The 144,179-nt window shown below is 37.4% G+C and overlaps 10 protein-coding genes, 1 long non-coding RNA gene, 1 other non-coding gene and 2 pseudogenes across 17 annotated transcripts in view; 9 read left to right on the top strand and 5 right to left on the bottom strand.

Annotated features, from left to right (window-relative positions):
- LOC130713267 (uncharacterized) overlaps positions 1-1,106 on the top strand; it is a 1,702-nt gene extending 596 nt beyond the window's left edge. The window contains exons 3-5 of the mRNA XM_057563049.1: positions 1-30; positions 359-520; positions 1,073-1,106. The exon at positions 1-30 is cut by the window's left edge and continues 404 nt beyond it. Of these exons, the coding sequence (XP_057419032.1) occupies positions 1-30; positions 359-520; positions 1,073-1,106 (226 nt within the window). The remainder of the gene's footprint in view (positions 31-358; positions 521-1,072) is intronic.
- Positions 1,107-1,143: 37 nt separating this feature from the next.
- LOC130714502 (uncharacterized) lies at positions 1,144-2,338 on the top strand. Its single transcript, XR_009011298.1, has 3 exons — positions 1,144-1,222; positions 1,782-1,937; positions 2,045-2,338. It is a non-coding gene; the product is annotated as an uncharacterized LOC130714502 (long non-coding RNA).
- A 27,130-nt stretch (positions 2,339-29,468) lies between these two features.
- LOC130713949 (B3 domain-containing protein Os01g0234100-like) lies at positions 29,469-32,812 on the top strand. Of its 2 annotated transcripts, none has more exons than XM_057563776.1 (6): positions 29,469-29,675; positions 29,754-29,779; positions 29,869-30,040; positions 31,012-31,218; positions 31,346-31,457; positions 31,871-32,812. In XM_057563776.1, the coding sequence occupies exons 1-6, from the start codon at positions 29,622-29,624 to the stop codon at positions 32,539-32,541; spliced, it is 1,242 nt and encodes a 413-aa protein (XP_057419759.1). In that variant the 5' UTR covers positions 29,469-29,621; the 3' UTR covers positions 32,542-32,812. The 2 variants fall into 2 exon arrangements, with proteins under 2 accessions (XP_057419759.1, XP_057419758.1); XM_057563775.1 differs by having other exon boundaries at positions 31,850-32,812.
- Positions 32,813-35,929: 3,117 nt separating this feature from the next.
- On the top strand, positions 35,930-37,000 carry LOC130713266 (uncharacterized). Its single transcript, XM_057563048.1, has 3 exons — positions 35,930-36,426; positions 36,598-36,667; positions 36,785-37,000. Exons 1-3 carry the CDS (start codon positions 35,930-35,932, stop codon positions 36,998-37,000), a joined length of 783 nt encoding a protein of 260 aa, XP_057419031.1.
- A 1,230-nt stretch (positions 37,001-38,230) lies between these two features.
- On the top strand, positions 38,231-40,770 carry LOC130711190 (B3 domain-containing protein Os01g0234100-like). Of its 2 annotated transcripts, none has more exons than XM_057560700.1 (6): positions 38,231-38,380; positions 38,501-38,526; positions 38,629-38,770; positions 39,142-39,348; positions 39,496-39,601; positions 39,947-40,770. In XM_057560700.1, exons 3-6 carry the CDS (start codon positions 38,735-38,737, stop codon positions 40,591-40,593), a joined length of 996 nt encoding a protein of 331 aa, XP_057416683.1. In that variant the 5' UTR covers positions 38,231-38,380; positions 38,501-38,526; positions 38,629-38,734; the 3' UTR covers positions 40,594-40,770. The 2 variants fall into 2 exon arrangements, with proteins under 2 accessions (XP_057416683.1, XP_057416682.1); XM_057560699.1 differs by having other exon boundaries at positions 38,231-38,384.
- A 436-nt stretch (positions 40,771-41,206) lies between these two features.
- Positions 41,207-42,072, bottom strand: LOC130711191 (uncharacterized). Its single transcript, XM_057560701.1, has one exon. It carries the CDS (start codon positions 42,070-42,072, stop codon positions 41,446-41,448), a length of 627 nt encoding a protein of 208 aa, XP_057416684.1. The 3' UTR covers positions 41,207-41,445.
- On the bottom strand, positions 41,207-46,481 carry LOC130711192 (uncharacterized). 4 transcript variants are annotated; one of them, XR_009010601.1, is made up of 5 exons: positions 46,188-46,481; positions 44,866-45,018; positions 44,484-44,649; positions 44,154-44,294; positions 41,207-43,212 (listed from the first exon to the last, which is right to left on the bottom strand). XR_009010601.1 is itself a non-coding variant. In XM_057560702.1 (5 exons), exons 1-4 carry the CDS (start codon positions 46,317-46,319, stop codon positions 44,192-44,194), a joined length of 564 nt encoding a protein of 187 aa, XP_057416685.1. In that variant the 5' UTR covers positions 46,320-46,481; the 3' UTR covers positions 41,207-43,212; positions 44,154-44,191. The 4 variants fall into 4 exon arrangements, 2 of the variants coding, with proteins under 2 accessions (XP_057416685.1, XP_057416686.1); XR_009010600.1 differs by having other exon boundaries at positions 41,207-43,203; XM_057560702.1 differs by having other exon boundaries at positions 44,484-44,659.
- Positions 46,482-63,835: 17,354 nt separating this feature from the next.
- On the bottom strand, positions 63,836-65,042 carry LOC130715347 (uncharacterized). Its single transcript, XM_057565433.1, has one exon. The coding sequence runs from the start codon at positions 65,009-65,011 to the stop codon at positions 64,052-64,054; it is 960 nt and encodes a 319-aa protein (XP_057421416.1). The 5' UTR covers positions 65,012-65,042; the 3' UTR covers positions 63,836-64,051.
- Positions 65,043-73,418: 8,376 nt separating this feature from the next.
- LOC130713825 (protein OXIDATIVE STRESS 3 LIKE 2-like) lies at positions 73,419-76,327 on the bottom strand. Its single transcript, XM_057563638.1, has 2 exons — positions 75,922-76,327; positions 73,419-74,083 (listed from the first exon to the last, which is right to left on the bottom strand). The coding sequence occupies exons 1-2, from the start codon at positions 76,170-76,172 to the stop codon at positions 73,612-73,614; spliced, it is 723 nt and encodes a 240-aa protein (XP_057419621.1). The 5' UTR covers positions 76,173-76,327; the 3' UTR covers positions 73,419-73,611.
- A 3,134-nt stretch (positions 76,328-79,461) lies between these two features.
- Positions 79,462-83,493, top strand: LOC130710073 (pentatricopeptide repeat-containing protein At2g06000). The gene is made up of 2 exons (XM_057559226.1): positions 79,462-81,502; positions 82,991-83,493. The coding sequence occupies exon 1, from the start codon at positions 79,705-79,707 to the stop codon at positions 81,355-81,357; it is 1,653 nt and encodes a 550-aa protein (XP_057415209.1). The 5' UTR covers positions 79,462-79,704; the 3' UTR covers positions 81,358-81,502; positions 82,991-83,493.
- An 880-nt stretch (positions 83,494-84,373) lies between these two features.
- LOC130710074 (pro-cathepsin H-like) lies at positions 84,374-87,271 on the bottom strand. Its single transcript, XM_057559227.1, has 7 exons — positions 86,900-87,271; positions 86,699-86,814; positions 85,796-85,869; positions 85,445-85,709; positions 85,158-85,289; positions 84,792-84,927; positions 84,374-84,663 (listed from the first exon to the last, which is right to left on the bottom strand). Exons 1-7 carry the CDS (start codon positions 87,195-87,197, stop codon positions 84,626-84,628), a joined length of 1,059 nt encoding a protein of 352 aa, XP_057415210.1. The 5' UTR covers positions 87,198-87,271; the 3' UTR covers positions 84,374-84,625.
- Positions 87,272-89,165: 1,894 nt separating this feature from the next.
- Positions 89,166-90,477, top strand: LOC130713265 (cationic amino acid transporter 8, vacuolar-like; annotated as a pseudogene).
- A 1,176-nt stretch (positions 90,478-91,653) lies between these two features.
- Positions 91,654-92,721, top strand: LOC130713264 (cationic amino acid transporter 8, vacuolar-like; annotated as a pseudogene).
- An 8,203-nt stretch (positions 92,722-100,924) lies between these two features.
- On the top strand, positions 100,925-101,031 carry LOC130716343 (small nucleolar RNA R71). The gene has a single exon (XR_009011961.1). It is a non-coding gene; the product is annotated as a small nucleolar RNA R71 (small nucleolar RNA).
- The last annotated feature ends 43,148 nt before the right edge of the window (positions 101,032-144,179 follow it).

Genomic DNA, 144,179 nt, shown 5'->3' with positions numbered 1-144,179 from the left:
CATGAAGGAGCTTGTGTTAAAGAACTGTATGTAAGTACTACTTGACCAGTCTGACTCTTGCCTTGTATCTGCTTTAGAAGTGATGCTTCCAATGAAGTATTTTTTCGGAGAATTCCTATTTAGGATACCTCAGTGAAGAACTTTCCAATCAGGGGATAAATCAACCAAAGATGATATTGATGGTTAATGCAATTAGAGTTTTGTTGACTGATAATCACTCTTTGAGCATGGATTAACCATTGGTTCTAACTTTGGTCAATTCTTCCTTACTTGGAATTTTGTTTGCTAGGACACAATTATTTTCCTTACTAAACTATTTTTAAATTTAGCTTATTGGTTCATATTTCTCAATGAACAGAAATTTGACTAATGCCTCAGTGCAAGCCATTGCTGAACAATGTCCCGGGTTGCAGGCACTTGATCTTACGAACTTGTGCAAGTTGACAGATTTATCTATAGAATATCTTACAAATAATTGTCAAGAACTGCGTATATTGAAGCTATGCCGCAATCCATTCAGGTGTTTTCTTGTTTTCTGTTACTTTATCTTTGTTTCGTTGTACTGCATATATTGCTTTTGCTAGATGCTTGTCTTCAATTACTCTGCTCTTTGCAAGAGATGATGACATATTTATGGGAGTTTCTAGGTTTTTTAACCGGATGGTTATAATATTTGCTTCTGTGATAATATATATTCTCTGTAGGTTGGTTTATGATTAATTGTTAATCCTCCTTGAGCTGTTTTATGATGGCTTCAAAGTTCCAATTAGATTTCTGTTCTCCATCTTCCTTAAGATGCATCCGATTCTGTACTGTAACCCTAACTAGAGATAGGGGATCACATTGAGCATAACTTACTGGTGTTATTAGTTGTGCGGAATGGCATTGACTTTCTAGCATTTGGATTGTCTGTAGTAACTTTCTTTTTCATTTTCATATGGATCTGATTGGGATTCCTTTCTTCGAGTCTTGGGGCTGCAAGTGCAAACAATCAAATAGAACATCTTTCCATTTATCTCATTACCAAGTGCATTTATGCATATGTTTGACATGTCCTTTGATGGTGTTTCAGAGTGCTTACTGCTTATGATCTTGATGTATTCTGAATTCTAATTGATTAACCAATTAACTTTTTCTCCATTACAGCGACGAAGCAATTGCTTCATTTTTGGAGATCATTGGAAGGTCTTTGGAAGAACTTTCACTCAATAGCATCAGGAAGGTACATCACTACATTGTTATTAGTTATACTGTCTTGCTGACTCTCTCAACTGACACACAGTTTTATGGCTGTAACTGGTAACTGCAGACACATTTCAAAGTGTAAAAACATGAGCACTTAGATCATTGGACAAACTGGAAAGGTTTCTCTGTGTTCATAAAAGGATTAAATTAATACATTTTCAACATAGCCTTAAAAAAAAATTATGTGCTCAAAAGTCAACTGCTTCTCTAATAATACTACCTATTCTCTGTTTGGTCATAATTTTACTCGAGCAGAAACTCCTACATGTCCTGTATCCTGCAATCTATTTTCATTGTTATCTAAAACTTGAAATCATAGTTGACATGTATGTAAATGTATGTTAGGGGATGCTAGTATGTTATTTGTATGGTTCTTCTATGGAATTTCATGAAACAAAGCTCTGAACTGACCCTAAATTATAAACCTTTGACCGTTGTTAATCTTTCTTCTGCTATCTGTCTTTTACTTGGAGTTTTAGGCATTTAGCTGTGGTGCCTTGCTAAATCTTAGTTATATTGCATTTGATTTAATGCAGGTTGGCCAACACACAGCCTTATCACTTGCAAGGAATGCCAGAAATTTGCATACTCTAGATCTTTCATGGTGTCGAAATGTGAGTGATGAAGAGTTAGGTTTAATAGTAGACAGCTGCTTCTCTCTCAAGTTACTTAAACTTTTTGGATGCTCACAGGTATTTCATTTAACCCACTTGAAAGGCATTTCTGGTGATGAATTTTTTGTGGTCATAGAAAAATATATAAAAACGTCAAAGATTTTAAATGTTACCTATTTTTGTAGGTAACAAGCATTTTTTTGGATGGGTACTCAAACCCAAGGATCCAAATCATTGGGTTGAAGCTCACTCCTTTATTGCAACGTATCGAAGTGTTTGAACATCCTCAAGGTGCTTTGCGTTATTCATCAGTCTCATTCAATGATTAAAAACAGAATCAGAAATGAAATATATAGATGGGGACAATTGGCATAACTAGTGATATTTCTACTAGTGACATAGTGTTTTTTGATTTAGTCTAATTGTAAGTGAAGACTGGAGAGTACATTTTTCCCTGTTGAAACATTCAGTGTCAAACATACAGAATTACATACTAGTCAATGATAGCAGAGTATTTTTTCTATTCCAGCTCTGGTCAATTTATTTATTTTGTCTGCAAAAGTAATTACTGGAGCGATAAAAAAGAATCATTAAATGATAGTTCAAGTGGTAAGAGCTATGAGACATGTGGGTTGGGTGGGGGAGGTCCAGGGTTCAATCCCTGACGGGTTTAATTTATCTTTCCGATATACCAAAAAAAAAAAAAGGATCATTAAATTTGTGTTCATTCTCTATAAAGATTTTCATTTCATTTTATATTTTTAATAAAAAAATTATTTTGTATCTTATTTTGAAGTGTTTTTCATTTTCAATAGTTTATACTACTTTGAAAATTGACAAAAGACATTTTTAAAATTATTAATATATTAGGAATACAATAATCAAATTATTGATGTACCCAACCAACGAACTTAAGCTTTTAGGATAATAAGTTCGTATCATTGTACAAAATGTTGTGCTTTACCGTTCGGTCTTTGTTGCTTAAATATTTTAATAAAAAATTGAATTTCAACACATAATAAGTGGTATGTGCATTGTTCACGCTTTGAGCTAAGCGGATTCTTGTGTTAATATGGACTAATTTCACAATTAACCCTAAAAGTAAAATGAGTTTACAAATAGACTTGAATTTGTGAAAAAAAAACTGTGATTAGCCTTTGAAGTTTGTTTTTTGAAAGGCTTGAAAGTTGAATCTTAGTGTACCAATGATTACAAAATTCTTAATTTCAAAAAAAGATGATTATAAAATTTTTACTTCTGTTTTTATAAGTGTTATATTAAAAAAGTTTCTCTTTTTAAGCCGCCCTTAATCCTTCTGAAACTTATATTAATTATTATTTTATTCTTATTTTATATAATTAATTAGTAATAGAGAATTATTCAGAGATAATATATTTAAAAAATATGATATCAATCAATATATATATTAGAAAAGAAGAACTCTCATCAGGCTAATTTGATGAGGTGTTGCTCCCAGATTAAGTGTTAGTGACGTGGCAGCACCAGGTTAATTCTCATAAAAAAATTTCACGTGTCATTCTCATAAAAAAAATTCCACGTGTCATTCTTAGGTTAATTCTCATAAAAAAATACATTTTTAAATTTTAGATTTGATTAGGATTTATGTTGTTTATTTCTTGATTTTATCTTAATTTATTTTTGATTTATTTTTACAGGATTAGTTAATTTTTATTGAATTTTTGGATTTTTAATTAATTTAAGATTTTATGAGTTTTTATTGTGATTTGCTAGATTTTGATAGTTTTTATCTATATTTATTTAGTACCTTTTTAAATTTTAGATTTGATTAGGATTTAGGTTGTTTATTTCATGATTTTATCTTAATTTATCTTATTATTCATTTTTAGAGTATTAATTAATTTTTATAGTGTTTTATTGGATTTTCGGATTTTTAATTAATTCAGGATTTATGAGTTTTTATTGTGATTTGCTAGATTTCTGTAGTTTTTATCTATCTTTGTTTATTTAATCCTGAAATAAATAAAAATATGAAAATATTAGCACATTTTTAAATTTTAGATTTGATTAGCATTTAAATTGTTTATTTCTTGATTTTATCTGTCGGTCTTTTATTTCATTTTTATTTATTTTTAGAGTATTAATTAATTTTTATTGAATTTTTGGATTTTTATTTAATTTTCAGATTTTTATTTAATTTAGGATTTTATGAGTTTTTATTGTGATTTGCTAGATTTTGGTAGTTTTTATCTATCTTTAATTATTGCCTTTTTAAATTTTAGATTTGATTAAGATTTAGGTTGTTTATTTCTTTATTTTTTCTTGGGTCTTTTATTTTATTTTAGATTTATTTTGACAGTATTAATTAATTTTTATGGTATTTTTATTGAATTTTCAGATTTTTATTTAATTCACGATTTTATAATTTTTATTGTGAATTGCTAGATTTTGGTAGTTTTTACTTTTTATCCATCTTTAATTAGTACCTTTTTTAATTTTAGATTTGAGTCGGATTTTAGATTTGTTAGAAAGTTTCTCTTTTGTTTTGTTGACACATGCCCCCTGATTTCTCCTTACCCGATTTTTCCTTACAGCTAAACCTAAGACAAAGCTCATCTCTTCCTCCTCCTCTTTCAATTGCGCGACTCCTCTCGGCTCTTTTCATTGAAAACCCTGCGCCACCAGAAGCCTTCTCCTCGCAGCCTAGCCACTGTGATTGCTCATCGATTTAGGACTCCTCCGGGCGGCTCTTGCATCTCTATGATCAGGTAGGTTTTCAATTCAATATCTCAACCTCAACCTTCATTTTTTCCTCGACCTTCTACCATATTTGCGTATTTTGGGCCTTTGCATATTTGTTTTTGGGTTCAAAAGATTAGTTGTTTTAGAGTCAGAGTTTTTTCCTTTGCTTTTTTGTGATGTTCAAGGAATATAACTATGAAGCTGATGTTCAAGCAAATCTGGGCATAAATCTCCAAGGTAAAACCCCAATGATTTCTCTATACAGTTACCTTCTTTGTTTCTCTAATAATGAGAATCCATTTAGTAAGATGATTTGCATCTAAGGTTGCGCTGAAACCTAAAAGCTGCTATTGTTTGTATTTGGGTATAATTTTCAATTGATATGTTTTAATTTTAAACTATAATAATACTACCTTTTATGCTTATTAAAAAGTACAGGAAGAAAATAGTGTAAGTGAACAACCTCTTAGCTTCCCATAGGTTTTAATTTCATATATACTTTTGGATGGATAAAATAAATTTAATGAAGATTGATGGGATTGCAGACTCAGTGGAGTATGCTCAGGTGAGGGACCTCTTTTCTCAACATGGTAGGCTTAAAAATGTGTTCATCCAGCGCAAGAGGAGGAAGGGGAGGAAATTTCGGTTTGGGTTCGTTCGTTACGCAAACAAAGAAGACGTCGTTAAAGCTTTGGAGTTTTTGGATGGGGTTCGTCTGGGTGGATCCTATCTTTCGGTGAAACCAGAAATCTCTGCGGGAAAGGTAGGTAGTTTTCGGCGTAGATGCTATGCTCCAGTGGAGGCTCTTGCATCGGCGAAGGGTTCTCTCGCTCAGGGGCGGCAGTGTGCTACGAACGGCCCTCCTCCGGCGGCTCATTCCTGGAGCGACGTGGTTAAGGGAGGTTCTGTGCAGAGGCAGGCAAAGCGTCTAGTGTTGGACGCTGAAGCTATGGTCGCCGGGGTGGGTGGTTGCTGGTTATGGCCACAGCGGGTCCCTGACGAGGTGCTGTTTCCAGAGCAGGGTTCAACGGGAAGGTTTGAGGTAGGCAGTGTGTTGCGGGAAACCGATGAGGTGTTGTTTCCTGAGTTGGCTAACTGGTTTGGTCATGCTACGGCGCTGCCAGAGGTTGCAGGTGACGTCATCCTTGCTGAAGGGGAAGGGTCGCAGTCGGTGGAAGGAGAGGAGTCGTTTAGCATTTAATGATGTTCACTCTTCAAGGCTATATTTCAGCGGCTGTGTGGTTTCCATTAATATGGAGAATTTGAATTTGAATTTTTCTTTAATTGCTCCCCTTGGAAGTAGGAGGAATTCTTGGCCTTGGATTAATGATCATTTGCTTCACCTTTCTGGTTTTTTTTCAAATTTTTTTAAGGAAAGCACTTCGGTTGGCTTGGCAGCTGGGGGATTATTGGTGGATATGGCGGTTGTTGGGGATCCGATTTCCACGGCGTGTGATGTTAGTTCCCTGAGCTTTGATGGGCACGACACTTTTCGCCCATCGATTTCTTGCTTTGAGGTTGGCGCATGTTCTGGTTCGGAAGCTTCTTCAGTCTTTGCGAGGGAGGATGATCTTGAGGTGGAGGCCGATGCTTGTCTTGATGATCCCGCTATCGAGTTTTCCCCTCCGAGGCCTCGTCCTCGTGGTAGGCCAAGGAAAACGCCGGGGGTGAGGCGCGAGAGCTTTCGGCGGCCTAGGGGTCGTCCCCGTAGATCTGAGAGTGTGGATCTCGCTTTTGAGACGACATCACCTAGCCCTCCGTCTCCTTCGGGTCCCTATTTTACCCGAGCAATGAAGGCTTGGTGTCTTGCTAAGTCCGTAGGCATGTCTTTCCCTGGTAGTGATGAAGATGTCGTTCGAGGGTTGGTTGAAGTTATTAAAGAGAATTTTCCTTCTAAGTGCTAGGAAGGTTGTTTCCTCCTTTGGGTTGTTGTTTTGGATTTTCTAGGGTGGTTTGTTACTTTTTATTTTCCCCATCTTGTGGGATTGTATCCATCTTTTTTTATCAATGAATAACTCTTTTGCTCTCAAAAAAAAAAAATATTTGTAATTGGATCTTAAACTTTTGCAGCTGGTCAAGTTAAAGAAGATCGTGAGATTCCTTAATGCATGACTGGTAGTGTCAAACATTATCAGTTTTCTTTTTCTTTCAGGTATTGGAAATTCGGATGCTGTAACAAAGAAGCCAGTTAAATTTCTAACTAAATATGTTTTATGTGACTCTATTTTGTGTGTTGCGATGCAGAGGACTCAAGTAGTATGTCTCCTCTCCCAAACCTATTGATCATAAAATGCTTCAATCTCCTTTTTTTTCATTTGATTTCAAGTTAAATCATGGAACCTATGGACATCATTGCAAATCAAAGGAAGATGATTCGCTTCCTAAAGATTATTTTTTTTATGCTGAATTTGATTGACTAATTAGTGAGCAGTATATTTGGTAGTGTTGGTTCAATTTGAATTTTCTCTTAATTTGTTCATCGTTCCCTATTTTGTGATTATTTTGTTTAATTTCATATATGCTTTAGTATTTGTTGGTGGTTTATGTGATACTTCCATGTCTCTTAAATAAACTAATGTTGTGATGCTTCCTCTTATGCCTTTACTCTGAATGTATTTAATCGGCCAATTGATAGCAGACTTACATGCTTTTATCCTTCACATTGCAAGTTTATTTAATTGCATCATTGTCTTCCAGTTTTGGCTGCTAAAACTTCATCTACAATGTCAGCATCATGAAGGCAGAGAAACTGTTTCAGAAGAAGGGACGTCCAACAATTTTGACCCAAGATCCCAGTTAAAGAAATGAGATTTAGGTAAGATACTTATTCATACGATTGCTTTCAATTTCAGATTTGGCTATTTTTATTATTAATCAATAGCTTTTTTTTGTGATCAATTGTAAATTGGTTTTAGACATAGCTATAGTCTCTTTTATTTTGCTTTACTATCTCAATAGTGGATGCTTTTTTTTAATTAGTGCATGGGTTAAAATTATAAATTTGCTTAACTAAAGGTCCGATTCTATTTAATTTTCAGGTAGTTTCCTATTTGGCTCAAGAATTGATGACTCGAGATTTAAGGTTATTTTCCTAGTTTATTTGCATACATTTTAATATATTTTTTAGGATATTTCAGTCATTTTATGACACTTTAGGATTATTTCATGCATTTTATTATTTTTGTTTGGTTTTAGTATTTTTCCACTTTTTATATTATTTTCTAATTATTATTATGATTTACTTACTTTAATTTAGGATTAGATAAGTTATTTTAAGGTGTTATCTTATTTTTATATCTCATCTATTTTTATATGCTTTATTTTAGGAGAAGATATGGAGAAAAAAGAAGATATAATGAAAAAAAGGAAATATTAATGAATTTTGGACGCTGGAATCCTGCGTAGTGCAGGTGCACGAACTTACCATGCACCTGCTCTGAGATCGCGACACGTGTCAGGGGCTGGAAGAAGCTGCACGAGATCCATGAAGCTCCGCTACGGTGTGTCGCGGTACACCGCTTATCATGCACAAGACAGGCCAAATTTGCCATATTCGCATCCAACGTTCCAGGCTTGCGAGGGTGCACAGCTTTAGCATGAACCTGACTGCACATGATCATTTTCTGCGCCAGAAAAGACAAAATAGGCCCAGATTACGAAAATCACTATAAAATCAGTTTTAAACCTATTTTTTGGGGATCCTTTTCATCTTTCTTTTCTCCTAAACCAAATAAAAAACCTTTGGGAGACTTGGAGGCAATTTCTTGGTGGGGAGGAAGGCTAGGCCCTTGAGGGCCGGTGTCAGGGCCATGGAGGAGGTGACAGCTTCTCCGGATGTCCATGGCTCCGTTCTATTTTGGGTTTTGCTTTTCTCTTTACCTATTTTATTGTTTTGACTCTCTTTTGGTATTTGGAATGACTTATTTGATTTTCTTTCTTGTTCAATATACTTTTATGCAATTATAATTATGAGTTTTCATTATTTGGTGTTTCTCTTTATGTTTAATGCTTCAATTGGTTAATTGGTAATTTAAAGAGTTTATATTAATTCATAAATAGATTGAGAAATTGATATGAGTTAATGTAGCTTAGTTCATAGAAAGGGGAAAAGTTCCTATGTCTTAGGTTATTGATTCTCTTTGCGCGTTCATGTCTCTTTTACCAATATGATGTTTTTTAGGATTTGCATGACAATTGAGAAGTTGATGTGAATTTAGTTTATGAGAGGAACCACTCTTGCATCAGTCATCTTAAGAAAGACATGTCTTAGGTAGGGTTGAGGTTTTCTAGGTGACAATAGGAGACATTAACTCTTAGGTATGAATATCATGAGTTGGAAAAGAGGTCTGTACCGAGTGACAAGTCGGGATACTCACCTCTCTAGGATATGATTATCTAGTAGGAACTATTAGGATTTCTTGAGTGACAGTCAGAGATTCTATCCACTAGGACATGAACTTCTTGGGTTAGGAACAGAGCTTGAGAATGTCTTATCGAGTAGGTATGTGCTATAATGCTCCTTTTATGATCACTAGGGCTTAAGAGATTAAGGCTAGGTTCTTAATGGGTAGATTCGCTTAGCTAAGAAATTAGTGGGTGAATAGCTCTTATCGACATCTTAAATGTCAATTTCATCTTATAAGAATATATTGGTTGAGAATAAGTTGTAAATCAAATGAACTCATTTTCCAAGTACATTTTCTTCTTTGTTTGCCTCCGTGAAACTTCTTTTATCGCTTTAATTATAGTTTTTCCTTTATTTAAATAAACTCACATTTTACATTTTAAGCCATTCATCCAACATCTAGCTAGTAAGATTAATACGTAGTAACACAATCCCTGTGGAGACGACAAAACCCGATACTATACTACGATTGAGTCTTGAAAGGATATTTAATGAAGAGGTTTTCCTCCACTAACTACTATCAAATCTCTTTCAAGACTCAATCGTAGTATAGTATCGGGTTTTGTCGTCTCCACATGGATTGTGTTACTACGTATTAATCTTACTAGCTAGATGTTGGATGAATGACTTAAAATGTAAAATGTGGGTTTATTTAAATTAAGAAAAAACTATAATTAAAGCGATAAAAGAAGTTTCACGGAGGCAAACAAAGAATAAAATGTACTTAGAAAATGAGTTCATTTGATTTACAACTTATTCTCACCCAATATACTCTTATAAGATGAAATTGACATTTAAGATGTCGATAAGAGCTATTCACCCACTAATTTCTTAGCTAAGCGAATCTACCCATTAAGAACCTAGCCTTAATCTCTTAAGCCCTAGTGATCATAAAAGGAGCATTATAGCACATACCTACTCGATAAGACATTCCCAAGCTCTGTTCATAACCCAAGAAGTTCATGTCCTAGTGGATAGAATCTCTGACTGTCACTCAAGAAATCCTAATAGTTCCTACTAGATAATCATATCCTAGAGAGGTGAGTATCCCGACTTGTCACTCGGTACAGACCTCTTTTCCAACTCATGATATTCATACCTAAGAGTTAATGTCTCCTATTGTCACCTAGAAAACCTCAACCCTACCTAAGACATGTCTTTCTTAAGATGACTGATGCAAGAGTGGTTCATCTCATAAACTAAATTCACATCAACTTCTCAATTGTCATGCAAATCCTAAAAAGCATCATATTGGCAAAAGATACATGAACGCGCAAAGAGAATCAATAACCTAAGACATAGAAATTTTTTCCCTTTCTATGAACTAAGCTACATTAACTCATATCAATTTCTCAATCTATTTATGAATTAATATAAACTCTTTAAATTACCAATTAACCAATTGAAGCATTAAACATAGAGAGAAACACCAAATAATGAAAACTCATAATTATAATTGCATAAAAGTATATTGAACAAGAAAGAAAATCAAATAAGTCATTCCAAATACCAAAAGAGAGTCTGTAAGGCCCAAGTTTTTAAGCTTATGCTAAGTGAATAAACTTCCTATTCACGATTAGGGTTGATGTAATGTGAAGAGAAACCTGAACGAAAGTTTATTAAATGAAATATATTTATGAAGGAGAAAGTTCAGGAAAAGTTCAAGGATTGCATTATGATCGATAAAAGTTATAGCACGATCGTTTTACGCTTAAACCTAGGTCAGAAACCCTAGTATATAGCTAATTTTCACTTTTAGGCACGACGAAAGTTAATTCCAAAAATCTTCAGAGAAATGTTAGAACTTCTCTTTTTCCATATATCAAAATCGTTTCGAGGCGAAACTCTAGGATCTACGAACGTCCGATTCCAATCATCGGAAGTTTGCCGAAACCGAATCCCTGGTTTTTCAAAACCCTAGAATTTCTCGACAATGAAGACTTTTTCTATTCAGAGCTTCAAATGAATATTCCACACGCGTACACCCATTTCTCTTGATGATTTCAATCTTTCTTCAGAAGGAAGTTTTCTATTCCGACATTCGATGCAAAAAGCAACTTATCGGGTAAAATAGTTTTATACCGACTATGCATTAGTTGCCAAAAATACAAGGAGACCTCTTTATGGTTTTGGAATTCTTTTGCCAAAACATATCTATTAATTCACGGAGAATGACGCCGGAAAAATCAGATTCGCGAAACTTTCATTTTCCCGCGATTTGCCATCTTCTATATATAGCAAGCAAGTGAGAAGAAATCACAAAACTCCACCATTTTCTACCCACCAAGGCCGCGAGTTTGAGAGGAGAGGAGGAGGAGAAGATTTTCTTCATTTCTTGCTTGATCGTTGATCCGTTAGTTGCTGCTTCAAGGTTTCGAGGTATAGTCGCTAATCCTTACCTCTGATCGCTTTTTCCATAGCTTTTCTGTAGACTTTTCTGAGCTGATAGTTTATGGGTTTTTGCAAAACTATCCTGAATCTTTCATTTCTGATTCTAAACCTCTTCTATATGTGCCCAAGATCACTTCTGCCGGGTTAGATTTTCCGTTATGTCGCCGGAATTCCGCCGGAATCAATTTTAGCCTTAAATACCCATTTTTGGAGTTTTTGAGGTAAAGCTTCAACCTTTAGGCTGAAAACTATCGCCTTAGCTTAGTGCTAGTAGGATTAGTTGTCATAAACGTCGTTGGTGACGTCCCTGCAAAATTTATTTTTGGGATTTCAGTTTTGAAAATCCTAAGTTAAAAATCATGACCAAAATACCCCTGCGACAGTTTTTGATCCGATAATTTTTCCGAGTTCAGAATACCCTTAGTTACGGCTAATGATATCATAGGAACCAAGTTTGATCGAAGAAAAATCGAGTCTCCTATTTGTGAAAAGTGGCCGAACCTATTTAAGGGGGAGGAGGAAAATTTCCTTTTCCGAAAACTTGTCTTTCGCGCTAGATTATCGTACCTTAGAGTATAGATTACTTCGAGTAACCTTAGTAAGTATCGATAGCTTAGTTTTCGATAGATTCTAATAGTATTTCTGTGGTTTTGCTCTAAAAGGTGATTTTGAGGAATTCCCAGAGGAGCAAGGCTTTGATTGTGAACAAGTGTTAGGAGATCGTCCTGGAGAATCTACAGGTGAGGGCTTCTCACTGAATCTCTAGTTAATGCTTAGGGTCGATGTTTCGACATTGTTTACTGTTTATGCACTGGAATTGTGTGTGATTGGAAAATGTTTTCTGAGGCTTCGGCTGACAATGTAGATGATGCATCTACTGAATGTTTTTGATGAGTGAATGACATGCTAAGTGCTAATTGGGTAATTTAGGATGTGTGGTGCATGCCTTATATGCTAGGTGCTATGTGGTTATTGCTTAAGATATTGACATATGACCTGTTGATTGATTATGATGAGTTAATTCTGCTTTTGCACTATAATCTGAGTTTCTGAACGGTGAGAAAAGTGGGCAGGTCATGCCGATTTTATTTTGAGAGTTTTGAGAAAGCTTGAAAGGACGAATGAGATTCGGGCCTTGTTGTGGTGTTGTATGGATCGAGACATTCTCTGGAGTCATTTGGGGATTAGGAGATCCCGAGAACTTATAGGATTCGCGATAAGACTAAAAGGATAATTATTTTGTAAAGAAAACTCATAAGACATTAAACAACCTCTAAATCTTTAAGTAATGGTAATAATCTCGGAAGGAAGCTTTGGATGCAAATCATAGTTTTGGAAAACGAGAAGTGTCGTCGGATCCCAGCATTGAGAAAGTTGAGGGGCTTCGAGTATGTAGATGTTGTGGTGCTGCTGGAGCAGCGTTTGTTGTTGTGCTGTTGGAGCAGCTATTGTGGTTGTGATGTTGGAGCAGCTATGTTGTTGGGTGTATCTTCGACTTTGCGGCGCGAATCCGTATGTCCAAACCCGACGGGTTGGGCCGATTCGGCAATAATTGTTGACACGCGCGAATCCGTATATTCAATCCGATGGATTGGATCGATTCGGCGGTAGTCACTCAGGCACGCGTGAGTCCGTATGTTCAATCAGAGGGATTGGATCGATTCAGCGATTGCCATTTTACCTCGCGTGAATCCGTATGTTCAATCCGAGGGATTGGATCGATTCAGCGACAACTTTTCGACACGCGCGAATCCGTATATTCAATCCGATGGATTGGATCGATTCGGCGGTAGTCACTCAGGCACGCGTGAGTCCGTATGTTCAATCAGAGGGATTGGATCGATTCAGCGATTGCCATTTTACCTCGCGTGAATCCGTATGTTCAATCCGAGGGATTGGATCGATTCAGCGATAACCTTTCGACTCGCGCGGATCCCTATGTTCAATCCGATGGATTGGATCGATTCGGCGATAGTCATTGGACACGCGCAATGTCCGTATGTTCGACTCTTTTGAGTGAACCGACTTGGCGTTGTCATTTGTTGCGTGTGCGAGTCTGTATGTTCAACCCAAGGGGTTGGATCGACTCGACATGCCTAATTGTGGGAGTTGCGTGTGCGAGTCCGTATGTTCAACCCAAGGGGTTGGATCGACTTGACATGCCTAATTGTTGGGCTATCCTGGGGATAAGTCCGGGAAACCGGTAGTTTCCGAGTATGTGATACTCTTTGCTTGTTGAGCAGTTGTGACTATCAGATTGAGATGAGTCGGATGATCCGGAGATCATCATGAGTTACTATGTTGATGTGAAGAAGTGTCTTTTGTCGCAGAATCGACTTTACCTTAGGGTAAGCTTTTAGAGACTTTATTTTACCTAGAACACGTGGCGACGTGTCGAGTGAGAGTCGGAGACGTTGTTTGACTAATCATCCTGCATTCATGCATACTGATTTAGTTGTCGAGTGTGATTGATATTTGTTAATCCTATTTGGAACATGTTAATTGTTATTATTGCTGTTAAGTTCATTATGGAAAATGCAACCCTAGGATGTTATCCCTAGCTATAAGCCTAAGTGGCTATTCTCTTATCTATATCTATTGGTGCTATTATTTATGTAATTCTTTGGAGTTGACCCTCGCGTCTTCTGTGTGTGCTTTGGCGGACAAACGCCCTTTGTCAGATGTCTTTGGCGGACTGGTTCACGACGGTTCACCCTTCGGGGGAAACTAGAGTTGGGATGCTGGAACAGGAGCGCATCGCGATAGCGAGTGGAGGACGGATGGTGTACATAGACTAGGTCGTTCTGGATTTCGAATTCGGACGACGATCATGCCAGCATGTAGGATTGAGTGTTAGTGTGAGCTCCTCGAGATGGGATTAGTGTAGGAGTAGAGTCTTAGCTCTGAACATTATTTGTTTCATTCGGGACAGGGTAGTTTCCCACCTATAGCTTTTTGTGTGGTTTCTTTACGGGAATCACAGAGAGTTGGTTGGACTTAGGAGGTCTTGTTTCAGGCCGATGGACCAGCTTATTCTCAGTTTTGAGGGATAGTGTTGCGGACACTTACCTTTAGATTTGGTTTGTACATTTTGCCTTCGGGCGCTACACTTTTCTTTCCGTCACTGGAGGTTACTCGTGACGAGGTTGTTACTTACAGCGGGGGCTGTTTATATATTGTATATTAGCTCTATTACTTTTCGCTTTTGGGTTTTATTTAATTCAGTCTTGTCTTAGTTATTATCGAAAAAAAAAATATTTCACGTTTTTCCGCATTAAGTTTACTTTTGGTTACTAAAGTGACGCCACCGAAATCGGGGTGTTACAGAGTCAAAACAATAAAATAGGTAAAGAGAAAAGAAAAACCCAAAATAGAACGGAGCCATGGACATCCGGAGAAGCTGTCACCTCCTCCATGACCCTGACACCGGCCCTCAAGGGCCTAGCCTTCCTCTCCACCAAGAAATTGCCTCCAAGTCTCTCAAAGGTTTTTTATTTGGTTTAGGAGAAAAGAAAGATGAAAAGGATCCCCAAAAAATAGGTTTAAAACTGATTTTATAGTGATTTTCGTAATCTGGGCCTATTTTGTCTTTTCTGGCGCAGAAAATGATCATGTGCAGTCAGGTTCATGCTAAAGTTGTGCACCCTCGCGAGCCTGGAACGTTGGATGCGAATATGGCAAATTTGGCGTGTCTTGTGCATGATAAGCGGTGTACTGCGACACACCGTAGCGGAGCTTCATGGATCTCGTGCAGCTTTTTCCAGCCCCTGACACGTGTCGCGATCTCAGAGCAGGTGCATGGTAAGTTCGTGCACCTGCGCTACGCAGGATTCTAGCGTCCAAGAATGTTTGGGGTTATGAACAGTTCAGGGTTCGGATAGAGACTTTGCTAAGCTCTATGGACATCACTTCTCATCCCAAATCTCAGGTAAGGGAAGAAATTTATTATAGCCTTCACACATTCGATTGCTTAATATAAAAAGATTTTTAACTCTTATCTGGGTTTTATGGATTTGCCTGTCTGCTGCTCATTTTTTTTGGTAATTCAATTGTTTTCCACTACCTAAACACTATTTCATTGTTCCTCTCAATCTGTTTTGTCCACAATGTAAGCTCTTGCTTGGTTTGGAATTTGGTTTTAATTTGTAACTTTTTTTATAACAGATGCATCCTCTTGCACAGTTTAAGATCCTTCCAGATGGTGTAGAGTAAAAGAAAGACATTGAACTCCCAACTAACAAAGAAGCATGACGATGATTGATGATCTGTGATGGATTTGCAAGAAAAGGAGCATGAGTTCTACACCAATGATAGTATAAAAGGTGTTATTCTAGATACACTTGGTGGCTACTATACAGCTCTAAGGGACCGCACTTCTTGATAAATGGTGGTAAAAAAGAGCATGCAAAGATCTATGTTTGTTGTAATGATGTTTCAAGGTGTTGCCACCTATGTATAAGTAAATCCTTCTCCTATTTTGACACATGTTACACTGAAAATTTAAAATCTTCTTTTTAACTTTAGAGATTTTTTTATGCATATGTAACGTGAGATTTTGCTTTATATAAAAACTATCATTATATTTTTTTAAAACAATCATTATATTCTAAACTAATTGATTGATATTATATTAAATTACAAATAAAATCAAATGGGATACCAACCGAATGCATTAAGTTATAAATGGAGGAGAAATTTCTGCACCGAAAATTTATTACCAAAACAAATCTATGTTGGCTAATTTAAAAAATTTAAATCTGAGAAACTTTTTCATAAAATATTAAAATAAGTTGATGAACATCTGATGCAAAATTATTTTTGTCGGTTTAAGGTTCGTAAATTTTGTACAAAGTCTGATATATATCATAAATTTTGTAGGTACCCTGCAACATTGGCTCAAACTAGGATGACTTCAAATAAACAAAATGATGTCATACTTTATGATTTATCTTTCACAATCCTGATTTGTGCTACTATCACATTCTTTTTTTTTCCATGATTAATATGTGTTCTGAATGCTTTATTGGTGATTTCTTATATATATGCTTTGCGTTATTGACTTCATGTTCATGAAGAACGTGAAACGATTTTTTGTTGATCTGCATCAAGCTTAGTTTATTTTACTGTGTGAAAACGAACTTGCATAATCACGTTCATAAATAATCTTTGTTTTTTTTTACTTTAGATTAAATCACCTATTTTTTATTAGCAATCATTAAACCATTCCCTGATATGTTTTGCAGAATTTGAGATGTGGTTAAGCAATCTTTTTATTATTTATTCAATTGTACGAATTTTAATCTATTCTTTTTATACATCAGAATGATAAATTGCACATGTTAGGAATCAATCTTGGACCCTATCCAACTCATATGCCCCACAACTCCTATGCAACAAAGATTTCAATTTAAAACTTTTTGTCCACTTTGCTCATAATTTCAGACTCTTCAATTTCATTTGTTGTATATTATATTTTTAATAATCAAAGTATTAATTGATGTATCAAATACAATAGACATATTCCCCGTGCAACGTACGGATGAAAAACACTAGTATTAGAGAATTAAATAATTCAACATGTATTTTTTTGATGCTACAGAACAAAGAAACAAAGAAAACAACACAACAGAAAGCGAAATCCCCTACGGCCTAATCACCACATGGCCCATGGCATCTAGCAGCAGCAGCTCATCCTTCCCAGGGAGGGGGTCCTGGAGAATAGTGAGGTTTGAGTCCTGGCGCGCACCCGCTTTCGCCAAAAAATCAGCACACGAATTGCCCTCTCGCAAAACATGCTCAACCCGCGAGACCCAATCACGCCTCAACAACTTGACAATGTTGCCAATCAGAACTGCAAAAACATGGTGATGAGAAGGAGGAGAACGCACCAAAGCAACAGCTAACAAGGAGTCAGAAAAACACACGACTCGGCGATGCCCCAAGGACCAAGCAAGCGTGAGCCCATGAAACATGGCCAGTAACTCCATATGCAGGACTGAATCTTGACCTCGAAAACCCAGGAAGCCTGAGAGCCAAGTTCCACTAGAATCACGCAGGCAACCCCCAAAGCCAGAGCGCACCGGATCACCAAGGGAACTACCATCACAATTAATAGCAATCTCCAAAGGCCCCGGCGGTGTCCAAGACACCAATCTAGGATGGGAAACACACGGCGTGGACGACCAAGCTTGCAGCATCAACGCTTTATGATCAAGAATGGCACGCACAAGCTGAGCATCAGGAACAATAGACTGATCAAACAAAGCTTTATTCCTCGCTGTCCAGAGCGCCCAAATGGTAGCCATGGCCGTGACCGGCTCTTCACGGAGCACAAGCTTAAACCAATCCCAAGTCTCCACCACGCTGAAAGAAGCATGCCGAGGAGAGAGCCCAATTCTAAGCCAGATTCTACGAGCAAACCAACAGTCCCGGAGGCAATGCAGCACCGTCTCCGGATACAGGTTGCAACGCGAACACAACGGCGAAGCCGCCATTTGCCGATGGAAACGAAGGTGATTCACAGGCAACGCATTATGACAACCCAACCAGATAAGGAAGAGAATCTTAAAAGGCCCCTTAAGCCGCCAAATCCAACCCCAATCCGCCTTGGGAGGAAAGTGCAACGCGTCATGTCTCGCCTGGAGCAACCAGTGGTAACCAGAAGTAGCGGAATAAATCCCGGACGAATCTGAGTTCCAAACCATACAGTCAGGCACCCGCTCATTAAGCAAACAATCACGCTCATGAATCAAACCCACAATATTACTAGGAAGCCCAGTATACAACCTGGAAAAATTCCAAGTTCCCTCATGAACCACATGCCTCACAGTAAGCTGCAAGTCATGGATATCCACCACAGGGACCAGATCACAAAGTTTAAAATTTCCAAGCCACTCATCATACCACAAGGAAGAGCTGCCGCTGCCCAGCTTAAAGGAAAAACCATCCATGAGCACGTCTCTAGCTTTCAAGATAGCCTGCCACACCGTGGAGCCAAGCTTCCCTGGGGTAGTGAGAAAGTTCCCTTGCACACCATACTTTTCTCTCACCAAAGACACCCACGGCTTCCCCTCACCATTAATAATTTGCCAAACATTTTTACCAAGAAGGGCAATGTTGTGATCCCTCGCCTTACGAAGACCGAGCCCACCTTCTTTCCTAGGCTGCGCCACAGTATTCCAATTCACCAAATGAATGCCATGGTTCCTTGTACCCTTCCAAACAAACCTCCTGATAGTTGCATCAATGTCATTGCAGACACCAGAAGGAATCCAAACATGCTGCATACAGTAAGTAGAAATCGAAGATAACACAGACTGAGCAAGAGTAACTCTCCCTGCTTTATTGAGAAGATTGTGCTTCCAGGAAGCAACCCGAGAGCTAACTCTCTCCACCAAAAAATGAAAATCTCTGTTAGTAGCTCTTTTATTAAAAATAGGGAACCCCAAATATTTACCAATATTTGGCGAAAAATGAATCCCAGTGATGTCAAACAACTGGTTCTTCATTACTGGAGACAAATTCTTCTGACCCATGGCTTTAGACTTGGCCTCATTCACCCGAAGGCCAGAAGCCTCACAGAAGGAAGCTAGAATATTCTTAGCCAAAGTGACTTGCTCCACATTAGCACGAGTAAACAAAAGGAGGTCATCCGCAAAGAGGAGGTGAGAGAGCTTTAGAGTCGAGCCTCGCACCGTGACGGGTTTCCACCTCCCATCTTGAACCGCCGAAGAGAACTCAATCTCTCCATACACAACACAAATAGATAAGGGGAGAGAGGGTCTCCCTGACGAAGCCCACGCTTGGGATTAAAGCTAGGAAGCTGCTCGCCATTCCAAAGCACAGAAAGAGAAACCGATGTCATACAAAACAAGATGAGGCGAATGCACTTCTCCGGGAACCCAAACTCACGCAAAGTATTCTCCAAGAACCTCCAATCAAGCCTATCATAGGCCTTCTCAAGGTCCAGCTTAAAAATCACATCCCCCTCCTTCCGAGTAGTCTTCATCATAGAGTGAACCACCTCTTGGAGAACAATAGCATTATCAGTGGTACTCCTTCCAGGGATAAAGCTGCTTTGAAAGGGACTAATAAGCTCATTCAGGAACTGTCGAATCCTGTTCACCATGATTTTCGAGATAAGCTTATGAAGGACATTGCATAAACTGATTGGACGCAACTCCTTGAAGGATTTGGGATTATCCACCTTTGGAATCAAGACGATAAGAGTCTCAGCAATACTAGGATCAAAATGGCCAAGCTCAAAAGCATTATGGATGAAGGAGAACACTGCGTCACCCACTATGTCCCAATACTTCTTATAAAAGCAAGCTTGAAAACCATAAGGACCCGGAGCTTTAAAAGAACCCATCTGCTGAATAGCCTCAAACACCTCTCCCCTCGAGACCGGCTGCACAAGATCACGAATACCACCCGAGGGGAAGGAGGGCAAAAGGGGGGTAGAGATGCAAGAAGGATTAACCTGATCACACGTAGCAAAAAGGTTAGTATAAAAAGTAGAGGCCTCGGCCTTCAAACGCACCTCATCTGTACACCAACTGCCATCATCCAAGGTGAGCCCCTGAATATGATTACGCCTTCTCCGGATGACCGTCTGAGCATGGAAGAAGGCAGTGTTTCTATCCCCAAATTTGACCCATTTCTCCCGGGATTTTTGATACCACAACATTTCTTCCTGGGCCAAAATAGCTTCTTGCTCAGCTCTCAAATCACGGAGCTTTCGAAGAAGATAAGCGGAATCAACCTGCTCGAGCCTTGCCTGAACGTCCGCTATCTTGGCAGCAACCAGTCTCTTTCTCTTAAAAATGTTCCCAAAAACATCTCGGTTAAAGACTTTTGAGTCATCCTGCACATGCTTCAAGGACGCAACCAGCCACGGGGTTCCTTTCTCCCACGCATCTTTCACTACTTGCTGATACTGAGGATGCTCCATCCAAGCCGCCTCAAAGCGAAACGGCTTGTTGATAGGGGCCTCCCTCCTAGGACAACAACGAAGAAACAAAGGACTATGATCAGAATGATGACGAGCTAACACCTCAACAGAACCATGAGGAAACCCAAGCCTCCAACCCAAATTAGCGAGAGCTCTATCAAGTCTACGCTGAATGGGTGGGCTACCTTGAGCATGACGGTACCAGGTGAAGGAGAGACCAAACGACCCAAGATCCAAAAGGCCACAGCTCTCGAGATTATCCACAAAGGTCCGAGCTCTTGCCGGCGAGAAGTTACCACCGCGAGCCTCCGTTGAGCTTGCGACATCATTAAAATCTCCAATCAAAGCCCAGGGACCTTGCGCGAGATCAGCCACTCCACGAAGATGATCCCACAAACCTTGACGAAGAGAAGGTATGAGGCTAGCATAAACTCCAGTGCCAACCCAAGAAGCTAAAGCAGAACTAAACCGGAGGCTAACCGCTTGGGGGTGAGAAGCAATAGTTGTGACCTGCACATGAAGCGAAGTAATTCCTAGAGCCCAAACACCACCAGAGTGCCCATGAGCCTCTTCAATGGCAAGCGGCTTATAGCCCAACCGGAGCCAAAACGTTGCCAAACGAGCAAACTGGACATGGGGTTCAAAGATGAAGCAGATATCAGGCTTCAATCTACGCACAATCTCTTTCAAGTTCCTCTTGCAGGAGACATTAGCTGCCCCTCGAACATTCCATGAAAGAATAGAAACATTCGTTGTGTCTAACATAAAAAACAATACACAACAGGGGGGAAACTACTAATCATCAGAATGATTAGTTAGATATCAATTGCTGCCCAGAAGGCTCAAAAGGACCTTCTACATTTGAACCCAACTTCTTGACTTGAGAGGCTCCTGCCATTGTTTTAACCAACATCATCTTTGGCTGCATGGGAGCTTGAACTGAACGAGCAGTGAAGACCCCTTCAACTAGGCCAGTATTCTTGTGCATGAAATTACTGGGGCCCTCCATAATTTTCAACTGAGGAATCCCCATACCACGCGCAGGGGTAGGGCGCGTAGGCTCGTCCCCCTTCCTCCTTTTCTTCCCACTTTGGGAATTAATTGATGCGGGACCCACACTTAGGCCCCCCTCAGCAGCGTTATTCCCCTTCCCAGAAAAAGAAGCATCAGTGCGCGCACTCCGAGGCATCCTGGGACCTTGGAGCTTTGATTTTAAATTGATATTGTCAACCCCATGGAATTTGGGAACGAAATTATCTCCTGCCTTAATTGGCTGATTCTTCCTTTTGTGTTTCCTAGTAACTGTCATCCAGTCACCAGCCACCTCCAAGATAGTAGGGTCCACCTCAATGATTGTGGGAACCGTTTTCTCCTTATTCTCCGCACTTGCATTAACCTCTTGCCCCGATTTCTCCTGGCTTTGCGCACCTGCCAGACCTGGAGAGGGAATATGCTCAGCATGTAGGGTTTCTGGCGGTGGCACATTAGGGTCTGGTGGCGTCTCAACGACACCAAAGTATCAGTTGGCGGTTGCTCGGACTCAGACGCCGGCGGCTGCACTGACTCAGATGCTGGCGGTGGCACTGGCTTAGGTTCTGGCGGCTGGACCGGCGGTTCCATTGGCTGGGTGAATTCTCGTCCCCGGTGGCCATAACAACCACATTTGGGGCAAATGATATGGAGCCCCTCGTAGACAACCTTGTACCAGAATCCTTCAAACCAAAATTTCCCCACCACCGGCTTAGTAAGGTCAAGCTCAACGCATATCCTAGCGAACTTACCCCGCTCCACCTTCAGCGTGTTAATGTCCACTCGAACCGGAGTTCCCAGCAGCTTGGCCATCGACAGGAGGAAGCTTTCATCATAATAAGTAACATTCAACCCCGGAACACGAACCCAGGCCAACGTTCTAGTAATCTTAGCAGAAGGGCTAATGAAATCCTTGCTCCAAGGAGCAACTGCCAAATAATGATCAAAGATCATCCATGGTCCCCCATCCATAACCTTCTTCCGGTCTTCCTCACGATCAAACTTAACCATGAAGAAGCCATTGTCAATATCCAACAGATCGAACACCCCAGAGAGACTCCAGATGCTACTTAGTCTAGCCTTCATGGTACGAAAGCCTAGCTTCTTCCCCAACAAACCCACCACTAGAGCATTTTTCCATGGTGAGCACATATTTTCAATCACATACTTGTCAACATGTAGTCTCGGCAGTTGCCTATTGTCATTGACGTAGGTTACTCTCATCTTTCCAGTCTCCCAAAGATCCTCCACTACTTTAGGTTGAGTTTTTTGACCCTCCCCCATGAGCGTATCACAAAAAGAGGGTTGTGCGCCCCCTCCGTCGCCATCAGGTGGCCGTCCCTGAGCGTTACCAGCCGCACTCGCAGAGGAAGAGACTTTCTCCGTGTCAATCTCCATTTCGTTTCTCCTTCAACATGTATGAAAATAGTTGTTATTTATAGGGCATAGTGTTAGATGGGCCGGGAGTGTTGTCTATTTGGTGTTTGGACTCTGGAATTAGGCATCCGATTAGAGTTTGTAACAAAAGTAGACTCTTATTTTTTTTTTGAAACTGATAATAAAAGTAGCCTTTTAATTTTGACTTTTACGTTTTTTTTAAGGGAAAAACTTAGATCAAGTTCCTTAAATCCATTTCATCAAGTTTATCAATCATGTGATGACACATGTGCAACTATTTCTAAAAATAAATGTCATTTATTAAGAATTTATTGTCAAAATTTAAAAAATTACACATAAACTTGATGGAATGGAGGTAAGGAACTTGATCTAAGTTTTATCTTTTTTAAAACTAAATTTGACTTTTATGTTTGATTTCAAATAAATTGCTTAAATATGGTTGTAGTCCTGATATTTAAAGGGAAACCTAAATTGGTCCCATTAGTGTGATAAGTGTCATTTTTACCTAGTTTTGATGTGCAATTTAGGCCCTTATCTTTGGGATTAATGAGTTATATTTAACAACTTCACCCTCTTTTTATTAGAATTTCCTGATATGTGAAATTTAATTAGAATGTGCACAAGTATTGATTATAATCTCAAAAAATGTTGTAGGATTGAAGATTGAAGAAAATGCAAGCTTTGGTTAGGAATAACAAATTTGAAGTTCCTGTGTGTCGGGCACTCCTCAGAGGCTGCCGGGCGCTCCTGGAGGTCAAGGAAACTTCACCTTGAAGAATGCAGAGTGCCGGGCGCTCCTCAGAGGCTGCCGGGCGCTTCTGGCGGTCAAGGAAACTTCCCTATGAAGAATGCAGAGTGCTGGGCGCTCCTCAGAGGCTGCCCGGCACTCTGTCTGACAAATTTCCTATTTAAGCCCCCTCTTTAGAAATATGAAGAAAATTTTGGACCAAAACTGAAACCCATCACTTAGGGAAAGATAGAACTCGAAGGAGAGCATCAAGGGAGATATAGGAGACTAGAGAGAAGGCTTTGGAGCCGATTTCATCGCTGGGGAACCGTCACGTATTCGGTTTTTCATCGTTCTTCTTCTCTTTTATGATTGTAAAGCTATCCATGGAAATGGATAGCTAATTTCTCATTTGTTGGGATTAGAACTAGTTGCTTTGATGCTCATGTAATCTATTTGATTTCCTTTCATGCAAAATTCATGTTTCTATGCTAAAGAATCAATGGTTTTCTCTTTTGCTTCATGCTATATCTGAGGTTTGATCCCCTTGGGTATTTTGATTGATTCAAACTTGTGTAGGGAACTCGCACGTTCTTGAGTCCGAACTAGAGTTAATCTTATGTTTCTTTTCCATGATTCAATGATTTTTACCTTGTGCTTCATGCTTGTTTTGGATTGATCACCTAAAACATGAATTTAGATTTAATAGGACGGTGGGAACTAACTATTTAAATCTGAATTAGGTAAAATCATCTAATGATTCTAAGGTCTAGGGATAGGGTTAGATCATTAGTCTATTGAAACATCCATGTTTAATGCTACTCACTATTGTTAATCGTCAAGGGATTGAAGGTTAATATAGGGAGTTGATAATCTTCTACACCGGGGAACTGGGTAGTAAGATAAGAAATGGTGGGAGGAATCAATTGCATAGAACGATATTTGTATGCGAATCAATAGAATACATAGAGGTCGAACAACGAAACTCTAATCCCAGCAAAACTATCTACCTTGGTGAATCCAACTCTTTTTATCTTCTTGATTTATGTTTTTATGTTCTTAAACAAACAATCAATCTCTTTGTAAACCATTATTTGAGTTTGTTAACTATTGAACGGCATAAGTATTACACCTCCCTGTGGATACGACAAAACCCTTTACTATACTACAATTGAGTCTTGAGAGATTCAAACGTAGAGTGGTAAAAAATCTTTCCCATTAGTGTCAGCCTAGAATACTAGGTTAGGTTCATCTTTGTATGATCGCATTCTCTCACTTTCACTCTTTTGAGTAAGGTTTTTTTTATAGGCAATTAAAATTATATTGAAAAGAAGTACAAGGGGGGTACTTCAATCCAATACAAACAAAGAAAGAGAGAAATAAAGTTGTTTACACTAACATCTACAAAAGCAAGCAATACTTCTGCAACAATTAACCCACCCCCTCCTTGAAGCAAGACTCTAAAGAAAAGACCTCATTAAAACCTTACTAGGAAAAAACCCATTGGGAAAATCTAATGAAGGAAAAATGGTTTTGGCTCTAGTGAATTGGAACTCTTTTGAGTAAGTGATTTGTGATTTTGGGTTTGGTGATATGTTGTGCTGAAATTTATTGATGAGTCATTTGGTTTCTATAGATGCTTATAAAAATAAAATGGTTTCTATAGATGCGAGTTATTGTCTTGCTGTAAATTAAGAATAATATTTTGAGAAATGCTAGCAACACACTCTTAATAATGTTTGGTTGCTTGAGGGTGCCTAAGTTGGCGACTATCGTACTTGTTTAGCATTACTCCTATCATTGTTTGCTAAGCAGCTAGCATAGCAAAACGATGTAGCTGATATTGCTCTGTCGACATGGTACCCACCAGGTTGAAAAATCTCGAGTAACAAACAAATGACTTTAACTCATCATCTAATTTGCAATGTTAACTAACACTTGTGTCACCCTAAAATTGTGAGAGAAAACTATTTCATTAATTAGCGTATGCTTATCCAATGCTAAGGCTCATAACCTTGTGCCGACCCCAACGACCGACGCTATAGAAAAGACAATAGTGTCTCCCATCTTTCAAATGTTTATTGATCACTTAAGGGTGATTGTGGTTGTACAAACTTCAAACAAATTAACGTGAGTCTTGATGGTGATGCTAAGTCGATGCTAATTAAGCTTTAACGTCTGCCTTTTTCCGCGTGACGCTAATAAGTGTTACACTTATCTAAGATCATTAAAGGTTCATTTAATTTAGACACTGAGCAGTGAGGCTTAGTAAATTGTTGGCTTGGTGAGGGGTGCAATGTCATGGGGTTGGTTGGGTGAGGTTATATTAAGGGTGATTGTGGTTGTGTGGGTGGAGCGTGTGTAAGGGTGAAACGATTGCACTGACATCTTGACCAATCACGAGCGTGAAATAATTTCCATCCCTATGCGTGAAATTATTGTCACTTTATTACATTACCAGGATCCCATCACTATGAGTGAAATAATTTCTACTTTATTGACTTTTTTTTCCAGTCACATTTTTTTACTCAGTTGTTGTTCAAATTTTGAAAAAATATTTCTCTTTTAAGATTTAGCGTCATTAGCGTTACGCATGTAAATGTTAACATCCTTACAGGTTCATTTAATTCAGACACTGAGTGAGTGTGATTGGTAAATTGTTGGCTTTGTGATGGGTGAAGTGTTATATTAAGGGTGACAGTGGTTGTGTGGGTGTAGTGTGTGTAAGGGTGAAACAATTGCACTGACATCTTGGTCAATCACGAGCGTCCATACTTGAAAGAGTTACACACATAGTACAAGCATTATTCAATGCGCGCCAGATCCCTGCGCAACTTTGTCTGAAACTACTGCTACCTTATTGATTTTTTGGAACGAAGCTATTGTCACATTATTACTTTATCAAGATTCCATCACTTTGAGCAAAATAATTTCTACTTTATTAACCATTTTTCTCTAAAGTAGCTTTTACACTAAAGGTGTGGCCCCATCCGCAAGATTCAACTTTCTTGCCTTTTAATTTTTTTTTAAAATAAAGTTGCATAAAAGTATATCATACAAATTATCACTAAAATGGTTTTCTATCAATAAAATTAAATGAACTTTAAAATTCTCAAAATTTAAGTTTTGAATACATTTGTTATTTATGTTTTAATTCCATGAATAATAAAAAAAAATATATAATATAATATAACATGTATTTCTAAATATTATATTGCATTATAATATAATAATAGTTTTTGAGAATTCAATAAAATAAGTCAGTCCAAATCCAACTAGTTTAACGAAGAATTAAAGATATTTGGGGTTTCATCAAGCTTGTGAAATCATTGAACTAAAAATCAAAAAAGGTGTAACTGAAGCTAGAGCTGGGTAGGCGGGCTAAAGTCTGCGGGCTAACCCGCGTAACTCGCGATCTGCATGGCCAATAGCCTGGTGTATTGTGGTTCACTTAAATGCGGGCCTATCTGGACTGGCTCGTTTAGCTCGCGGTTTAAATGAGTTGAACCCGCGATTTTGCGGGCTGGTCCACGAGCCATATAATTACATAAAAATAATTATTTTCATAGTCCATGAACTACTTTACTTGATCTTGAATTCTTGATAGAGTGGCAAAAAAAAACCAACCCAAGAGAACCAAGTGAAGTGAGACACTCATCACTTACCAGACAAGTTACCTTACGTACCTACTTCTCTTCTCTTACTCTCTTTCTTTTCTGGTTTCCGTCTCTCTCAATTCTCCCACCGCCACCATGAAATCTTCTTGCTTTGGATTTGTGGAACATTTTAGAGTTTGATTATGTAATGTAGAATTTGGAGAATTGTTTTGGCAATCAGTTTTTTTCTCTATTTTTGAAGGTTTTTTTTACTTGTTTTTATTTTAAAATCTAATAGTGGCCCGCGGGCCAGTTCTTTTATCCGCCGTTTAAGCGGGACGGACGCGAGCTAACTTAAATACAAACTCATTTATTTGCGGGCCTACACGGGCAAGCTTGCTTAACGTGCGAGCCTATGCGGGGTGGGCTAGACCGCAAACCCAGCTCTAACTGAAGCTTGCAAACCAAAAACCAATATCTCTGAAATGCAATAAATAATGTAATATTCTTTCATTACCATGTATTATTCTATTTGATCTTATTTTATTTATCTACCAAAAGCTACCTAACACTGTATTTTATATCAAAATCTATTCGTCTATATTTATGTCGAACAAACACAGCTAAATTATATAAATCTAACCATTTATAAAACCAAATCAAGCTATTTTAATAGAACAATACCATTTAAAAAAAATAACCAAACCATACTATATTTTTATAAACTATGGTTTAGTTATTCCAATGCAATAAAAAAAACTATGGTTTAATGGGCCGCTTCTTATATATGGTTCAACCCACTCTATCCATATATAAAATCTAAAATAGTGATATCACTCGTTCTCTCATTTCATTCGCTCGAATCGCTCATACCCTTTACCTCTAGTTTTCGATTCGAGCCTCAAACCCTAGGTTTCATCTACAAATCCCTCTTTGAACTCAATCAATCCCTATGTGATATGGTAAAGCGACTGTCCTTGGTAGATCCTTCTCTATTTACAATAGTAATGTATCAATCTGTTCTTATCGCTATCGGTTTTTATGTTGTGTTCTTATGATTGTTTAGTGATTCCCCATCCATTACCTAATGATGAGTCTTCTGTTTTTCAATACCGATTTAGTTTTTGGTACTTTTACTTCAATTCTGCGCTGAATCTGTGTTCTTCATTTTCAGGCAGTGAATCTGTGTTGATCAATTAAGGATCTCTCCCATTCATAAAAGATCTTGTTCATAAAGGTTCATTTTATTTTCCCCTTATTTTTCCCCAAATGAAATAATCAGCTGAACTTGACACAACTTTTTAGTCCCACTATTTTTATATATGTTATGATGTTATTGATTAAAGGTGAGTTGTTAATAGCTTTGCATTACATAATATTTAGATCTATTTGTCCAACGTCACCCTTAGGATTCATGGGCTCAACATCCTCACCCATGGCACCTGTAATGGGCGTAACCTCTTGACTTTGATGCTACTCTGTGTAGTATAAGGAAATAAGGTTGCAGACCAACAAATATAGTTTTTGGTCAAGTGGTGGACGCTTGCTCCAATAAATGGTATCATTGTGAGTTCATGAGTTCAAATCCCCGGCTAACATTGGTGGGAGATTGTTGGATACATTTTTCCAGCGTCACCCTTTGAACCGATCCAGTTTTGAATCTTTTGAATCAGCCGAGTAAAAACTCAGTTGGTGGGTAACCCCTCATCAGAGAGATCCCATAATTCTCCTACTCAAGAGTGGGCCTAACCCCTCCTTAGGGAGATTTTCGGATATATTTTTCCAGCATCACCCTTTAAACCAGTCCAGCTCTGAACCCTTTGAATCAACCCAGTAAAAGCTCAGTTGGGGGTTATCCCTCCTCATGGAAATCCCATAATTCTCCTACTCGGCAGTGGACCTAACTCTCCTCTGAGAGATTGTTGGATACATTTTTCCAGCGTCACCCTTTGAACCGGTCCAGTTTTGAATCTTTTGAATCAGCCCAGTAAAAGCTCAGTTGGTGGGTAACCCCTCATCAGAGAGATCCCATAATTTTCCTACTCAGGAGTGGACCTAACCCATCCTTAGGGAGATTGTTGGATATATTTTTCCAGAGTCACCATTTGAAACAGTCCAATTCTGAACCCTTTGAATCAGCCTAGTAAAAGCTCAGTTGGTAGGTAACCCCTCTTTAGGGAGATCCCATAGTGGACCTAGGCCCTCCTTAGGGAGTAGATCTTTGCTAGTCTCTTTAGTATGCCACTAGATTCTTACCCGCTAATCTAAAAGTGTTTTCTCTCTATCCTAATTCTTTTTAATTCCTAAACCAAAAAATCTCATTGGTTTCATTCTTTTTTATATTTTTTTTTCATTTATCATATCTCTTGATTGACAAGGGGAGTGGGGAAGACACGAAATCTCTGAAACAGTGATTGGATTGAAAGAAGCCACAATATTTGAAATTTGGCTCCATTTCACAGAAATATACTCTACATTTTTTCTCCTCTGCCACTTCCAGGTACACACTCTCTACTCACTGTGAAGAACAAAGGAGACAACCATGGTAGAAGCTGTACTTCAGACACCCAGCGACAGGGGAAACCCTTCAACCATGGTTCTGTATTTTGCATTTAACATTGTAAATTTCTTGTCTTTTACCATCAAATGTCTCATTTGTTTGTGTGTTGAACAGGGTACCAGTCGCAATGCGCAAAAAAAGTAAGTCAAGTTTCTTCCTTTCTTATTTGATTTCATCATGAATAGTAGAAAACAGTGACTCACTCAATGTTTTTACTTTCAATGCATAGACGAAAGAGTGGGGGCGAAAGCAGTGTCTGTAGTAGAACCACCTTCAACAATGAAGCTCTGCTTGCTGCTGCTCTGGAACGTGCAAAAGAGCTTCAAGCTAGCTTATCTCCTGAATTCCCAAGCATTGTTAAGCACATGCTCCCATCTCATGTAACTGGAGGGTTTTGGCTTGTAAGATGATCTCACTTTGTTCATGCTTTTGCTTTTTAAGGGAAAACCACAGTGACCCAAAATCACGGTGGACAGAAGCAGTTTTTCTTAACTTAAAGTTTGTGTCTGTTGACTCTGATTTTAGCTTCATCATGATTTTGCATTGTGTATCTAAGTATGAGTATGCAGATATCTCACACTTTTCATGATTGATATGTATTGTAAGTGTTTGTTTGGTTTTCAATTTGAAAGTGCTTTAACCCAACAGAGGTCCAAAGCTCTTTCACATTTGAGGCATTGAAATGTGTGATCTTGAAAGCGGACTACCAAACTGAAAACTAATCACAACCTAGGTACTAAGCAAATTTGGTCATTTGGGTAACTTTTTAAAAAATGTATTTATGCTGTGCTTGTGCCGTGCTTGTGCTTTTACAATTAGTCTTTTAGCTCTTCCCTGTTGCTATTTGTTTTGGGGTGGGGTGGTTCTCTCTTTGTCTTTGTGTTTTCTCTTTGGTTTCTTGTACTGTCGGTTGTAACACCCCCTAAGTGTTACTCCCTCCGTTTCTAAATATAAGACCTATTCCAAAAAATTGCGCTTATTAAGGAAGCATTTAATGTGACTCATTATTGTATTGATTTTTTAAAAAAGCATACATTCTTCCTTATTTAACCTTTGTTATGCACTCACCATTGATATCCCAAAAGTCATATTTAGTTGGATTAGTAGTAATTAATGGTAGGTGGTAACTTTGGAATTGAAAACATATAATTAATGTGGAGGGTAAAAATGGAAGAGTACAAAACCTTTTGTTAGATTATTGTAACTAGGTCTTATATTTAGGAATTTCAAAATTTTGAAACTAGGTCTTATATTTAGGAACGGAGGGAGTACCATTCTTTTATTAATTTTGGCTTTCCAAAAAAAAAATTATCTTGCTAGCATTTTTATTGTTTATATTATTACTATTACTCACTATGTTTTCTAATGTCAGGGTTTTCCAAAAAAATTCTGTGACTTGTATTTGCCTAAGGTTGATACTCTCATTGCTTTGGAAGATGAAAGTAGGGAGATATACCAAACCAAATACCTTGCTGAAAAGATGGGCTTGAGTGGTGGATGGAGGGGTTTTTCCATAGCTCACAACTTACTTGAGCTGGATGTTCTTGTTTTCCATTTGATCCAACCTCACAAGTTTAAGGTAAATGTTTGATCTTTCAAAGTAAATGATATGTACTTTATTTTGTCTGATATATGATCTCCTAGTTCTGCAAATTTATAATAATAGTTTTGGAAGTTGCAATCTTCAATATCTTGGATCTCCACAGGTGTACATTGTAAGATCACAGAAGCCAGATGAGGTGGATGGTGCTCTTGGCCTGCTCAAGCTGGATAAGTGCAAAAAACCAAAGAATGAACTGGATATGGAAAGTATTGCTGGTAAGTGACGCATAACCCTTCTTGCTTATGTAACTTGTCTGTATTTTGAAGCAAATCAAGTAGGATAGCAATTGAGGCTCTTAAAAGAACAAATTATCTGTTTAAATTGATGGTGGGCTACACTTTCAACATATTTGAATCAGCTTCTCTTTATAATAAATTTTATGCCCAGAAGCTGCTGTTCTCTCCAAAATTGATTTGACTTGAGAATCATTAGTAGAAAGATTTCCAAACATATTTTATAGTTTTGCCTCATAAGTGATTGTGGTGCTTCCAATTGCAGAACCAAACACTAATAACGTGTTTGGTTTTCCATGCGGAATGCTGTAGAGTCAATTCTGGTTAACTTCTGACTAAATCGTGAAACCAAATATGCACTGAAAATTGTATAGATTTGCTATCTCATTTTTCAGGCGCTATTCAAGGAAGTGATCCAGAGAATAGGAGGGTGATGTTGGTTTCTAACTCAACTCAAACTGAGCTGCTTGAACAGAAAAGTGAAGAAATAAGCCTAGAAGAAGCTACTAATGGGATTAGATTAGCAGAATTTGATCTCAGGTTTGAAGAAGTGACTGGCATTGAGAATTTCAACATCATGATAAATCGCTGGGTTCTGGATTCAATGTTCACTGAACACCGTCGGGCCAAGTATTATGAGCTCTGTCGCAGCCAGAGATGTTTTCTTCATAAGAACCTTCTTCCGGGTCTTAACTTCGACATGGTGGCTGGAATGATTAAGAAGACTATTGACATTGCTGAGGCCATTGAAGTTAGCAAGATCACAATCCCTGTGGACCATTTAGTTACATGGAACAAAATATTGAAAGGCTTAGAGTTCTTGGGGATGAATGTGAGATTTTTGCGGACTAGGCTTGACAAGCTGATGAAACTAGCCTTGAAACTGAAGAGGTACAAAGATGCAAGGCTTGAACGTCTCCAAGCTAAGGAGGAGCTGGAAGCAATAGAAGAGATTGCTTCGGAAGTGAAAAAGACCATAAAGAAACTTGATGAAGAGATTGCAATGCAGGAGAGCCCTGAGAAGGTGGAGGCTATGTTTGAAGAACTGGCTAATGCTCCTTGGTGATGTTGTGTTGTGTCCTAGTACACTGCTGCTTCTCTTCTCAGCTTGGACATAAGTTTCAATATATGATATTATAGACAAAGAAAAAGAAATATTTTTGTATTTTGGATTGGGAACATAAAAGAGCTTTGAACTTCCTTTACAACTAGACAATCGTTCTGTTATTTTGTGAAGCTATGACTTCTAAGTATCTTTTTGTATATTTTGTTACATCTGTGTACTGATGTGGATTTCAGGATTTGGGATTGTGACTATTATTTATAAGTAGGGAAACTTTTCCTTCTTACATATTTTCAACTACATAAATATGTGGAACTCATTTCATTCGAAATTTGAGGTGTCTTCCACACATATCACCTGATATCAGTATCCCATATGGCCAAAACCATCCCATATGAGGAGTATTTTTATTTTTATATTGTTTTAAAAAACCACAATCCATTTTATTTATTTGGCATATGGGAAAGTGAAAATATGATATCAGACCATGAAATGTGTGAAGGATTAAATAATGTTAAAATTAATACTTTCTCTATTCTCATATACTCCTATTAAATGTGTGGAGTATGAGAGTATCTGTCTGAATTTGTTTCACATTTATTTGTCATACTTGCAATTTCAAACGGGTCGGTGTGGGATACTGGCTAGGCGGCGTGTGATAGTGTGCTTTGGAATAGCTCCGATTATTGGCTTCAAGGTTTATGCAGGCGTTTATATACCTCGAATCCTTTGTTGCGGAGCTCAAGGTCATTCGCACCGCGTTAGAGGTGGTTGTTAGAGGGTCGTTTCCTAAGGTAGCCACTGAGAGTGACTCGGCGGAGGCAATTGCGGTAGTTCATCGGCGCTTCAGGTCAATCCGTAATTGGAGATGATTGGGGCTATTCGTCGTGTTGTCCCGCCTGGAGTGGATATTCAGTTCCATCATGTCCTACGGGAGGTCAACTCTGTGGCGGATAGTTTTGCTAAGGCTGCTCATGTTTTTGGCTTTGAGGCTCATGTTATGTAACTTCTGTTAGCGGAATGTTTCCATTTTTTGTGCTAGGACGCGGATGAGGCTCTAGCTTCTCTTTACGCTCCTGTAGCTTAGCGTTGTTTCGCTTCCGGGACAATGCCCCTCCATATTACTAAAGAAAAATAGTATTCATTATACTTTATCAATTGTACCTTAACTAAATGGTGAAAGGAAACTTAAAGTCTCAAGCGTCAAAATTAATGAGAGAGATAAAATGGTATGATGGAAAGTTGAGTAATAGGAGTAATTTTAATAGAAATAAGAACATTAATACTATTCTTTAAAAAAATAAAATACATGTATCAAAACTTTAAAGTCATAGATAGGTAGCGTTTGGTGACGGAACGGAACAAGACAGAACGGAACAGAACGGGACAGAACAAGATGAAACAAGACAATAATGTTCTGTGTGTTGTGTTTGGTAACACCAAGTCAATAGAACAGAATCATGATTTTAATTACATATATAACCCTGCATGTTTAATATTTGATTGATGAAAATAAAATGAACTCAATTGAACATTTTGCAAAGAAACCGTTTGTTATTGCTTACTTCATGAAATAATCACTTATTTCTTTAAAATAATCACTTATATATTGTTTAAGTTGTTTCAGTATGCTATTGAAAAAATCCGAAACCTAATTATTTATTTAAGCTATTTTAAGTGTGTTTGTTTAGATTTTAAAATATTAATTTTTAACTATATATATTTTTTTAGAGATTTTGGGAAAAGCATAAATTGATTCGTGTTTGACTATTCTAATTAAAATCACTTTTTTTCATCTCCTCTCAACTATCATCATAAATTTTCATTATAAGTTAAAGTAACTGTTTCAAATAATCTGTTTTCAGCTTCAGCTGAAACAAACACAAAAAGTGATTTTTTGATTAAAAAGTGATTTTTTTAAAATAAGTTGAACAAACACACTCTAATTGACTCGTTTATCACAAAAACTGATTTTACTTTTGAAAAAATAATTGATTTTATTTTAATTAAGTTGATTCGTGTTTGACTACTCTAATTAAAACCATTTTTTTTCTCCTCTCATCTATCATCATAGATTTTCATGATAATCTAAAGTAACTGTTTCAAATAATCTGTTTTCAGCTTCAGTTGAAACAAACACAAAAAGTAAATTTTTTGATTTAAAAAGTGATTTTTTGATTAAAAAGTGATTTTTTCCAAAATAAGTTGAATCAAACCCACTCTAATTGGGTCGTTTATCATTGCTTACAAAAAGTGATTTTACTTTTGAAAAAATAATTGATTTCATTTTAAGTGATTTTTTTGAAAAAGTAGATTTTCATTAACTTTGTCTATAAATATAATAAGTGCATTCAAATTTAGAAGTGATTTAAAACTGTTTAGATACATAAAATTTCAAATATAAATTAGGGATAATTTTGAACTTGCAAAAGTTTTAAGAGAGTGTTTCGTTCCGTTCCGTTCCGTTCCGTTCCGTTCCGTTCCGTTCCGTTCCACCTTTTTCAGGGAACCAAAGTGTCCCGTTCCTGGAGCCTTTTGTCCCGTTCCGTTCCATCTTAAATACATGACAAACACAGAACGTAACTCATGTGTCCTGTTCCGTTCCCTTCCCACCTGTTTACCAAACGCTACCAAAGAAACATATGAAGTACTACCTTGTTGTTTATTATTATGGCAAAAAAAGTGAGAGAAAAATTATTAATATTATAATTAACTAAAATACTCTTGTTATAGTAAAAATAAATAATCAATATTACAGAAACAATGTATAAAAAAGAGTTGTGATTGATTAATATAAGTGGCGATAGTTGAGACAAAATTTTAAATAAAGGTATAAATGAAAAAAAAAGGGGAAAAATGTCTTGATTTTGTAAAATAGCATACATTCAAAAAAAATTTAAGAGAGGCTAAAGCAAACAAAACTTTGTAAAATGGAGGAGCATGACTAAATGATCCAAGGAAAAATTTGAATTAAGTCATTCTAGTCCTAGGTGGACCAATAATACTTAAGATAAGTGAAATTTCTAATTGACTTATCTTAAATATTATTGGTGAATCTAGGATTATGCTGATTTAATCTGAATTTTTTTAAAGTAATTTAGACGACTTAAAAAACAGTAATAAGTGAATGACTTTAAACCAATCTCACTTATTGGGTGTATGTATAAAGTTGTCTCTAAGGTGCTGGCAAATCGGTTGAAAAAGGTCTTACCTCAAGTGATTCATGAAATCAATTTGCTTTTTTTTTGGGAGGTTGCAGCATGTTGGAGAGTGTGGTTGTGGTGAATGAGACCATAAGTGCAGCAAAGAAGACAAAGAAGCCAACTTTGATTTTCAAAGTGACTATGAAAAAGCTTATGATTCCGTAAGCTGGGAGTTCTTGACTTACATGATGGGGCGAATGCAATTTAGTGCTAAATGGATTCATTGGATTCTAAGCTGTCTTCAGTCCGCTACGGTGTCTGTGTTGGTAAATGGAAGTCCCTGTGAGGAGTTTAAGATGGGGAAGGGTCTGAGGCAGGGTGATCCTCTTGCCCCATTCTTGTTTCTAATTGTGGCGGAAGGGTTGAATGCCTTGTTTAATAGGGCTGTAGCAGCGTGCAGATTTGAGGGGTTTAAATTTGGAGGGGATAGCGAACTGGAAGTATCTATGCTTCAATTTGTAGACGACACCATTTTCATTGGCATGGTATCTGGACAAAATGTAGCAACACTGAAATGTGTACTGAGATGCTTTGAGATGGTTTCAGGTCTCAAAGTTAATTTTCATAAGAGCAAGCTTGCAGGTATAGCAGTGGACAGGGGGAACATGCGAAGGTTTGCAGCTGTATTACACTGCAAATTAATGGGGGTTCCTTTTACATACTTGGGAATACCGGTAGGAGGGAGGTTAAACTCAGTGGCGATGTGGGATCCGGTAGTCAACAAGTTAAGAGGTAAATTGTCTTCTTGGAAGCAGAAGCACATTTTATTTGGGGGTCGAATATGCCTCATTCAAAGTGTGTTATCTGCAATACCTTTTTTTTCCTATCTTTTTTCAAAATCCCTGTTGGTGTGAAGCATTATGCGAAGGATCCTGTGGGGTGGTGCTGAGAATGAGAATAAAATTGCTTGGGTGAAGTGGGATAAGGTGTGCTTGCCAAAGGAGAATGAAGGGTTAGGGAGGGACTGGCGATTATTCAATATGGCATTGCTTGGTAAATGACAATGGAAATTTTTGAATGAACCTAATTGTCTATGATGTAAGGTGATAAAGACAAGGTGTGACGTGCAAGGAGGTTCTCCATGGTGGAATGATATTAAATCAGCGTGTGTAGTGGATGGGTGGGATTGGTTTGGAGATGCAGTTCAAAAGACAATGAGGGAGGGGAATGACACACTGTTTTGGACAGAACAGTGGATCGGGAATGGGTCATTGGCATCAAGGTACCATAGGCTGTTTAATTTATCAAAAGCAGCGTGAAGCATATGGGATATTGGAGTAATGGGGAGTGGAATTGAGATTTTAAATGGAGGAGGAACCTGCAAGGGAGGGAGCAGGGATGGTTAACGGACTTACTGATGGAATTAAGTTCTGTACGCTTGCTGGAGGACAGGCCGGATGAGTGGATATGGAGTCTTGAAGGGGTGTGCCTTAATTCGCTGTAATGGAGATTATGACAGAGGATATGCTAATTGACCTCAGTATATATGGGCTGGTTCTGCTGCAATTTGTCTATGGGAAACAAATGGTTGGGTATAGTATTATTGAAGGCAAGAACTCTTGTTGGAGATATACTATGGTTTAGGATTTGCTTGCGGTTTGTTCATACCCCTTGTTGGTAGCTTTTTGGCTTATTAAATATGTACTCTTTTTCGTTCTTAGGTTTTTCCCAAGGGGTTTTCCTATGAAGGTTTTAATGAGACATATCTTAACAAGTCTTGCATGGTTAAGTGGTCATTTGAGTTGTAATTGTTTTTTATTTTATTTTCTCCTCTTTAGCTTCTCTATCTTTTTCATGTATTGGGTTGAAGTACCCTTGTACTTCATTTCAATATATTTCTTGGCTTATAAAAAAAAGGGCTTAATACATCAGAAGACCCCTGAAATTGTAAAGGGAATCTGTTTCAGGGCCTGAAAAATTTTCGCATCAAATTGGGTTCCTAAGAAATTTTTTTTAATTCAATTAAGGCCAAATCTCAATTTTGTCCTAGTCATCAATTACACGTGGCTTTTATAATTTTTTTAATTAAAACAAAAAAATAAAAATTATTTTTTTAAAAAATTAAATTTGGCCTTAAAAAAAATTAAAAATATTTGCCCTAAAAAAATTAAAAAATTAGGCTTTTAATTCAATTAAAAATTTATTTGGCCTCAAAAATAATTTTTTTTAATGAGTTGGAATTAAAAATAATTTTTATTTTATTTTTTAGTTAATTTTTTTTTATAAAAACCACGTGGAATTGATGACTGGGATAAAATTGAAGCCTGGCACACTTTGGCTTTAATTGAATTAAAAAAATATTTCTAGGGACCCAATTTGATGCAAAAATTTTTCAAGCCCTGGATTTGATTCTCTTTACAATTACAGGGGTATTCTGATGTATTAAATAAAAAAAAAAACATAAAGATTAAATGATGACCAGCTGTCTTCAACTACTGTGAAAAATCCAGAAGAATTCCAAACTTAGCATACAAAGTGGACAGAGAATGCATTGAACCTAAGGAAGGCACGTGACAAAACGTTACTTACGAAGCAAATTTTAGACATAATGAACACTACTCATGCTCAATTGTGAAGAGCTGAAGAAAGAGTGAGCCTTGCCTTCTTCTTGGGGTCGGAGGACACAAGACAAGATTGATGTCGGTATAGACTTGTTATTCTACTATTATTAAGAAACATAGTTTGTTCATTTTACATTTAACATATAAATTTCTTGTACCATCATCATATGTCTCATTTGTTTGATGAATGTTGAACAGGCTATCAATCGTAATCCACCAAAAAAGTAAGTTAATTTTCTTCGCTTCTTATTTGGTCTCATAATGAATAGTAGAATACAATGACTCACTCAACATTTTACTTATCTGTGTTGTGCATGCATATATAGACGAAAGAGTAGTACTTTTAACTATGAAGCTCAATCTGCTGCTCTGCAACGTGCTAAAGAGATACAAGCTAAATTATCTCCTGAATTCCCAAGCCTTCTTAAGTGCATGCATCCATCTCATGTATCTGGAGCATTTTGGCTTGTAAGATCTCACCCTCTCGATCTTAGGGTTTTAAATTGCGGTTGCAGTTACCGTTGTATTGCGAAAGATCAAACACTGTTTGATTGATGTGGTTGGAATTGATGCTGTCATGCTAATCGGGGGAATTCCAAAGCCCATTATTTTGCGGCTGCAATTGTAGTTGTGAACCGCAATTTTAATACCCTAATTCTCCATGCTTTTGCCTTTTCAAGTTAATAGTGAGAAGAGAAGCACTGACTACACACTTTTCTTGAACACATTTTACTCACTTTTTACAAAAATGAATTTACTTCTTTTAGAGTGTGTTCAAAAGAGTGTAGTATTTCTATGATTTGTATTATTAATATTCACCATGTTATTTATTGCCACAGAGTCTTTCAACCAAGTTCTGTCAGATGCATTTGCCAAAGGCTGATACCATTATTACTCTGGAAGATGAAAGTGGGGAACTATATGAAACCAAATATATTGCTGATAAGGTGGCCTTGAGTGGTGGATGGATGAGGTTTTCCATAGCTCATAACTTACATGAGATGGATGTTCTCATATTTCACTTGGTCAAACCTTCCAAGTTTAAGGTAATTGTTTGATCTTTCACATTAAACATATATGTGTGTGTGTGTTTTGTCTCAACTCTCAATTCATTATATTATGATCTTCTTGCTAGTTTAAATACTTGTACTAGTTTTGGAAGTTGCAATCTTCAATATCTTAGATGTCCCTAGGTGTACATTGTAAGATCTCAGGGGTCAGATGAAGTGGATGGTGCTCTTGGCATGCTCAAGTTAGATAAGTGCAGAAAAACAAATGATGAAGTTAGTAGTGTTCTTGGTAAGTTTGTCATAGTTTTCCTTGCTTTTTGAAACTTGTATGCATCATGTTAATGTTAGATTTGAGATTTTTCACGTTTTAGCTATAATTACCTAGTTAGTCATGATAACCTAGCAGTAATAATGACTAAGTTGTTTTATGCATGTAAGTGTTAGCCTTTAGTCTTTAGTCTTTCAGTTAGTATACAAGTTAAATATCAATGAAATACTAGTAATTGTAAGAGTTCATACCATAGCTTGTAATTTTCCTCTTCATTTATAAGTTTGTTGTCTGCGTTTCATCTATATCCCTATCAGATGCAAAACAAGTAGAGAGCATAAAATTATATTTGCTGTCTCACTTCAGACACTACTCGAGGAAATGATCCAAGGATGATTTTTGGGGATAACTTATCTCAATCAGATCAGCTTGAAAATGAAAGTAAAGATTTATTCTCAGAAACTTCAGAATCTGTTATCAATAGTTTCGAACAAGTGACTGGTATTGAAAATTTCATCATCATGGTGAATGGTTTGGTTATCTATTCGGAGCTCTCTGAACGCCTTTGGGTGAAGTATTACGAGCTATGCCGCAGCCAAAGATGTTTTCTTCATGATAATCTTGTTAGCGGTCTTAACAGCAAACTGGTGGTTGGAATGATTACTGAGACCATTAACATTGCTGATGCCATTAAAGCCAGCAAGGTTACAACCTCTATGGATAATTTTGTTACATGGGACAAAACATTGAAAGCCTTTGAGGGCATGGGCATGAATGTGAGCTTTTTAATTACTCAGCTAGACCACCTCATGAAACTAGCCCTGAAACTAAAAAGGCACAAAGAGGCAAGACTTGAACGTCTCCATGCTAATGAGAAGTTGAAAGCTCTAGAAGCAAGAGTTTTGGAAGTGAAAAAGACCATAAGGGGACTTGATGAAGAGATTGCCATGGAGGACATGAACCCTGAGAGGGTGGAGACTATGTTTCAAGAACTGGTTAATGCTCCTTGGTGATGTAGCTGCTTCTTAGCTTTGACATAAGTTCTAGTATATAATATGATATAATAGACTTAGCAAAAGAAATAGTTTGAGCATTAGGAGGAACATGAAAGAGCCAAATAGTCTGAGAATTAGGAACATGAAAGAGCCTTGCTTGCTCTTGCTATTAGAACTTCACAGTTGTTCTGTTTCTTTTGTAGGACCTTAAGCATCTTGTTGTTGGATTCTGGATGTGACTCTTAATTACAAGTAGGAAAAGTTTTCCGTGTAACTTTATTATGAACTAAGCCCCAAAAAAGTAACTTATTGTACCACAAAGCACGAAGTTCAAACTAGCGTAATGTTATTTTAGCTTAAGTAGAGGTTTCGAGTTCGGGTATCTCCAACAGGATTGATTGCCTCAGCATGATTATAAACCCACATTGAGTCAAAACCATGGTGGATATAAGCAACTTTCTTTAGTTTTTCTGGATGTTCCTCGTGATTTAGGCGGCTTCACTGTATGCATACAAAGATGCTAAGTAACCTATTTTGAACTAAGTAAATTACTTTGGTTGGACTTGGCAGTCAAGTTTAATAGTGCTAGTGCTATCAGCATTAGGTAAAAAATTTAATGAAGAGAAATGACTGATGTTGAAACCATTATTCATTAACAAGATGAATTGAATTGGATGCTGCAAATCAATAGAAATTCAGGTTACTTCTATCTTGAATGCTAATTCAAATTTAATGGGCACAGTGACTGGAACAAACGACAACACCATTACCAACAAGTAACTAAAGAAAACACTGAAAGTCAAACATGCAAAAATCTGCACTGAGCAAGTACAAGGTAGAATGAAGACAGAACAAGATTGCCATGGTGCCTCATGGTTCAAAATCAGTCTTCACCCACTTCCCATATTTGCTATTCATCTTCTCATCAAACTCCTTATCCTTAACCTCAGCAATTTTGCTCGCATTAGCCATGGATTCCTCTTGCACTCTGGCAACCCTTCTACTCCTCTTCTTCGCTGAAGCCTCTTTCTCTGCTTCCAATCCTTCATAGTCTTTCACCAAACAGCTATGCACTGCACAGCTCAACACCAACACCACCATTTGCAACATGCACATGGCCATCAAAGCCCCACACTCAACCCTCACCAAGAGCTTCGCTTCCTTTGGATCCCGCGGTGACTTCAAAAGGGTCAGGCTCGCTTTCTCTTTGGTGAACAAGGCTAACATGGCAAGAACCTGTCCTGTCAAAGAGGCAAGTGTGAGGGAAATGTGGGTGAGGAAACAGAAGTGTGTAAGGTGGGAGTAGAAGCCTATGAAGGATGAGAGAAGTGAGATGCTAGAAACCATGAGGAATGCCATGCCAAGGGAAGTTGGGGGCATTTTGAGGAGAATGGTGGGTGCGAATGAGGCGGCGGAAAGGATGAAAAGAGTGAAATTTAGACAGCAGAGGAGGAGGGTGGTGAAGGAGCATGCCTTTCTGAGCTTGGAAGAAGCCATTTTTGGTGTTGGTTTCTTGAGAATATTGTCAAAATTTGATGGTTTGAAGAGGGTGAAGAATTTCAAATTTATAGGAATGTGAATTGGTGCCGTTATGTACTGGCTAACAACGGCTAGCATAGAGCAGGCCCCACTTTATTCATTCGAGAAAGTGCAATGCAATGCAATATTCCCACCGCAAGCATTCAAATCTTACAAGGGCCACATGATGATTAGGAATAATAATACTTGGAACTGTTTATAACAGTCAGTGAGAATGTGATGGTAACGTAAACATTTTGAATAGCAGGTGATGAGAATCATTATCATAAAAAATAACCACAGCATGTAACATAATTTCTACTTCAAACTATCAACATACACCAATCACATTCTCAAAAAAAATACTTCCTAGAATGAGTATTTACTGGAACCCCTTTATTAGTTTGCCATTCCATGAATTTCAAACTAGCATTACCAAAGAAAAGGGATTCATCATTCTTACAGTGTGTGGATTCACTTTTCACTGAGCCCATAATCAGTTCTTCATGAAACTACAATCAGTAGCTTTTGCCCTTGATTGTATAGAATATTGTATCTAGCTCACATCCAAACGTTCACTTATAGCACATTTGGACCAGCTTCACTGATCAATTTGAAATCCATAAGCTACTCGGAAATTACACCCCAAAATTGATTCTGACTTCAAAATTAAGTGTAGAAAAATTCCCAAACATGCACTTGGTGTCTCTGCCTCGTTGCAAGGCAGTTTATTGGGCAGGAGGCCATCTTCAATCTTCAGCTGGTTCTTTTGCAGATCGAGTTAGAAAGCAAACCATGATTGAAAATTGTCCTTTCTCTCTAGCCAAGAAGGATTATTTTGTGGAGTTAATAAGCAATTTGCAACATTTCAAATTTGGATTGGAAACAAAGACAAATTACAGCCACATGTACAAATATCACACTGGCGAAGCAAGTTAATAAGTTGACACTGCAATTATTTAAGCACAGAGCAAAAAAAAAAAGAATCCCTTTGACTACCCTGTCCTTGAGTGAGTAGTTTTCTTCCTATCAACTGGCACCCACTAAACTCCACTTTCAGGCTTGTAGGTCTTTCAAACAGGCAGTTACATTCTTCAAAATTTGCACAACCTGCAGAAACTATACTCGGATTAGAAAAGCTATCATTTCCAAGTATGAACAATAAGCCCATAATCAAGCTATCTAATTAGTAATTACTGTCACCTAAACCCACCACTGCAATTTTTTATTAAAAAAAAGTTTTATGAAAAGACCAGAGAAAAGAAAAAGAAATACAGTAACACCATAATCTACAGAGTGATTGAAAAAGTTGTGATAGCAGAAGCAGACCCCTAATTAGAAAGGGACTGAGTTAGGACAAGGGGGAATGGACCAGCACCTAGATTTTTAGACAGCAGTGACAATAGGCATTGATACCATCTTGGAGAAAAACTAGGCCCAACTCAACGCTAAATACAATCTCGTGAAGTGATGATTGCCAAGCTTTCCTTTGGCCATATCTCTAGTTGATGAGGAGGGATGAGCCTAGGTAGTGGCAAAATGGGGCGGTCACCTCCCCAAAAGAAAAAATTCTCAATAGAATAATAGTATTCAAATGTTGTTTGCAACCCCGCCCCCCCAAGACCTCTCAAACTGTTATGGAGAATTGTACTTCATCTTAGTCTGCTTCCATATTGGAACAGGAAATCATCTTTTCTTATTCAATAAACTCAATATTTTCTCTCAACTTCAGTACCAACTGTATCAGTTTTATTCTTAATAGTAATATGTATTTCTCATTTTATCAGTTACAGCTTTAGATTCAGTGGCTGCAGAATAAAATATAACATAAATTTAACTTACTAGAAAAACATACTTATCGACCAACTCCAATGCACATAATCATGGTTCTGGATATATCTCATCATAATACTGAATCTTGACAAATTAAAATAGTAACCAATCTGAAATAAGGAATGATATTTTCATCTTTCAGTATATATGTATTCCTGTTTCCTGTTTGCCGATATTATTTTCAATCACCACATGGAACTTCTTCCAAAGGGGAATAAGTGTTTTACCTGGCTTACATTCTCTTTTACTATCATCATTGCGAAAATCAATCAGCGTCACTGTGGGTTAAGATGGCCTCAACTCTATCAAGTGATGCTTGTAGTCGTCCCGATTGCATGTTGAACAATGGCTCATCAGTACCCAGAGCACTGTTAAGATTTAAAGCTTAACTCATCAGTAACTCACAAAATAATTGCATGACAGAAAATGAAAATAACATGGAATTAAATGAGAATGTGAAACAGAATTGTAAAAGAATAGCTCATCAATAAATCATTGATCATAGAGCATACTTCCCAATCATTGATAAATATATTGACAAAAATCACAAAACTTGCCCAGTAATTTCAGGAAGAACATAGTCTGCCCTCCATCCAAACCGTATATCAAAGCCAGGAAATAAACCAAGTGACGTCTTATTTCGGATCCTGGATACACCATCTCCCCCCAAACATGTGGTGAGCTTCCATTTCCAACCAGTAGCGTGCATTTGAAAATTGTGCCCTACACCAACCTGCACTGTTTATGCCTGAATAAATCGCTTCAAATGAAATTCTACAGAAAGCGGGAGATCAACTTAACGCATCAACAATAACACAGAGAGAACTAATACACACAAGCAAATAACAAAAACCACATTTAATACTATCTTAAAACATTAACATAAAAATTAACATAATAACCCTGTCATAAAAACAGAAGAACAGACATCATCAAAACCTGAAGATTCAGGAATTTGGTAACTGGGATCTTTTTTGAAAGAATGCGAACATCGTGATGGATGGGCTCATAAATTAACTTCCATTTCCATTCAGGTGTCAAAGGCTTCAATACAAGCTTTGCTTGATATTCATTGCTTGGGGCATTGTAGAACTGCACCAAAAAAATGATATCCTGAATATGTATTCATCACATGTAAAAAAATTGACCAGTAAACAAAAACACTGCAATTTGAACCAATTGACTGAAGAGGTCCAACTACATAAATAGCTAATTTTCAAAGAGTTTCACTCACACAGCCACATGTTTAGACTTCTCTCGGACATTTCTTGTATGCAAGGAACAAATGAGTTTAACCACATAGACAGGACCAAACACAATTTCCAACCATACAGTAACAGTGGAATTGAGGAACAAAGAATAACCAAGTTCCAGTACCGTGCATGATGAACTGATAAATTATTTATTCAAATATTAGCTTGGTGCTTTGGTGGATTCAAGCTACAACCATCAATCTGACTCTCACTACCACCACATCACAAACTTTCAAATCTTAAGCTGTCAAAGTGCAGGAATTGAAGTGTATTCTTCTAGTCCCTCTGAAAGATACTAATTCAGAACCTTGAAAGAAATATGTTAATTGACAGAAGTTCCCCTTAATGGTTTATCAATGGACCGCCAGCAAGTAAGAAGAATAAGAGAGTATAGATAGAGAAAATTAGCATAAATTTCATTCCTTCCAACTATTTACACCCTCTCATCTCTCCCTTTCTAACTAACTATTTCATAAAGAGTAAAGACTAGCACCTCTTTAATTGGGAATGTGCTGACAAGAGAAAGCCAACACTCTGTCGTCAAAAACTAGGAATATCGAATCCAAACCAATCTAAGAATCTAACAATGTCAATTAGGAAACACATTAGGACCCCCAACCTGATACCATGATAAAAAACTAATTGGTGCTTCAAAATCCAAAAGATATGGAAATGGAATCACACAATAAATGCAACAGAAGTATCAAAATAAAAACAAAATTCAGCTAGTCTCCCTGTGGTTTAAAACTAACATTTCCCTCTAAGCCTTGCTTTGTTAACACTTAGCACTGGGCATATAACCCCCCACATGTATGAAAATAACTTCACAGCATGACAATTCTTATGCATGCAATCCTTAACTCACATATGTAACAAACAACTCAACAAAGTGCAAATATTTGATAGAAAAACAAAAAGGGTCAAATTAAAACTGAACAAAATAATAAGCAAATTGTGAATGGATAAGAGAACAGAGAATTGGTATGAAATGGTGGAATCAAAAGAAACCTCCATATTGAGACCAACACGAATGCCCTGAACTTCTTTACGGAACTTGAGAAACAACTCGGAAGGCATCAAATTGATGTTGTATAGCTCATCCCATGAAGCGGGTTCCTCACCGTTCGACACCGGTTCCATGGTTGGACTGTGAAATTCACCTCAATGTAGTGTTGTTGTAGCTTGAATTATCGAAAAGCAGTGACCTTTATTCCTTAATCTCCAACACAGATGGAATTTGGGGAAGGATTTTCCAATGCTATGTCAATTTTCACCCTAATTGCTCCCACAATTTTGCACTCACTTTCCAAAGACTGAAATTTATTTCTGTTAATTAGTTTTTTTTTAATTATTTACTTACACTAGTTTTTGTTTATTTAATTAATAAATCATACTCTAAAAAGTAAAAACATAAAATTATTCCAGCAAGTAGTATTTCAGTGAAATAAATCGTTTTTAAAATATTTTTACATTAAAAATTTGATTTAATTTGAAAAAACTAATTTAATAATAACTTATATCTTGTATGACATTTGGACATTTAAAAAAATATATATTACGAGGAAATTTAAGTATTGCTTTCTTTGGTTGAATAAATTAGGGAAGTTTACGTTCAAAAAAAATAATAATTAAGGAAGTTTATTTTGTTTGAATAATTATTTTGAAATAAACTTAATTAATATAAAAAAATTGGATGAATAAAAGTTTGGGTGAGTTCAACTCCGATCACTATCACGGGGTAGAACAATGCCTACGGAAAAATATTTCGCTTAAAGAGATACTTCTAAATTGTCCATCAACACAGTCTTTACATCAATAGCAGAAATTAAATACATAATTTTCTGATGGAAGTAATCTATTGCGACTATTATCAAGTTGTGTCAGTAGTCATAATTTTTTTAAAAACTAGTCATAAAGTTATTGTTCAATCTTATAGTTGTTTTCAAAATAAATTTAAAATAGAAAAATTGTTAAACTAGTGTGAGAATGTTGAAAAGCTTAACTTTGGCTTCTAATCATGGGTAACTTTCCATTTTCTATAACAAAGTTGAATATGTATGTGTATAATTAATACTTTTCTATTGGATGGTGAATGAGGGAAATACTGACCATGAATTATTATTTTTTTTTGAAAAGATGAATATTCTTTTTTTTTAAATAGAAAAGATGAATATTCAATATTGACGTATAAGGAGGATAACTTAGTATCCTACGAGATGAGTAAATATTGGTCATGAAATCTATGAAAAAATAGAAATGATGATAATAGAGATAGGATGTGAAAAATTACAAATGTGAAAAATTACTAAATCACGATCACTCAACCGAATGTGAAAAATCAGCCTATCAAAAAAAAAAAAAAACCGAATGTGAAAAATCAGCCTGAACAACATTTCTGGGGTGGCCAAAATAAAAGTTGTACTAATCACAATATAATTAAAATGATAATAGAGATTAAATAGGATGCAATGGGAACTAGAATATCACCCCATCATCAAAACAGCATTTTGATGCTCAAATATACTGACTGGCACATGTTATCTATGAACACAGAAAAAAGCTTCTATCCCAGAAAATGTACAAATTGTTCAGTTGTGGTTGTTTACTGGGTTAAGAAGAATAGGAACCACTTACATAACTAAGTTTTGGGAATTGTTTTTGGAGATGCAGACTAGCATTTGTTTGCACTGCTAGACATTTAAGTAAACGAACAATTTTTTATTCATTGTTGCCCCTATTTCCTTTCTTGTTTTCTGGAGAAAATTTGTGAAAATAATCCATTGTAAAGCAGGGGAAGAAGTAGAGTGTAGTGAACAGAAAGAAAAAAAGCTTGTTGAAGTGAGGAACAAGCAAGCAAAGCGCAAGTGAGCAAGTAAGTGGTAGAAGCTTTTACAACTACAAATAAGATGAACAAAAATAAATGGGAAAGCAATGGTTGAGGTGAATGCAGATGAATGGTGCAAAAGCTAGAAGTGGTGGAGTCATGGAGTAGAAGACTCACATCGGTGAATAAAAATAAAGAATGAAATATGATTGAAAAGTTCAATTATTATCATGATGGTGTAGAAGACCCACATCGATAAAATTAAAACTCTTTTGGCTATAGATATGAAGCGTCCTTTATTGGTGCTTATTTCTTGTTTGTGTGGATTTTCATAATGTCATTGGGGAAGGAGAATGTGGTTCAAAACTTCTACTTGACGTTGGTGAGATTTTTTTTGAAAACTACAAATGAGTGAAGTAAACGAAAAAGAAAGGGGAAAGCAATGGTAGAAGCTAATGCGGATGAATGGTCAAAAGCTTGAAGTGTTGAGTCATGGAGTAGAAGACCCACATCAATAAAAATAAAGAGTGAAATAGGACTGAAAAGTTCCTTTATTATCGCAATGGTCTAGAAACCCACATCGGTAAAATTAAAACTCCTTTGGCTATAAATATAAAGCAACCTTTGTGGGTGGTTAGTTATTGTTTGCATGGATTTTCAGAATCCCATTGGGAAGGAGAATGTGGTTCTTCAAATGAGGTGAACGAATATGGAAGAAGAAAGCAATGGTTGAAGTGAATGCAGATGAACAGTGCAAAGCTTGAAGTGGTGGAATCATGGAGTAGAAGACCCACATCAGTGAATAAAAATAAAGAGTAAATTAGGATTGAAAAGTTAATTTATTATTGTGATGGTGTAGAAGGCCCACATCGGTAAAATTAGAACTCATTTGGCTATAGATATGAAGCATCCTTTGTCGGTGGTTTGTTCTTATTTGCGTGGTTTTAATAATGTCATTGGGAAGGAGAATGCGGTTCTACACTTCTACTTGGGGTTGGTGAGAGTTTTTCTGAAAGTTTTGAGTCATGCAGTAATAGGCCCACATCGGTAATAAAAAATAAAGAGTGAACTAGGATTGAAAAGTTCATTTATTATCGTGATGGTGTAGAAGACCTACATCGGTAAAATTAGAACTCATTTGGCTATAGATATGAAGCATCCTTCGTTGGTGGTTTGTTCTAGTTTGCATGGATTTTCAGAATGTCATTGGGAAGGAGCATGCAATTCTACACTTCTACTTGAGGTTAGTGAGAGTTTTTCTGAAAATTTTGGGGTGGCGGGATTATTGAGAGCTTTTCTGAAAATTTTGGAGTAATGGAGTAGAAGACCCACATCGGTGAATAAAAATAAAGAGTGAAGTATGTAGGATTGAAAAATTCTTATTATCATATTGATGTAGAAAGCACACATCGGTAAAATTAGACCTCATTTGTCTCTAGATTTGAATCGTCTTTTACCGAGGGTTAGTTCTTGTTTGTGTGGATTTTCATAATGTCATTAGGAAAGAGAATGATGATTCATTTTATTTTTCTTTTGCTTTTTTAGATTTTTATCTTTTTTTCTATTCTTTTGAATTTTAGTATATATAGGTTGGAAATTTTAATGAGCAGGCTCTACACTTCTACTTCGGTTTAGTGAGAGTTTTTCTAAAATTTTGGAGTCATGGATAGAAGACCCATATCGGTGAATAAAAATAAAGAGTAAAGTAGGATTGAAAAGTTCATTTATTATTGTGATGGTGTAGAAGGCCAACATCGGTAAAATTAAAACTCCTTTGGCTTTAGATATGAAGCATCCTTTGTTGGTGGTTAGTTCTTGTTTCACGGATTTTCAGAATCTCATTGGGGAACGAGAATGAGGTTCTACACTTCTACTTTGGGTTAGAGAGAGTTTTTCTGCAAACTACGAATAAGGTGCACAAAAATTGAAGGGGAAAGCAATTTTTGAAGCGAATGCAGATGAACATTGCAAAGCTTGAAATCGTGGAATCATGGTGTAGAAGATCCATATCGGTGAATAAAAATAAAAAGTGAAATATGATTGAAAAGTTTATTTTTTACCATGATGGCGAAGAAGGCCCACATCGGTAAAACTAGAACTCGTTTGGCTTTAGATTTGATGCATCCTTTACCGGTGAATGGTTTTTGTTTGCAAGGATTTTCATAATGTCATTGGGAATGAGAATATGGTTCTACATTTCTACTTGGGGTTAATGAGAATGTTTTTGAAAATTTTGAGTCATGCAGTAATAGGCTCACATCGGTGAATAAAAAATAAATAGTGAACTAGGATTGAAAAGTTCATTTATTATCGTGATGGTGTAAAAAGGCCTACATCAGTAAAATTAGAACTCATTTGCTTCTAGATATGAAGCATCCTTTATCGGTGGTTTGTTATTGTTTGCGTGGATTTTCAGAATGTCATTGGAAAGGAGCATGCAATTTTACACTTCTACTTGGGGCTAGTGAGAGCTTTCCTGAAAATTTTGGGGTGGCGGGGTTATTGAGAGCTTTTTTGAGAATTTTGGAGTCATGGAGTAGAAGACCCACATCAGTGAATAAAAATAAAGAGTGAAGTACGTAGGATTGAAAAAATATTATTGTCGTGATGGTGTAGAAAGCCCACATCGGTAAAATTAGAACTCATTTGTCTATTGATTTGCAGCGGTCTTTTACCTGCGGTTGGTTCTTGTTTGTGTGGATTTTCAGAATGTCATTGGGAAGGAGAATGATGATTCATTTAATTTTTCTTTTGCATTTTCACACTATTTATCTTTTTTTTTTTGTTCTTTTGAATTTTAGTATATATAGGTTGGAAATTGTAATGAGCAGGCTCTACACTTCTACTTGGGCTTAATGAGAGTTTTTCTAAAATTTGGTGTCATGGAGTAGAAGACCCACATCGGTGAATAAAAATAAAGAGTAAAGTAGGATTGAAAAGTTCATTTATTATTGTGATGGTGTAGAAGTCCCAATTAGGTAAAACTAGAAATAATACCCGTGCGTTGCACGGGTTGATTTATAATATTTTTAAAATTATATATAATTATTATAGTTTTAATAAATATAAAAATAAAATATGTTTAATTATAAAATATAATAAATTAAATAATAATAGAGGTGAGACATTTCATTGAATAGAATTATAGTTCTCTAGATCTAAATAATTAGAGTATTACTCAAATTAATAATTGATATTTAAAAAAAATATTGAAACGCAATAAAAATGAGAACAATATTCTCATTTAGATAATTACATTGGATCACAACAAACCCTATCTGTTGTTCTCTACCACACCCTTGATTTACCAAAAAGTTTGTCACAGTGTTTCCCTCGAGCAATACATGCACGACACCAACACACTGAATTACAAACATCAGATGCTCTATATGATTAAATACATTTTTTTAATTTTCATGACCTCCTATCTCCCCTAGACACTCACCCAACCACTAAGGAGGAATCACTCTCAACCACCACATTTGAAAATTTAAATTGCTGGAAAAATAACAAAGCATGTAACACTACTTGAACCTTCATCTAAAGCTCACAACATTCTAGTTCCTTTTGCAAAGTAACCTAACAACTCCTCCTTGATCCCACAAAACCCCGCTAATACCACTTACAATTGGGTTCCCTTTCGACGCCTCATCCACATTAAACTTCAAAATAGTGGCTGGCGGTTGCTCCCAATACACTGTTCGTGGCATCTTTTGTTTTCGTGGCCACTCGATACACTCAAAGTCTCTAGCAAACTGTTCCAAGTCATATGGACAATCATTCCACTTCACCTTGACCCACCAAACACACAAACTAAGCAATAGTCTCATATATGTTCAACACAAACAACTTTGTTATTAAATACGCATGCATTTCTCTGTAGTAATTGATATTAAATAATTAGCACTGAAGTAGACTTAAAATTTTATTCATTGAAAAAATATAGAAAATCATTATGTGAATTTGAAATATATGAAATCAAGTAATAAATTTTAATATCTTAAATAAGTTATAATGACATATTTTTTACACATTATATCCACAATAAATTAATTTTAACTTTTAAAATTATAATAAGAAATGATTTTATTAGTGTAAAGAATTATTTACTAAATTTAAACTTATTCAACTTTGGTCATAGTTATTTTACTCCGTTATTCTTTTTCAAGTAATTTCTACTAATATATAATAGATCAAATATTATATTTAAAGATTTTTTTCAACGAATACACACATATTATAGTTAATGGTAAATACCTATAGAGCACCACTTTTTTATTTAAAGACAACATTTTCTTAATTATTTTTTAATAAATATTATTTTATTATAATTAATTTTAATTCTCAATATTTTTTTGTGTATCAAGATATTACTTAGTTTTATTTTAACTTTCTCCCCTTCAATTTATGATTGATAATTTATATTCTAACATTTTTTAATTAATACTTATAAATATTTTTTTATAAGTAACTGAAATTTATAATTAATAGTTAATACAATTAATAAAAACTGGAGTTTTTTATTATTTAATATATTTATATTTTTACTATTTAATATATAGTACTGACATATGATTTAATGTAGTTTTTTTTATAGTTGATGATTTTTTCCTTGAAATAAAGAAATAATAAATGAGTAATGTAAAATAAAATTCAAAATTTAGTTTATAATTTTATTATTTAGTATAGTTAGCTAAATTAATCTTTATATTTAATTTATTTAATAAAAAATTATTACATAATTTAATTCAAAGGTTACATTATATTGGCATGTGTAAAGTCAAAAAATAAAAAGATTGACATGTTTCAAAAGTTACATTATTTTGAATGTTAAATAGAAATTTAATTTGTTTAACTTCATTGTTTAATGTATTTAATACTTATAGCTCAAGTGAGCTTTACATATATATATAGATTAGAACTCATTTGGCTATTGATATGAAGCATCCTTTGCCGGTGGTTTGTTCTTATTTGCGTGGACTTTCATAATGTCATTGGGAAGGAGAATGCGGTTCTAAACTTCTACTTGGGTTTGGTAAGAGTTTTTCTGAAAGTTTAGTGCCATGCAGTAATAGGCCCACATCGGTGAATAAAAAATAAATAGTGAACTAGTATTGAAAAGTTCATTTATTATCATGATGGCGTAGAAAACTCACATCGGTAAAATTAGAACTTATTTGGCTATAGACATGAAGCATCCTTTGTCGGTGGTTTGTTCTAGTTTGCGTGGATTTTCAGAATGCCATTAGGAAGGAGCATGCGATTCTACACTTCTACTTGAGGTTAGTGAGAGTTTTTCTGAAAATTTTGGGGTGGCGGGGTTATTGAGAGCTTTTCTTAAAATGTTGGAGTAATGGAGTAGAAGACCCACATCGGTGAATAAAAATAAAAAGTGAAGTACGTAGGATTGAAAAATTCTTATTATCGTATTGGTGTAGAAAGCACACATCGGTAAAATTAGAACTCATTTGTCTCTAGATTTAAAGCGTCTTTTACCGAGGGTTGGTTCTTGTTTGTGTGGATTTTCGTAATGTTATTAGGAAGGAGAATGATGATTCATTTGATTTTTCTTTTGCTTTTTAAGATTATTTATCTTTTTTTTTATTCTTTTGAATTTTAGTATATATAGGTTGGAAATTGTAATGAGTAGGCTCTCTACACTTCTACTTCGGTTTAGTGAGAGTTTTTCTAAAATTTTGGAGTCATGGATAAAAGACCCATATCGGTGATTAAAAATAAAGAGTAAAGTAGGATTGAAAAGTTCATTTATTATTGTGATGGTGTAGAAGGCCCACATGGGTAAAATTAAAACTCTTTTGGCAATAGATATGAAGCATCCTTTGTTGGTGGTTAGTCCTTGTTTCGTGGATTTTTAGAATCCCATTGGGGAACGAGAATGAGGTTCAACACTTCTACTTTGGGTTAGAGAGAGTTTTTCTGCACACAACGAATGAGGTGCACGAAAATTGAAGGGGAAAGCAATTGTTGAAGCGAATGCAAATGAACAGTACAAAGTTTGAACTCGTGGAATCATGGTGTAGAAGATCCACATCGGTGAATAAAAATAAAAAGTGAAATATGATTTGAAAAGTTCATTTTTTACCATGATGGCGTAGAAGGCCCACATCGGTAAAATTAGAACGCGTTTGGCTTTAGATTTGAAGCATCCTTTACTGGTGAATGGTTCTTGTTTGCATGGATTTTCATAATGTCATTGAGAAGGATAATATGGTTCTACACTTCTACTTAGAGTTAGTGAGAGATTTTCTGAAAGTTTTGAGTCATGCAGTAATAGGCCCACATCGGTAAATAAAAAATAAATAGTGAACTAGGATTGAAAAGTTCCTTTATTATCGTGATGGTGTAGAAGGCCCACATCGGTAAAATTAGAACTCATTTGGCTCTAGATAAGAAGCATCCTTTATCGGTGGTTTGTTCTTGTTTGCCTGGATTTTAAGAATGCCATTGGGAAGGAGCATGCAATTTTACACTTCTACTTGGGGTTAGTCAGAGCTTTCCTGAAAATTTTGGGGTGGCGGGGTTATTGAGAGCTTTTATGAAAATTTTGGAGTCATGGAGTAGAAGACTCACATCGGTGAATAAAAATAAAGAGTGAAGTACGTAGGGTGGAAAAAATCTTATTGTCGTGATGGTGTAGAAAGCCCACATCGGTAAAATTAGAACTCATTTTTCTATAGATTTGCAGCGGTCTTTTACCTGCGGTTGGTTCTTGTTTGTGTGGATTTTCAGAATGTCATTGGGAAGGAGAATGATGATTCATTTAATTTTTCTTTTGCTTTTTCACACTATTTATCTTTTTTTTCTATTCTTTTGAATTTTAGTATATATAGGTTGGAAATTGTAATGAGCAGGCTCTACACTTCTACTTGGGCTTAATGAGAGATTTTCTAAAATTTTGGAATCATGGAGTAGATGGCCAACATCAGTGAATAAAAATAAAGAGTAAAGTAGGATTGAAAAGTTCATTTATTACTGTGATGGTGTAGAAGGCCCAAATCGGTAAAATTAGAACTCATTTGGCTATAGATATGAAGCATCCTCTACCGGTGGTTTGTTCTTATTTGCGTGGATTTTCATAATGTCATTGGGAAGGAGAATGCGGTTCTACACTTCTACTTGGGGTTGGTGAGAGTTTTTCTGAAAGTTTTGAGTCATGCAGTAATAGGCCCACATCGGTGAATAAAACATAAATAGTGAACTAGTATTGAAAAGTTCATTTATTATCGTGATGGTGTAGAAAACCCACATTGGTAAAATTAGAACTTATTTGGCTATAGATATGAAGCATCCTTTGTCGGTGGTTTGTTCTAGTTTGCGTGGATTTTCAAAATGCCATTAGGAAGGAGCATGCGATTCTACACTTCTACTTGTGGTTAGTGAGAGTTTTTCTAAAAAATTTGGGGTGGCGGGGTCATTGAGAGCTTTTCTGAAAATTTTGGAGTAATGTAGTAGAAGACCCACATCGGTGAATAAAAATAAAGAGTGAAGTACGTAGGATGGAAAAATTATTATTATTGTATTGGTGTAGAAAGCCCACATAGGTAAAATTATAACTCATTTGTCTATAGATTTGAAGCTTCTTTTACCGAGGGTTGGTTCTTGTTTGTGTGGATTTTCATAATGTCATAAGGAAGGACAATGATGATTCATTTGATTTTTCTTTTGCTTTTTCAGATTATTTATCTTTTTTTTCTTTCTATTCTTTTGAATTTTAGTATATATAGGTTTGAAATTGTAATCAGCGGGTACTACACTTCTACTTGGGCTTAGTGAGTGTTTTTCTAAAATTTTTTAGTCATGGAGTAGAAGACCCACATCGGTGAATAAAAATCTATATATATATGTAAAGCTCACTTGAGCTTTTGCATTAAACTCATTAGCAAAATGTATTAAATGCATTAAACCATATAATTCTCAAATTAAAACTAAAAAAATTATTGTCAATATTAAAAATTAATTTTGTTAAAAAAAACTGAAATTTTCTTTAGTTTCGCATTTGACAAATATTGAAAATTAAAATTAGTTAATAATAAAATAATATTTTTAATAAATAATGTAGATAAATAGTTTTAAAATTAAAAAGCGCCGCTAAAATGAATTTAAAGTTAACTATAACATATATGTGCATTATTGAAAAATATCTAATAATAATTTGGTCTATGATATATTAGTAAAAATTACTTATCCATGAGAGGGTTGTTCTCATGAATCATTTGCTATTAATAATATTCATCTTTTGTTGTAAAAAAAAATTACTTAAGGAAGCATAATAGAGAAAAATAATAATGGTCAAAGTTGAATAAATGTTCGTTGTGATAGTTATATCCATTTAATGTGATCGTAGAACCTCGAGAGATTATAAGTCTCTTGGCTATCGGCTTTGAGAAAACATTCGGAAACCAAATAAGTTAAATAAATTTAAATTCGCTTGATAATATTTTAAGCTATTTATGTTATCACTTATCATAATTCTAAAATTTAAAATTAATTTTATTCTTCTTGATCTTGACAAGTCACAACAAATGACTTTCTTGGTAAAAATTAGTTGGATTGGGCGAGCCCCCCACACCCTAGAGGAACTTGCCCAGGGACGAACAAGACCTAAAAGAGAGGAACTCGCTAGGGGCGAGAGAAAGGACTTAGGAGATTAGGGACCCCCTTAGGGCAAGCGCCAGGGGCGGTTGATGTATGTAAGGGAGTTGGGCCGAGTGAGGTACGATCCAACACGCCCCATTAGTGGCAAAGTTAGGGTTTCATGTAACCTTTATAAAAGGGGACTTTATGATCATTGCAAAGGATCATTCGGCATTTATTCTAAAGGATTAGGCTATTACTAGACTCATGCTTTACTAGGGTTTGAGGCTTATACCATTCTTGAGTGTTCATTTCCAGAACAAAAGTATAAAAAATGATATTAAAATTTATTTCATGACACTAGCACTTAACATTCTTTTATGTAATTTAAATATTTCAAATTAACTTCATAATTTTTCATAAATTTTTTTATTTCTAAAAATCATTTCTATGCTAATAATTAAATATCAATAGTAAAATTTGAGTAATATTAATTATTTATACAAAAAAATCTAATAATATTTATTGAAATGTCTTAACACAGTTTATTTACAATTATAATTAAAAAAAAATTATTTATTTAAACTATAATAATTTATATATAATGTTAAAAAATATTGTAAGTAAACTCATGCAACGCACATGTATAATATCTAGTAAAGAGTAAAGCTGGATTAAAAAGTTCATTTATTATTGTGATGGTGTAGAAGGCCCACATCGGTAAAATTAAAACTCTTTTGGCAATAGATATGAAGCATCCTTTGTTGGTGGTTACTCCTTGTTTCGTGGATTTTTAGAATCCCATTGGGGAACGAGAATGAGGTTCTACACTTCTACTTTGGGTTAGAGAGAGTTTTTCTACACACAACGAATGAGGTGCACGAAAATTGAAAGGGAAAGCAATTGTTGAAGCGAATGCAAATGAACAGTACAAAGCTTGAACTCGTGGAATCATGGTGTAGAAGATCCACATCGGTGAATAAAAAGACAAAGTGAAATATGATTGAAAAGTTCATTTTTTACCATGATGGTGTAGAAGGCCCACATCGGTAAAATTAGAACTCATTTGGCTTTAGATTTGAAGCATCTTTTACAGGTGAATGGTTCTTGTTTGCATGGATTTTCATAATGTCATTGGGAAAGAGAATATGGTTCTACACTTCTACTTGGGGTTAGTGAGAGTTTTTCTGAAAGTTTTGAGTCATGCAGTAATAGGCCCACATCGGTGAATAAAAAATAAATAGTGAACTAGGATTGAAAAGTTCCTTTATTATCGTGATGGTGTACAAGGCCCACATCGGTAAAATTAGAGCTCATTTGACTATAGATATGAATCATCCTTTATTGGTGGTTTGTTCTTGTTTGCGTGGATTTTTGGAATGCCATTGGGAAGAAGCATTCAATTTTACACTTCTACTTGGAATTAGTGAGAGCTTCCCTGAAAATTTTGGAGTCATGGAGTAGAAGGCCCACATCGATGAAAAAAAAATAAAGAGTGAAGTAGGATTGAAAAGTTCCTTTATTATCGTGTTGGATTAGAAGGCCCACATCGATAAAATTAATACTCCTTTGGCTATAGATATGAAGCATCATTTATTGGTGGTTAGTTTTGTTTGTGTGGATTTTCAGAATACCAATGGGGAAGGAAAATATGGTTCCACACTCCTACTTGGAGATAGTGAGAGTTTTGCTGAAAACTATGAATGAGTTAAACCAAAAATGAAAAGGAAATGCAAAGGTTGAGTTGAATACAGATGAACAATGAAAAGCTTATAGTGGTGGAGTCATGGAGAAGGGTCACATCGGTGAATAAAAATAAATAGTGATATAGAATTGCAAATTTCGTTTATTATCGCGATGGTATAGAAGACCCACATCGGTAAGATTAAAACTCATTTAGCTATATATATGAAACATCCTTTGTTGGTGGTTAGTTCTTGTTTCGTGGATTTTAGTAATCCCTTTGGGGAGGGATAATGAGTGTCTACACTTCTACTTTGGGTTAGAGAGAGTTTTTCTGGAAATTTTGGGGTGGCAGGGTTATTTAGAGCTTTTCTGAAAATTTTAGAGTAATGGAGTATAAGACCCACATCGGTGAATAAAAATAAAGAGTGAAGTACGTAGGATTGAAAAACTATTATTGTCGTGATGGTGTATAAAGCACACATCGGTAAAATTAGAACTCATTTCTTTATAGATTTGCAGCGATTTTTTACCTCTGGTTGGTTCTTGTTTGTGTGGATTCCGATTTTCAGAATTGCGAAGGAGAATGATGATTCATTTAATTTTTCTTTTGCTTTTTCACACTATTTATATATTTTTTTTCTATTCTTTTGAATTTTAGTATGTATAGGTTGGAAATTGTAATGAGCAGGCTCTACACTTCGACTTGGGCTTAATGGGAGTTTTTCTATAATTTTGGAGTCATGGAGTAGAAGGCCCACATCGATAAATAAAAATAAAGAGTGGGGTAGGATTGAAAAGTTTATTTATTATTGTGATTGTGTAGAAGGCGCACATCGGTAAAATTAGAACTCATTTGGCTATAGATATGAAGCATCCTTTGCTGGTGGTTTGTTCTTATTTGCGTGGATTTTCATTATGTCATTGGGAAGGAGCATGAAATTTTACACTTCTACTTGGGGTTAGTGGGAGCTTTCCTGAAATTTTTGGAGTCATGGAGTAGAAAGCCCACATCGGTGAATAAAAATAAAGAGTGAAGTAGGATTGAAAAGTTCCTTTACGTTTGTTTAGAAGACCCACATCGATAAAATTAAAACTCCTTTGGCTATAGATATAAAGCATCCTTTATTGGTGGTTAGTTTTTGTTTGTGTGGATATTCAGAATACCATTGGGGAAGGAAAACGTGGTTCCACACTCCTACTTGGAGATAGTGAGAGTTTTGCTGAAAACTATGAATGATGTGAATGAAAAATGAAAGGGAAAAGCAAAGGTTGAGTTGAATACGGATGAACAGTGAAAATCTTGAAATGGTGGAGTCATGGAGTAGAAGGCTCACATCCGCGAATAAAAATAAATAGTGAAATAGGATTGAAAAGTCCCTTTATTATCGCGATGATGTAGAAGACCCACATCAGTAAGATTAAAACTCCTTTGGCTATAGATATGAAGCATCCTTTGTTTTGTGGTTAAATCTTGTTTCGTGGATTTTTATAATCTCATTTAGGAAGGAGAATGAAGTTCTACAATTCTACTTTGGGTTAGAGAGAGTTTTTCTACCAACTACGAATGAGGTGCACAAAAATGGAAGGGGAAAGCAATGGTTGATGCGATTGCAGATAAACAGTGCAAACCTTGAACTGGTTGAATCATGGAGTAGAAGACTCACATCGGTGAATAAAAATAAAAAGTGAAATAGGATTGAAAAGTTCCTTTATTACCATGATGGTGTAGAAGACCCACATCGGTAAAATTAGAACTCATTTGGTTATAGATATGAAGCATATGAAGCATCCTTTAACCGGTGAATGATTCTTGTTTGCATGGATTTTCATAATGTCATTGGGAAGGAGAATGCGGTTCTACACTTCTACTTTGGGTTGGTTAGATTTTTTCTGAAATTTTTGAGTCATGCGGTCGGCCCATATCAGTGAATAAAAAATAATTAGTGTACTAGGATTGAAAAGTTCCTTTATTATTGTGATGGTGTAGAAGGACCACATCGGTAAAATCATAACTCATTTTGCTATAGATATGAGTATCTTTTGTCGTGGTTTGTTCTTGTTTGCGTGGATTTTCAGAATGCCATTGGGAAGGAGCATACGATTCTACACTTCTACTTGGGGTTAGTGAGAGTTTTTATGAAAATTTTGGGGTGGGGGGGTTATTGAGAGATTTTCTTAAAATTTGGGAGTCATGGAGTATAAGACCCACATCGGTGAATAAAAATAAAGAGTGAAATATGTAGGATTGAAAAATTCTTATTATCGTAATGGTGTAGAAAGCCCACATCGGTAAAATTAGAACTCATTTGTCTATAGATTTGAAGCTTCCTTTACCGGTGCTTGGTTCTTGTTTGCGTGGATTTTCAAAATGTCATTGGGAAGGAGAATGATGATTCATTTGATTTTGCTTTTGCTTTTTCACATTATTTATCTTTTTTTCTTTTTCTATTCTTCTGAATTTTAGAATATATAGTTTGGAAATTGTAACTAGCCAACTCTACACTTCTACTTGGGCTTAGTGAGAGTTTTTCTAAAATTTTGGAGTCATGGAGTAGAAGACCCACCTCGGCGAATAAAAATAAAGAGTAAAGTAGGGTTGAAAAGTTCATTTATTATTGTGATGGTGTAGAAGGCCCACATCAGTAAAATTAGAACTCATTTGGCTATAGATATATAACATCCTTTGCCGGAAGTTTGTTCTTATTTGCGTGGATTTTCAGAATGTCATTGTGAAGGAGCATGCAATTTTACACTTCTATTTGTGGTTAGTGAGAGCTTTTCTGAAAAAATTTGAGTCATGAAGTAGAAGGCTCACATCGGTGAAAAAAAATAAAGAGTGAAGTAGGATTGAGAAGTTCATTTATTATCGTGTTTTTTTAGAAGGACCACATCGATAAAATTAAAACTCATTTGGCTACAGATATGAAGCATCCTTTATTGGTGGTTAGTTTTTTTTTATTTTTTGTGGATTTTGAGAATACCATTGGGAAGGAAAATGTGGTTCCACACTCCTACTTGGAGATAGTGAGAGTTTTGCTGAAAACTATGAATGAGGTGAACGAAAAATGAAAGGGAAAAGCAAAGGTTGAGTTGAATACGGATGAACAGTGAAAAGCTTGAAGTTATGGAGTCATGGAGCAGAAGGCTCATATTGGTGAATAAAAGTAAATAGTGAAATATGATTGAAAAGTTCATTTATTATCGCGATGGTGTAGAAGACCCACATCGGTAAGATTAAAACTCCTTTGGCTATAGATATGAAGCATCCTTTGTTGGTGGTTAGTTCTCGTGTCGTGGATTTTCAGAATCCCATTGGAGAAGGAGAATGAGGTTCTACACTTCTACTTTGGGTTAGAGAGAGTTTTTGTGCAAACTACGAATGAGGTGCACGAAAATGGAAGGGGAAAGCAATGGTTGAAGCGAATGCAGATGAACAGTGCAAAGCTTGAACTGGTTGAAACGTGGAGTAGAAGACCCACATCGGTGAATAAAAATAAAATGTGAAATAGGATTGAAAAGTTCCTTTATTACCTTGATGGTGTAGAAGGCCCACATCTCTAAAATTTGAACGCATCTGACTATAGATTTGAAGCATCATTTACCGGTGAATGGTTCTTGTTTGCATGGATTTTCATAATGTCTTTGGGTATGAGAAAGCGGTTCTACACTTCTACTTGGGTGGTGAGAGTTTTTCTGAAAGTTGTGTCATGCAGTAATAGGCCCACATCGGTGAATAAAAAATAAATAGTGAACTAGGATTGAAAAGTTAATTTATTATCGTGATGGTGTAGAAGGACCACATCGGTAAAATTATAACTCATTAGGCTATACATATGAAGCATCCTTTGTCGGTGGTTTGTTCTTGTTTGCGTGGATTTTCAGAATGCCATTGGGATGGAGCATGCGATTCTACACTTCTACTTGGGGTTAGTGAAAGTTTTTATGAAATTTTTGGGGTGGCGGGGTTATTGAGAGTTTTTCTGAAAATTTTGGAGTCATGGAGTAGAAGACCCACATCGGTGAATAAAAATAAAGAGTGAAGTACGTAGGATTGAAAGATTTTTATTATCGTGATGGTGTAGAAAACCCACATCGGTAAAATTAGAACTCATTTGTCTATAGATTTGAAGCGTCTTTTACCGGTGGTTGGTTCTTGTTTGCGTGGATTTTCAGAATGTCATTGGGAAGGAGAATGATGATTCATTTAATTTTTTTTCTTTTGCTTTTTCACATTATTTATCTTTTTTTATATTCTTTTGAATTTTAGTATATATAGGTTTGAAATTGTAATGAGCAGGCTCTACACTTCTACTTGGGCTTAGTGAGAGTTTTTCTAAAATTTTGGAGTCATGAAGTAGAAGATCCACATCGGTGAATAAAAATAAAGTGTAAAGTAGGATTGAAAAGTTCATTTATTATTGTGATGGTGTAGAAGGCATACATCGGTAAAATTAGAATTTATTTGGCTATAGATATGAAGCATCCTTTGCCGGCGGTTTGTTCTTATTTGCGTGGATTTTCAGAATGTCTTTGAAAATGAGTATGCAATTCTACACTTCTACTTGTGGTTAGTGAGAGCTTTTCTGAAAATTTTGGGGTCATGGAGTAGAAGTCCCACATCGGTGAATAAAAGTAAAGAGTGAAGTAGGATTGAAAAAGTTCATTTATTATCGTGTTGGTTTAGAAGGCCCACATCGATAAAATTAGAATTCATTTGGCTATAGATATGAAGCACCCTTTGTCAATAGCTAGTTCTTGTTTGCGTGGATTTTCTGAATGCCATTGGGGAAGGAGAATGTGGTTCTACACTTAGCTTCTACTTGGGACTATAGTTACAGTTTTTCTGAAAATATTTGGGTGGTGGGGGCTCCCAGAGATCTTAAAGTTTACAGCGATGTTGTATAGGGCGAAAAAAAAAATTGGCGAAACTCTTGAAAACATTACTTAACAAGCATAGCACCTATTCTTTGAAGAAAAATATGGGGTGGTTATCAGTATAATTAGTGTATTCGAAAGTTTCGTATCCGTAACCTTAAGCATTTGTCTAAATTTTATTTGATCCACCTAGAATGAGGTTAAATTATCCTTGTGGATAGTTTAAACAACCCAACAAAAAATGATCACATTGGACATATTAAAAAGAAAACCATTTCGAAACAAAGAAAGATAATATTATAAGGTGAACCATATTAAAAAAAAAAGATAATTTGTATAACTTACGCATTGAATATATTATATATATTATAAGTTATAAGGTGAACCATTTTAAAAATAATCACCTTAAAAGAAAAAAAAAATGATCGATGACTCATCCGATGAAACTATCCACCCAATAAGAATACTATCATATTGTGTGCATATCTTCCTGGTAACAATTACTATGTATTTCTACAAGGGATGAGACTATTCATTCGTACGTAGAAGAAAGACTAGATAACCTTTTTCTTTTAATTTCCAGTACTATCTCATCTAGTATGGTGTGTTTCTTCTCTATAGTTCTAACAAAGAAGCAAAACTCAGACTATATATACAGTAATTCATACCCCACTTTATTCAGAAACCGATTTCAATTTCACTTCAACAAAAGTTTGGATTACATCCACTTTATTCTTCAGAAACCGCAACAAAAGTTTGGATTACATCCACTTTATTCTTCTGTTCATACACTCACTCATGAAGGTAAAAACAACAACAATTAACAACAAAACAAAACCATGCAGAACCAGATAAAATCACCCACTACCCTCACAGAAATTCATAAATTTGTCTATATCCCAGACCCAGACCCAGAGGATGATTCTCCGGGCAGAAAACTCCTGGTTCTCTTTGGCACAAACTTCCTCGCCCAGACATGCTTTCCATTGATTGTGAATTTGGCTTTTGTAGACCCTCTCAGAATCATGTCAATGGTGCAAATCTTCTTAAAAACAATGCGAGCAAATAGAGACTGTTCATTTGGCTGCACTTCCTGCATAAACAAAGCCTCAATGCAATCACCATAAGCCATTGTGAAAAACTCTCTCACCTCCCATTCCTGCACGCGGTACCCCTTTGAGAATGTCACGAACAGAGTCCTGTCATCTGCTGGAACCGCCACTTCATTGCTCTGATTCCTCTGAACCGCCACCATCTCAGCAACAGCACCGCCACCACCACCAAGATTTCCAACCCTCCTAGTAGATGGCCCAATTGTCCCAAACCAGAATTTGTTGTTAGAATTCCATGCCTGCGTCTGCACCAGCACCTTGTGCGCCTCCGCCATCCTGTCCGCCGCGTTCCGCATCATGGCTTGCTCCATGATGTCAGAGACCGCTCTCATGCAGATATCATTCACCATTATGGCCACCCCGTGAGTCGCGGCACCGCGATTCTCATAAAAGAATCGGAGAGTGATTTCCTTCTCCGTCAGGCTCTGGAGAAGGTTAATCTCATTGCCATTCCCAATGGCATTGCCATCAAGAAACAGTGGTATGTTCGGAGTGTCCTTGATGACACTCAGACATAGCACCGTCTCATCGGCAACTTCATTGATCAGAAGGTTGGGCAAAGAGTGAACCTTTTTCACCACATTGCGGAAGCCAACTCTCTCAAGCCAGAGCCACATGCCGAGGACTTGCATGGACTGTTGTGGATCACGAAAAAGGTTCATGACCATGATGGCGTAGACATCCCTGTCAATTTTGTGGAACAGAATGAACTTCTCCTGAGAGACAGTGAAAGCATCCATCAGGATCTAACAGAGGATTTTTGTGTTGATGATGGATGGATATGAGTGATGGTGAAACCACATATATATATAGGGAGGGAGTAGGGGGTTTTGGTGTGAAGAAATGCAAAGGTTCAATGAACACATATGAGGAATCACAAAAAGACATGCCCAGTGAGGGGATTATGGCAAACACTACTTGCGGATTTCAGGTTTTAAGAGTTGCATTTACTCTTAGAGAGTAAAAAACTGATGAATCTGTAAAGAAACAAGGGACAAATACTTGTTTTGACTTTATATGAATGCATGCGTAGTAGTAAGAGAATACAAAGTGGGAGGGTTTAATATTAATTTTTTAAATCATAAAATTAAATGACAAGTTATATACAACTTATAAGGATGATGGACACAAGTTCAAATTAAAAAAATCATTTATTCGAATAGATATCTACAGTTTTCTAAATGGATAAAGACAGTCAAAGATATGAGTAAAAGTCTTTATCCATGGTCTTAAAGTCATTAATTTAAATAAGCAGAAATTAAGCTAGTTGCCTGCTAAATTTATCTATCTTAATACGCATATTAATTATCTACTAAATTCATTGAACCATAATTTATTTCATTAAAAATAGTATTTATTTCAAAATTTGAATATTAAATAATTATATGATAAAATAATTACTAATAGTTAACAACTTGACAAAAAGTATGAATAATATACAGACACATCTATATATAATTATATATATAAAAAATTATTTAATGAAGGAAAAAAATTAACCAACTATAATTACTTGAGTAGAACAAATTTAAATGCATTAATTATATTTAATATGAGTATGTAAAGTACTTATTGAATTATTGAATATCAAAATTACTTCAACTTTGAGTATTATCCATAACATGAAGAAAAAATATTTCAAAAATATCAAATAATACATAAAATATATTATAATATAAAAATAAAATATTTAACATTTTAATAAATTAAAATTAAATATATTTATGAATCATTTATCTTAATTAATAAGTGTATTTACTTCTTAAATATATTGGTCAACTATTAGTTGGTTAATATTAGTCAACTATTAGTATAATATACAACTATTTACTTTTTAAATATATTAGACAACTTTTACCTCAATTTAAAAAAATTAAATATACTAATAATATTTAATATGAGTAACTAAATTATTAAATATCAAAATTACTTCAACTTTTTTTGACAGCAAAATTACAAATGAGGGGAAAGAAAAATGAAAGGGGAAAGCAATGGTTGAGGTGAATGCGGATGAACGGTGAAAAGCTTGAAATGGTGGAGTCATGGAGTAGAAGGCCCACATCGGTGAATAAAAATAAAGAGTGAAATATGATTGAAAAGTTCCATTCTTATCGCGATGGTGTAGAAGGCCCACACCGGTAAAATTAAAACTCCTTTGGCTATAGATATGAAGCATCTTTTGCTGGTGGTTAGTTATTGTTTGCGTGGATTTTCATAATCTCATTGGGGAAGGAGAATGTGGTTCTACACTTCTACTTGGGGTGAGTGAGAGTTTTTAGAAAACTACGAATGAGGTGAACGACAAATGAAAGGGGAAAGCCATGGTTGAGATGAATACGGATGAACGGTGAAAAGCTTGAAGTGGTGGAGTCATGGAGTAGAAGGCCCACATCAGTGAATAAAAATAAAGAGTGAAATAGGATTGAAAAGTTCCATTATTATCATGATAGTGTGGAACTCCCACATCGGTGTCCCTGAAACTTAGCTCAAGTGGTAAGAGCTAGGGGACATAAGGGTTTGGGAGGGTAAATGGTGAAGGGTTCAGGGTTCGAACCCTGATGAGAACAAATTTACTAACATTACTAACAACTAACATTTGTCTATCAAAAAAAAAACTCCCACATCGGTAAAATTAAAACTCCTTTGGCTATAGATATGATGCATCCTTTGTTGGTGGTTTGTTATTGTTTGTGTGGATTTTCAAAATGTCATTCGGGAAGTAGATTGCGGTTCTACGCTTCTACTTAGGGTTAGTGAGAGTATTTCCATTAACTACGAATGAGGTTAACGAAAAATGAAAGGGGGAAGAAATGGTTAAGGTGAATGCGGATGACGGTGAAAAGCTTGAAGTGGTGGAGTCATGGAGTAGAAGACCCACATTGGTGAATAAAAATAAAGAATGAAATAAGATTGAAAAGTTTCATTATTATCATGATGGTGTGGAACTCCCACATCAGTAAAATTAAAACTCCTTTGGCTATAGATATGAAACATATTTTATTGGTTGTTGGTTCTTGATTGTGTGGATTTTCATAATGCCATTGGAGAAAGAGATTGCGGTTCTACACTTCTACTTGGGGTTAGTGAGAGTTTTTCCAAAAACTACGAATGAGGTGAAAGAAAAATTAAAGGGGAAAGCAATGGTAGAGGTGAATGCGGATGAACAGTGCAAACCTTGAAGTGGTGGAGTCATGGTGTAGAAGGCCCACATCGGTGAATAAAAATAAAGAGTGAATTAGAATTGAAAAGTTCCATTATTATCGCGATGGTGTAGAAGGCCCACATTGGTAAAATTAGAACTCCTTTGGTTATAGATATGAGGCATCTTTTGCTGGTGGTAAGTTATTGTTTGCGTGGGTTTGAAGAATCTCATTGGGGAACAAGAATGTGGTTCTACACATCTACTTGGGGTTAGTGAGAGTTTTCAGAAAACTACGAATGAGGTGAACGACAAATGAAAGGGGAAAGCCATGGTTGAGGTGAATGCGGATGAACGGTGAAATACTTGAAGTGGTGGAGTCATCGAGTAGAAGGCCCACATCGGTGAATAAAAATAAAGAGTGAAATAGAATTGAAAAGTTCCAATAATATCGTGATAGTGTGGAACTCCCACATCGGTGTCCCTGAAGGTTAGCTTAAGTGGAAAGAGCTAGAGGACATAAGGGTTTGAGAGGGTAAAGGGTGAAGGGTCCAGGGTTCGAACCCTGATGAGGACTAATTTACTAACATTACTAACAACTAACATTTGCCTATCAAAAAAAAAACTCCCACATCGGTAAAATTAAAACTCCTATAGATATGAAGCATCCTTTGTTGGTGGTTGGTTCTTGTTTGTGTGGATTTTCAAAATGTCATTGGGGAAGTAGATTGCGGTTCTACACTTCTACTTAGGGTTAGTGAGAGTATTTCCATTAACTACGAATGAGGTTAACGAAAAATGAAAGGGGGAATAAATGATTAAGGTGAATGCGGATGACGATGAAAAGCTTGAAGTGGTGGAGTCATGGAGTAGAAGACCCACATCAGTGAATAAAAATAAGGACTGAAATAAGATTGAAAAGTTTTATTATTATCATGATGGTGTGGAACTCCCACATCAGTAAAATTAAAACTCCTTTGGCTATAGATATGAAATATTTTTTACTGGTTGTTAGTTCTTGTTTGTGTGGATTTTTAGAATGCCATTGGAGAAAGAGATTGTGGTTCTACACTTCTACTTGGAGTTAGTGAGAGTTTTTCCAAAAACTACGAATGAGGTGAACGAAAAATGAAAGGGGAAAGAAATGGTTGAGGTGAATGCGGATGAACAGTGCAAACCTTGAAGTGGTGAAGTCATGGTGTAAAAGGCCCTCATCGGTGAATAAAAATAAAGAGTGAAATAGAATTGAAAAATTCCACTATTATCGTGATGGTGTAGAAGGCCCACACCGGTAAAATTAGAACTCCTTTGGCTATAGATATGAAGCATCTTTTGCTGGTGGTAAGTTATTGTTTGCGTGAGTTTTCAGAATCTCATTGGGGAAGAAGAATGTGGTTCTACACTTCTACTTTGGATTAGTGAGAGTTTTCAGAAAACTACGAATGAGGTGAACGACAAATGAAAGGGGAAAGCCATGGTTGAGGTGAATGCGGATGAACGGTGAAAAGCTTGAAGTGGTGGAGTCATGGAGTAGAAGGCCCACATCGGTGAATAAAAATAATGAGTGAAATAGGATTGAAAAATTCCATTATTATCGTGATAGTGTGGAACTCCCACATCGATGTCCCTGAAGGTTAGCTCAAGTGGTAAGAGCTAGGGGACATAAGGGTTTGGGAGGGTAAAGGGTGAAGGGTCCAGGGTTCGAACCCTAATGAGGACTAATTTACTAACAACTAACATTTGCCTATAAAAAAAAACTCCCACGTCGGTAAAATTAAAACTCCTTTGGCTATAGATATGAAGCATCCTTTGTTGGTGGTTGGTTCTTGTTTGTGTGGATTTTCAAAATGTCATTGGGAAGTAGATTGCGGTTCTACACTTCTACTTAGTGTTAGTGAGAGTATTTTCATTAACTACGAATGAGGTTAACGAAAAATGAAAGGGGGTAGAAATGGTTAAGGTGAATGCGGATGACGGTGAAAAGCTTGAAGTGGTGGAGTCACGGAGTAAAAGACCCATATCGGTGAATAAAAATAAAGACTGAAATAAGATTGAAAAGTTTCATTATTATCATGATGGTGTGGAACTCCCACATCAGTAAAATTAAAACTCCTTTGGCTATTGATATGAAACATATTTTATTGGTTGTTGGTTTTTGTTTGTGTGGATTTTCAGAATGCCATTGGAGAAAGAGATTGCGGTTCTACACTTCTACTTGGGGTTTGTGATAGTTTTTCCAAAAACTACGAATGAGGTGAACGAAAAATGAAAGGGGAAAGAAATGGTTGAGGTGAATGCGGATGAACAGTGCAAACCTTGAAGTGGTGGAGTCATGGTGTAGAAGGCCCACATCAGTGAATAAAAATAAAGAGTGAAATAGAATTGAAAAGTTCCATTATTATCGCGATGGTGTAGAAGGCCCACATCAGTAAAATTAGAAATCCTTTGGCTATAGATATGAAGCATCCTTTGCTGGTGGTAAGTTATTGTTTGCGTGGGTTTTTTCAGAATCTCATTGGGGAAGAAGAATGTGGTTCTACACTTCTACTTGGGGTTAGTGAGATTTTTTTCGAAAAACTACGAATGAGGTGAACGAAAAATGAAAGGGGAAAGCAATGGTTGAGGTGAATGCGGATGAACGTTGAAAAGCTTGAAGTGGTGGAGTCATGGAGTAGAAGACCCACATCGGTGAATAAAAATAAAAAGTGAAATAGGATTGAAAAGTTTCATAACTATCATGATGGTGTGGAACTCCCACATCGGTGTCCCTGAAGGTAAGCTCAAGTGGTAAGAGTTATGGGACATAAGGGTTTGGGAGGGTAAACGGTGAAGGGTCCAGGGTTCGAATCCTGATGATGACTAATTTACTAACATTACTAACAACTAACATTTGCCTATCCAAAAAAAAAAAAAAAACTCCCACATGGTAAAATTAAAACTCCTTTGGCTATATATATGAAGCATCCTTTGTTGGTGGTTGGTTCTTGTTTGTGTGGATTTTCAAAATGTCATTGGGGAAGTAGATTGCGGTTCTACTCTTCTACTTAGGGTTAGTGAGAGTATTTCCATTAACTACGAATGAGGTTAACGAAAAATGAAAGGAGGAAGAAATGGTTAAGGTGAATGCGGATGACGGTGAAAAGCTTGAAGTGGTGGAGTCATGGAGTAGAAGACCCACATCGGTGAATAAAAATAAAGACTGAAATAAGATTGAAAAGTTTCATTATTATCATGATGGTGTGGAACTCCCACATCAGTAAAATTAAAACTCCTTTGGCTATATATATGAAACGTATTTTATTGGTTGTTTGTTTTTGTTTGTGTGGATTTTCATAATGCCATTGGAGAAAGAGATTGCGGTTCTACACTTCTACTTGGGGTTTGTGAGAGTTTTTCCAAAAACTACGAATGAGGTGAACGAAAAATGAAAGGGGAAAGAAATGGTTGAGGTGAATGCGGATGAACAGTGCAAACCTTGAAGTGGTGTAGTCATGGTGTAGAAGGCCCACATCGGTGAATAAAAATAAAGAGTGAAATAGAATTAAAAAGTTCCATTATTATCGCGATGTTGTAGTAGGCCCACATCAGTAAAATTAGAAATCCTTTGGCTATAGATATGAAGCATCGTTTGCTGGTGGTAAGTTATTGTTTGCGTGGGTTTTCAGAATCTCATTGGGGAAGAAGAATGTGGTTCTACACTTCTACTTGGGGTTAGTGAGATTTTTTTTGAAAAACTACGAATGTGGTGAACGAAAAATGAAAGGAGAAAGCAATGGTTGAGGTGAATGCGGGTTGAGGTGAATGAGGATGAACGATGAAAAGCTTGAAGTGGTGGAGTCATGGAATAGAAGACTCACATCGGTGAATAAAAATAAAAGGTAAAATAGGATTGAAAAATTTCATAACTATCATGATGGTGTGGAACTCCCACATCGGTAAAATTAAAACTCCTTTGACTATAGATATGAAACATCCTTTATTGGTGGTTTTTTTTTTTTTTTGAAGTCCATCCTTTATTGGTGGTTGGTCTGTGACTTATCACTTCTAGTGAGTGACTTATATAGCTTACACTAACTGTTGTTACTTTTGGTTGTCTGCATTTTTTCAAAAACAACCTGATGTCGAAGCAGATGTTGTAACATCGTGCTGTGACATTTGTCCCTGCGGATCTGCTGTGTGTTTAACAGGTTTTTCTATAAGCTTTGGATTGATTTCGTGATAATCAAGTTACGGCTATTGAAGAAGCTTCTATTTGTTATCTGAAATATAATATAGTGGAATCAAATCTATTGAAGAAGATTTGATTTGGTTTAAATTGTGAAAGATGTTATCTTTTGTTCAAATCTTATTTGATAAGATTTGTTACTGGTTTAAAAGATTTGTTCCAGATCTGTTTTATGGACTCTATTTTCGTGCAAGCCCATTGAAGATCAAGACCAGAAGAACAGCTATTTAAGGAGGCTTAACCCTAGTTGCAAGGTGTGCGTTGGGCACCCAAGGATTGGGTTTTTAGGGCTTTGTTTTGTGAGTCCTTGTTATGTTATTTTGTACACCTCTCTACTGCCTCCATTGATAATCATATGTAGGGATGGCAACGGGTAGGATCGGGTACGGGTTTTACAATTACCAAACTCAAACCCAAATCACAAAACCCAAACCCAAACCCAAACACAAACACAAACACTTATGGGCGATAAAATGAAATCCATGCCCAAATCCATTGGGTTTCGGATTTACCCGAAACCCAAACCCATTAGTTACGTAAAATTGCAACCCGATCCAGAACCTACTTTCATATAAAAAAAGTGAAATTCATAGAAAGAAAAAAAAAACAAATACTATTCATCATCCTCATCTATCACCAAAGTGAGACAACAATAGTTTAGAGTTTACTTTCTCAAACATACAAAAGTATAATTAATCATCAAACATTAAAAACAAAGTTTATAAATATATATATATATATATATATATATATATATGTGTATGTATGAGGGGTTTTTTTATAATTTTATGTTTCGGGTATCTTTGGGTTCGGGTTTGGGCGGGTATGGACACGGATTTAACTATTACCAAACCCAAACCCATAAATGGCTACAGTAACGGGCAAAACCCAAACCCAAACCCAAATCCAGTCAACTCGGATTTTGCCTGTCAAATCGGATCGGGTTTGGGCGGATACCCATGGGTTTGGGTAAAATTGCCATCCCTAATCATATGGCTTAGAGTTGGTTTGTTTAGTTGAGTTGTGATCTCATCAAACTTGCTTATTGATAAACATGTCTTGATCGCTGTGGCAGTGGTCATTAGGGGTTAGAGAAAGTTTTCTCATAGCTTAGAGGAGAAGGGCTAAGCTAGATTCACTTATGTAATAGTGGTAGACATAAAAGAGGCTCTATACTAAGGGGGAGTACTTAGGTATAGGAGGGACTTTCATGTGACCTGAGAGCTATTATTTGATAGTGAATTGACTCCTGGATTGGTATCCTCCAGATGTAGGTGATGTTGCACCGAACTGGGTTAACAATTCTCTGTGTTTTTTAGTGATTTATTGTTGCTACTGTGCTGTTTCTACTGTATTAAACGTTGTGGCTTAATTTCTGTACTGTTGTGCAATTGTCGAACCGGTTGTCTCAGCATCGCGTTCGACATATGTCCTGTGCGAGAACCAGAATTACACTAACCTATCACTAACAGGATAGAAAAAGCTAACTAACCTTCTAACTAATCAACAACGCAGTTGATCACCTAACTAACTACTCGCATAACCTGTATTATCTTACGAATCCCAACCAAATATAGTAGCTAAGAAATGAAGCATTGAGAATGTTCTGCAATTACTAAAATTGAAAGATCTGATTTCAAGTTACTTTTATTTCACCTGCGGATTCTACTCCGTTCATATTTTGAATATTAGACATTTTCAATTGCATTCAACCCAACTTTTCCCTAAATCACTTATTCTCCACTTAAACACCTATCCAGTTTGTAAACAAACACTCAAGAAAGAGGCTTCCACGACTCATAGATAACAGAAAGTTTTGAAGTTTGAACTATTTATAATATACAACATCACCCTAGTGAGTACCATATAATGTTAAGACAAAGTTTGCACAAAGTACTTCTCCCATTACAAACAAACTCGAATGTGAACTAGAAACTACATGCTATGAAACTTAAAAGTTAAAATTTGTAAGAAATTCAGTGTACTTTATTGCCATCGTTTCCACTACAAATTGCCAAGCCAGATATCTCATGAACCTCAGCAACAACAGAATGCAGATCAGACCAAGAGTATGTCCTCCAAGGAGGAGGAGGTTGTGATTTGTTTGCAGATGCCTTATTACTATGAGCATGTGGATGAGGATGAAGAGGTGGAAGAGGGAAAGGTGGAGATAATGATGTGGCGCTGCTTTGCCCCTCCTCACTGCTGCTCAAATTAAGACATGATTTTCCTCCACCTATGTTAGCTGATCGCTTCGAAATTCCACCAAGATTATACGCACAACTACGACTCCTCGCAATTAACATGTTGCGGGCAAGCAGATCCTTTCGTTTTTTGGCATAAGGGTCCTCTGGCTTTGCCATTTGTTGCACGGATGTTACAGCTGCGGCATCTGCTAAGCTTGTGTAGGACTTCGATTTACCGTTATAAAACTTGGATATGCCTTTCCTGAATCACACAAAAACCATATGACATGAGTTAATAAAACTATATCCGATTGAAAACTTTCACATCATCCAACCATAATGTTAAAACTTAAAAAAATATCCAGTGGCCAATGTTTCACAATCTTGTAGTTCTAGGGTGTTTGGGAAAATACCCTATTAAAAAAGATATCGCATAAACGCTTATTCATAAACTAATTTGAGAAACTTATTGAAATAAACTGAAAAACATGTAATAGGTAAGCATAACTGCATGAGCTCTTATTCATAAACTAATCTGAATAGGTTATGAAAATAAGCTCAAAAAAGCTTATAGGTAAGTTGTAAGCTAATTTTATAAGCTATTCCAATTCCAAACACTAAAATAAGCGCTAATACTATAAGATAAACTCAAATAAGCTCTTCCAAACAGGGTTTTAGTTGGGGAATCTAAAATTTCTCTGTCCGGACAAAATACAATGACTAAAGTTCAGTGTAGTGGGAATCATAAGAGGAGCATGGTTTTTTTCATAGCACAGGATGAAGCCTTTCATTCCCGAGTAAAGCTTTATAGTTAGAAGGAGAAATTTACTCATTTCTGTTTTGCATTGAATCAATCAGATTCAAAGCTAATCTGGCACCTACAATTTGTAACACCAACCAATACTTAAAATCCAGTGGAAGTAACTTATGGCAGCCCAAAAGAAGGGTTGGTATTTGCATCTATTAATCCACGATCCATTCCCAATCTCGTCATATCTAAATCCAATTGAAGCTACCCAATAAATTTAAATGAAAGGACTAGTTATAGAAGGGTTGTTCATGAACCAACCAAAATCTTTATTGAACATCCATAGGTATAATGAGCGAAATGTACTTGGACATAGCAAAGTCTAGATGCAGGCAGACTAGAGAAATACAAAGGTGAAAGATAAATAAATCTAGATGCATTTAGAAGAATGAAATATCTTTGGATAAAGGAAGCTTTTAATGCTTCTATTTAAGAAACCTTATTTAATTTATAAGGGGTGACCTAAAGGACAAAACTTAGATGCAGTTCCATACACACAGTTTTTACTGTTGTCCAATCACAACCATACAGGTGATTTAACTTCATTCTAGGGGGATCAATAGAATTTATGACAAGCGACTCATAAATTTCATGATCTATTCTGCAAATACATCATACTCCTAGAATTAACCTAGAATGAAGTTACACATGGAATGTAGACTTCGTGATCAATATTGATCAATTTTAGTCTTTTTTCAAGGAACAAGCTCACCCTGCAGGGATACATTAAAGATCATGAGGCCCTATAATTACACATGGAATGTAGCCTTCTTTTTCCCTACTCCTCAAACACTATAGAAAGATGCTCTATCTTCCCACAACCCACTAGTTATTTCTTTTTATCATGGAGACCCATTAGACCAATCAATTACAGTACTACACGTTTTGAACAAAATATATTCTGTAAACCACTTCCACCCCCAACCAAAAAGCAATTCATTAAAATAATGAACAATGAGCAAGTGAAAGAAAAATGGTATATATCCAACTTGTATGGATTTTTTTTACTCAAGATAAATAACCAGAAGATGCCCCTTCCCTTACTGCTAACGCTAACATAACCAAATACCAAACCCAAATCAGGGGTAAACACACATAGCAACTCAGGGGTAAAACAGTAAAGTTACTAAATTCAGCAAAACAATCATAGTTCTTAAACCAGATGCTAAAATCATAAATAACAGAACCCCAAGTTCTCAAATCAACGATTTGCTGGTTATCTACACAGAAAGTTTAAAACTTGAGGAAAACCCAGTTCAGAAAAAGGTACCAATATAGTAATATGAACTTACTTGAGGGGTAACTCCTCTTCCAAATCATTCATGGTATCTAAGGGGCTTTTGAACGTGCTCTGTTCCTCAACCTCGCCGGAGTCTTCCCGGTCGGAGTCGTCATCCGACGAGACACTGTTCCTTCCGATGGAGGAGGCGTCGCTGCAGTCGGAATCCTCCTCCGGAATATCCTCATCGTAGATCGAGTCGCAGGGGATGAATCTGGACCTTCTGAGGCCAAGTCCTCGATCGGTTTCCAGAGCTAACGGCATCGTTTCAGTAGAGAGAGAAAGAGAGAGGAGAAGAAGAAGATGAAGATGAAGAATATGGTGTGAATAGAAATGAGATGAATTGGAATGATGCTAACAGCAGGTAAAATGGAAGAGTTAAGGGTATATATATCTGGTGAGACTTGATAGCACATGGGTATCAGAATTTTCTAAGCATAGGTGATCCATATACAAAAACAAAAAAATTATTCAATAAAATATGTCAATATTCTAATAAAGAACTTTAGTAGAAAATAAAGAAAAAAATAAAAATAGGAAGTCACATCTTATCCTAATAGGATTTAAGATGAATAATCATACTAGTGTTTCAAGGACAGAACAGAAAAGTGTCTGTTTAGGAGAAAAAAATGACTTTTATCTCTTTTTTGAAGAGAGATATCTTTGTTGGTTACTTCTTAAAGCTGGTGGGTGGAGAAATGCTAATAGATGTATAACTATAAGAAAATAGGTCAACGGGTGATTGGTTCAAGTGGTACATATTTGATTCTCTTTAAGTAAGGTTTCGGGTTTGAGTCTTGCGGATGGAAAATAATCCCCGCGGGGAGAGTTAGTCTCACCATAATGTGGATGTTTCCGACTCGAACATGATTGTCTCTTAAATAAGACACCTGTCTTAAAAAAAAGAAAAAAATAAAACAAAAGATGGAATCAAAGTTGCATTGTAATTTACCATGTGGGGTGATATATTCATATACTGATTAACTCACTTCATTCTTAATCATGTTAGCTCATGATATTTCATTTTATTCTCGTCGTTTACAGCTTATTACATGCAATTCTAGCCATGAAGATACATGGACTAAAACAAAGTTGCATTGTAATTGGATTTAGCAATAAATGATTGAATGGGGACCGTAGGATTTATGGTTGAATATGATCTTTGAAACGGATCAAGTGGATCCCACAGCACTGAAGCAACAACTCACCCACCATTTGTTGTTTATTCCTTACTCAGCTTTGCTTTTTCCTGATAATATAAACTAATAATAATTATCATCACTGGACATATTCTCTTAAGCCACAAGCTGTAATTGGATTCCCCGTTAAATCAACCTATTTCATATCATTTAATTATTGAAAAATCTCAATACTTCAACTTCAAAGGACTCTGCATATATATTTCTGTAATTTTCTGGAAAAATTGTCTATGAAATTTTAAATAGTTTTACTCATTTTGGATTTAAAAGAGTTTTTAGTTTATGTGGTTAATATTGATTGATTTGATGATGATTATTATAATGTGAGAAAAACATCAAGTAACGAGGAGGGTGGCACGTTGGTGGCAGTGGATTGGCCGGCGGGGATAATTTCTGATGAGTGACACGTGTCAGAGAGAGTCAATCCAGATAAGGCAACGCATCACGTGTCTCGGGGTCGACGCTGGTCTGTCTTCGCATGGCGGCAAGTGCCCATCATTTGCGGGTCCCATTCTTCGCTCCTTGTTGGGCCTTTTCTCAACTTCTGCCCAAATCCATTCCCCTGGCCCTAACAAATAAAAGTCTCTACAAAAATAAAAAATAAAAAATGAAAGTCAAAGAAGAGCCTTTTCTAAATTCAATTAATTTCCTCTGCTAGGGTTTGAAGAGAAGCTAGCCGCCACCCCCTTTTGGGGGCTCCTCCCCCCTTGGGGGGCTCCTCCTCCTCCATGGAGGTTTCTACTGCTCTTTGTAGGTAGTTTTCTCCCACAATAGGTGGGTTCCCTTCCACAGTAGGTGGATTTGCTACCCAATAAGTGGGTTGTTTTCTCCTTTTGCTTATTTTCCCTTTTATGTTACCGTCCTCCCCGCCTACCTCCACCCACCGGCCGCCGCCGTCGCACCTTTCTGCAGCCTTGTGCCTCTACCGTCGTCTCTGTGTCTCTACCACCGCTTCCTCCGCCGCTGTCATCTTCATATGTTGTTGGCTTTGTTCTGAAGACCACCTTCGCCTGTTTTTCACCCCTGTTTTGCTTCTCCTTGTTGCTGCCTCTGGTGCCACGACCGTGACCTCCACCACCATCCACCAACTGCGGCTTCCATCGCTCATAACAGTTTCTTGGTCTCATCCTTTCTTTCCTCCAGATCTGGTTTGTTTGCTGCGGGGCTTGCCCCTGACTTAAAGGTGTTGAACACCTGAGTTTATGATAGCCTTGTAGCAGAGATTGCTGACGGCAGAGCCGACAAGGTATAAGAAGTGACGTTTAAAGATGTGAATATCAAATTTTCTCTTCTGTTTGCAGCAGATTTACTTTGGATTTGAGCTATGGAGCCGCCGCTGATCCCCGCCACCACTGCTACTGTTCCGCTACCCTGGTTAGGGTTTGGAGACCCTGAAGGCTAGGGTTTGTCTGGCCTAGTCTTCATGGGCTCAGTGCTATTGGGCCTGTTTGTTTTTGCAAGTAGTTGTCATTAATCTCCTAGTTCTAACTTTGGGTTAGGTGTAGATAGGAGTCATGAGCTCAAGTGTAAGAAACTGACTTGTAATTCTCTGTGGGCCTGCCCAAGCAGTTGTACCACCCTTTTGGGTTATGGGCCTGACCCATGTTATCAATGAAATGTTCACCTTTGACCAAAAAAAAAAAAGAAAGACAATAATATACATGAATAAAATACTTAATTTCCAACTCTTATTCGTTAAAATTTATGTATATAAAAATTTAATATTAGATAACGTTTGATTATGTATGTATAATATGTATATATAATACCATTTAAAACAATATAATCATATGTTTAGTAAAAGTGGTTGCAGCGATAATGATGGTGATAAAGTTACAAAGGTGGTGGTTGTGGGTAAGAGTAGTGGCGGTGGTGGTGTTGTTGCGTGGTGGACGTGATGATGAGGTTATGGTGGTGGCGATAGGGATATATGCTATAGGGTGGTGGTAATTTGGTGATGGTGGTTCTAGAGAGGTGGGTGGTGGCGGTGGTGTATGTCGTAGTGGTGCCAATGACAATGGTGGCATTGGTGGAGGGTGGCGGCGACTATGACAGTTGATTAAATATTTTCAAGTAGTTTATATGTGACAATCTTATTAAGTCTTATCCTATAATTATATGTCACATTAAATAGTTCATCATTTTAATGTATAAGTTTATATAATACAATATTAACACTAAATAATAAATAAAGTCATTAATTTAAAATTAAAATGAACCCATCAAAATTTATGGCATGGCGAGAATGTTTTCAATTATTTTATTTTACATATTTATATCCTTATGAATAATTAAATTTTTAATTATTAATAGTCAAATTATGGATAACCAAGAATTACTAGTTAGGGACTAAAACCCTCGTCTCTGTCCAGAGCAGCAACTACCAACTAAGCACTGCAAAACCCATAAAAAACCCTTTCCATGCGAATCCTTTGTCACTTGGGACGTTCGACAACCTCAAACATGTCATCTTTCTTCTATTTCGGTTGATGGGGTTTTGATTTTAATGTGTCCATGTTCCATGTTTTGACCATCCATCAATTTTCCTTCATTTCAAGGGTCATGAAGCAAGAATTCACTAGTCTTTGAAGAGGGTCATGCTTTCATTTCTACATGGCATCACCAACCTGATGACTCTCTCACTCTTCACGAGGATTCAAGCTTCCAAGATAGCACTTGCTCGTTGCTTCACTCTTACTCAGTTAACATATGCTTCCTGTGATAAAGGGTCAATCACAAAACCTGAAGCTTGGTTTGTCAAGATTGTTTCTACTCTCTTTCTTCACTCAAACTCATTGGATACTAGAGTTTTGAGTTATTTTGGTAAGCATTTAACTCCTTCACTTGTTTTAGAGGTTGTTAAAAGGCTAAACAATCCCATTTTGGGTTTCAAGTTCTTTCAGTTTACCAGGGAGAAGTTGAATGTGCATCATTCATTTTGGACTTATAATATGCTTTTGAGGTCCCTATGTCAAAAGGGTCTCCACAGTTCAGCAAAACTGCTATATGATTGTATGAGGTTTGATGGGAAGTTGCCTGATAGTAGGTTGTTGGGGTTTTTGGTTTCTTCTTTTGCATTGGCTGATAGGCTTGATGTTTCCAAGGAATTACTTGCTGAAGCTCAGTGCAATAAGGTTCAAGTAAATGCTGTTGTTTATGATAACTTATTGAGTGTCTTGGTAAAACATAATAAGTTAGATGATGCCATTTGTCTATTTAGGGAGCTTATGAAATCACATTCGCATCTTGAGACTTCCACGTTTAACGTTTTAATGGGAGGTTTGTGTAGTGCCGGCGATGTTGATGAAGCGTTTAAGTTTCTCAATGGTATGAGAAGTTTTGGTTGTTCCCCTGATATAGTTACATATAACACTCTTCTACATGGTTTGTGTAGAATTAAGGAGGTCGATAGAGCAAGAGATTTACTAAAAGAAGTTGGTTTAAAAAGTAAGTTTTCCCCTAATGTTAGAAGTTATACAACAGTGATATCAGGTTATTGCAAATTGAGTAAGATGAAGGAGGCGTCTTCTCTTTTTGATGAAATGGATAGATCCGGAACTAAGCCTAATGCATTTACTTTTAATTCCCTTATTGATGGCTTTGTAAAAGTAGGTAACATGGATTCTGCACTAGGTATCTACAAGAAGATGCTCTTCCACGGTTGTCCTCCTGATGTTGTTACTTTCACTTCCCTAATTGAGGGTTATTGCCGAGTTGGGAAGGTTAACTATGGTTTGGACCTGTGGCACGAAATGAATACGAGAAATATTTCCGCAAGTTTGCATACTTTCTCTGTTCTTATCAGTTATCTGTGCAAGAGCAATAGACTACAAGAAGCTCGTGACCTTTTGAGACAATTGAAGCGGACTGACATTGTTCCACAGCCTTCTATCTACAATCATGTCATTGACGGATATTGTAAATCTGGGAATGTTGATGAGGCTAATGCAATTGTAGTAGAAATGGAGGAGAAATGCAAACCTGATAAGTTTACATTTACTATTCTTATTGCTGGGCATTGTATGAAAGGAAGAGCACCTGATGCAATTGTCATCTTTTACAAAATGTTGGCAACTGGTTGTTCCCCAGATGAAATAACTGTTAGAATTTTAAGTTCCTGTCTTTTGAAGTCTGGAATGCCTGGTGAGGCTGCCCGCATTAAGGAAAGCCTACATGAGAACCAGGGAGATTCACTTAAAAAATCTTATTATGAAGGTACAAATTCAGATGTGCCATTTTCGGTTCATTAAATCACTGCCGCAAATCAGTGATTGGACATTTCCCTGGAAGAATACATTCATCATGCAGCGCTCAATTATGTTCTGGAGATTATCAGAAAGGGAATTTGAAATTCCAATTCCTCCTAAATTTTGCTGATCTTATTGGAACTTGCAGGTAGTATGCTGTCTTCTTGTTACCTTTTTTTCAACTGACTTTGATTTTTTGTTTCTTATGTCAAATGTCAAATTTGTTCTATTTCTAAATATTCCTTTTTTATTATGCAGTTTTAGTTGATTTTCTTGTTCATTTCTGAATGTATTACTTTTAGTGCTATGAGTATATTGAATTGCACCTTTATGAAAAGGACTGACTGAAATATCGAATGTTATGTAATGGAAATTTCATAGTTAAAAATAATGCTGAAAAAATATAGGAAGATTGTTACTGAGGATTTTCAGCAACAGAAACATTTCAAAACGGGTGGGAAGGAAACTTGTAGGTTTAAAAAATGGTATTAATACAAGAGAGGTGATTGGTTGATGGAATTCTACGATTCTAGAATCTTGAGCATTGATCTAACTCAGACTTTTGAATAAATATTTTCTGCATATTGGGTGAAACTTTTTCTTTGGTTATATCTTAGTCCACTTTTCTTTTCTGAAAAACAAATAGCAACTTATATCAGGATAAAATACATTTTTTGCAACATTTTCTTCATTTTCTTCTCTTTTTCGAAACAGAATCCTGGAATGTTCTTTGTTCTATGAGATCATGCTCCTTTCGGGATTGGAAAAGGGCTGTTTTTCTCAGAACTCATTTCAGTTTTTACCCTTTGTTATCATGTTGACTGAGCACAACAAAAAATTTCTTACATTCTGTCTATGTCTGCTATGTTATCATTCCCTACAGTTGAGATCTTGAGATAACCTCAACTCTTGTTCCCTTTGTCATTAAAAATTGATCACAAAATAGGCAATCCCTGCTCGAGGGACTCGTCAATTGGCTTAGTGTTCAACATAGTAAATTCCCTGGGAAGCATTAGGGGTCTGGATATCATGGGACAATTTTTTTTTTGGGTGCACCACAGGTATTCTGTGTGGGAAACATTCTTGTTCAAGCCGGGAACATTCACATTAGAGTCGGGCTAGCTCTCCCGGCAGGGTTTTTTCCGATTTAACAGACTCGTATCCGAGACCTAGCATAGAGAGATATCATGGGACTATGCATATACATGGAATTTCTAGGCCTAAAGTAGCAAAAAAAAATTCATGTATCATGCATATATTGTCAGAGTGACCACGTTTTCTTCATTGCCCTAAATTACACCTAGTGTGCCTGTCATGCAAATAAATTTTCTACTACCATTTGGAAGAAATTCTCCAAATTCTTTTTATCCCGTACTATCAAGTGGCATCGTGCACCTGATATAGAAATTCTCTGATAGAATGTTACTCACATTGAGAACTGTATAATAGAAGCTGAATTAAGTCTCTAACTTCAGGGCATCAAAATTTGATGATTTAAGTATTTGTAGTATTAGTTGTTTCTTTTTTCACTGGTAAGCCTGGCATAGATTACTTAAACTTCTACCATGACCTCCCAACTCCAGGGGGAAAAAGAAGCTCTAAAACACTAATGGCATGTGCTTTTATGGTTTTTCAGGTTCATGGACAATGCGGGGTCTATTAGATTTTGGTAGTACTTGGAATGGCAGGTGTCATGCTTGACAATTCTCTGACATAACACATATTGACAATGAGTTTACTTGGTAGTTAACAAGCGACGCTTCCTGAATTGCATTTTGGATATATGGTTTAACTTACCACCCCTAGAGCACAAAGCTTGCTGGATGTCACTAATGGTAATGAGACAAGGTTTGTCATGTTGAATGAGAATTCATGTTTAAAGTTCAACTTATCATGTGGCAAACCATTGGGTTTAAGTAATGCGTTGGGATGAACTAGGTTTTGCACCACTTTTTATTGTCCAACCTTTTTTGGCTAACATGGTCTTAGCGAATAGAATTGTAACCTCTTATCAGATGTCACTATTGAATGGATGATAAATGACTCTCAGGGATTCCCCTGGTCTGGAACCATGTATATTTCTTCTTGAGGTGATCTAGTGCTAATGAGGTAGGAATGACCCCCAAGGAGTATTGACCCTTTTTGTGAAGTTGCTGATTATATTTAAGAATGTATATACTATGAAGCTATATAGGTTGCATTTTAGCTTATGGTGTATATGTTTTCACGGGTCGTTTCTACTGAGATGTGAACTGACTAGCTACTCTGAACTCCAAATAGCTAAATATATGTACTTTTTGGTTAGCATATCGGCTTTCCTTTAGATGATGGTTAGTTCGTGAACAAGTAGTGTCCACTTGTCCAGCATCTTCTCTTTTTTAGGTGATGATTTGTAAAAAAATTAAAATTAACAATTTGAGTTTTGCATAAAGAAATGTGTTGATATGATGTTTACACATTTAGTGCTAAATTTAATTAAAAATATAAGATTTGTATGTTTAATAATTAATACCCCCATGAATTGTATTCTAAAAGCTTTTTTCTGAGAGGGGGTTTGCTACTTTTGAATGGCTTTTCATGATCTTTCATGGTGTTTAGAAATCAACCACTTTTATGTTAGCTTTTGCAGATCAATGTAGGTTTTTAAATCAATCAAAATCAAATTTCATACCCCCTGTTGTTTTTAAACGAGGGGAATTGGTTTTTGAATTAGCTAAAGCATATTCACATAATGAAAATATCAATTTTGGGTAGAAGTGTTTTAGCTTGTGTTCACTACCGAACCAAATACACACTTAGTGGTGACGATTTAAACATAGAATTAAATAAATGCTTTGCAACAAGGTCACTTTAATTTTCAGAGAACATTGATTTCTGCAATATAGCGAGCATCGTAAGGCTCTACTGAACTTTGATGTCGAGCAACCGTAAATACTTTGCGTAGTTTGTTTGGTTAACATATTCGAAGAGTAACACTGAAGGATTTTACCAGCATGAATAGCAACAGGGAGAGGAAGCATCCAAAGCAAATGCAGTTTATTATTTCTACATGATACATGATTTACATACAGTCTGGTTTTAAAATGTGGTTTATATCATCAATAAGAAATAGCATCCCAACTACAAACTTATTTTACAGAATAACATTAACAAAGATCTACCATGATATTGCCACATTTCACGTTTTAGATGGACAACTATGAAACATGACTTGCAAGGTGGAAGACCCCAAGGCAGCCTTTAGGGCACACCACATAGCTCCTTACACAATTCAAGCCACAATAGGATAAGATGCACAAGTTGCAACACCTGAAATTAAACCAAAGGGATTAGCCAAAACAGGTACAGCAAAATGATTAATCTCAGGTTTGTAAATTCAGAATTATATCTTCACTATCAACAATGCTAGCAAGAATTTAGGTACAGTAGATCCTTACCGCACATATTCTTCCCCAATTCCATCTTGAAGTAGCCATGGTCACCCCAGGTACTGCCCCATGAATTTTTAATGATCCAATAAGGTACATTATTTTCGACTCCGTACCCAACAGCAAGAACAGCATGATTCACATCCTGCCAGGCAAATCCAAACTTTGTTAACGTCCGTTAAATGTATCTTAGGCTCTTATCTCTAGTATTATCGACATGTAAAATACATATAATACAGATACAGATTTCGTTAATAGCCAATATGCTATAACATAAACTCGAGGTACACAATTGATGCATTAAACTTGAAGCCAAAACATTTTATTCTGAATATTGCATTAAACATTTGATTGAGAGGGATAAGTATTACTCACCATGGGGGTGTTGCCACAAGTGTCACTCGTGTAAACTCCTTCCTTATATAAACGGAAGCCATCCACCACCTGAAATGCCACACTAACTGGCCGCGCAAAAGCAACCGCATGTTTCAATTCATCCTCAGCACCCTACACAAAGATAACATTAAAAAGTTTAGAAAATCTCATATAGATCTGACTGAGGTATAAGTGATCTAATTCTGCCATGTCTCTCAAGTCAAGTGTCAAAGGCAATGTTACAATTGTCCAAATTGCAGTAAACTATCTAACAAACGTTTGCTCACCAAGGTGATGTTGACAGAGTCAAGGACTCGAACAGCAACATTTTCTGCTGTAAATTTGCAGGCCTCATCTTTCGCGGTGTAGGGATATTCTTTCTCCAAAGCGATGCCACCATTGTATTTAATATATTCAAAGGCTTGGGATGGCAAGCCGCCGTTGCAGCCAAAGTTATTGAAAGCACCAGCACAATCCACAAGCTGCTGCTCAGAAAGTGAGATATTTTTTCCATGGGCCTGCGCGTAAGCTGCCTCTAGCGCTCCAGTTGTGCTGCAGATGCAAATGTTTATGTCAGATGCATGATAAAGTAGAATGCTTAATTCATTCCAAACTGTTTCTCAGTGCTAAAAACCAACCTGAATGTCCAGCAAGATCCGCAATGGGCTTGATCTTTAACTTCGCTAACTATGGATTCTTTTCTCCAGTCTTTCTGTAAAGAATAACGAAGGGAAAAACAAATTCATGTAAGGCTTCTAGGAATGAAATTTTGTTCACAAACAAACAAGCTCAGTTTCAACCTGATAGGGGTAAGGAAAGAGATACGAAAAGTTAGTTGTAGAATGGAAGGGAATGCTAGCTAATACACAGAAACACACTCACTTCACTTTGTTAGTTACATTCTCCTTCTGTGCACACACACTCTATTCTGTTACATCACTTATTCACAAACATACATACTTATTCCTATCACACTCTTCCAATTTCCAAAATCTAGAACAACCAACACATATAAAAGGAAAAGTCAATATATGGATCTGTTTGAACACTTTATCTAGTTAGTTAACAAATTATTGTTCATAGCAATTCTTGCATAAGCAAGAGTGTCAATTAATACCGTGAGTGTTCGGATCAATGATGTCAAAATCGACTATGGATAGAATTGTTCTTGTTAAAATTGATTATAGTAAAAGTGAATTGAAAGTGAAGTAATTATGTTAGGATATGTTTATAAGAAAAGTGATTTCGGTAGGATAATATTGTGAAATCCCACAATTGATTATCTCCATTCAATTGTCAAAGAAAATATCCACAATTGATTATCTCCATTAAACTAGCTAGGATTTGAAATTTCGTCCTAAAGAGCAAGAATCAATTGTCAACAAAAATATCCAAAAAAATCATAATTGATTCTGAATAACCAATTATGGAAGAATCAATTATGCTAACAAGATTAAGAACACATTAACATAATACTCAATAAGCAAATATTTTAATCTTTGATAATAATATTCTGAAGTTCATCTGTTCGATGGAGTTACCTCTGCAGGAAGAACAGCATCAGTAAGCTTGTGATTGCCTATGAGAGTGGCAGAGCAATTTTGAGCAGCACCGAGTTTCTGAGTTCTGAACTCATCCCAACTCAAATCCGCGAAATCTGTGATTCAACATCGATCATATCACATCAAAATCGAAAACAAAACAACCAAACAAGCAAAGCCAGAAAGAAGAAGAGCACGTACGATTGAGACCGAGCTTGTATGAGAGACGCTTCTTGTTGGTGGATTTGATCAATTCGAGATTCTCAGAGAAGATCCGGAACCGATGCTGAATCTCCTCTACGGAATCGTATCGCTTGCCGTATTTGCTAGCGAAGCGTGCGAAGGAGACAGCATGGCGGGTTTGACCGATCACCTGAAGAACCTGCTCCTCCAGGTCTGAGACCAAACGAATTGGATTGGAGTCCTCGAAGCTGGACGATCCTGCCGCCGCAGCGACACCGAGCACCACCGTAAGAAGAAGCAGAGACCACCGTGCCATCTCTCACTCACTCTTGGCTACGCTTCTTTCAAATTCAATCAACCAATCTATCTATCTTATATGATTTCGTCTACGTTTCGAATTTCCAATTTCTATTGGTTTGCTTTGAAGCACATGATGAGTGGTTGTCACTGAAATGTGCAATGACCAAAGTGTCCTCTAACGGTTTTTACTCTTTGCTTACGTCGTTCATTATGTCACGCGATGTATAATCAATAAATACTTGGATAAATACATTATTATTAAAATGGATCAGAAATTGAAATATAATTTTACTTGAATGATTGTATGTGATATTTTAGGGTTAATTTAGTCAAGTGTGTGCTCCATCAAAATATCTAATAGATTAACCATGCCATGCCATTCATATTGGAGTTTCATTTTCCAACGGGGACCCGTTATGATAGGTTCACAATATTTGTTTAATACATCAATGAATTATCTTTTTTTTTTGAATTTTTTTTATAGGCAATAAGAACTATATTGAATAGAAGTACAAGAGGTACTTCAACCCAATACATAGAGAAAGAAAAGGAGACAAAAAAACAACCTACGGAGATTCTACCCGCCCTAAACCCCCTTGAAAGCTAACTTTATATATATGACCTCATTAAAACCTAGATAGGATAAAACCCCCTTGGGAAAACTTATCTAGGAAAAAGAGCACCAAATATATAAAATCAAAGGAGAAGTTTCAAGGGGGATTACGGATAAACTAAAACCCCACCCACGGTTCCTCTTGTTGCTATAAAAGTAAGGGACAGAAAGATTATGTCTGCCCCACGTAGCACCTCCACCCAACTGTGGCTTTAGGATAGATGTTCAACACAGACAACCGGGTTGTTTACCCATTCATAGAGAGAGCAACGAAAATCATTGACTTGAGCCGATAGCCATTGCCAAGATTTCAGCTGAATACCTTCCAAGATCATGCTATCCACCACAACCCCATTCCTAAATACAATGTCATTGCGAAGGTGCCATAAACCCCAAACCACGGCGCCCCAAACTGTTAACCATGCCCTCCTCTGTTTCTGATTACATCCCCAAAATTCTTGCTGCATAAAATGAGATTTACCCTCTCCCGGCAATACCACGCTCGCCCCTAACCAACTATAAAACCCATTCCAGATCGCCGTTGAGAAGTAGCAAGTGAACAGGAGATGATCAGTTGATTCTTCCTCCAATCCGCAGAAAGAACAGATCGCATCCTCATCTCTTAGCAAGATGCCTCTCTTCCTTAGATTCTGTTTTGTCTGGATTCTGTCCCAGCAAACCCTCCATACAAGTGCCTTTGCATTTGATGGCATCATGGTTTTCCATATAAGAGCAAAACAAGGATGAGGGTTCTCTCCAATAATATCCTTCTGGTACAGAAACTCATACGCGGATTTCACAGTAAAAGTTCCTTCTGAACCCATCCTTCATTCCCACTTGTCCAGACGTCCTCTCCTTAGTACCACACCCTCCAACACCCTTTCTAATTCTATAATTTCTGTTTTCTCCCTCTCCCTTAGATCCCGTGACCATAAGAACTTCCAATGCCAGACATTATCCATCCACTCCCCCATGTTATAAACACAAACATTCCTCTGTGCTGACACCTCATATAAGTTGTAAAATTTGACCCCTAAAGATGATTCTCCAATCCAAGCCTCCTGCCAGAAATCAACCGCACTCCCGTCCCCCATACTCCTTTGTATGATATACATCAATTATTCTCAAGTACACGCAGCCCCGGATTTTGTTCTTCCTTTGGTAGCCCAGGTAGTTTTGGCTTCTATGCCTCTTCTGGCCTGATCTATTGAATTTACACCTTTCAAAAACAGACAAAAAAAGAGTGCAGTTTCACGTATGTTTGATTTACATGTAAAATATTTCCACGTTATTATTTAATTACTACTACGTGCTCAACAATATTTAATAGAGTATTTTTGGGGTCTTGGATTCTTGACCGTCCAGATTATGATGTTGAGTATCTTCTGTTGAGTTAACTCTTACCAGCTAATAAAAAAAACACATTAATTCAAAATATTAATTCAGACAGAAAATAATATCAAATCTAAACCTTAAATTCCCAATTCTTCATCTCTACAAGTAAATTTCCCATTTTAAGAACCCTAGCCGCCAGGCCAAATCCTCTTCGTCGCCCTCAGCTCCAAACTCTGCCACCTCCATCATCGTCAGGTCAAAGTCACCATCGAAACGACGTGACCACCATTGAAACTCTCTCACGAGCTCTTGTTCAATTTTGTGATCCGTGGGAGTGGCAGCCTTGGAGCCACCACAACCACTGTCCTCCGCCGCCACCACCGCTACCACCAAGTCCCAAAGCTAGTGGCGGTGGAGCAAGCAAGACTTCTTCCCTGAGCCTTCCTTCCAGACCGGCGAATCCTACCGAACCTCCCTTTCCAACACCTGGCCGCGCCTGAAAGATCGCCTCCTGAACCACTCCACCGACTCCCACGAGCTTCTCGTCCTCCCACGAGCTAGCGAGAATCCCTTAACCCCCTGCCTCACCTGGTGGGACCTAATCTGGATCTCCTTCGACTCCGTCGTTGGCCTCGGCATCTTTGTAGTCACCGGCCTGGAGGCCAACTCCACTGTAGGCCCCTCCGTCATCCTCTCCTATGCCATCTCCGGTTTTTTCGCGCTCTTCTCCGCCTTCATCTACACTGAATTCGCCACCGACGTCCCCATCACCGGCGGCTGCTTCTCCTTCCTCCGCATCGAGCTCGGCGACTTCCTCGCTGGCAGCAACATCCTCCTTGAAGCCCTCGTCAGCACCGCCGGCCTCGGCCGCTCCTGGTCCTCCTACTTTGCCTCCATGGTGAAAAACGACACGAATTTCTTCCGGATCAAAGTCGGATCCTTCAAACATGGTTTCAACCTCCTCGACCCTATCGCCGTCGTGGTCCTCCCCATCACCAATGGCATCGCCGCCAGCGAGACCCGTAAAACCTCCCTGCTAACATGGATGAGCTCCATTATCACAACCATCATCATCGCGTTCATCATCGTCGTCGGTTTCATCCATGGAAAACCCTCAAACCTGGTGTCGTTCTTCCCTTTCAGTCCAAAGAGCGTTTTCAGCGTCACCGTCGTTTACTGGTCATACACCGGTTTCGACATGGTTGCAACCATGGCCGAAGAAACCAAGAACTCTTCAAGAGATATTCAACCTGGGCTAATTGGTCCCATGACCATGATCACTGTTATCTACTGCTTGATGGCATTGTCCCTTGTATCTATGGTGAATTACACTATGACTAGAAATTAAACATGTGCGTTGCACGGGTAACGCACGGATTTGTTTTAAGTTATGTGCCTATTATTTGTAACAATAATATACGTAGTATAAAAAATTTATTCAATAAGAGATAATTAAGGATATGATAAATGTAATGAAATGTACACTAGATTTTTGTATATTAAAGCACATGTTTTTTTTTTTGCTTTAATAGAAATTATTTTTAGTTCATTTGGTGATAATATGTTTTAATAGTAATGCCCTCTCAATAATAAGCAAAAGTAGGAAAATATATAATTAGTGTTGAATAATTTAGTCTGTGTTTCTGTAAAATCTTTTATAAAGGCAAAAAGACTTTTATAAAGTGGTATTTATCTCTTACTTTCATGTTTTGGCTTTGAAAGTAGTACTTTCAGTTGAAACTTTATGAAAAGTGTGCTAATAAAAGTTTAATGGTGAAACATATTCTTAGTAATACATATAAGAATTATATTATTTATTGCATAATGAGTATTAAATTAGTTAATATGAAATTTGTAAGAGAATATATTTTTTAACTTAATTATACATTAAGATACTAATTTATCTTTATTTGATAAATTTTTATAGATTTATAGAAAGAAAAAAATTGTAAAACTTCATAAGCACAATTTACTAACATAAATCGTTCTTCCTAATGAATGTCTATCATAGTGGTTAAAATTAACTCTTTCAATCCTTGACATTCGGTCCTTAAGGACCGCACTCTATGATAGACCTTTAACTTTCATCGCACTTGAGTTATAAGGACTTAATTAAAAAATTCTTACACTCTTCTACTATGATTATAGTGATAATAACGTGTAAAAGTGAAAGTTGGTTAAGAATGATTGTTATTTTTTATCAATGATGTGGGCTATTCAGCCCACTTTTGCTTTATTTTCTTTAGCACATTTATTTTGTAAGAAAAAACACATTTTTTAAATTTTAATTCAAAATATTAATTCAGACAGAAAATAATATCAAAATCTAAACCTTAAATTCCTAATTCTTCATCTCTACAAGTCAATTTCCCATTTTCAGAACCCTAGCCGCTAGGCCAAATCCTCTCTGTCGCCCTCAGCTCCAAACTCTGCCACCTCCATCGTCGTCGGGTCGAAGTCACCATCGAAACGGTGCGACCACCATTGAAACTCTCTCACAAGCTCCTGTTCAATTTTGTGATTCATGGGAGTGGCAGCCTTGGAGCCACCACAACCACCGTCGCCACTCTCACGAGCTCCTGTTCAATTTTGTGATTCGTGGGAGTGGCAGCCTTGGAGCCACCACAACCACCGCCGCCGGCGGTGGAGCAAGCAAGACTTCTTCCCTGAGCCTTCCTTCCAGACCGGTGAATCCTACCGGACCTCCCTTTCCAACACCTGGCGGCGCCTGAAAGACCGCCTCCTGAACCGCTCCACCGACTCCCACGAGCTTCTCGTCCTCCCACGCGCCAGCGAGAATCCCTTAACCCCCTGCCTCACCTGGTGGAACCTCATCTAGATCTCCTTAGGCTCCGTCGTTGGCCTCGGCATCTTTGTCGTCACTGGCCTAGAGGCCAACTCCACGGTAGGCCCCTCCGTCGTCCTCTCCAATGCCATCTACGACTTTTCCACGCTCCTTTCCGCCTTCATCTACACCGAATTCGCCACCGACGCCCCCGTCGCCGGCGAGTACTTCTCCTTCCTCTACATCGAGCTCGGCGACTTCTTCGCCTTCGTCGCCGGCGACAACATCCTCCTTGAAGCCCTCGTCGGCGCCGCCGGCCTCGACCGCTCCTGGTCCTCCTACTTTGCCTCCATGGTGAAAAACGACCAAGATTTTTTTCGAAACAAAGTCGGATCCTTCAAACATGGCTCCAACCTCCTCGACCCCATCGCCGCCGTGGTCCTCCTCATCACCAACAACATCGCCGCCAGTGGGACCCGCAAAACCTCCCTGCTAATATGGCTAAACTCCATAATCACACCCCTCATCATCGCATTCATCATCGTCATCGGTTTCTTCCATGGAAAACCCTCAAACCTGGTGTCGTTCTTCCCTTTCAGACCAAAAGGCATTTTCAGCGCTGCCGCCGTCGTTTACTAATCATGCACCGGTTTCGACATGGTTGCAACAATGGCTGAAGAAACCAAGAACCCTTCAAGAGATATTCCAATTGGGCTAATTGGTTCCATGACCATGATCACTGTTATCTACTGCTTGGTGGCATTGTCCCTTGTTTCTATGGTTAATTACACTATGACTAGAAATTAAACCCGTGCGTTGCACGGGTAACGCACGAGTTTAGTTTAAGTTATGTATTTATTATTTGTAACAATAATATACATAATAAAAAAAGCTATTCAATAGTAGATAATTAAGGATATGATAAATGTAATGAAATGTACATTAATGTTTTAGTATATTAAAGCACATGTTTTATGTTTCTTTAATAGAAATTATTTTCAGTTCTTTTGGTGATAATATGTTTTAATAGTAATGCACTCTCAATAATATGAAAAAGTAGGAAAATATATAATTAGTGTTGAATAATTTAGTTTGTGTTTCTGTACAATCTTTTATAAAAGCAAAACGACTTTATAAAGTGGTATTTATCAAGGGTAGGTAGGGGTGATTATCAAACTCTTCAATCTCATCATCACCGCTCCGGCTTTTCCGCGCTCCTCTCTGCCTTCATCTACACCGAATTCCTCTCCGCTCCGGCACATTCTCCTTCCTCCGCATCGAGCTCAGCGACTTCCTCGCCTTCGTCGCCGTCGAAAACATCCTCCTCGAAGCCCTCGTCGGCGCCGCCGGCATCGGCCGCTCATGTCGTCCTACTTCGCCTCCATGTTGAAAAACGACCCGGATTTCTTCCGGATCAAAGTCGGATCCTTCAAACATGGCTTCAACCTCCTCGACCCCATTGTCATCGTGGTCCTTCTCATCATCAACAGCATCGCCACCAACGAAACCCGCAAAACCTCCATGCTAACATAGTTGAGCTCCATAATCACAACCCTCATCATCGCGTTCATCATCATCGTCGGTTTCATCCATGGAAAACCCTCAAACCTGGTGTTATTCTTCCCTTTCATACCAAAGGGCATTTTCAGCGTTGTCGCCATCGTTTACTGGTCATACACCGGTTTCGACATGGTTGCAACCATGGCTGAAGAAACCAAGAACCCTTCAAGATATATTCCAATTGGGCTAATTGGTTCCATGACCATGATCACTGTTATCTACTGCTTGATGGCATTGTCCCTTGTTTCTTTGGTGAATTACACTATGACTAGAAATTAAAGACGTGCGTTGCACGGGTAACGCACAGGTTTAGTTTAAGTTATGTGTCTATTATTTGTAACAATAATTATCATTTTGTAAATGCGTGTTTTCTGTGTTAGCTTCTCCCTATTGCATAATCTGATTACCAATTAACAAATAATAACATACAAAAATGCATCTAACTATAAGAGTTTGGGAAAGATTGTTATTCTCAAGGTGATTTTAGCCTATTAAATTGAGCGAATAAAGAAGGCATGGAAGAAACGGGAGATTAGGGATTTTGTGTTTTCTTTTTCTGAAAAGGATTTATATGCTATTATTCTAATTGATTGGTTCATTGTGCAAATAGATTGTTTAATAAAATGAATATTAAGAAAATATAAAATAAAAATAATAATTAAATGAGTTGGAATTTATAAAGATACATGTTACAATACCTCAACAAGGGTGATTTAACCCAATTTTTTTCAAGAGTCATTTAGACAACGCCTTTAGTTTATTATAAGTATATTTTTATTTTAACTATGGTTTTTGGTTTTTATTTCATTTCATTTTTCTTTACTTTATTATTATTGTTGGTCAATCTGCAAGTGTACAGAAACCTCCGGATTTTAAAATATCGAACCACAGGGATTGCGAGTGAGAATTGTTGATTTAAGTCTAAAGTTTGCAAGTTCTTAAAACAGTAAAATTCTGAAATTGGTTTTGGTTGTTTGTGACAAAGGTTTTGCAAAATAGCAATGTTGAAAATAACAATTGATGGAAAATTGCCTTGGGTTGTTGATCATCTAATCCACTTTAGTCCACCTATCCTATGCATGTGACATCTTGATTTCTCTCTTGTAGCTTTAGCCTATGTACTTACTAGTTGATTCCTCACAAAAGTAATTCTCTCAAACTGATAGTTAAGCCCAATTCCTTGTATACTTAATAATTCATAAGAGGTTTTTAAGCAAATATATTCAGGCCAACAAAACCCTACCCTCACTCTATTCCTAGAAGCAAGTATAGAAGGATCTATTTCAATTCATGTCCCTAAATCATAACAAACTTCCATTTGATTATAATCTAGCCTATAGCAAGGGTGCACCAAAGCTAAACATGCATAATGGAATTGAAATACAAGATTAAATCAAGAACTCATGCATAAAGATAGGATTTAACAAACTATAACTTCATAAAATCTCTAAACCCAAAGCAAAAAAGGGAAACTAGCCACTCATGGCTAGTGAATTCATACAGAAAATGTAATAAGAACCTGAGAAAAATACAAGTTGGAAGCCTTCCTACAACCCCAAGGTTCTCCTCAGCTCTCAAACTTGATCCAAAATGAGTAAAAATGACTCAGTGTACAAAGAAATTGGCCTAAGCCTTATTTATACACAAAATGAACGAGTCTGGGCGCTCAGGCGCCAATTCAGAGCGCCTGAGCGCCAATTGCATGCCCAAAACATGCTCTCTGGAGCTAATTGACGCCTAGGCGCTAATTCCCAGCGCCTGGGCGCCAATTCCAAAAGCCTGACAAATTATAACTAGCGCCTAGGCGCCAATTCCCAGCGCCTAGGCGCTCAAGCTCGTTGGAAAAGACTTTTTGGCTTCTTGTAACTCCTCTTCAAGCCTCTTTAAGTCCTCCTTCTATTCCATACTTCTTGGCCTTCCTTTTCCTTCAGTTTCTGATCAGCAAACCTAACCAACAAGTCAAGGCAAATATCCAGAAGCTCAAAGAGCTCATTAGTAAAGAGGTCCCTCATAAAACAAAAGAAAATCATGCAAGTCCTAAACTTTACTTAAAATGCAAGAAAAGTCCCTATAAAACTACAAAATTATCAAAACAAAGTAAAGACTCAAAGAAAGATAAAAACGCATGAGAATGCATGAAACACTACATGAGACTCAACAAAAAGACTCAAAACAAACAAAGAAATGACCCTAAAAACACTACTAAAATAGGGTCATCACACCACTATACTCAACGACAGCTCGCCCTCAAGCGTAAATAACACTCGCTTGCCCTCAAGCGCAAGAAATGCTCCCAAACAAGTGCTCTCAACAAGGAATACTTCATGAAAAATAGGGGGACAAAGTAATCACAGCTAGTTCCAAGAGAAAGACCCAACAACCTACTTCATGCATCTTTTGAAAAGAGAAGCGTGTAGAGTCCATTCATGAGAAGCATATAGATCTAGAAATCCTAGGATGAGATGTCAATTTAGTGCACTGAGCACACAAGCAAATTCATAGGTCCTGAATGTCATTCACTCAATAGCAACAAAGATCAAACATGCAAATATTCAAAGAGACTTTCAAAAGGGTTGAAGCATTGGCTTGGTGAAAACATGATGGTGGTTGGTCCCTAAGGAAATTCTAGGCTTTCAAGCACATTGAGTGTGGTCCTCTTCTAATAACCCCGAAGCTTTTCACAATAAACCTACTTTTTTTTTGCACAAGTCTCTTGCACCCCCCTTTTTCACAACTTTTTTCAGCTCCTTACAAAAATAACAAGGACCATCACTCCGCAATATTCCAAATAAACATCCGTCCCAATCACTTGGCTACAATAAATTCTCCAATAAGGCTCAAGTGAGGCTACTAAGGACAATGTTCAATCAACTAATTCACAATCTCAAGAAATCCTACAAGTCTCAAGAATAAAGCAAGAATCACTAAGCACGCTATGAGTGAAATCAACGCAGAACCAAGAATTGTAAGTGAGTCAGGATCCTCTAGAGATTTTTTATGGTGAAGAGTCAAAAATAGACCCTTAATGGACTCACACCGACTCTTTTCTCAAGAAACACTCGGAAGACCGAAGTCTCCTCCTCTCTTCCCCAAACATGCAATCACTCATCCCCAAAAACAACAACAAGTATTCACAAAAACATTTTCAAAAACAGCACAAGTAGGGAAGCAAAACTATAGCTAAAAGCATGTGAGAATAGGGAAGCAAAAGACCCAAGAAAAATAAAACTAACTAAACAATGCATGATAAAAAGAAAAACAAAATCTACAAATTGAAAAATATGCTAAAGATGCATGACCTAAACTAAGTGTAGGAATACCTCAACATGGTCACTCCATGAGGTCATTGTCACCCCTTCCATCACCATAATCCGGATGAACACCGGCGTCATGCATTAAGCTCAAATTTATCATCCCCTGCTCCAAGGTATTGAAATCCAAGGGGCCATTGTACCTGGGGTCTGACATGCTACCTTCCCTCCAATGGAGGTCAAGATCCATGTGTAGGCGATCTTGCCTCAAAAACATCCGCCCGAAAGCGGCCTCCATCCAAGCCGGAGAAGGGTCAGCACGTGGTGGAGTAACCACATCATTCACCACTTCAACATTTTCTTCTTCCTCTTCTTCTTCTTCATCTTCCTCTTCCGCTGGCTCCTCAGGATCCTCTTCCTCTTCCTCCTCTTGAGGCATTCTTGCCGTCCAATCTTGATAAAGTTGAGTGATCCTCTCCTTACTGAGCAGAGGTGCAACAGGCAACCTCTTCTCTATAACATGGACTGGCCTCCTTGCTTTGTCCCTCACTGCATTAATCAAAGAGCAAATCAAATGAGGAAAGGCGGGTCGATGCTTGTCTTTACTCCCGTTGTAGAGGGAATAAATCCGACCAGCAATGATGGTGGCCACGTCCATAGGATGACCTCTCACAATGCAGTAGATGGAAACTATTGTAACCTCTCTAACTTCATATTTGTTAGAGTTAGGAAAGAGGGAATCCTGCAAAAATTCAGCCCAAACTCTAGCCAGCGGTGTCATATCCTTCCTCCGCACAAAAATGATCTCATCATCAACTGCTTCCCAGTCCCGCCCAGGCCTAACAATCACTGCCTTCATGTCTTCTAAGATCTCCGGTGACTTCTCCTTTAAGAGCTCATGATAGGTGGCCTTCTCGGGGAAAAACTCCTTCTCTCGGTCCTCCGTGAGGAGACCAAGATGCCTGCGAATGACTGCTGGATTGTAATCAATCACATCCCCCCTAAACCAAGATGAATTCACCGGTGGCCTGGACCTGTCCTCTTGATTGTCATAGTAGGTGTTCGCGTAGAACTCTCTAATCATGACCTCACAAGCAAACAGAATGGGGTTCACCCAATTCTTCCACCTCCTTATTTCCATGGCTTCTTGCATGCCCAAGAGGTATCTCCTTCCCTCCTGATAAAGAACTCTCCACTCCTTCACACACTCCTTGTGTGCTAGGTGAGATCGGTAAAACTCCTCCTTAATCAATGATAGGAAGCGGGAGCGATCAAAGCTCCGGGAGGTGGAGGAAGAAGCTGTGGATCTTGTGTTGTTCCTTGATCTTTTTGCAGGCATCTGCACAATTGTTAGCACATACACAAGCCACAAACGTTAGAAATGTTAGTTCAAAAAAATAAAAAGAAATGAAAGAAGAAACTTTGTACAAAAAATGAAAATAGAACTACCTAAGAGCACCCAACAAGACTTATAGTGATTTTGGCAAAGAGAAATAGACAACCACAAAAGCATTTGCCAAAAATCAACTAAAAGAACTCATTGAGGCATTCTAACAAACACTTAATAGGCAAAAACTAACCTACACTAAACCACAAAATCCTTACTACCAAATTCTCACAAAATCACACCCCCTTTCTAATTAAGCACAAAATCAACCCACTATGAACATAAACAACCCACACCCAACTTGCATTAACAAGAAATCACTCACCCAAACCCAAAAGAAGCATGCATTGCAAAACCCATGAACTATGATGAAGGGAAGTGAAAGATGGAACTTATCTTGACTTGAGAGTGAGTGGGTGCAAGTGGAATGAGTTTGATGCAATGCAAAACTTGGAAGCAAATGGAAGAGCCAATTTGTGTGCAAGTGAGAAATGAGGAGTAGAAATGGGGTATGAAGAGTGTGGGGTGCGTTTTTTTATGAAGAAACGAGAGTTAAGAGTGGGAAAATGAAAAGTTGGGGTTTTAAAACCCAAAATCTGGGCCAAACACGCTCCAGGAGCGCTCAAGAGCTTGAACAGAGCGCTCAAGAGCTTGAACAGAGCGCTCAGGCGCTCGTGCCAGTCCAGAAGCAATGTTTCTGTCACTAATTGGCGCCTAGGCGCTCAGCCCAGTATTTTTCAAAATTTTTTACTTTTTTTTTTTGAAATTAAACACCTAAATGCTACACTAATGAAAGATAAAAAAAAAAAAAAAGAATGAGTTGTCTCCCATTTAGCCCTAGGTTATAGTCCTAGGTGAACTCTCCTTCCGATGGTGTTAGGAAGGAAATTCCTTACCATTGATCAATTTTCCATGAGTGCAAGGTTTTCTTGCACAAAACCTCTGAAGTAAATCCTCCCATGAGGCAATGTCCTCTTGCTTATCAAACCAAGCCCTAGCTTCCCTTGTTAAAGAATGAGGGAAGAGTTTAATCTTCACATCATCACTTAAAACACCCTCAATCTTAGCAAGGGAGCTAGCTTGGGTAAACTTGACCATGTGAGCATGCAAGTTCTCGTACTTAGACCCCCCATACTTGTTACCACTAACAAGCTTGATGAGAGCCGAATGGAACTCATCAACTGTTTCATTAGCCTTGGGGGTCTCTTCCGGAACTTTCGATTTGCTTCTAATCACATCACAAACAAAATCGTTATCATGGTTAGTCTCAATCATAGGATTAAAAACAAAAAATCGTACATTTTCCTTACCAACACGGAGAATGAGGTGACCCTTGTCAACATCAATCTTAGCTCTACCAGTAGCTAAGAAAGGTCGACCAAGAATGAGAGGAATCTTCTCATCCTCCTCCATATCAAGCACAACAAAATCCACGGGGAACACATACTTGTCCACCCTCACCATGACATCCTCCACAATCCCATATGGAGTCTTGAGGGATCGATCCGCCATTTGCAAGGAGAGCATGGTTGGAGTAACCTCTCCTAGGTTCAGCCTCTCAAACATGGTGAGCGACATCAAATTGATGCTCGCTCCTAGGTCACACAAGGCCTCCACATCCGCCATGCCTTCAATTTCCACCGGAATAGTGAAACTTCCGGGGTCCTTTCTTTTCTTTGGCATCTTCCGCTGCAAAATGGCACTACATTCCTCCGTCATCAACACCGTCTCATCTACTCCCTTCAACCTTCTTCTCTTATGAAAAATATCCTTCATAAACTTAGCATATATAGGCATCTGTTCCAAAGCATCGGCAAAAGGAATACTAATGTGGAGCTTTTTGAAAACATCAACAAATTTTGAAAACTTTTTATCTAAGCTCTTCTTAGCCAATGCTTTAGGAAACAGAACCTTGCTAGTTTCAGGAGTAAGATCAACTATCTCTCTCACCTTAATAGGCACAACAACTTCTCCCTCCACTATCTCCTATCTCTTTTCTCCCTCTGTTTTTTTCTTCAATTCATTCATCACTCTCCCACTTCTATTGGTCACAACAGAGGCATTTTCTTGCTTAGGATTGGGGATAGTGTCGGAAGGAAACTTACCTTGAGGTCTCTTGGCTATTTGCTTGGCCAGCTGGCCAAATTGATTCTCAAGATTCTTGATAGCCGCCTCTTGATTTTTGTAATTATTCTCCGTTCGGTTGATGAAAGTCTCAACCAACTCCTCTAAGCTTTTCTTGCTACCACCACCTTCAACTTCTCCTCGCTCTTGAGGTTGTCTTGAGCTTTGGCCTTGGAATCCTTGACTAGGAAATTGCCTTTGAAAGCCACTTCCTTGCCCATTATTACCTTGCCTCCAAGAGAAATTAGGGTGGTTCCTCCATCCTGGATTGTAAGTATTTGAAAACGGGTCATTCCGAGCTTGACCCATGGCTTTCACTTCCTCCTCCGGTCTAGTCTCGGTGCATTCTTCACTGTCATGTGGCCCTCCACAAGTCACACACTCCACTTTGGTAACTCGACCACCAATCACCTTGGTCGTCTTCATTTGACTTTGAATTTCATTCATTTGCTTGGAGAGTTGCTTGTTGGAGGCCATGAGCTGATCATAAGCTTCAACCTCAAGGACTCCTCTTCGGGCTTGACGCTCATTACTAGAGTTCATGGCTCTTATAGCCATTTTTTCAATCAACTTGTACCCAACTTGTGGAAGTAGGGCATCAAACTCTCCATTTGAAGCCGCATCCAAGCCAAACCTCGAAGAATATTGGAGACCATCATAGAACTTCGCCACTTGTTCAGCTTGGGTGAGGTTGTGTTGAGGACACCTCCTCAAGAGCTTTTTGAACCTCTCCCAAGCTTCATAGATATTTTCATCGGTGGATTGAGCAAAAGTCATGATGTCGTTCTTGAGCTTTCTCAAGAGGGCTCTTGGAACAAACCTTGTGGTGAATTTCTCAGTCAAGTCTTCCCAAGACGTGATGCTACCTTGGGGCTGTGAATTCAACGACTCTTCAGCAGTGTCCCTCAAAGAGAAAGGGAACAAACTCAAGCGAATGGTGTCCGCTGAAACATTCTGAACTCGATAAGTGTTGCAATTGCGGATGAACCGCTCCATGTGTGCATGAGGATCTTCAAGAGCACCTCCACCATACTGATTTTGGCACACAAAGTTGATGAATGTCGGCCTCAGCTCAAAGTTTCCCGTGCCATCAAGGGAAACTATGCTGCCCGGATAATCGTAGCTCATGGCAGCCGAGGTGAGGTCTCTAAGAGAACGATTGACATTCTCCGCTTCTTGCTCTTGAAGTCTTTGAGCAATAGCCTCATTCACTCTCTCTTCAATGTTGGCTTGCAACTCCTCCTTTGTCATATGGACAGCCATAGCGGCTATCTCAGCAGCTCTTTGCTGAGCTCGACGACGATGGAGAGTACGCTCTGGCTCCGGATCAAACACCAATGGATTCGTGCCAAGTCTACCTTGCATAAACTGAAATCACAAAAACATAGAAAAGGTTAGTAACACCTATTCAATGCAATGCTTAGTAACACAAACAAACAAACTCTTTAACTTAAACCAAAAACCACAAACAATCCCCGGCAACGGCGCCAAAAACTTGTTGGTCAATCTACAAGTGTACATAAACCTCCGGGTTTTAAAATATCGAACCACAGAGATTGTGAGTGAGAATTGTTGATTTAAGTCTAAAGTTTGCAAGTTCTTAAAATAGTAAAATTCTGAAATTGGTTTTGGTTGTTTGTGACAAAGGTTTTGCAAAATAGCAATGTTGAAAATGTTGAAAATAACAATTGATGGAAAATTGCCTTGGGTTGTTGATCATCTAATCCACTTTAGTCCACCTATCCTATGCATGTGACATCTTGATTTCTCTCTTGTTGCTTTAGCCTATGTACTTACTAGTTGATTCCTCACAAAAGTAATTCTCTCAAACTAATAGTTAAGCCCAATTCCTTGTATACTTAATCATTCATAAGAGGTTTTTAAGCAAATATATTCAGGCCAACAAAACCCTACCCTCACTCTCAGTGGCGGAGGCACAGGGGTGACTTCCCCCTGCTTAGTGAAGCAGTGATAGCACCCAATGTGGGACTTGAGAAGGAGAGGAGGATGGTGGGTAAGGAGCTTTGGCATGTCTTGAACCTATTCTGTATATCAAGGATGCAATTGCTTAGTTTATGAATGGATGAATCAGCCTATTATGTGTATCAAGGCAGCAGCCAGCGGGGTAAGTGATTGCTTTTTTGGCTCTGCGGGCAACTAGTTACTGTCAATCTTTTTGCTGTTTGCTGCAAGGGGAAGCAGGAATTGGAGCGCTCAGAACCAAAGTTTTGTTCCTTGGGCCTCGATTAGAATTCATGGTGTGGGGATGTTTTGATTATTAAGGAAGGGCTCCTCTTGTACTGGGTTCTTGGGTATTTCTTACCCTGTTTTTCCACCTGTATACCTTTTGGAGTGGGAGGTTGCAGAAGCATTGGATCATGGGAGGTTGTTGTTTTGTCTTTATCTTTTTTTTTTCTTTTAATTTCTTTTGTTTCATTGTTACCAAAATTTGTGGTCTCATAAGGTTTGGAAAGGATGATTTCAGGGAGTGACAAAGGGACATCGGTGGTTATAAAGGCCTTTGTTCGTCCCCTGTTTCCTCCTGTCATGTTTTTTTTTCCCCTTGTTTTCCTCACTTATGGCTTTTCACTTGTATATTTTCACCTCATATTAATATATATATTTGGCTTAAAAAAAAGAATAGGAAGGTTGGTGGAATACTTGGATATGAATAAAGTAGTTGTGTGGCCGAACTAAGTATGTATATATTCGGAAGCAATTGGTTCAAATTTGGTTTAATTTGATACATGCGAATTTATAGGTTCAATTCTCTTTTTTTTACTTAATTAGTCTGATTATATGAGATTGAATTTGTGATGCTTGTGTTTTGCTTGGAAAAAAAAAACTTGACAAAAACTATGCACACCAATTGTTTGTAAAAAGTCGCCTTTAAGTTTTTGCACATTCTTTATTTGTTAAAAATTAATTTTTTTTTTCATTTGAATCTTAGTCCCCCCTCTCTCAGATTCCTGGCTCCGCCCCTGCTCACTCTATTCCTAGAAGCAAGTATAGAAGGATCTATTTCAATTTATGTCCCTAAATCATAACAAACTTCCATTTGATTATAATCTAGCCTATAGCAAGGGTGCACCAAAGCTAAACATGCATAATGGAATTGAAATACAAGATTAAATCAAGAACTCATGTATAGAGATAGGATTTAACAAACTAAAACTTCATAGAATCTCTTAACCCAAAGCAAAAAGGGAAACCAGCCACTCATGGCTAGTGAATTCATACAGAAAATGTAATAAGAACCTGAGAAAAATACAAGTTGGAAGCCTTCCTATAGCCCAAGGTTCTCTTCAGCTCTCAAACTTGATCCAAAATGAGTAAAAATGACTCAGTGTACAAAGAAATTGGCCTAAGCCTTATTTATACACAAAATGAACGAGTCTGGGCGCTCAGGCACCAATTCAGAGCGCCTGAGCGCCAATTGCATGCCCAAAACATGCTCTCTGGAGCTAATTGGCGCCTAGGCGCCAATTCCCAACGCCTGGGCGCTCAAGCTTGTTGGAAAAGACTTTTTGGCTTCTTGTAACTCCTCTTCAAGCCTCTTTAAGTCCTCCTTCAATTCCATGCTTCTTGGCCTTCCTTTTCCTTCAGTTTCTGATCAGCAAACCTAACCAACAAGTCAAGGCAAATATCCAGAAGTTCAAAGAGCTCATTAGCAAAGAGGTCCCTCATAAAACAAAAGAAAATCATGCAAGTCCTAAACTTTACTTAAAATGCAAGAAAAGTCCCTATAAAACTACAAAATTACCAAAACAAAGTAAAGACTTAAAGAAAGATAAAAATGCATGAGAATGCATGAAACACTACATGAGGCTCAACAAAAAGACTCAAAACAAACAAATAAATGACACTAAAAACACTTCCAAAATAGGGCCATCAATTATTAATAAAAAAAGGCTGAAAAGCACTTTTGGCCCCTGATGTTTCAAGTTTGTGCAAATTCTGCCCCTACTCTATTTTTGTCGATGTTTCTACCCCTTATGTTTTCAAACAGTGCACCGTCTACCTCTCCGTCAGTTAGACGTTAAAAAACTAACAAAATGAACTGACTTGACTTTTTTTTTATAATTTTTGGACCTGCCACGTGAAAATTACAAGTGAAATTGGAAAAAGGGGCATGCGAAGTTCAAACTCAAGACCTGTAAGTAGCAAAACTTGCATTTAACCAGTTCAGTTACATACATGATTGATATATACGTCAAGCAAATTTAATTTATATCATTTCCTTGATCATCATCAACTTCATATACTCTTCTTCATCTCTCCAATCTACTCAGGAACCTCTCCCGAGAAAGTCTGACTGAAGGAGGGGTAGACGATGCACTGTTTGAAAACATGAGGGGTAGAAAAGTCGATTAAAATAGAGTAGGGGCAGAATTTGCACAAACTTGAAACATCAGGGGCCAAAAATGCCTTTTAGCCATAAAAAAAACAAAAAAAGTTAAAACAAAGAAGAAGAAAAAAAAGAAAGAAAAGAAAGAGAAGGTCACGTAGCAGACCGATGAAGATGGGAAGATGATATGAAATTTGCACAGTAGGAGTAGGGGACACAAGAGATAACATTTGCACGCTTTGCCATCACCATGAGTAAGCTATTAGAGCAAGTGGCAATTCAATTTTAATTTCCTATACCTTCTAACATTATTGCTCTGTTTGGTAAAGAAGAGAGAAATAGAGAAGAGATAATAGAGAAGAGAGAAGTTGAGTAGAGAGAAATATGTGATAAATAGAGTAGATTTATAGTTGTTTAGTATAGTAGAGATAAATGGGAGAGAGATGAGAAAGAATGAGGTGGAATATAGAGAAAAATTAACTTTTGTTAAAAAAACATTTTTAAATGTGAAGAAATCCTATTATTGTAGATAGCTAAATGTACAGAACACGAAAAAATAATAAAAAAAGGTCGTGACAGGATTTCTTCTCAAATTGAAAAGAGAGGAAAAAGTGGAAAAAAGCACCTTGTTATCTCTCTCTCATCTACAGTAAATGAGAACCAAACTGTAAGATCAAGTTTTGATCTAGTAGTACAACTCTATGTTTTGATGATTACAAGTTAACCTTTTGATATGAACAATTGTGGTACTCTAACGTGTTTTTCTGAGTGTGCTATTTGCAGGTTCTGACCTCAACTCAATCTCACACAAATCAGAAGCACTGTGTATAAAGAGTGACCCAAGCAACGCTTTCGCATTCACCATGTTCAGTATGAACAGTGGAAAAGCTTCAGAAGTTCTGAAGTTATACAAACTCTGATGTGGACTCAGTCACTAGAAGCTCTGAAGATCCAGAAGTTCTGATAACCAAGAAACACTGAAGGTTCAGATGTTCTGATGGTGTAGAAGACTCTGAAGATCCAGAAGCTGAATAGTGGAAACTCTGAAGTCCAGAAGCAAGAAACTCTGAAGGCCATGTTCTTCCCTCTGAGTTCAGAATCAGAAGATACAATGGTCAGAGGATCTGTGCTTTCCCTCTGACTCTGATCAACCGGCTTCACAAGTTCCAATATGAAGCATTCCCCTGATCAGAAGTCTCCTAGGTTTAAAGGTCGCGTCGCTATCCAAGTACAAAAGCTACTGTACCTTCCTGACGACTTACCTAACGTTCTCAGCCACAGCAGAAGCTGGATTTTCCAGAACTGCCCTCCAACGGTAGCATTTCCCATGCATCGCTCAACCCTAATCCTTGGAGTATATAAAGAGGCTGAAGACTGAAAGAAACGGCGAGAAGAAGCATTCACATACGCAAGACATATTCAAAAATCTTCTAAGTTTTTCTTTCATCTGAAATTCATTGAGTTTACTATTAGCTTTTTAGAAGCAAATCTCTTGTAAACAATTCTTTGATAAACAGTTTGTTTAGTTCCTTTAGGAGATCAAGGTTGATCGGATCCTAGAGAAGACTAAGAGAGTGAATCTTAGTGTAGTCACTTGTAGGTTTCAAGTGCAGTTGTAACTCTTACCTGATTAGTGGATTGCCTTCATTCTAAGAAGGAAGAAATCACCTTAACGGGTGGACTGGAGTAGCTTGAGTGATTTATCAAGTGAACCAGGATAAAATCCTTGTGTGCTTTTCTATCTCTTATCTTTAGCACTTAAGTTCTCGAAAGATTTGTCAAAATCTTTAAGGTGGAAGTTTTATACTGAAAACGTTATTCAAACCCCCCCTTTCTACCGTTTTTCATACCTTCACAAACAAGGGTGGTTTATCTATCTCTCTCCTATATCTCTGTTAGGAAATAACATAGCTGAAGAAGTAAAATAAATCAGGAGCGCAATCAACAACACAAGAATATAACGTGGGAACTCCAAAACTGGAGAAAAATCACGGTCGTTGTCAAAACCGACAACCAGAGAATAAACACTATGTGAAAATTGCTACAAAACATATACTTCACTCTCAACCACCCCATGAACCCAGTACACCCACACTCTCCAAAGTAAATATTTGAACTACATCTCACAATACTCTAAAACAAGAGCATAAGAGAAAAAGAAAACACAAATATAAACTTAAAGTGTTTTCAGGTGCTACATCTTTGGTGTTTTGGTGTGTTGAAACAAGGAGTCTGAGATCCCTATATATAGTCTTGGACCCTCCCACCCCTCACTAATCTAAGCGATGTGGGACTTCTCCAAGATGCATAACTTGATCTTTTTTCTCCTTCATTAGGAATGTGGGACTTACATTGCAATCAACCCCAACAATCTCCTCCTTGATGGTAATGGTCTTCAATGTTCATTGTCTACACCGACAATCATTGTCTTCACCGACAAACATAATTTTCATTGTCTATATACCGACAAATTAAATTATCATACTCCACCATAAAAGAGTACACTACACTTGGAACTAAGTCATCCCAAGAATTTTCTTCACTTGAAACTAAATCATTCCAAGAATTTTCACATGCCGAAAACTTGCTGAAAATTTATGGTGCAACTTCCATTTTGGCTTTCCCCGGAAGTTCATCAGCCATCGGCATAATCATGTACCTTGCATCAACGCCAACCAATGTCCGCACGCTATCACCACACACATGGCATCTATATCCACCAATGCCCATGTGCCACCTAGACAATTTCATGCCCAGAATGCCTTGTGTAATAATGATTGCATCAACTTCTCCATCACAGCATCATCGTAGCTGCAGACCACTATAAACCGTGCACTAGGTTGGTTCATCGGAAACATATGTATCTTTCCTAGCCAGAACCTCCAAAAACAGCATTTCACAATGTCACACTTCTTCAGCACCTTTGCAATACCACACAAAGTGATATCCATCGAACCGGAAGCTCTGATACCACTGTTAAGAAATAACACAGCTGAAGAAGTAAAATAAATCAGGAGCGCAATCAACAACACAAGAATATAACGTGGAAAATCCAAAACCGGAGAAAAATTACGGTCGTTGTCAAAACCGACAACCAGAGAATAAACACTATGTGAAAATTGTTACAACACATATACTTCACTCTCAACCACCCCATGAACCCAGTACACCCACACTCTCCAAAGTAAATATTTGAACTACATCTCACAATACTCTAAAACAAGAGCATAAGAGAAAAAGAAAACACAAATATAAACTTAAAGTGTTTTCAGGTGCTACATACATATTTGGTGTTTTGGTGTCTTGAAACAAGGAGCCTGAGATCCCTATATATTGTCTTGGACCCTCCCACCCCTCACTAATCTAAGCGATGTGGGACTTCTCCAAGATGCATAACTTGATCTTTTTTCTCCTTCATTAGGAATGTGGGACTTACATTGCAATCAACCCCAACACTCTCTCTCTCCCTTCCCTCAATCTCTTCTCCATCTCTCTCTTACCAAACACACCGTAAAAGAAACATTAAAAAGGAAGAAGAGAAATGAAACAAAACCACTTGCGGTGACAGTGAAAACTGGGCATATGATGATTCAAAAAAAAAACAGGGCATATGGGGAGCTGAAATTCAGAAGGTACAGAGCCGTCTTTTTTTTTAGACTGCAGAGCTTGCTTAATAGACTCTAGATTCAGAAAGTTGTCACCATGACTAAGCTGCTGTTGCCAACTGCAAAACTGCAAGTTGTTCACCGCCCCTCAAAGCTATAAAAGGGGGACCAGAACGAGAAAAGAGGAGGAGGGGAAAATGTTAAATGATAAGTTAATTTGCAATTGTTGGTTACATTTTGTTTAAGTGTCTTTATGCATTTCTTAGGGGTTACAATCATATTAATGCTTGGTGGTTACAAACATAATAATGTTAGAGGTTAATGTCATTTATGTAGTTGCATAAGTTACATCTTTGATCTTCTCTATTCCCTAATATTAATAGAGAACATTGTAAGTTCTTCATTAAGAAATTCAGAAAAATAAAAAGTTCAAGTCTTCTCCTATATTTTTCACTACTATACTTCCGCTGCTCCAACAAATTTGGTATCAAGAGCTCCAGGTTCAGTACCATGGCATCATCAACAAATTCAGTTTTCTCATATACAACAAGTCAAATTCCAGTTTTCAATTGTGAATACTATAATTACTGGAGTTCACAAATGGAGACCATCTTCATTTCTCAAGATCTATGGGATGTGGTTGAAGAAAAGGATGAAGAGCACCCAGACCCAAAAACAGCAGACTGGACTGATGTCAAAGAGAAAGTATACAAGGAGAATGTGAAGAAAAATGCTAAAGCATTGAGGATTATCCAACAAGGAGTAAACAAAGCCATTTATCCCAAAATCTTTGGTATTAAAAAAGCCAAAGAGGCATGGGAAACACTGAAGACTGAATTTCAAGGATCAACAAAGGTGATTGCTATCAAGTTGCAGTACCTGTGGAGTGAATTTGAAAATCTCACAATGACAGAAGGTGAGAAAGTCAAAGAATTTTTCTCAAAGGTGGCTGAAAAAACCAATCAAATAAAAAGTTGTGGAAATGATGTATTTGAAAAGAAACTGGTTGAGAAGATTCTTCAGAGTCTTCCTTAAAAATTTGAACACATTGTTGTTGTTATTGAAGAAACAAAAGATCTCTCAAAGCTCACTCAATATGAGATTATGGGGTCTTTAGAAGCTCATGAACAAAGAGTGAACAAATACAACAACCAGCCATCGGAGCAAGTCTTTCAAGCAAAGCAGAACTTCCAAAATTTCAAATCACAGCAAGGAGGTCAATACCGTGGACAACCTTCCAGCAGAGGTCGTGGTGGCAGAAAATCTGAAAGCAGTGACAGAGGAAGAGGAAGAAGAGATTCCTCATGGCAGCAAAGACCTTCCGGTAACTATGATTCTTACTGCTATGTTTGTAAGAAACCTGGTCATGAATATGAGAATTGTCGTTATAAATGCACTAGGTGAAAAATTCCTAACCATTCTGATAGGGATTGTTGGCATAAAAGAGAAAATGATGGCAAAAAAATGCTATTAATTATTCTGCAGAAGATGAAACATATAAGTTGTTCTTGTCTGTGACTGATGATATAAAATCTGGTGAGAAATGGTATTTAGATAGTGGTTGCAGCAATCATGTAACTGGAAACCAGAATGCATTTGAAGTTTTGGATAAAAATTTCTCATTTGTGGTTGAACTTGGTGATGGGAAGGAAGTTAAGATTCAAGGAAAAGGTGCCATAGCAATCCACACAAGTGAAGGTAACAAAAAAGTCATTGATGATGTTCATTATTCTCCTAATATTTCTCAAAATCTTTTGAGTGTTGGACAAATCATGAGAAAATGTTACAAGCTGATTTTTGATGATGATAAATGTGAGATTTTTGATAAAATATCTGGAAGACAAGTTGCTGTTGTGATGCAGACTGTTAATAATCTTTTTCCTCTCAATATGAATTCCCTTCAATATGCTGCCGAAAGTCCAAATGACTCTAATCTTTGGCACTTGAGATATGGTCATTTGAATGTCAAAGGTCTGCAGTTATTAAAACAGAAGAATATGGTTGTTGGTCTTCCAGAAATTCAGAAGAATGATAAAGTTTGTGAAGGCTGTTGTTTTGGAAAAATGCATCGTCTTCCTTTTCCAAAAACAGCTTGGAGAGCCCAAGCTCCTCTTGAGTTGGTGCATGCAGATATTTGTGGTCCAGCAAGAACTATTTCACTGGGTAACAAAATGTATTTTCTGCTCTTTGTTGATGATTATACGAGAATGATTTGGCTTTATTTTCTTGAGCAGAAATCCGAGGCTTTCACTATGTTCCTACACTTTAAAGCTTTTGTTGAGAAACAAAGTGGCTATGAGATAAAGACTCTTCGAACAGATCATGTAGGAGAATTTATTCATAAGCCATTTCTTAACTATTGCAAGGAACAAGGCATTTAAAGGCAGCTTACCAGCAGGTACACACCACATCAAAACGGTGTGGCAGAAAGAAAAAATTGCACAATTGTGGAAATGTCAAGGAGCATGTTAAAAGGAAAGGAGCTTCCAAACAAATTCTGGGCTGAAGCTGTTAGTAGTGCTGCATACATCCTAAATAGATCTCCTACAAAGGCGGTCCAAAACAAAACACGTTTTGAAGCATGACATGGAAGAAAGCTAATTGTAAATCAACTTAAAGTTTTTGGTTGTATTGCTTATTCTCTCATTCCTTCTCAAAAGAGAGAAAGACTTGATGAGAAAAGTGAGAAACTTATTTTCATTGGATATAGTGATGAGTCAAAAGGTTATCGTCTTTATAATCCAATGACTAATCAATTGGTGCTTTCAAGAGATGTATTTTTTGATGAAAGTGCAGCATGGAAATGGGAAGATGAAGATACTCATCATGGGTTCGTTGAACTTGCACCTCTTGCTCCTCTTGAACAAGGAGTAATACTGATGAAGATGATTCAGATTCTGAAACTCCTCTAAGAAAGTTTCGTTCTTTATCTGAAATTTATGAATCTTGCAATATGACATTTTTTGCAAGTGAACCACAATTCTTTGAGGAAGCTGTAAAAGAAGATGCTTGGAGGAAAGCTATGATTGAAGAAATGAGGAGAATTGAAAAGAACCAAACTTGGCAGCTGGTTGATCTTCCAAAAGGAAAAGATTCAATTGGTTTGATATGGGTTTATAAGACCAAATACAATGAAGATGGCAGTGTGCAAAAATACAAAGCAAGATTGGTAGCAAAGGGGTATTCTCAATTGCCCAGCATTGATTTTAATGAGACGTTTGCTCCTGTGGCGCGTATGGAGACAATCAGAACTGTGCTTGCCATTGCAGCTCAAATGGAGTTGCAAGTTTTTCAGCTAGATGTTAAATCAGCCTTCCTTAATGGAGAATTAGAAGAAGAAGTCTATGTTCAACAACCTCAAGGTTTTGAAGCAAGGGGGAAGAAGGAAAGGTTTACAAACTGATGCTTATTTCTTGCGAAGTGGATTCATGAGAAGTCCATCTGAACCATTTCTCTATGTGAAGAAAAATGGAAAAGATTTTCTAATGGTTTGTCTTTATGTTGATGACTTGATTTATGCAGGGACCAATGCTAACATGGTGGACTCTTTTAAGGAGGCAATGATGAAAGAATATGAAATGACAGATCTTGGATTGATGAAGTATGTTTCAGACATGCTTAAAAAAATCAGAATGGAGAATTCTAATCCAGCTCCAACTCCCATGGCCTTGAATGAGAAACTTCAGCTGGATGATGGTGCAGAAAAATCAGATCCCAAAATCTATAGAAGTCTTGTTGGTTCCTTAATTTATCTCACTAATACAAGGCCAGATATAGTGGATTCAGTTAGTTTGGTTTCCAGATTTATGAATGAACCAAGTAAGCTTCATTTTGCAGCAGCCAAGAGGATTCTTCGCTATCTTCAAGGAACTAAGAAGCTTGGGATCAAATATGTGAAAGAAGAAGACAACATGCTTGTTGGATATACAGATAGTGATTGGGCTGGAAGTCTTGATTACCGAAAGAGCACATCAACCTATGTTTTTTGTCTTGGCTCTAAGCCTATCTCATGGAGTTCTAAAAAGCAAAACTCAATTGCTTTATCATCAGCTGAAGCTGAATTTATTTCAGCAAATGAAGCCACCCGTGAGGCTATTTGGCTAAGAAGAATTTTGTGTGACTTGCAGCAAATGGTTGAAGATCCTACTCCTATCTTTTGTGACAACCAATCTGCAATAGAAATGTCAAAGAATCCAGTTTTTCATGGAAGGTCAAAGCACATTGAGTTGCGTCACAATTACATTCGTGACATGGTTCTAAAGAAAGAAATCTAACTGGATTTTATCAATACCGGAGAACAACCTGCATATGTTCTTACCAAACCGGTGTCTTTTGAGAAGCTTCAAAAATTCAAAGATGCTATGATGATTACAAATTAAGAGGGGGTGTTAAATGATAAGTTAATTTGCAATTGTTGGTTACATTTTGTTTAAGTGTCTTTATGCATTTCTTAGGGGTTACTATCATATTAATGCTTGCTGGTTACAAACATAATAATGTTAGAGGTTAATGTCCTTTATGTAGTTGCATAAGTTACATCTTTGATCTTCTCTATTCTCTAATATTAATAGAGAACATTGTAAGTTCTTCATTAAGAAATTCAGAAAAATAAAAAGTTCAAGTCTTCTCCTACATTTTCCACTACTATACTTTCGTTGCTCCAACAGAAAAAGAGAGGGAAATCCAGAGGAAGAGAGGAGGGAAAACACAAAAGAAAAAACCATCTTCATCCTTCAATTCTTCTCCTTCTGATAGAGAAAACCGTAATCCATTTTCAAGGACTTTTTCCACCATCAACAATCACTTCATCCTCACCACAATCCATGAAATTTCCTCTATAACCAACCACCTTAATCAAACAACTCCAAAAATCTACAGGCCACACAACCACCGCGCTGGAATCTCCTCCCACCACTCGAACCGCCATCACACCACCTCCACCATTGTCTCGCAGCCCAAGAGCTGCCGTGTCGCCGCCGCCGTTCACACCAGACCCAACGTCGCTTCCTTCATATTCTCTCTGTATTTTGTGCATGTGTAAGTGTTCTACCCTTCTTTTTTGGTGTTGTGTGTTTTACCAATAGGAATTTAGGTTTGTGTGTGTTTTGGGCCTAAGTGATTTAGTGTGTGTAGTCTATTAATGTGTGTTTAGTTTTAATAATTCAAAATCCAAAAATATGCTTTCATTTAACATAAGAAATTTAAAAATCCAAAAAACTTGAAAAAACATCTTAAGAAAACACAAAAAAAATGTTTTCGTAAAACACAAAAAAATCATGATAAAAAAAATCATTTTTAAATCATGTTAGAACTACGTAGCCTTAGGGCTCGTTTGGTACGCCGTATTAAGCATGATAGTATAAGTTTATACAATACATTATGAACTTATCCATTGTTTGGTGCTCAAATTGTATCGTATAAGCTTATACAACAATCTCCTCTTATACATAAAAAGGATGGATTATTTAATCCACCCTATAAATAATAGATAAGGCATGATAAGAATGCAATGTATAAACTATTTCAATATATTTAATCAACCGCCACCACAATCACCATCCACCACCACCGCAACCACAGTCGTCGCTGCCACCACCACCATCGTCGTCGCCACCACAACTACCGCCACCATCACCACTGTCGCCGCCACCATAACCACTGCCGCTGCTGCCACCGCAACCACTGTCGCCGCTGCCACCACCACGCTCTAGTCATCGTTATCGCCACTACTACCACTACCACCACCACCGTCGCTGCCACCCTAACCACCCTCTACCACTATCGCCACTTCCGTTGCCGCCACCACCGTTGCTGCCACTGCCACCACCACCACTGTCACCGCCACCAGAACCACCCTCCACCACCACTGCCTCCACCACTACCAACACCACTGCCATGCTCTAGTCATTGTTATCGTCACTACTACCACTACCACCACCCTCTACCACCACCGCCGCCACCACCCTCCACCATCACCGTCGCCACTACCGCAACTACTACCACCACTGCCGCTGCCACCACCACCGCCACCATCATTACCTTCCAATACCATCACTACCACACTACCAGTGCTGCCAACAAATTATGCAGTGTATGACCAAACACTATATAGTATTAAAATTTTATCAGGCCTAATATAATCAGACCTTATACTATCAGGTCTTATACTATACAACGTACCAAACAGGCCCTTATGGTCTGTTTGTTTTTGGTCAATTTGAATGGAAGGAAGTTGGTAAGCATGAAAATGAGTGGAAAATGGAATCATGAGTTGTTTGGAGAGACATGAAAATGGAGGGGGAAGGAAAATGGATGGTGAATAGTGGACTAAAAGTTTTCCACCTATCCTTGGCAAGAAAACTGACAAAAGCCGTGTAGTTGTCTTGGTGCATGCGAAAGTTTGATATTTTCATTATAATTATTAATTCTTGTGGAGTTCAATGCAATTTTTGGTTTTATTAATTAATTTATATATTGAATAATTAATTATTATACAATCATTACTCTTACTTTTCCTTTCATTCTCTCATTCTTTTTTACAAATTCAAACAACTTAAAAATCATCTCATTTTACATTCATATTCTTTCCTTTTATATTTCTTCCTCTTAAATTTCTTCAACTATTTTTCACATATGCATCCAAACAGAGCATTAATGTCTCTCACATAAAATATGTAGGCCGAGATTTAATTCCCGACAGGCACTCCAAAATAAAAACCTTTAAGGGTCCCTTGTGAATAGTAATTCTTTCCTTTTTCTTTTCTTTGTAAATATACTGAATAAAAAATCTACTTATTTTGGGTAAAATATTGTTAAAGTTATTTAATTTTGTATAATTAGTCATAGGTAACCGTTTTTACGGACGTTGTAATGTGCTAATACCTTCTCCATGCATAAATGACTCCCGAGTTTAGAACTCTGACGCAGACCAGGTTCTTTTATTTATTTCAAGGGTTCCAATTTCCCTAAATAAATTGGTGGCAACTCTTCTGATTTTAAAACTTTTATGCCCCGTTCCCCCGCGACCGGTTGCGACACCACCCTCTGATTTTGGACGAATGATGTCCCTCCAAGGTACAAGATTCCAGCCTCTAGATTGCCCGCCCTTGTCCCAAATACAACTTCTAATACGCTTATCCACATAGTCACAGACGGATTCGGGTAGCCACATGGCCTGCATAGCATACATAGGAAGAAAGGAAAGGACTGACTTCGCCAAGCAAAGCCTACCTGTCCTATTCAGCAAATTGTGCTTACAAGACGCAAGGCGGATATTATCGATGATCGGAGCAAAGGCATCCCTCTTCACGCAACCCTTAGGGAGAGGAAGCCCAAGATACTTACCCAGGTTGTTGGCCCTGCTTATGCGCATAATCTCAAACAATTCCCGTTGGAACCGCATCAATGAATTCTCTTTTATTTTTGAAATGATATACATCAATTAATTCTCAAGTACACACATTGTATCAAGACTCAGAGTGTTGTTTCACGTATGTTTGATTTACATGTAAAACTAGAAATTAAACCCGTGCGTTACACGGGTTTGTTTTTAAGTTATGTGTCTATTATTTGTAAAAATAATTTATGTAATATGAAATATTATTGAATAGTAGATAGTTAAGAATATGATAAATATATGTAATGTAATTACATTAATAAAGCTCAGTAAAAAATTTGTACACTAATTTTTAGTATATTTTTCTTTGGTATAAACATTTGGTACTGGTCACCCTTTGAATATACCTACAGATTCAAGATTTAGTCATAATTAAAGCTTCTCATCCCTCCTTCAGAGTGTATTGTGTGGGGATCGAAGCACATATTTTATATTTTATGTTTCTTTAATAAAAATTATTTTCAATTTATTTGTTAATTATATGTTTAAATAGTAATGCACTCTCAATATTATGTAAACGATGAAAATATATAATTAGAGCTGAATAATTTAGTCTGTGTTTGTGTAAAGTCATCTATAAAAGCAAAAAGACTTTTATAAAGTTGTATTTATCTCTTGCTTCCATATTTTGGCCATGAAAGTACTATTTTCAGTTGAAACTTTATGGGAAGTGTGCTAATGAAAGTTTAATGTCGAAACATATTCTTAGTGACACATATAAAAGTTATATTATTTATTGCATAGTGAGTATTTAATTATTTAATATGTAGTTTGTAAGAGCATATATTTTTTAGCTTATTTATGAATTAAGATAATAATTTATCTTATTTGATAATTTTTTATAGTTTTAAAGAAAGTAAAAAATTATAAAACCTCATAAGACAATTTTGCAAGCATAAATCGTTCAACCTAATGAATGTCTATTGCAGTGGTTAAAATTAAATTTTTGGATCCCTGAGATTTCGTCCTTAAGGAATGCATTTTATGATAGACCTTTAGCTTTCACTACACTTGATAGAACTTGATTCCCTCAGTAGAGGATACATGTGGTTAACACAAATAAATTATAAGGACTTAGTTTAAAAAAAAATTAAACTCGTGTACCATAATAATGTGCAAAAGTGAAAGTTGGTTAAGAATGATTGTTATTTTTTATCCATGAAAAAATATTTTAGCTATATCAAATATAATTTCATTTAGGAAGTTTATTAAATACTTCATTGTATATTTTTAGTCTATTGTAGATGAGTGCAACAACGATAAACCTCATAGGAGGTTATGAACTCATATTAAATATTATTAGAAAACATATTTGAAATCAAAATTATAAAATTAAACTATTTTGACAAATAAATTTAATTTAATTATTCTATTATTTTTTATAACTAACATGACATGCATAACATATATATTTAATATATATCTCCTGATTTAAACTTAGTTTTAAATATATTTAATTTATTTATCATCATATATATAGTTAAATAGAAATATTACTCTATGATAATTTTAACTATCAATAATTATTTAATAAAAAATATTTATTAATTTTAAATCTACTTTATCTAAATTAATTAATTATAAATATTATTTATAATTGGCTTAATAGCTCTTTTGGTCCCTCACTTATCACGATTTTGCGCTTTAGGTCCCTCTAGAAAAAAATTAGCAAAATTAGTCCCTCACAATTACACACTTTTGCTGCTTTAGTCTCAAATAGGGATATTTTTGCAAAGAATTAAGCAATGTGGAGGATCAAAAGTGCTAATTTTTTTATTGGGGACCAAAAGTGCAAAATCGTGATAAGTGAGGGACCAAAAGAGCTATTAAGCCTTTATAATTAATTAATTTTAATTCTTAATATTTGTCAACTTAAGTTATTTTTTTAAAATCATAACTATTATTATTTAATATAAGTATTTTTGTGAATATTTAATGTAGGTAGTTGAATAGCTTTTGACAGTACAATTTTTTTTTTTTCAGTTTTTAATCTTATTATTTAATATATTTATTACAAAGATAATTTGTTATTACTTAATGCATTATAATACATGTAATCTTTACTAATGTATTTAATGTAATGGTTCAAGTGTGCGTTACTTATATAGATATTTCCACGTTATTATTTAATTACTACTATGTGTTGAACAATATTTAATAAATGTGCTTATGTTAATGAATTAACATGTTTTACTATTTTTTTATTTTAATTTTTTTTTATAAGTAATGATATATATATAATGAAGTACAAGGGGTACTTCAACCCAATACAAGCAAAAAGAAGAAATAATAGTTACAATAGCATAAGAACCGAATATTAAAAATGGTAACCCACCCCCACCCCCACCTTCGAAGAATGATCATAGAAAGAGGCCTCATTAAAACCTTACTAGGAAAAACCCCTTGGTAAAACCTAGTAAAGAAAAAGAGTACCACTAGCTAGCTAAGATCAAAGTGAAACTTCCAAGGAGGACTTAAAAACTAGAACAAAATAAGGTAACACCACTACACTTCTACTAGAAAGAAAACACCACCCAATAATTGCCTTCAAGGTATGCTCCAAAAAGTGCCGAATATAGCTATTTTGCTCCTAGAAATGGCGAGCATTCCAATAACAAACAGTTGAGAAATAACCAATTCCTGCAAGCACTAACAGATGTACTACTCCAACGTACATAATGCAATGATAATCTTTTGGTCCTTTGGCAAGATAACAAAATAATCCCATCCAAAAATACTAGTCTGCCACACGTTGGCACCCTCAACAAACAGTATGCAGCCTTCCAATTAGTGAATAACAGATTTAATGCACATTAATGGGTTCATTGTCCATTCAAACACAGAATAGTGGAAACCACTCACCTTCACTTTGTACCACAACCAGCATTGATATTGTATTGATTTAAGAATTCCAGAACTGTCACTTGTCCCATTCTTAAATATAACCTTGTTTCTAAATGACCAAACCAAAACCACTGTAGCCACCCAAATCATTATGAGAATTTTATCCATTCTGCCACAACCCACCACATGCTGAGAGAAATGAGATACTCCTTCCTCTGGCAAAACGGTATAGAATTTCAACCACGAATACACCTGCATCCATATCCTCCAAACCACCGGACATGAGAAGAATAAATGTGATGAGGTTTCCTCATGTTGGGCACACAAAACACAGTGGTTAGAAACAGAGGGAGGTAGAGCATACCTTCTTTGTAAATTAACCTTTGTTTGAATACGATTAGTAAGAATTTTCCAGGCCAACGCCATATGATTGGAAGGAGCTTGGATAGCCCATAATTTGCTAAATATCTTCGATTCAGAAACATCCCCTTCACCACGAAGAGAGTCATACGCTGAACTAACAGAAAATACACTAGATCCTTCCTTCACCCATGTCCACCGATCTGTTTGGCCTAATGTAGGTGAGAAACCTGTCAACCAAGTAGACATACAATTTATCATACCCAATTCTCTGCCAAACAACTCTCTTCGCCATTCCAGATTCCACTGCCACCTTCCTGCCAACCAAACGCCAACCTCACTCACGCAAGCATGCTGCTGTTTTGAAAGACTAAACAACCTTAGAAATTTATCTTTTAGAACCCTATGATCGCACTAGTCCATGTACCAGAACAATATACTACTACCATCTCCCATCCTTCGACATATTGATTCATCAAACCAATTGCTACTTTCGCTCTCAAAGCAAATTGAGAAGAGGTCCTTCCACCAAATTGAGGCCTTCTCGTGATATCTTCCTTTATATTTATTGTTCAAAATATAGCTCCATAAACCTGAATCACCTACCATCAACCTCCATCTACATTTCGCCAGTAAAGCCACATAAAAAAGCCTCCAATTTTTCACACCTAGTCCACCTTCCGACTTTAGCCTACAAATATTATCCCAGCTTACCCAACCTGTCTTTCGAACACCATCAACCCCCCCCCCCCCCAAAGAAAACTCAGTATAATACTATTGCATCTTTTGATTATCCCAGGGGGGGCATCTTAAGAATGACAAGAAATGTAGTGGTAAGGATGACATAACTGACTTGATAAGGCAGATTCTTCCACCAAAAGTAAGTAATTTATGTTTCCACCTCAACTATCTCCCATACAGTTTGTTGATAATCGGGGTCCAAAAAGAAAGTCGACGAGGATTGCCACCAATTGGGAGACCCAAATATACGAATGGGATCCTCATAACGTTGCAATTCAGGATAGCCGCCATACATCTGATTAATCTATCATCAACACAGATGCCAGCAACTTTTCTTTTAGCAAAATTGATCTTCAATCCCGACGCCAACTCGAAACTTCTGAGGATACTTTTAACCAAGAAGGCATTAGAGAGAGAAGCTTCACCCGTGAGAATTGTATCATCGACGAACTGTAGCAGCCCCACTTGTACCTGTTTGTAAGGAATAAACTTATTATGCACTACCGCTTGGTTTACCAAACCGCTCAATCCCTCCGCCACAACAAGGAAATGGAAGGGGGCAAGGGGATCCCTTTGCCTAATTCCTTTCTCCATCATAAATTCATATGTGTGGCTTCCACTAACCAAAACCGAGATGGAAGAAGATTCTAGACAACTCTTCACCCACCCAATCCACTGATCACCAAAATTCAGCCTCCTTAATGTATAGAACAAGAAGGACCATTTTACGGAATCGTATGCCTTTTCAAAATCGACCTTCATTACAAAAGTAGGCAGCTTCCTCACCTTCGTTTTTTTATTTTAATTTATTTGTAATATGGTGAAATAGTTGTATAAAACTTATTTATGTGGTCATAACATATTTAACTAAGGAAAATTAAGTGGTATATTAATTTTTTTTGTGTGATACTCGCGTTAAGTAACTCAATAGATTATTATCACATTATTCAAGGTAAATATTGCATTTTTTAGATTTTACTTTAATTTTCAATTAATTTTATCTCATAAAATTAATTTTTTAATGAAAAATGGACAAGTGGTGGAAACGAATAATGGTGATGGAGATACGCGTAAAATGATCATGGTTGATGGATGAACAAAGCCTTTGATGTTTCAACTATTTGTAAAATTATACCACGTAATTAAATAAAAATAAGGGGTGGGAGGATTTGAACCTAAGACCTTGTACTAGCAAAACACACAGATCATCGGTTCTGCTAGAGAAACAATATATAATATTATGAACAAAGATTAATTTATGTCATATTTATTCATGAAAATGCAAAAAAAAATTCACTCTTCGAAAAAGAAGCAACTATTTACAGCTAATTATAGAAAATTACTTACGACGACACAAAATAGTGTGAATTATGAAAACTAGTGTTGAATTCAATCACAGACAAAGCGGCAATCAAATTCATTAATACAGCAAAAAATTAATCAAATTAAAAAGAAAGGGAAAAAAATACCAGATGATAAACTCAAGTTAGAGGTGGAGGACTGGAGGAACAAGAGGGCGAAGAGGACAATGGAGCCCCTGAAGTGCTTTTGAAACAATAAGGAGCCGAGGTTCACAGCGGCGGCGTTTTCAGAACCCAAATTGACATGGGTGGTCATGAGAGCTAGTGATCCCAAATCAAAGACTAATGGGGCGCGGATCAGAGCAACCATGGTGACAGCACAGGCGAGCACGATTGAGTAGAGGAACACGCGCCTCTCTATGGACCCATTGAGGATCTGGAATTTTAGGGTTTTTGTGTCCATGAAATTGAGAAGTTAGGGTTTTTTGTTGAATAAATATTATATAATTAAATATTTGTTCATGATATTATCACTTGTTTGTGTAGCTCAACTTGTAACGTGTGTGTTTTGCTAGTAGAAGGTCCTAGCTTCGAATCCTCCCAATTTTTTTAACGTCAGAGTGACGGAGGGGTAATCATTGAACTTTTAATAAATATGGAGGGTACAAATGTTAACGAAGAAAGAGTTTTGACGACTTTTACACATAGTTGAAACGTCAGGGGCAAAAACCGCTTTTTAGCCTAAATGAAATAAAAAAGGCTTAAAAGCACTTTTGGTCCCCCACGTTTCAACTTTGTGCAAGAATGGTCCCCAAACTATTTTTATAGCATTCCTAGTCCCCCACGTTTGCCTCCGTTATGACTGTTGGTCCTTCTGTTAATATTTGAACAGAATTTTCATACGTGTGATTTTTTAATTGACGTGGATGAGAGAGAACATGATTATTAGGAGAGAGAATGACCTTAGTGTGAGAGAGGTCTGACATGTGCCTTGCACGTGACCTGAACCTGCAGAGGCAAAACAGCAACAAACAGGACAATTCCCACTAGGGGAAATCAGGTAGCTATTCAATGTAATTTTGATTACTCAATCTTACTTGGTATTGAGACATTCTATCTAATACATTCATGTGAATTACAGGATCATACTCAGGTTTTGCAACCTGAACAGAGATCATTGGGTGGAGGAAGCTCAAGTCAGAGTGACTTTGGTGCTGCCTTTGGTGCTGGGAGCTCAAGTCAAGGAGCCTTTGGTAATGGTGGATCAAATCAGGGAGCCTTTGCTGCTGGGAGCTCCAGTCAAGGTGTCAATGTTGGTACCTCTTCATCTCAACCACCAAGGCCCCCTACCAGACAGCCTAGGAGAGGAAGGGGAAACACCACTGCACAACCAAGGAAGAAGAAGACTACTAAACCACCAACTCAGGATGCAGCTGGACCTTCAACTCAACCACCAACTAGGAGGGGCAGAAAGAGGACCATTCACCAAATTAATGCAACCCAGTAGAACTTAGGGCTCATGCAATTATCTATTAATGTTATTTGGACCACTTTTGGTATTGTGTTGTATTGGACCACTTTTGTTATTGCGTTGAATTGGCCATTATGGCTTATTTAGGTAATAGGACCACTTTTGGTACTGTGTGTTTCTGCTGAATTGTTAATTGCCCAGATGACAATTTTTGGTACTATGTGTTTTGACATTTTGAGATGTATTAAAGCCATGATGGCTTAACTTGTCTTATTTTGGTACAATTGAATTGGTGTTTTAAGTTTATGGCTAAGTTTATTAACTTGGAGATCCCTGATTCATGTTGCCCATGATTAATTTAGTCACAAATGCAGTAGATCATATATTTTTGTCCTAATTGCATTTGCTTTGTTGAAATCAATAAATGGAGTAAATGCAATATGTCATCTTACTCTGTACAATATTTTGCATTGAAGTTGTTCCATTTTCCTTTGCCAACTTTATATTCTTACATATCTTATGTGATAAAATTACTCTTCATAGTTGATCTACTTGAAATTTTGCTGGTTGATATTCCATTATTTACTACTGATGCTGAGATCAGGGTAAACCTGATGCACATCAGCAATCTTCATAAGTATTTATGTTCAGTGTTAATAACATGTTTTGTTTGTCTTTGAATATAAAATCACTTTTTTTTCCAAAGGATCTCTTAAATAGATTTTGATTATAAGCTATTTTGAATATAAAATAGGATAATCTTAGGAGTAGAATCACTTATTCAAACATGCCTTATAAAGAAATGGCTCTCCAATTTGAGGTCAACTCAGGGGAAAGCAGCAAAAGTTTTCAGTACAAAACAACAACCTCAGACATCACTACATTATTGAATCCATTAATGTTGCCTGGTTCACATTCAACTTTATTTTGCAGTTCACAAGCGTAACTGATCATATATTTTTGTGCTGTGTTAAGATATGTAAAAATGCACAAAATGGACAGGGAAAAACAACCATTCATTCCATTGATCAACAAGTTTTCAGTACAAAACAGCAACCTCAGACATCACTACATTAATTCACTTCACATCCCTGTACATACACCAACAATTTTCCTACACAATTCCTAATCCTCAACCTGACCTATTGAGATACATAAGAAAATATCAATGCCATGATCATAATCATGGCAAAGATCAAACAATAGACTAGGACTGTGATTGTTTTCTTCATCTCAGCATTCTTTCTCGAAAGCAAGGCAATAACCTTCTCCTCCCTGGCATTCCCAACATCATCATACCATTCAAAGAACCTGCACAGTCGTCTACCATGAACCTGCAACTCATCATTTTCAAAACAAGTGTGTCAGTTTACAATCTTCAACCACAGTTTCATATAGAGAAGTAGAAAGAAATTGAAGCAGAAGAGAATCGAAACAGCAGCAACATGGAAGAATCGAAACAGAAGCAACATGGAAGAATCGAAACTGCAGCAACCTTACCTTGAACAGACCACATCTGTAGAACCTCCTCCCAGGGTTATCCCCAGTCCACGAAGTCAGCAACGGAGCTTCAACTCCAAACCCACAAACTTTCACCATTCTTTTCCTCGAATCAGATGAGCCCAATGAGTTCTCACTTCGTCAATGCGAGGCTAACCTTGTGTGTTGCGAGGACTCTCCTCCATCCCACCGAATTGACGGACTGCCATAGCCACCCATAGCTAAGAATCGAAGAAGGAGATAATGCAGAAGAACGTAAATGAAGGAGAAGACAATTGAGGATTTTATGAAATTAGGGATTTGATGGGTTTGGGTTAGAATCAGGTAGATGAAGGAGAAGATATCACGTGCCACTCACGTGGTCTTTCTCTCACTCCTAATGTTGGCCAAGTCATTAAAATAATCCACGTAGGAGAGATCCGTCCAAATTTTGACGGAAAAGAACCCAAGGACCAACAGTCATAACAGAGGCAAACGTTGGGGACTAGGAATGCTATAAAAATAGTTTGGGGACCATTCTTGCACAAAGTTGAAACGAGGGGGACCAAAAGTGCTTTTAAACCAATAAAAAAAGATAAAAAAATTGACAAATTAGTCTAACATGAAAATAAATAAAAAAATTGACAAATTAGTCTAACATGAAAATAAATGAAATACATACTAGAAGTTGTTAATTTTTATTCATCACTCTTTATTTAATTAAACTCATAATATAAAATTTATTTATTTGTACTAAATTCAAATCTAAACAATTTCTAACTCTTATCCCATGGCCAACTTTCACCGCTCAGTGTCTTGAAGTGTGGTCCTTCTTGCTTTATAAACCAAACACAATGCTGACAAATTTGAGCATCCCTTGATTCTATGTATATATTGAACGATTTAGTGACACTTTGCCACTGAAATGTACCATAGAATTCTGTATCGATAAATAAAAAACCAGGTCTAAAACTCCAATCAAATGATTCACCAGGATGCAGAACACGCCTTCCAAGATCATCATTTGCAGACTTGATGTGAATGGTTAGGTCCAGATTCCCGTCTAAAGAATTTACGACCGTCACATGTGTTTTACTAAAAAGACCATCATTGCTAGCGAATGTCAACAAGAACATGCATAGTAAAAGAAATATTCTTGTAAATAGATCCATTTCACTTTGATGAAACATTTGTGAGATATTGTATTGAGAATTTTGTTATATACCCCCTCCGGTCACTATTATAAGAAACAAACAAGTTTTTGAATTCATTCAATAAATAATGTATCTAGTCTATAATACTGACTAGATACATCATTAATTGAATGAATCTAAAATGTTTTTTTTTCTTATAGGCTTAATCGCACTTTTGGTCCCCCACGAATGCTATATGTGCAATCGGGGTCCCTAAACTTCAAAAATCTCATAATGCATCCCCAATGTTACTCTCTGTTAACAACTTTGGTCCCTCCTTACTTTTCCATCCAAAAACTAACGATTTCTGGAAAATCCAGAAATATTCATACACTATTTCATCTTCTTCATTTATCATTCCATTATTTTCATCATGTTCTTCAATTTTTTTTCCAGAAAGAAAGGGAAGAAAAAATAACCAAATTCAAAAATCTCTAACTCACCCAAAATCCCCAAACAACATTATCAACCAAAACCCTCAAACATTAGATAAAATTACTAAATCCAAAAACCCCAATCTAGATCCCTCCCCAAACGGTGGGTTTGGAAGACAGTAGAATCACCCAATCCATCATCACACTCACATTAAAATTCACCCATATTTTACTGATTAATTTCTAAAAAGAAAATCTTTAACATAACGAAACTCATTTCAAATCCATTCAGATCGTAACAAAAAAAAATGAGAAAGGTAACCAAAAACACCCCATTCAGATCATTTATTGTTCTTCTTCCAAACCTTTCAGCAAAAGGGAAAAGCACTGCTCTAGATAAAGAATGGGAGTAGAAAGAAAACGCAATCAGAGAGGGTCAAGGGAGAAATAGTGAAACCCTAAGAGAAAGATGGGCACCATGAACGAGAGGAGAACGCGATGGCTGGGAGAGGGATAGAGGAAGAGATCGATGGGAGAGAAAATAGATGGCAATGACGATCGAAGGGGGACACTAAGCCTCTGGATGCGATGACGACTTCGTGATGTGTACGATGCGGCACACTGGCTCATCATTTCCCCCTTTCTACTGGAATCCCTTCATCATGTCTCACTTGAGAAGATTGGGTTTGCTTTTCAGTAGATTAAAAATGTGGGTTTAATCTAGGATTTGGGGTTGAAGATGCTCGTGCCCTGCCTGCATGGTTGACGTTGCTGTTTTTCTTTCTGTTCTGATTCTGTTTTGATTATATTATATATTTTGGGTTTTTTTTTCTTAAAACTGGGTTTAAATTACTTTTATCAAGATTTAATTGAGTTTATGAGATTTGGGAGCATTCTGCAGTCACAAGCTATCAGTAGACCGTAGATTCAAGCCAGTTGCCCAGAAGAAAAGGCAGATGAGCGCGGAGAAGCAGGAAGCAATCAAGGAACAAACAACAGAACTTCTGAAAGCCGGGATCATTCGCGAAGTTAAGTACACCACTTGGCTTTCGAACGTGGTCCTGGTTAAAAAATCCAACGGGAAGTGGAGGATGTGCGTGGATTACACGGATCTGAACAAGGCCTGCCCTAAAGATCCCTTCCCCCTCCCCAGCATCGATGCCTTGGTGGACAACTCCTCTGGGTACAAATACTTGTCCCTCATGGACGCATATTCTGGGTACAACCAGATCTCTATGTACAGAGACGATGAAGAGAAGACCGCTTTTATAACCGATCGGGGGACGTATTGCTATACTATGCTCCCATTCGGCCTGAAAAATGCAGTGGCCACCTACCAACGAATGATGACCAGAATCTTCGGGGCGCTGATCGGGAAGTCGGTCGAGGTCTACATTGATGACATCATCGTGAAAACTCCAAAGGGGGGCGACCATGCAGCCGAACTGGCCGTCGTGTTTGAACAGCTGAAGAAGTACAACATGTGCCTCAACCCCGAAAAATGCACCTTCGGAGTCAAGAGCGGGAAGTTTCTAGGATATATGCTCACCAGTCGTGGAATTGAACTAAACCCCGAAAAGTGCCAGGCTATTGTAGAAATGAAAAGCCCCAGGACGGTCAAGGAAGTCCAGCAATTGGCGGGACGGATGGCAGCAATCAGACGATTTCTCCCGAAGGCTGCCCTAAGAGCCCTACCACTCTATGCCCTGCTAAAGAAAGGAGCGAACTTTACTTGGTCAGAAGAGGCCGAACAGGCTTTCTCCCGACTGAAAGAGGTTTTCACCTCCCCACCGATCCTATCAAGTCCAAAGCCAGGGGAACCCCTATACTTATACTTAGCTGTCCGAGACAAGGCTGTGAGTTCCGTGCTGGTACGAGAGGAGGCGGGAGCCCAACTTCCGGTCTACTTCGTCAGCCGCTCGCTCAAAGGAGCTGAGCTAAGATATCAGATGCTCGAAAAAGTGGCACTCGCCCTCCTAACCACGGCCAGGCGACTCAGAAGGTACTTCCAGTCTCATTGCATCATTGTCCGCACAGATCAACCGGTCAGGCAAGCCCTCCATAAACCGGATCTAGCCGGTCGAATGGTGGGTTGGTCGATCGAACTTTCCGAGCATGACATTCGATATGAGCCCAGACGGGCGATCAAGGCGCAAGTCCTAGCATATTTCCTGGTGGAACTCACGAGCGAAGAAGACCCACCGGCGGAAATCTCCTGGGTCGTCCACGTGGATGGCTCGAGCAACAAAGAGGGGGGCGGCGCCGGGATCGTCCTGCAAAGCAACTCAGGGATGATCGTAGAACAGTCACTACGCTTTAATTTCCCGGCCACTAATTACCAAGCTGAGTATGAAGCTTTTATCGCCGGCCTGGTAACAGCACGAGACCTAGGGGCGCAGGACATACTTGTCTGCTGCGACTCCTTACTAGTGGTCTCACAGGCTAACGGAGAAGCACAGGCCAAGGACCCAATTCTGGAACAATACCTCTCCCACCTGAAGCGACTGGCTGCCACCTTCTGTAGGGTGGAGTTCCGCCACGTCCCTAGAGCCGAAAACGACCGCGCAGACACCCTTTTGAAGCTGGCTAGCACCGGGAAACCCGGCCTGAACAGGACAGTCATTCAGGGCACACTGGCCCTCCCGTACGTCGCATGCCCTGACCGTTCCACTGGAGTCCACACCTTGAACATTGGCATGGACGACGATTGGAGGACCCCTATTGTTAAGAACCTCACGACGGGCTAGCTACCACCCGACGTGTCGGAGGCCAAGAAGCTGACCAGAAGCGCTTCCTGGTACACCATTGTGAACGGAGACCTATTTAAGAGAGGATTCTGCACTCCTCTCTTTAAGTGCTTATCAAAGGAACGTGCGGAGTATGTGCTAGCCGAAATCCATGAGGGCAGCTGTGGCCACCACCCCGACGGGCGTTCTCTGGTAAGAAAAGTTCTCCGGGCCGGCTACTACTGGCCCACCCTGGAGAAAGATGCTGCCGACCATGTTAAGCGCCGTGACCCATGCCAGAAACATGCCGACCACCGCTTAGCCCCGCCCGAACGACTCTCGACTATGGTCTCCCCTTGGCCTTTCCACCAATGGGGAATGGACCTCTTGGGACCTTTTACAACCGCGCCAGGACAGCTGAAACACCTGGTCGTCGCGGTAGACTTCTTCACCAAATGGATTGAAGCAGAACCTCTTGCAACTATCACTTCGGCCCGCATACAACGTTTATTTTACAAGAACATCATCATCCGATTTGGGGTACCTGGAGTCCTGATTACCGACAATGGCACACAGTTTGCCTCCCAAGGGTTCAAGGAGCTCGTGGACGGGCTCCACATCAAGCACCACTTCACCTCTGTGGAACACCCCCAGACGAACGGACAAGCCGAAGCGGCAAACCGAGTAATCCTTAGAGGACTCAAGAAAAGACTGGACGACGCTAAGGGCAACTAGGCAGAGCAACTCGATCATGTCCTATGGGCATACCGCACAACTCCGCACTCTACGACTGGGGAAAGCCCCTTTCGCCTAACTTTCGGCACAGAGGCGGTGATCCCAGCGGAGATTTTAGAGCCGAGCGCTCGTACCATGGGCCATGACCCGGGACAAAACGACCAACTCATCAACGAAGACCTGGACCTTTTCGCCGAAAGGAGAGCCGTCGCCAATTGCAGGGAGTTGATCGCGAAGCAGCATGCAGCCATCCGCTACAGCAAGAAGGTCGTCCACCGCGCGTTCCTACCAGGGGACTTAGTCCTCCGCAACGCCAGCATCGGAGCCCGAGGGACCGAGCGAGGCAAGTTGGCCGCCAACTGGGAAGGCCCGTACAGGATAACTGAAGCAACCGACACCGGAGCCTACAAGTTGGAGAAGCTCTCGAGCGAAAAAATCCCCCGCACTTGGAATGCCACCAACTTGAATCGCTACTACAGCTAGCGTTGCCAATCAAACATTTGGAATCGGTTTTCTGTTTTTCTTTTATTTTCCTAAGTCTAGAACCAAGGAGCTACTTCCAATCCTCCTCTTGTAACCGACAGGCATACTTGCGTTATTTAATGAATCAAGCAGGAGCGTTTTGTTAAGTTATTTTCATGGAACCGATCGAAACAAATTAAAAGACCCACCGGGCACCAAACTAAAAGACCCACCGGGCACCACCTAAAAGACCCACCGGGCACCAAACAAAAAGACCCACCAGGCACGAAAATAAAAGACCCACTGGGCACAAAATTAAAAGACCCACCGGGCACAACAAATCGAAAGACCCATCAGGCACGAAGGGACCCACGGGCATGGAATCTAGAAGCCCTCGGGGCACCATAACCATACGACCCCACGTAAAAAAAAAAATACAAAATAAAAGTCCTACCAGGACAATCACAAGACCCAACCGGGCGCGCCAAATAATATAGACCGGAAATAAAACAAATCGAGTAGTGCATCCATTAACATTGATTGTCATTACAAAAAATTACAATAGCCCCGCACGGCTAAGAACACTTGAAGAAAAGGGGAAAAAGAAAAAGACACGAACAAAATGAAGTTACAACCCCCTCAGGGGGCATTCTCCTCCGGGAAGGTTGGGGTAAACTTTCCCTCGGAATCTACAGTCCCGATCCGGCCTTCGGAGACCACCTTTCGATACCCGACCGGACCGGTCTCCAAGCCCGGGTTGACAACTGTAAGCTGGCTCACCGCATTGTTGAAAGAAGCCTTGTTAATCTTGGACACGGTGGCCGACAGCTTTTTCTTGTCAGCTTCCAGAGAGGCGATCCTAGCCTCAAACCCTTTCTTTACGGTCGAACCCTATTCTCGCTCTTTCAGCAAGGCAGCCTCTACCTCCTTCACGCGAGCCGCGCCGGTCTCAGCTTTCCCCTCCGCAGACTTCAGCCGCCCCTCCAGGTCTTCACGAACCGCATCGCCATCCTGAACCTTCTTCTTCATCTGCTTATTCTCAAGCTTCAGGTTGTCCAGCAATTTGTTTAGCTCTTCGATGGCAGAGCACTCCTCTTCCAACTCCTTGTTCATGGAGGATATCAGTTGATCATTCTTCTCGGTTTTCTCCCTGAGCTCCTCCAGTTCCGGAATGGTCGACAGCTGGAGATACCTGACAGCAGATGCGGTCTTGAGCGAGGCACGGAGAACGTAATTAAGAAGCCCAGCAGGCTCCCGATCGCCCAAGTACTTTTGGTCATTCTCCGTCAGCACGAGATCGTCGATCTGCGCCAGGTGCTCCCGGCAGTTGCCAGCCCTAGGACCCCAAATGGAAAGCCTCTCAGGGGGGTACCACGGTGACGGGCACTGCCCGCTCCGGGTCGGAGGCCTGCACTTCACCATCAGCATGATCTTGAGGGTCATCCACTCGGCGCTTCTTCGAGGCCGGGCCCTGGGTACCCTCTTCCTCAGAAACTGACCGTCCTTGCTCCTGGACCGGATCGGAGGTCCCCCCAACTACGGCCCCTCCCCCGTCCTCCGGGTCTGGCTGGGGTTGATTTTCTACATGCCCCTCTTCCCCCTGGGCAACATAATTCCCTTGATCCACCTCCTCATCGGAAGACTGTTCGTCTTCAACCTGGATCGCCTCCAACAAAGTCCTGTCAATATCCGCCATACCACCTGCTCAGAAATCAAAACATTAGCCCACAAAAAGGAAAAAGCAATGACGGAAGGTATACCAAGTAAATAACTTACGAAGCAACTTCGCGTTCCTTCGAACGCTGTAGGAACACAGGTCAAAGCATCGAAGGGGACGAATGAGGACCTTTTTGTCCCCCTCCATGAAATAACGGACAACGCCCATCAACAACTTCTTGAATTTCAAGTCGTCCTCCGATAAGGCGCCCTCGTCCGAAAAACTGAATGAGGTCACCTTTTCTCTATAATGGGCCACGTTCCAGGACAGTGGGAACCGCGGCCGCATTTCGCCGGTCGGCCCCTGCTCAAACCACCAGAAAGGAGGTGGTGAGGTCGGCGCCACCCGGAAGAATTGATCCTTGAAGTCTTTATATGAATCGGCGAAGGCTTTGAAGATCGGAAACACCGTCCTCAGAGTCACCATGCCGAAACCGCCATGACCTTGGGTATGGGCAACCGCGAAGAGATGGAAGAAGAGGGGCAGGGACGGCGCGTACCCGAAAAGCGCGCAAGCGGTCTCATAACCGCGCACAAAACCCCAACCCCCCGGATGGAGTTGGGAGGGCGCCACCATCATATGCCGCAGCACCATCACCTGGAAGTCGGTTAGCGGCATCCGTACCTTCACCTTCTTCATCGTATAAATATGCATGTAAATGCCAAAGGGGGGTGTCTGCGGAAGCCTCTCCTTCTTGCCAGGCGCGAAAACGTCATGCCCGGGACCAATCTGCGTCTCGGACAGATAATACTGTCGCCGGAAGTGCCCCTCGTCCTCATTAGCGTAGCAGGACTCGATCCCCAGTATTTCCCGGTACCAATCGTCCAGATGCGCCCGATCACCCTCCAAATGTGGCCACTTCTCTCGGTCGATCTTTTTCCGTTTCGGAGCATCTTTGCTCATTTTCGGCTTGGAGCCACCCCCGACCGCTTTCCCCTTTCTCTTTTCGGCCCCTGTCATACCTAAACCTGCACAAGGGAAGACGTCGTTTCAATATCTCAAGTTATTGACCACGACTCAAAGGGGAAAACCAATAGGATCCGCCTTTGTCCCCGGCAGGGAGAGCAAACCCAGCGCCGGAGGACCGGCCCATGGACCGCCCCTCCGTCGCACGGGGGGGGGAGAGACAGCTCCCTCCCACCCGAAAGGACGCACCCTAAGAACCCCTAGAGGACAGGACTACGAGAAGGAGAAGAAAAATTAAAAGCAGAGGTCGAGAAGAACTTACCAAGTAACTGGGAAGGACGTCCACCGGTGAATCAGGAACGACCGCCTGCAAAGCTACACCTGACGACGTCGGAATACAGAGCTCCAAAAGAAGAAAAGATGAGAGTTTGAGGAAAAAACGCAAAATGAATCCCCATTTGCCCTTTTTATAAGGGAAATCAGGAATGAGAAGCGACGCTTCACCAAACCCTACGTCTGTAATGATGACGCTAAGGAGAGGCGGGAAAGCTCCCAACCAATCATCATCCGCCACGTCAGCGCGCGGAATGAAACGACGTAACGCGTGCCACTTCTTGTCAGAAGCATTAATGGCGCTGCCGAAACGTCACTTCATGTTACTGTTGCATAACGTTTGGAATGCGAGACCGAGTCGTCGTCCCAAGACCACGGGGGATACCCCTCGATCGGTTACCCCTCGATCGGCTACCATCAACCGGGTCGCGGGATACCCGCCCCGGCCGTCCTCCTACTTGCATCCGTCCAACAGATCCTGGAGCTCACACCTCACTCACGCAGTGAGGCAGAGCTGGGGGACTACTGTTCTGGTAAGGGCTGGAGGGAACAGACCTGAATGACAAAGGGACGCTCACATGAACCCAACCTAAAGCTCCTAGCCCACCACTTCAGTGGACTAGAGCTGGGGGGCTACTGTTCTGGGACGGGCGGACCACGCCCAGGGAGCGACCGGTCAGGATCACCCGATGGGGGACCCAATGGGACGACCAGGGCGATGTGTCCAGTCCCTGACTCCCAAACAGAACAGGACCCCCTGGCCCTGAAGCATGGACCCCACCATTTCAGTGGGCTAGAGCTGGGGGGCTACTATTCTGGGACGGGCGGACCACGCCCGAGTGTACGACCGGTCAGGATCACCCGATGGGGGACCCAACGGGACGACCAGAGCAATATGTCCAGTCCCTGGCTCTCAAGCAGAACAGAGCCCCGATGGCTCTGAAGCATGGACCCCACCACCTAGGGGTTGACCTAGGCCAACCACCCTACGGAACTAGGGTGGTTGGGTGGTGGGTCCCTTGGTAATCTAAGCCGTTGGATCACTGCAAACCGCAGAGGGGGCAGAAGGATCCAACGACCCTTAACCCACTGGTACGGGCCATGCATGACGTTGCATGGCTCCAACCCTAATGCTCCAACATGTATATAAAGGGGACAACTCAACCATGCTAAGGTACGTTATTCTCTCCAATATCAGCTATCTTTTTACTCGATCCCTCTACTCACTTTGGCATCGGAGTCCCTTGCAGGTGCCCCTCCCGGGTCCGTCCAACCGCCCAGCACACCAGCCTCACTTCTTCACTCGGCAGCCCCGCTCTCGTGATCCTCCCGATCAGTGGTTGTTTGCTACTTTATATGAAGATGAGAAGATGATAGAAGAATGATGAAGATTTAAAAGATAGAGCAAGAAGAACTTTAATTTTCTGGATTTTTTTTTAAAGAAGATGAAGATGATGGAAGGATGTATGAAGAAGTGAATGAATTTTTCTGGATATTCCAGAAATCTTTAGTTTTTGGATGGAAAAGTTAAGAGGGACCAAAGTTGTTAACGGAGATTAACGTTGGGGATGCATTATGGGATTTTTGAAGTTTAGGGACCCCGATTGCACATATAGCATTCGTGGGAGACCAAAAGTGCGATTAAGTCTTGCTTATAATAGCGATTGGAGCGTGTATAGACCATTCCCTCAACCATTTGCTTGAGTTTTACTTTAATATCAATTCTTAATAATGACCATTATATTATTATCAGCCGTAAATTTTATCACATAAATCTATAATTAATATTAAATATTAAAAATAATTAAAATTTTAAATATTATTAACTTGTTATGTACATATATATATATAATATGGATTTATAGAAAATAATATTTATTAATTATAAAACATTTACTTTATATAAATAGAATATTTGTATTTTAACTATTATCAAATTGAATGGGGAAATTAATTAAAAATTTTCATATATGTAAATTGCATAATTAACCAGAATCCGTCATTTAAAAGTAATATTTTAATTTTTAAAAATAATATGTACAATATTAATTCCAATTTATGTGCATATTATTATAAAAAATATATATTTAATGATGTAACTAAAACTGGTGAAATAATTTTTACCTTAATTACATATTTAATACCTATTAATGACCATTATATTATAAAATTTAATTTTATAATATGTATAAAAATTAAATATTTAGATATTAAAATTTTTAATTATTACAACTTGAAAAAAATGACTTGAACTTTAAAGAAATACTTATTATTTATTTATGATAAAAATATTCGTATATATATTTTTTTGAAAAAAAATTAAAGTATGAATCTCATATATGAAGAAACTAGTATCTTTTACCCGTGCGATGCACGGGGATATTCATTTTTTGTTTTTTGTGTGATTTTTTTTAAATCTGTGTTATTTCTTAAAGATATTTTGCGGATTATAAGAAAAACTTTTTTTAGATATTTGAAATCATAAATTTGTATGTTTTTTATGTATTGAATGTTTGTTCTTAGCTTTTTTGAGTTGCTATTTGTTTTTATCTTTTATTGTTATTTTTCTAATTGCTAGTTTTTTTATATATTAAATAATGTATTACGGTGTTGAAATAACATGTATGTACCAAAAAGAAATAACATGTATGTGTTAAAAGTAGACACATGATTAAATTTTTTTTTTGCTATTAGAATAATTACATTGAGACTAAAGCGGAGAACATATTGTTCCATATTCCCATTGGGAACCTTGTTGAGCAAGTATGCTCCACATCCTATGATAATTTTCCTAATTTGACACGGATAAAAGGAATTACTCAAATTATTTCTCATAAATTCAGTCACAACCATCCATTTCATGTCCCCGAAGGATAGCTTAAGTGGTAAGAGCTAGGGACATAAGGGTTGGGTGGGGTGAGGGTGAAGGGTCCCGGGTTCGAACCCGGAGGAGGGACTAATTTACTAACATTTCTAACAACTAACATTTGCCTATAAAAAAAAAAAAACAACCATCCATTTCATTTGCAATCTTGCTGCCTTTTTTGCCTTCAGAAATGTATACACCTTTATGGCTCTCAACTTGCCTTCTTCAAAAACATATTGAAAGTTGCTGACCTATCAAGATCTCACCGCCTGCATCCTTCAAAAGCATATGGAAAATTGTTTGATGGTTGGTAATTTAAAATAATAACCTCCAATTTTTCAATCTTAACAAATTATAAGGTAATATCATAGGATTTACCAAGAGGCTGATCAACTTCTCACCTCCATCTTGGAAAATTTCAAAAGCAACCATCCGTAAAATTAAAAATTATTCTAAAGGCCTAGTCTCATCGAAAATGCAAAACGATGCCCTCATATATTACTTTGATTTCTTCAGTGGATATAAACATTGATTATCAAACAATACATTAACACATAGCATACCTTTTTATGATTCAATGTGACCGTGATAGTAGGAACTCTCGGCTCTAAAGAATTTTTTGCTTCATTCACACATGCTGCTACATGAGATGGTACTCCATTTATTCAAGAGTAATTCATAACCAACAAACATAAAGTTAATGCTTAATGGTTACATAACAAATAATGATTACCCTTAAACACATTTGATGCTCCTTAATGAATTGGGGCACCCCTTGTGCACCCTATTCTGTTATATTTATTCATTTTGCTGATAAAAAAATCCTCCTTAATGAATACTAACTAATGACCATTCAATTGTGTAACTGTGAAACCTTGATTTTTTCAGTTAGAAGTGTATTTATTTCTAACCATAACTCTCATTTAAGTTGTTAAATTGAGTAATCAAATTAGAAGCCACAATCACTACATTTTTTAACAGAAGAAGAGAAAAAACTTATTTTCTTAATTCTTTTAGATATATCTAATTATGAGCGTCAAATTTACCTTTGCTAGAGAGGAGAATTCTGATTATGTTTCCTACCTATTTCATAGGATTTAGCAATACGATCAATTGCTACAAATTAGTGGTCATTCTATAATTTTCATCAGACTTCCTACACCACACAACATAAAATATTAATGTTTTTTTTAAGCAAAAGTAATATTTATTAATAGATAAAAATCTTGACGACAACTCCTCAAGAAAATTCATAATACATCTAAAGTTAAAAGTGAAAACTCACCAAAAAATTAACAGCCGAGTAAAATTAATCAATAACTCAATTCACCTATAACTAATCCACCACACAAATTTGTTTGAAAAACTACAGCTAGTTGAACCTTCTCTCTTCCCTATAACCTGTACAAACTTCTTCCATTTTGCAATCAGCTTTAAATATGTAGGGCTCTTTTTGTGAGAAATTTGTAATACACGCCATAAGGACTGCATTTTCTTCTCCCATCATGTAGATCAATCCTAGTTTCTCTCATTTGCTTGAAGTTCACTCAGCACAGATTCAATTAAGGCTTAATTGCAACTTTGGTCCCCGACGTTTACCAATGCCACGATTTTGGTCCCCTACCTAATTTAATTACATGGATGGTCCCCGACGTTGTAGACCGTGTGCAACGTTAGTCCTACCGTTTATTTCTTAATGGAGGAAGTTTACGTGGAAGTCTAGTTGGAGAGAGAAATGAGGTATAAGGAGAGAGGAAAGCACGTGAGTATCACGTGACCCTTATCTGAACCCATTATACCCAAACCCCTGACCTCCCTGGAACGAAGAAGGTAACACAATTTAGATCCCTAGGGTTTCAGATTTGGGTATAATGAGTTCATATAAGGTTCACGTGAGTTCACGTGATACTCACGTGCTTCCCTCTCTACTCAGATCTCTTTTTTCTCTCCAACTAGACGTCCACGTAAGCCTCCTCCATTAATAAATAAACGGTAGGACTAACGTTGCACACGACCTACAACGTTGGGGACCATCCATGTAATTAAATTAGGTAGGGGACCAAAATCGTGGCATTGGTAAACGTCGGGGACCAAAGTTGCAATTAAGCCTTCAATTAAATTCCATCCCTGTGGAACATTACACGGTTTGTCTTTAATTATTTTTGCCCCGGTAATCGTCTTGAAATCAACACCAACATGAAGAGCTCTATGAATAGTCTCTGAACTACCATGCCGAATGGGGCCAAAAAATGGTAAAAACCAAAGCATGAATTGGACTACCGACTTAACTAAGAAGACAACTAACCTTGTACTCAGTCAACTGAATATTCTACATTAAGGTTAAAAGAAAAAAAGAAAAATATGTAGAGCATCTTCTCCTAAACCATATGTAGCAGCATAGCTTGAAATATTGGAAGTACGCAGCGCTATACCCTATTAATCTTGCAAGTTAGAACAGACATTCACGAATATTGAACAGATAAAGTGGTCAGGTAACAACTCTATAGCCCTTACCTTTTGAACTGCGCTAGAGCCAGCTCTTTGTGCCCTGCTCTATGATAGGCCCGCATCAAAGAGTTCCAAGATATAACGCCGATCTTCTTCATGGTCAAAATCACACCAAAAGAATAATCAATAAAACCAATTAGGCAAATAAACTAGATAATAGCATGAAATTGAATAGTAATCTAGGAAAAGCAAGGGAGGGAAGAATCTAATGTTGAATTGAAGACAAAAGAAGATCACAACCCTTGCTTACTACTCATAGCAACGCACAAACAAAGCACCCCTTGAAACTATTTCAGGTTCATACTTGTTTGTTCAAGGTTCATCAAGAAAATCACTTACTTCAAAGAAAAGGAAATTAAGGTTTAAGGAAATATATGGTACAGAATATTCAAAACTAATTAAGCTATCCTAACAGAAATTTTTAAGAAGTTGCTAGCATGTAAAAGATATATTTGAGATAGAAACAAAGAGGATGGTCAAACTAAAATGGTAGAGCAGCAAATAGCATAACCCCCTCTGTTCGCAGAGCTTAGCCTTTCCTGCCATTGTTTCCATTAACCTAACCCCTTCTGTGAAACTGCACCATCGCAAGAAAATGTGGAGAGTTCAAGATGACGAAGTCAAAAGGCATGAAAATACGAAGAAAATAAGGCTTGTTGAGTTCATAACCTCAGAAAGAGAAGTGAAACAAATTATATCACTCAACAACTAAAGGCTTAATTGCACATTTGGTCCCTGAAGTAATACAATTGTGCAAAACTCGTCCCACATGTTTAAAATGAGCGCTTTTGGACCTACTTGTTTTAAACGTGAGCAATTTTAGTCCTTCCGTTAATTTACCGTTAGAAAACTAACAGAACACGCTGATATGGACTCATTAATTTATGTGGCAAGCCATATCAGCACACCACTTGGATAATTGTTAAGTAAAAAAATAAAAATAAAAGGTTAGTTACACACTAAAAAATATATCTAAAAAAAAATTTGAAAGAATAAAATATTCAAATCTCTTTCTTCTTCATCTTAATTTTAGATTTCCAAAGATTTACACAAATCACAATATCTTCTATCTTCTTCAACCAAACCCAGAAAATTCATCCTACTTGGCTACTTCCATCTTCATCAACCATACCTAAAAATCCAAAATTTAATCTCCAGAAAATTAAACTCATCCCAGTAAAATTGAACTCATAAAAACCATCGACCTTGCAAGTAGCTTGTACCTAACAAACTAAAAGGAATGTAAAAAAGAAAGTGATATACAGGAGAAGACCACCCAACAATATTTTTACATTGAACTCAATGTATACTAGACCCAACAGCCAACTAGTGTAAAACTCAATATATCCAAATCCATCCCTTTATGAAGTGAACTAGTACTTTTACACGTGCGTCGAACGGGGGTTATTCATTTATGTTTATCATGTATATTTTTTCTTTCTAAATTTGTGTTTTTTTTTATGTTTATTGATAGAAAATTTATTATGAATTAAAAGAATAAAATTAATTTTAGATATTAGTAAATATAAATTTGTATTCTTTTTCAAGTGATGAATGTATTTGATTTTATTTTGTAGATGCGGTGAAATTAAATTTTTTGTGGTTTTTGTCCTAACTTTTTTTTGTATGAGCTTTGATTAAATATGTATTTACCACTACGTTGCGTAATAAGTCTTCGTCTATATGTAAAATATCATCACTTAAATACTCTTAGGATTCTTTCCAAACAAATTATGCCCTTAAAAGCAGATATGCTAATAGTAATGTAGCAAAAAGTCTTCTAAGATTGTTTGTTGTGCCGCAATGCAAGACTTATGTTACTTCATCAATGTATTTTTTATCATCTTCAAGTAAACTCATCGTATAACACACGTCCTTGAGTGTGTCATATGTAACTTTACATACTTTTCTTATGTTTAGATTTGAATTCAATCTTTAAAGTTTATATTTTCTAACTTATATATAACCCCTATAGTGTATTAATGTGTTTTCTTTAATCTTCCTGTGTTTTTCACCCCTGTACTTAAGATTTAACTTTTGGATGTTTTATTGAATAATATTTGCTGATAGAGACTAAGCATGTTAATGGAATATTTTTAAATACTAAAAAAAATCATTTTATTCTACTTTTATTTGTATATATAAGAATTTGACCCTGAAAAGAAAATATGACCAATATCCTTCAATTTTTGGTCTAGAAAATATCATTAATAAATAAATTGAAAATAATAAATCACTTATTATGAAAATCTAACTTGAAGGTTAGAAATTCTTTTGTCATATAATCATTCAAAGAAAAATGTCTTCATGCTAGATCTAAGTGAACTTTTTTCAAAAGCATAAACTTTTATTCATTAAGAAAATAAAAATCGAGAAAAAATCTTTCTCAATTTGACAAAGAGTAAAAATATGACATAAAATATATCTATCACACTCAACGAAACATACTTTCACAATTGACAAAACAAAGCCAAATAAAAGGGCTGTCAGCCTACAAAACAATCTTTAAAAAATTATTCAATGATAATTTAGATGTTAAATGATATGAATGAATAATTGGGCCACTGGAAAGCAATTTTTCAGGTGTTTCGAGTCCCTTGAGGATGTTCACAAAAACTTCTCAATGCCATACACCAATTTTTTTAAGGATGACAAATAGGCAATGGAAAGATTGAATCAAACTAAGAAGAATGATATAAAGAAACTATATATAAGATGAGAGTTCATAAAGTTTAGTTAGTTGGCTACCTTGAGATGTAGAACTTTTTAATGGCTAACACCAAGCCTAGCACGAGAAACTTAACATCGGTTACAATTGACCTCAGATAAGAAGATGTTGACTTCAAATCTTGGATTGGTTTTTGAACCAATTTTTTTTTAGAAAGCAAAAGAGTGTATTTTCACAGCTTTGAAAAACAAAGCTAAAAAAGAGAAAAAGCAAGGGGGTGATTAATAGAAACAAAAAGCTAATCAAGAAGAATGCATATTGGAAACATACTGACACAAAAATAGAAAAATAAATCACACAAAAATGAAATCAATAAACATGAAGTCATTGTTCAAGAAATCTTGATCTTACATCCTTCTAGAAATTATAATCTAAAGAAAAAATAAAGAACAAAACAAAACATGTACACTGTCTAAAAACCGCATTGATTTTCAGTGCAGGATTTACAAAACTTGAAACCTAAAACATAAGCTAGTAACTCATCAATTTCACAGCAACAAATAAATCATGCATAGAGTTATGATTTGTAGTCACTGACAACTCTGGAGCCAAAAAATGTAGATGAGGTTTATGGCAAGATGTAGACAAATCAAACAAATGAAGAGTATTTATACCTAAAGACTCAACCTTGAAGGATATGAAAAGCCCCAACAATTCACTTCCCCAATATTCCATTCATTGAATAATATTCATTTTAGAATCAATTAAAATTGGAGGAGAAGTTTTGGATAATGAAAAGTCATGAAACATTAATTTAAAAAAGTTGAAACAATTAGAACATTGAAAGATAAGAATTCTTTTAAAGTATTAAAATCATTAAAGTGATCTCAAATTTTAAAATCAATTTCATAAGAGATGAATTAAAAATATATATTTTTTAGAAAATGTATAAAAAAATATAAATATTTGATTGGACAAATGGCGAAATTAAAAGAGAAATAAAACTACATAAATTTTAAAAATTTAGAATAAATAAAAAACTAAATAGCTATGTGCAAAAAAAATAACATATTGTATATCACTCAAAAAATCACATAATAAATAAAAATATTTTTAAAAAAAAATTATGCATGATTGTTAAAGAATTGTTGATTAACCAAATGGAATATGAAAAATCAATGTTATTAAAAACCACACATTATTTAATGTTTAAATTTAAAACGTTAAATTTTATATTACTTTTTTTATGTGAATATGATTGTAGAATTTGAAAGGTTCTTGTGACATTATTAGACACTTTGAAGTTGGATCAATTGTTCTTTTTAAGTTTATATGGAATGAACGGCTGAGATTCAATTTAAGCAAAATAAAATGCATATTTACTAAAATATCCATGCTCATCTTTCACAATTTGTAAAATTATTTGTTGAGTGGCAGATTTGCCCTCAAGGTTGCATAAACTCTCCCTTTATATATAATATAGATATAGATATAGATATAGATAGATATAGATATAGATATAGATATAGATATAGATATAGATATAGATATAGATATAGATATAGATATAGATATAGATATAGATATAGATAGATAGATAGATTCACCTTAAGCGTCTTAATCCCTCCAACTCCAAGAAACTATGGGCACGCAATACTTCTCAAATCCCATCTTCACCCAAATCCAGATCCACCGCCACCCAAACCCTATCAGTCACCATTGCCCGATTCTGAACCTTGATTTCCTCAGCCAAGCCCAATCGCGGCTACACCGGACCCCTCCCCAAACTAAATCACCGTGACAGAAGCTTCCTTCGCCGAGCCTTAGAGTCGTGCGCCGCTCTCTGCCTGCCATTAGCTCAGCCATCTTTGTCCTTTATTTTCTTTCTCGTTCCCACGATTTCTCTCTCCCTCCTTCCCCCGAACCCTGTGTCGAGCCGTGTGATGGGGATGCAGATTTGAAATTTGCATGTAGGGCGAAATTTTCTGGGTTTGCATAGGGTGGGAGTCGGGAGATGAGAGTTTGTTTTTCTGATTTGGGGTTTGGATGTGGAAGAAGAAGGAGGAGGAGGAGGTTGGGCCCTGGGTTTGGATCAGGGTGGAAGACGTACTGGGATGGGATGATGATGAAGAACAAGAAGAAGGATGAGGGAGAGTGAGAGTGGAAGCGTGAGGATGGAGAAATTTTGGGAGATAAAGATTTTTTTTCCAGGTTTCATTATTCTTAAATTAATTTTCTTTACTGGATTAGAAATTTAAAATTTTATTAATTATTTATCCAAGTGGCGTGCTGATATGGCTTGCCACATCAATTAATGAGTCCATATCAGCGTATTCTGTTAGTTTTCTAACGGTAGATTAACGGAAGGACCAAAATTGCTCACATTTAAAACAAGTAGGACCAAAAGCGCTCGTTTTAAACATGTGAGATGAGTTTTGCACAATAGTGTTACTTAAGGGACCAAATGTGCAATTAAGCCACAACTAAATTCATAGTAAAAAATTTAATTATTTGTACTAAACTCAAATCTAAACAATTTCTAATTCTTATTCCATGGCCAACTTTCACCGCTCAGTGTCTTGAAATGTGGCCCTTCTTGCTTTATAAACCAAACACAATGCTGACAAATTTGAGAATCCCTTTCTTCTATGTATACATCGAACCATTTAGTGACATTTTGCCACTGAAATGTACCATAAAATTGTGTTTCGATAAATATAAAACCAGGTCTAAAACTCCAATCAAATGATTCACCAGGATGGAGAACACGCTGTCCAAGGTCATCATCTGCAGACTTGATGTGAATGGTTAGATCCAGATTTCCGTCTAAAGAATTTACGATTGTCACATGTGTTTTATCAAAAAGACCATCGTTGCTAGCGGATGTCAACAAGAACATGCATAGTAAAAGAAAAATTCTTGTAAATAGATCCATTTCACTTTGATGAAATATTTGTGTGAGACATTGTATTGAGAATTTTGTTATATACACCCTCCGGTCACTATTATAAGCAAAAAATAAGTTTTTGAATTCATTCAATAAATGATGTATCTTGTCAATAATAATGAATGGATACATCATTTTTGAATGAATCTAAAATATTATTTTTTCCTTATAATAGTGACCGGAGCGTATATAGACAATTCCCTCGACAATTTTCTTGAGTTTTACATTAATATCAATTCTTAATAATTATTAATGACCATTATATTATTATCAACCGTAAATGTTATCATATAAATCTATAATTAATATTAAATATTAAAAATAATTAAAATTTTAAATATTATTAATTTGTTATGTACATATATATATATAATATGGATTTATATAAAATACTATTTATTAATTATAAAATTTTTACTTTATATATTTATATATATATAAAGAATATTTGTATTTTAACTATTATCAAATTGAACGGGGAAATTAATTAACATTTTTCATATATGTAAATTGCATAATTAACCATAATCCGCCATTTAAAAGTAATATTTTAATGTTTAAAAATAATATGTACAATACGTTCAAAAAAAAATTTAATATGTAGAATATTAATTCCAATTTATGTGCATATTATTATAAAAATATTAAATATAATATGTATACAAAATTAAATATTTATATTTAATTTTTTTAATTATTACTAGTTGAAAAAAATGACTTGAAGAGAAATACTGATTATTTATTTATGAAAAAAATATTAGTATTTTTTTTTTGAAAAAAAAAATTAAAGTATGAATCTCATATATGGAAAAATGTATTATAATTAGTCGACGACCCAATGCTAATTGTAAATAACTATTTCACGAATAATATTTCTTAAAAATTAAATGTTACAAATAATATTAATTTGTATATATACTATTTTGGAAAATATATTATAATATATATAAATAGAGTTTAATG

The sequence above is a fragment of the Lotus japonicus genome, chromosome 4, assembly GCF_012489685.1.
Source record: "Lotus japonicus ecotype B-129 chromosome 4, LjGifu_v1.2".
NCBI lineage: Eukaryota > Viridiplantae > Streptophyta > Magnoliopsida > Fabales > Fabaceae > Lotus > Lotus japonicus.
Note: the sequence above shows the minus strand (reverse complement) of the source record. Positions and strands in the feature narration are given on the sequence as shown.

What these genes read in the sequence shown, in the direction of transcription:
- LOC130713949 (XM_057563775.1), top strand. Translation starts at nt 29,622, where the DNA reads ATGGTAGAAGCTGTACTTCAGACACCCAGCGACAGGGGAAACCCTTCA. An exon ending in AGTCGCAATGCGCAAAAAAA is followed by an intron (nt 29,780 to 29,868) that starts GTAAGTCAAGTT and finishes TTCAATGCATAG; the next exon opens with ACGAAAGAGTGGGGGCGAAA. An exon ending in TCCAACCTCACAAGTTTAAG is followed by an intron (nt 31,219 to 31,345) that starts GTAAATGTTTGA and finishes GGATCTCCACAG; the next exon opens with GTGTACATTGTAAGATCACA.
- LOC130713266 (XM_057563048.1), top strand. Translation starts at nt 35,930, where the DNA reads ATGGGGCGAATGCAATTTAGTGCTAAATGGATTCATTGGATTCTAAGC. An exon ending in GGAATACCGGTAGGAGGGAG is followed by an intron (nt 36,427 to 36,597) that starts GTTAAACTCAGT and finishes GTTGGTGTGAAG; the next exon opens with CATTATGCGAAGGATCCTGT. An exon ending in CTTGGGTGAAGTGGGATAAG is followed by an intron (nt 36,668 to 36,784) that starts GTGTGCTTGCCA and finishes CTATGATGTAAG; the next exon opens with GTGATAAAGACAAGGTGTGA.
- LOC130711190 (XM_057560699.1), top strand. An exon ending in AATCGTAATCCACCAAAAAA is followed by an intron (nt 38,527 to 38,628) that starts GTAAGTTAATTT and finishes ATGCATATATAG; the next exon opens with ACGAAAGAGTAGTACTTTTA. An exon ending in TGAAGTTAGTAGTGTTCTTG is followed by an intron (nt 39,602 to 39,946) that starts GTAAGTTTGTCA and finishes GTCTCACTTCAG; the next exon opens with ACACTACTCGAGGAAATGAT.
- LOC130711191 (XM_057560701.1), bottom strand. Translation starts at nt 42,072, where the DNA reads ATGGCTTCTTCCAAGCTCAGAAAGGCATGCTCCTTCACCACCCTCCTC.
- LOC130711192 (XM_057560702.1), bottom strand. Translation starts at nt 46,319, where the DNA reads ATGGAACCGGTGTCGAACGGTGAGGAACCCGCTTCATGGGATGAGCTA. An exon ending in GTGTTGGTCTCAATATGGAG is followed by an intron (nt 45,019 to 46,187) that starts GTTTCTTTTGAT and finishes TTTTTGGTGCAG; the next exon opens with TTCTACAATGCCCCAAGCAA. An exon ending in GTTCTTCCTGAAATTACTGG is followed by an intron (nt 44,295 to 44,483) that starts GCAAGTTTTGTG and finishes AAATCTTAACAG; the next exon opens with TGCTCTGGGTACTGATGAGC.
- LOC130715347 (XM_057565433.1), bottom strand. Translation starts at nt 65,011, where the DNA reads ATGGATGCTTTCACTGTCTCTCAGGAGAAGTTCATTCTGTTCCACAAA.
- LOC130713825 (XM_057563638.1), bottom strand. Translation starts at nt 76,172, where the DNA reads ATGCCGTTAGCTCTGGAAACCGATCGAGGACTTGGCCTCAGAAGGTCC. An exon ending in GAAGAGGAGTTACCCCTCAA is followed by an intron (nt 74,084 to 75,921) that starts GTAAGTTCATAT and finishes TGTGTGATTCAG; the next exon opens with GAAAGGCATATCCAAGTTTT.
- LOC130710073 (XM_057559226.1), top strand. Translation starts at nt 79,705, where the DNA reads ATGCTTTCATTTCTACATGGCATCACCAACCTGATGACTCTCTCACTC.
- LOC130710074 (XM_057559227.1), bottom strand. Translation starts at nt 87,197, where the DNA reads ATGGCACGGTGGTCTCTGCTTCTTCTTACGGTGGTGCTCGGTGTCGCT. An exon ending in ATGCTGTTCTTCCTGCAGAG is followed by an intron (nt 85,870 to 86,698) that starts GTAACTCCATCG and finishes TATTCTTTACAG; the next exon opens with AAAGACTGGAGAAAAGAATC. An exon ending in ATTGGGGAAGAATATGTGCG is followed by an intron (nt 84,664 to 84,791) that starts GTAAGGATCTAC and finishes GTTTAATTTCAG; the next exon opens with GTGTTGCAACTTGTGCATCT.